We start from the raw sequence: 140,000 nt of genomic DNA, 5'->3' as shown, positions 1-140,000 counted from the left end.
GTTTTTGACTTTGGTTTTCAACCTTTTTCATGCTAAGGACACCTAAATTGATATATATTTGACCACGGACCCTCATCTCAAAATGTTTTGTGCCAGCTGGACCCCCAGAAAAGAAGATTTATGTTAAAAAAGTGCAAAATTCTGCAAAATTCCTTCAAACACTTTCAAGATTTTTTGAAAAACGGCACAAAGTGACGCACTGTGAGCTTCTATATCTGCTATTTTTGAATAGCCAACGTATACTATATGGATAAAAGGGTGAAAATGTATAACCACCTTTTGCTGGGGACCCCCTGGAACCCCCTCAAGGATCACTGGTGGTCCCCGGACCACTGGTTGAGAACCACAGTGTTAGAACATACAGACATTGGTATGTCCGGGTAGTATAACATTCTGTTGAACAGTGGATAGAAATGCTGGTATGTTTATTGTTTACCTAGTGCATTTCATTCACAATGTATACTTGAATACTTGGCACCGAGTGCCGTGCTATGAGCTTGCAGATCTGCTATTTTTGAAAAATCTTGAAAATGTGTGAAAATCTGTGACTATAATATATCTTTTAAAGCACATGTTTAATTCAAATCTTTGCTTCTGGGGGTCCCTGGCACAAAACATTTTCAAATGGGAGTCCGCGGCCAAATGTATATCAATTTAGGGGTCCTTAGCATGAAAAAGGTTGAAAACCACTGCTTTAGTAGACACCTGCTTCTGCACGGTCGACCCTGCAGACATGGCAACTTATTATCTGCCTGATCTGATGCTCGTCTTAGTGTCCAAACGACAACGTCTTGCTGGCGTTGTTCATCTGATCAGCGCAGCCTATACCTCCATCACTCAGCCTATATACCTCCATCACTCAGCCTATATACCTCCATCACTCAGCCTATATACCTCCATCACTCAGCCTATATACCTCCATCACTCAGCCTATGCACCTCCATCACTCAGCCTATATACCTCCATCACTCAGCCTATATACCTCCATCACTCAGCCTATACCTCCATCACTCAGCCTATACCTCCATCACTCAGCCTGTAGCTCCATCACTCAGCCTGTAGCTCCATCACTCAGCCTATACCTCCATCACTCAGCCTATATACCTCCATCACTCAGCCTATGTACCTCCATCACTCAGCCTATATACCTCCATCACTCAGCCTATGTACCTCCATCACTCAGCCTATATACCTCCATCACTCAGCCTATATACCTCCATCACTCAGCCTATGTACCTCCATCACTCAGCCTATACCTCCATCACTCAGCCTATATACCTCCATCACTCAGCCTATATACCTCCATCACTCAGCCTGTAGCTCCATCACTCAGCCTATACCTCCATCACTCAGCCTATATACCTCCATCACTCAGCCTATGTACCTCCATCACTCAGCCTATACCTCCATCACTCAGCCTATATACCTCCATCACTCAGCCTATCAGTGGTGGAAAAAGTACTCAAATGTTTTACTTAAGTAAAAGTATCAATACTGCATTATAGAAATAGGGTCCAGAATTCAACATTTACTTGAATAAAAGTACAAAAGTATTGGCATCAAAATGTACTTAAAGTACCAAAAGTAAAAGTACTAAAATATTTGAAAATAGCAGATCTACAAGCTCACAGCGCGTCGCGATGTGACGCGTTGTGAGCTTGTAGATCGGCTATTTGAAAATAGCCTAGGTATAAAATAGGGCTAGAGTGGTTAATGTATGTTTCATAATATAATAATTTATATCTGCAAAGTAGCTGGTAACTAAATTTCTCAAATCATTGTAGTGGAGTAAAAGTACAATATTTGTCTCTGAGATGTAGTGGAGTAGGAGTAAAAGTATTGGAAATTGGAAATACTCAAGTCAAGTACAAATACCTCAAAATTGTACTTAAGTACAGTACTTAAGTAAATGTACTTTGTTACTTTCCACCACTGCAGCCTAATACCTCCATCACTCAAGGCTAATTGGCTGACTGTAAGCTCAGCCAGTCCTGTGCTGTGCTGATGTTTTTTTAATGATCGAGAAAAATGACCTATTTTTTGATGAATTATTTATTTCATCGTCGGGGAGAAGGACGTCAAGGGCATACGGTAACAGTGTCATCACTGTCATGTTCCCATGGGCTGGTCCCAACCAATAGCATTCATTTCCGAGTCCATAGGATATAGAAAGATGGCGGATTTGAAATTGCTGAAAAATAGGCTTCATTTACGGTCTATAGGGCATCGCAGTTGCGGCCACTTCCGGGTTCCACTGCAAAATACTCAATGCATTTTTCCCATTGACTTTTCCAAAAATATTTATATCAATTAATTTAAGCCTAGAATCAAGCTATCCAGGCTCCTGGTGAATCATGACCATAAAACATTATTTTCTGTGTTTTTTTAATGATATGATATACTATATTTAATAAATACCCTTTGTTTTGCCGTTTTCAAAAAAGTTTTTTCACAGAATCAAACGTTTTATGGTCATGATTCACCAGGATCCTGGATAGCTTGATTCTAGGCTTAAATTAATTGATATCAATATTTTTGGAAAAGTCAATGGGAAAAATGCATTGAGTATTTTGCAGTGGAACCAGGAAGTGGGCGGGAACTGCGATGCCCTATACGGGGGTGACACTGTCCATATTTTTTACGGTCTATGGTTGCCACATCTTGTCAGCTCGTAGATCAGTTATTTCCATTTGCACTCTCTCAGAGTTACGGACCCATTAAAGCATCCATTTGGACCCCTGGTGGTCCCCCGAACCAGACGTCGAGAACATTCAAAAGCGCCAAGTAAACAGCTTCTTTATTATTGTTCTTCTTCTTCCGTTCCATTTCCCCCTACTTCCTGTCTGGTAGAAAGGTGGACATGGATCACTGTCTGATTCGTCAGTCGAGGGAGAGTGGGCGGAGCATTCTGTGCATCGTCATGGAGAGCATCCGCACCACGCGCCAGTGCTCTCTCACCGTGCACGCTGGGATGAGAGGGACCACCATGAGGGTAACACACACACACACACACACACACACACACACACACACACACACACAGTGGTGGAAAAAGTACCCAAATTCTTTACTTAAGTAAAAGTACCAAAACTGCAACATCGAAATACTCTGTTAGGGCGCGCTCCCACCGCACTTTTATTTTACCTCTGGGGCAGAATCTGCCAATGCTTTGTCAATGCAAATGCGTGGATTCACGCAAGAGCAGATTTTTTCGCTTGTCGCGCAGACCGTGCGTTTATCCGCTCTACACGAAGAAGCATAAAACTGCTAGAGGCAGGAGCTGATTTTCTCCCTCTGTCCAATCGGGTGTGTCGAAGGCGGACCGTCCCAAGACTCAGGAAGCAACATGGTGCTCTCAGTGGCCATGGGGTAAGTGCTTACCCCATGGCCACGGATTTTACAATCATGTACGGGCCCTCAGAAGTACCCGTATCTTCCGTATTGTTCAATAAAAAAGCATTTTAATCCGATTGGTGGCCAATTTCCCATAGTTATAATGTACCAACAGTGCAATACACCTCTCAACCGCTAGGGTCGCGCAGTTGAAAGCATACGGAGAAAATGACCACTGATTGGATTTAAATGCTTTTTATTGAACAATACGGAAGATACGGATACTTATGAGGGCCCGTACATGATTGTAACATCCGTGGCCATGGGGTAAGTACTTTATATTTTAAATCTGAATGTGTATGTAGATGTACGAACCCCAAGTGTGAAAGTGCAAAGGCATTTTTTGTCTAGTGGCTAGTGTCTAGTGGCGGTGCGGGCTACGGGGACGGTCTTGAATGAGCCAGCGGATTCTAGAAAAACGCTGTGACGCACCTGTCACTCACATTCAAGACCGTCCCCGTAGCCCGCACCGCCACTAGACACTAGCCACTAGACAAAAAATGTCTTTGCACTTTCACACTTGGGGTTCGTACATCTACAGGTGTATTGCACTGTTGGTACATTATAACTATGGGAAAATGGCCACCAATCGGATTAAAATGCTTTTTATTGAACAATACGGAAGATACGGGTACTTCTGAGGGCCCGTACATGATTGTAAAATCCGTGGCCATGGGGTAAGCACTTTATATTTTAAATCTGAATGTGTATGTAGATGTACGAACCCCAAGTGCACAAATCATAAAGTACTGGGTGAGATGCAACAGCTACAACCAGTTGGTCCACTGAGAGCACCATGTTGCTTCCTGAGTCTTGGGACGGTCCGCCTTCGACTCACCCGATTGGACAGAGGGAGAAAATCAGCTCCTGCCTCCAGCAGTTTTATGCTTCTTCGTGTAGAGCGGATAAACGCAAGGTCTGCGCGATAAGCGGAAAAATCTGCTCTTGCATTTGCATTGACAAAGCATTGGCAGATTCTGCCCCAGAGGTAAAATGAAAGTGCTGTGGGAGCGCGCCCTTACAAGTAAAAGTGTAGAATTTAAAATTTACTTGAGTAAAAGTACAAAAGTATTGGCATCAAAATGTACTTAAAGTACCAAAAGTAAAAGTACTAAAATATCTGAAAATAGCAGATCTAAAGCTCACAACGTGTCGCGATGCGACACGTTGTGAGCTTGTCGATCGTCTATTTTCAAATAGCCTATGTATAAAATAGGGCTAAAGTAGTTAATGTATGTTCTATATATTATAATAATTTATATCTGAAAATTAACTAGTAACTAAAGTTTTCAAATAATAGTACTGGAGTAAAAGTACAATATTTGCCTATGTAGTGGAGTAGAAGTAAAAGTATTGGAAATTGGAAATACTCAAGTAAAGTACAAAGACCTCAAAATTGTACTTAAGTACAGAACTTACTTTCCACCACAGCACACGCACACGCACAGCACACGCACACGCACACACACACACACACACACACACACACACACACACACACACACACACACACACACACACACACACACACACACACACGAACACACTTTACCCCTTGACTCTTTCTCTTAATCTGCTCTTCATTCAACTTCCAACTCTTTCTCTACTTCTCTTGGCCTGATGCTGTATCTCTTTCGATGTTTCTATTTCTCACTACCGTCACTCTTCTCTAAATCTCTCACTCCTGATTCTCTGTTGCCCCAGCTGAATGGCATTTCTCTCTTTTTATCTTATTCTTATAAAAGCTTTTTTTTTCACTCTCTCTCTCTCTCTCTCTCTCTCTCTCTCTCTCTCTCTCTCTCAGTGGCGTGCACAGACATTTTGAGGGGCAGGTGCTCAAGTAAATTATACTTTTTTTTGTTTACTTGGTCTGCTCTTTTTTCCCTCTACACCTATACCTCTTTGCCAAAAATAGCAGATCTACAAGCCCACAACGCCTCGCGCTGAGAGGCGTTGTGGGCTTGTAGATCTGCTATTTTTGGCTAAAGTTCTCCTCAGAAAAGGGATGCTAGGTTTCGAGTGGTTATGGTAAAAAGAAAAATCATATCACATAAAGATTTGGCGGACCCCCTGTAGTAACTCTGAGGACCGCCTAGGGGTCCCGGACCCCCTGTTGAAGACCCCTGCTGTAAACTTTTTTTTTCTTTTTTTCAAAAGGGCACTTCTGGTCAAGAGGGCAAAGGGCAGGTGCTCTAGCACCACCTAGAGTCTATCTGTGCACGTCCCTGCGCTCTCTCTCTCTCTCTCTCTCTCTCTCTCTCTCTCTCTCTCTCTCTCTCTCTCTCCTCCCCTCACGTCATACATTCATTAACGAGGCATCTTTGACACCTGACTCTCCATTAGCCTCGTCGTAGACTAGGGGGTAACGGCTGAATGCTTGATGGCCTCGACTGCATGTGACATCAGTCGAAATGAACGGCCGCTCACTCGTTACTGTCGTCGACTAAAACTATGACGAAACATGTTCGTCGCCTACCTTTTTTCACTGACGAAAACTAAATACGAACTACGACAATGACGACAAAAACTAAGACTAAATACATTGACAATTTTGTCAACAAATAAAAACTAGACAAAAATGTTAGTGAGGGACGAGTCGAGTGGAGAAGAGATCCAGTAGAACTAAAAGACATTCTATGTCATTTTATGTTTGGTTGCGCTCGGGTGTTGAGCTGATAGATCGTCGCAGATCGGCTATTTTCAGCATACAACCAAGTGTAAAATCTGCCATTACGACATTTTTGTCGACAAAGGTAGTACAAAAATGGTTGGAAAATGGCAGATCTACAAGGTCACAACGCGCCGTGATGCGACGCGTTGTGAGCTCGTAGATCGGCTATTTTCAAATAGCCTAGGTATAAAATAGGGCAAAATGGTTAATGCAGGTTTTATAATGTAGTACGAGTAATTTATATCTGCAAAGTAACGAGTAACTAAAGTTTTCAAATAATTGTAGTGGAGTAAAAGTACAATATTTGCCTCTGAGATGTAGTGGAGTAGAAGTAAAAGTACTGAAAACTGGAAATACTCCAGTAGAGTAAAAAATACCTCAACATTTTACTTAAAGGAGGAGTTCACCCAAAAAATGACTTATTTTCTATCAATTACACACCCCATGAAGCCTTGAATTCATGGATTTATTTTTGTTTTTGTGGCATTCCTAAGCCAATAATTTGATGACCGGGTGTATTTCCAGTAGGAGACACAAATAATCTACGTTGTGTCTCCTACCGGATACATTAGCCGGTAGGAGACGGGAATCAAATTATTAGATTAGGAATGCGACAAAAACAAAAAAGAATCCATGGATTCAAGGCTTCATAGGGTGTGAAATTGATAGAAAATAAGTATTTTTTTGGGTGAACTCCTCCTTTAAGTACATTACTTGAGTAAATGTACATAGTTATTTTTCCACCACTGAATAGAATCTTATATTTAGTCGGCTAAAACGAGACAGACTGAATGACATTGTATGCAAAAGACAAAACACTCACCACTCACACTTCAGTTTCAGATCGACGACGGCCGCAACCCCCGGGGCCGAGACAAGGCCATCGTCATCCCCGCCCACACCACCATCGCCTTCAGCATCTGTGAGCTGTTCGTCCGCCTGGACGGGCGGCTTGGTACGCAGCAGTCTCTCTCTAAGTATTTTGTCACGGTGGCGCCTATACGTCAACCCATTAAGACCTGAGGCGATTCTTTAAAAAAAAAAAATCTAAATCCTAACAGTTTTTTGGAAAAAACTCTAAAAAAAAAGTTTTTCAAGATTTTTCAAAAATAGCAGATCTACAAGCTCATAGCGCGGCACTCGGTGCCGCGCTATGAGCTTGTAGATCTGCTATTTTTGAATAGCCAAAGTGTAAAATAATGCTTTTTTTTTAGCTCAAATCAAAAAATGACACAGATGCGTTCCAGGTCTTAATGGGTTAATGACGACAAAAGACAACACCTCCATCACTCACGGAAGCCATGGTTCATACTTCGCCATTTCATGGCGAGCAACGCGCAAGTATACGTCAGGCTTAAGAGAGAGATTTTTTTTTGTTTCTGTCGCATTCCTGAGCCAATAATTGGATGACCGGAGGAGTCACCACTAGTAGGAGCCTCTTTCCTACTGGGCAGCCACTCGGTCATCGAGTTATTGGCTTAGGAATGCGACAAAAACAAAAAAATCTCCATGAATTCTAGGCTTCGTGGGGTGATAGAATATAGTGATTCATAGAAAATGAGAACTACTCCTTCTAGGTTACTTAAGACAGTGGTTCTCAAACGTTTTGATGTCAAGGACCCCCAAATTGACACTTATTAGCCCACGGACCCCCATTTGAAAAGATATGCCACGGACCCCCACAGAAGAGATGATTTTTTACAGCTCTAGCAGTCAACTCTCAACCATTTTAATTGAAGGACCCCCAGTTTGGCATGCATAAGGCTACGGACCCCTATTTTATGGCATTTCTATCTCTGGGATGAACTCTGAGAGTGTACAAATGGAACCAAATGGACCCGGGTCCATTTGGTTCCATTTGTACACTCTCAGAGTTACAGACCCATAAGGGTCCATTTGGTTCCTAACTATCCATCATTTAGCTGGGGACCCCCTGGAACTCCCTCAAGGACCCCTGGGGGTCCCCGGACCCCACTTTGAGAACCAATGACTTAAGACATGGTACACACACACACACACACACACACACACACACACACACACACACACACACACACACACACACACACACACACACACACACACACACACACACATTACTGTGTGAGGGGGATGGTTATGGGCAGGTGGCAGGCGGCAGGTGACAGGTTAGTAACACTATAAGTGTGCAGCAGTGCGTTGCTAACGCCCGCAGTGTTCCCAGACGGCACCCTGGGTAATAAGAGAGGTGGCTCTTATCACTTCACCATTAACTAAAATCAATGATTAATTGGCCTGGTTGGTTGGATTGAGAATGATTGGTTGGTTGATTGATTGATTGATCGATCGATTGGTTAACCACATGCCCTATAGCTATACTGTGTAGCCTTAGTTGTACGTCGTAATAGCAACAATAGGCCATTTACAACTACAAGCTCACAATGGAGATGCAATGCGTCGCACAGTTTGTATTTGGCTATTTTCGTAGAACGTTCACCTACTGTATTAGGACATAATATGTCCTAATACAGTATATCCATATATTATATGGACGCTAGGGTTCATGTGGTTAATGTGTTCATGCACTGAGTGACTAACAGGCAGGTTAGACAGACAGACAGACAGACAGACAGACAGACAGACAGACAGACAGACAGACAGACAGACAGAATAATATATAGAATGCTTTGCTGATTTGTTTTTTCCCCCCTAATTGATCCATTAATCCATTGGTTCCAATTTTGAGGTAGTTGTACTTTACTTGAGTATTTCCAATTTCCAATACTTTTACTTCTACTCCACTACATCTCAGAGGCAAATTTTGTATTTTTACTCCACTACAATAATTAGTGTTACAAGTTACTAGTTACTTTGTAGATTTGGATTATTATTACAAAACATACATTACTCACTTCAGCCCTAGATACATTTCGGCCATTTGAAAATAGCAGAACTACAAGCTCATAATGCGTCACACATCGCAACGCATTGTGAGTTTGTAGATCTGCTATTTTCAAAAGCCTTTTATACATTTGAAAACTTGAAATGGGACATTCTGCATAATGAGTACTACTTTTGCTTTTGGTACTTTAAGTACATTTTGATACCCATACTTTTGTACTTTTACTCGAGTAAATTTAGAAATCCGGACTTTTACTTTATAACGGAGTATTTCTACATTGCAGTATTGATACTTTTACTTAAGAAAAACATTTGAGTACTTTTTCCACCACTGGTTCCTTGTCCAGACATCTGCGTGGCCCCAGAGTCGTGCGGAGGTTTCGAGAAGGAACAGATCAGGAAGCAGCTGGGAGGCTTCATCGGGCGTTTCTCCATGGGTCGCCTCCGTCGCTTCTTCTCCGGTATCGTCTACGGCAACCCCTTCAGGGCAGGTATGGTACTGCATCAGCTTATGACCCACACAGACTGCTCATTCTGACCTCCAGATCTTTACTTAGAAGCAGTGGTTCTCAACCAGTGATCCGGGGACCACCAGTGGTCCTCGAGGGGGTTCCAGGGGGTCCCCAGCAAAAGATGTTAATACATGTGTACGTTAATACTTGTGTACGTTGGCTATTCAAAAATAGCAGATCTACAAGCATGTAGATCTGCTTTTTGACATTTTGATCTAAAGGTGGCATTAGAGGAAAGGTCAGTGTAAAAGTAACTAAATACTTTTACGCAAGTCCTGTACTTAAAGGGGAAATCTGGACATTTTAAGTGTTATCTTTGATGTGTCGCTAATCACTCACCAACATTGAAAGGGACGTGAAGTTATTCCAGAGAGTCCGCTCTTGTTCATTCTGGCGACCCCCTCCTTTGGCATAATGGGCGCCTGTGTAAGTTTGAAAATCGTCTATTTTAACCAATACAAAGTTAGTTTTTTCTCTACTACTGCTCATCATGGAGTCTGATGATACTCAAACGCGCACGGATTGACGTGCATGCGTGGTCGTTCGTGCAGAACAAAGATAACACTTAAAATGACCGGATTTCTCCTTTAAGTACAATTTTCGAAAAATCGTACAAATCGAACAAAACATTTTGAGATGGGGGTCCGCGGCCAAATTCATATTGTTTTGGAGGTCCTTGACATGAAAACGTTGGAGCACCACTGACATAGAAACATAAGTTTTTTTTTTCTTTTCTTTTCATAACACTGGATTTAGAAGCCATTTGTAGAATCGGCTTCAGGTCTTAGTGGTTTAAGACCTTGTTTTGATTTTAATCTCACTGTATGTAAAGCACCTTGTGAGTTATCTCTGTGAGAAGTGCTGTATAAATAAAATGTACTTACTTACATACTCCCCCCCTCCCGCCCGGCCCCATGCAGACGACCAGACGTTCCAGGAGCTCACCCACTCCGACACCTACATGGACGACGTGGTCACCGACTACTACGAGAAGGCCGCCAGCATGACGGACCTCTCCTCCACCTACGGCAGGGACGGCAGCTCGCACGCGCGCGTCAACCTCCTCAACCACAACATCCCCAAGGGCGCCTGCGCGCTCTGCGGCATGGGCAACCAGAAGCGGGAGACGGTCTACGGGTGCCTGGAGTGCACCTCCGGCGGCCACAAGTACGTGCGCCTGCACGTGGTGCCCTGCTTCGACCTCTGGCATAAAACGCTTAGGTGAAAATGAAGTGGGGGGGGGGGGGGGGGGGGGGGGGCAACACTGGTGGGAGACAGTTCGACAGGACCTGGCGGTTAGAGACGTAGACATATAAAGGTAGACGCCTCCTCCGACTCTGGGGGCACGTCTGTATCGCGGGCCGCCATATTTGGGAAGGCACGCTTTTAAGGGAATTGGCAGAATCTAGTCGCATATTAAAACATGAAAGGATATTTTTTGATACGACTAGATTCTGACAAGTCCCGGAAAAGACGCGCCGTTATTGGCCAGTAGTCAGGAAGCGTGCCTTCCCAAATATGGTGGCCGCGATACAGGTCGCGCCAATGAACTGCAGCGGCCACTGAGGTCTCTAGGTTTCTATATCTATGGTTAGAGATTACAGTCTTGCTTAAATAAAAGGTTGCAGGTTCGAACCCCTGACTGCTGACGCGCGGAGTAGGGCGGAATCGTTTTCCGATGTCACTTTGTGTCCAGTTGTGAAGTGAAGAGCGATACTGAACACCGCTGACCTACCTGCTCACCGCCTCACTGTAAATCTACCGTGGGAAAACTACCATAAGGAAAAAGGGGAACAGGTGAAATCCTATAGAGCAGTGGTTTTCAACCTTTTTCATGCCAAGGACCCCTAAATTGATATACATTTTTCCGCGGACCCCCATCTCATCTTTTGCGCCAGGGACCCCCACAAGAGAAGATTCGTGTTAAAAAAAATAAAACTCTCCAAAATTCTTCAAACACTTTCAAGATTTTTCGAAAATGTTCAAAAATAGCAGATCTACAAGCTCACAGCGCGTCACTTTGTGCTGCGCTGTGAGCTTGTAGGCTACAGCTGCTATTTTTCAATAGCCAACGTATACAATATGGATAAAGGGGTGACAATGTATTAACACCTTTCGATGGGGACCCCCTGGAACCCCCTCAAGGACCAATGTTGGTCCCCAGACCACTGGTTGAGAACCACTGCTATAGAGGTCAACTGATGGATGCATAATGCAAGAGGAAACTCGGACTTAAGCCAATAGTTCCGTTGGTCATTTTACGACATTGGATATCGTGTGTATGCATTGTCTCTCAAAGGTCTGAACTAGCGTATTTCCTGTAGGTGATTATATAATACGTGATGTGATTATGTTAATTAACAGAAGCAAGAGGTGATCTATACTGGGCTCAAATTGTAACACTATGCAGCATTTTATATCTTTCAAAATATTCAGAAAATGTTACATTTTAGACAATCCTATTTGTGAGACAATATTTGAGTAGCCAAAATCTTAAATATATCCGTAAAAATGTATTTCCAGGGTGCAAAATATATTTCCCCATTACATTTTATTGCCGTTGTTTGTATATTTTAAAACAATATGTGAATCATATACAGTGCTTAGGACTTTTATTTCCTCCTCTTTGGGACGTTATTCAGCCAATAATAATAAGCAGTAAATACAAGGCATCATTTACATTAATCCTGTCAGTATGCATGCGCACCTAAAGCCAACACCTCAGCAACAGCCAACACTGTCAAAGACCTATCACTGGTTGCAGCTACCAGTGTTGATTTCGTCGACTAAAACTATGACGAAAAATATTCTTGACTACCTTTTTTCATTGACAAAAACTAAAGCTATGATGACTAAAAGTAACACTAAATATAATGTAAATTTCGTCAACAAATAAAGACAAGAGTACAATGTTAGGGATGGACTAGTGGAGACGAGATCCAGTAGAACTAAAAGACAAGTCATTTTATGTTTGGTTGCGCTCGGGTGTTGCGCTCGGAAAATAGCAGATCTACAAGCTCACAACGCGTCGCTCTGCGACGCGTTGTGAGCTTGTAGATCGCCTATTTTCAGCACACAACCATGTGTAAAATCAGCCATTACGACGACATCAAGGCACCGCAAAAATACATTTTAGTCGACTAAATCAACTGTAGATTTAGTCGACTATAATCTTATGCTATTTTAGTCGACTAAAACTAGACTAACAGTAAAACATTTCAGTCGACTAAAATATGACTAAAACTAAATGGAATTTGATTCAAAAGACTATGACTAAAACTAAATCAAAATTTGCTGACAAAATCAACACTAGCAGCTACCCCCTGTGCTGCACTGTACTGCACTGTGCTGGACAGTTCCACGCGTGAACTGGCTTGTGTCTCTGCCAGAGGCGCACAAACACAAATAATGTTCATGAATCATTCAGTGAGGGAATTAAAAATGGAGGAGAAGGATCGAGTAAAGGCCACCATGCAGGCCACTTGGCCAGAGGAAGGTGGCCCGGTTTAGCCAGGGCTCCAAGTATGTCACGTTCCTTTCAATCCTGTTTGTTTGGAGTCCTGTTTGCCGTGTCTGTTTAGCCCAGAGGCCAGTGGTGGAAAGTAACTAATTACATTTACTTAAGTAAAATGTAGAGGTATATGTACTTTACTTGAGTATTTCTAATTTCCAATACTTTTACAGTACTTCTACTCCACTACATCTCAGAGGCAAATATTTTACTTTTACTCCACTACAATTATTTGAAATTTTTAGTTACTAGTTACTTTGCAGATATAAATTATTACATTATAAAACATACATGAACCACTTTAGCCCTATTTTATACCTAGGCTATTTGAAAATAGCCGATTTATACAAGCTCACAACGCGTCGCATCGCAAAGCGTTGTGAGCTTGTAGATTGGCTATTTTCAAACATTTTAGTACTTTTACTTTTGTTACTTTAAGTACATTTTGATACCAATACTTTTGTACTTTTACTTAAGTACATTTTTTATTCCGTACTATTACTTGTAATGGAGTAATTCTATATTGCAGTATTGATACTTTTACTTAAGTAAAACATGTGAGTACCTTTTCCACCACTGCCCTGAGGCGATAGCGAATGAGGAATGATGAAAAATAAAGATTCAGCTATTTTCAAATACCACATGATCAGGAAAAAAAATCTTACAATCATGTCTGTCGTGATGTCGATAATGTATTTTTTTGGTAAGCATGTCTGTTTACAAAAGGAAGCAGTATTGTTTTTAGTTTGTTGTTTTGTGATCTTAACTGTATTCATGCATTCACTAAATACTTTTGCATCCATCGGTGAATAAATGTGTCAAAAACATCTCACTGTCTCGCTGTAAAACAAGTCATACATACAGGAACAGAGAGGTACTGTCCAGGGGCGTAGCCACGGGTGGGCATAGGTAGGCCTGGGCCCACCCACCTGGCTGTTGTGCCCACCCAAAAAAAAAAAGAAGAAAACATTTTTTCTGCTTGTGAACTGTGCCTGTGCTCTGTGAGTGGAGGCGGACTGCGGACGCGCGGAGGAGGCGGACAACGGGGCATTATTTGCGACCTGTCAATGTTTTCATGAAAATTAAGGCAAAAATAAGAATTAAATAACATAATAAACCCGCAAAAGACCCGCAAATTGCGCAAAAAAGTAAGATTTTAACCGATAATAACCGAAAAAAATCGCGTGCGCGCGCGCACATGGCACTCATGCACGCGCGCTGCGCGCGCGTGCATGAGTGCCCACCCACAAATCCCCATGCCCAGCTGCTGCCAGCTTTCTGGCTACGCCACTGGTACTGTCTACACCAGGGTTGCCAGGTCTGCTTATTATAATTTCCCCGCAAGATTATATTTGGAAAATAGCCGATCTACAAGCTCACAACGCGTCGCATCGCGACGCGTCGTGAGCTTGTAGATCTGGCTGCTTGCTTCTCTCACAGAATCTGGCAACACCGGTCTAGACAGGCTGTGCTGCAGTCAGTAGACCTAAAACATGGTGGCTGAGACTAAATGAGATTGCAATGGGAATTCCCTGACCTGGCGGCTCACCAAATTACCTTTCCCCACAGGGCTTGTGTGGAGTTATGCAGAAAATAAGGCCTGTGGTTAAACATAAACCTAAGAATTTCACATGCCAGTTCTATGACATAAATTACACCCGTGCTAATTATACTAGTCTAGGCCCCCTCCTTTTTTTGCTCCTCTCTAAACACAAAATATCTTCACTGAACATAGCCAGTCTACAAGCTCACACGACGCATCGTGTTGTGACGCGTTGTGAGTTTTGTGGATTGAGTTTCACCAAATCCTAGCCCCAGAATAGGGATGCTAGGGTTCAAGTGGTTAATATCTCCACTGTGAATTTTGAACTTTTAAATAATAGGCCTATGCCTGTGATTAGTATTAAAGGGACAGTTCACCCAAAATAAATCTTTTTTTCTATCGATTAGTCACCCCATGGACACTTGAATTCATGGATATTGTTTTTATTTTTGTCGCATTCCTAAGCCAATAAATTGATGACCAGCGGACTCGTAGGCAGCGGTTCCGGTAGGAGACACAAAGGAGAGTCTTTGTGTCTCCTACCGGAAACCGGTAATCAAATTATTGGCTTAGGAATGCGACAAAAACAATATCCATGAATTCGAGTCTCCATGGGGTGACTAATCGATAGAGTTCGGGGGTGAACTATCCCTTTAATGTATCACAAACCCAATGCAAAGACTCCATTGCGTGGGAACCAGTGGCGCCGGAGCCTGTTTAATTAAAGGACACTGTGTGTGTGTGTTTTTTTTTTTTTTTAATAAATAATAAAATCTGTGCAGTCCCCCGCACCTCTCGACCTCGCGAACCGAATTAACCGAAATAACCGCATTATCCCCCCCAAAAATCAACAAACCCACCCGAAATAACCGCAAAATTTCGGACGGGTCCCCCCACGTCATATTCCGTTCCGGCGCCCCTGGTGGGAACCCTCGCAATTACTCCAGTGTGTAAATTATGCATATGGCTACGCCCCCTGTTCTTACACTGTGTAGTGCAAGGACTAAAATATAATATTTAACCCTCATTTGGCCACATGATTAGAATGTGTGGAACAGCACACACACACACACACACACACACACACACACACACACACACACACACACACACACACACACACACACACACACACACACACACACACACACACACACACACACACACAGACAGCGTGCACACCACACAGAAACACACGTAAGCTCTGGATGATATAGGGGAGACCGGGGACAAAAGTAACAGGGGGCAAAAGTAACAGGGGGCAAAAGTAACACACTCAATAATTCTAATTAGGAACAAGCTAGAGGGGTGAGACTTATTGTGCACATGCTCAGTATGGTCCTCTCTCTGCCTACGGAAGGATAGAATGATAATTTCATCTCAGCAGAAGTTTTCAACAAAAAACTGATTTTGAGGTGCAAACGTAAATTTTTGAGTATTCCTTCTGCTGTCTAAAGATAAGATGTCAGCTGATTTAAACTTAGATTAATTGTATCTCTATGTTATTGGTCACAAATTAACATCAGCAGACTATGCTAGTATAGGTGTTTCTAGCTAGAATATGGGATTTTATCATGGTTGACCCATCGGGGGCAATTGTAACAAAGTGTTTTCAATGCAAGCAGATTTTGTGTCTGGGATTACATACTTTTATGTTAGTAAATTGACATATTTCACTAAATGTCACTACATTTCAAAGTAAAAATACATTCAAATAAAAAAAATGACATACATGTGAAAAAACAAAATTGAAAAATAAATCATTTGAATAAAAATACAAAATAATTGTAATTATGTATATAAAACATTTGTAAGTATACATGTTAAATTATAACAAATACGTTTTTCTTAGTGATGTGCTTTTATTTGAGATAAAGTGTGTTTATATGACTTATTTTTACAGTGTTACAATTGCCCCCAACCACTGTTACAACTGCCCCCGTCCCGGGGGAAATCGTAACACTGTGACTCATTGCATTCAAATTAATATTTTAGTCTTGTCCTTATTAGTGAAAGCTTAAAAATGGTATTATTAATTAGGGCACATATATATGTTTCTTATAGCAAAAGATGACTAGGATATTTCAAGTAGTCTGTGAATTATGAAGGCAAATACAAAAAGTGTTACTTTCGTCCCCGGTCTCCCCCTACTTTATAACTATTATCAAAATCCCCATTTGAAAATATATGCCAGGGCCCCCATAAGAGAAGATTTTTACAGTTCTAGCAGTGATTCTCAACCATTTAATTTCAAGGACCCCCAGTTTGACATGCATTAGCCTACAGACCCCCATTTAATTGCATTTCTTTCTCTGTTACCCTGATTTATATTGTAAAATCAATGTTAATTTAACTCTGAGAGTGTACAAATGGAACCAAATGGACCCGTTAGGGTCCATTTGGTTCCATTTGTACACTCTCAAGAGTTACAGACCAATAAAGGTCCACTTGGTCCCTAACTATCAATCATTTAGCTGAGGACCCCCTGGAACTCCCTCAAGGACCCCTGGGGGTCCCCGGACCCCACTTTGAGAACCAATGCTGTAAAGAGCCTTTATTCTGATAAACCTCCTTGTTAAAATGAAAGTTTTCTTATTTACTTGACCTGCGTTACAAGCTTGTTAGAAAAGCTTGTTGTGTTTTCTCCCCGCTGTGATACATTGAACATCTGCTCCGGTTGTGAACTATTCTCTCAGGGCACCATACTGGAAGCCTGCAGTGGTGGAAGAAGTACTCAAATTACATTACTTAAGTAAAAGTATAGCAACACCACAATGTAGAAATACTCCGTTACAAGTAAAAGGCCTGTGTTCAAAATGTTACTTGAGTAAAAGTACAAATGTATGTGGCATCAAAATTACCAAAATAATAACATAACAACAGTAAAGAAAATAGCCGATCTACAAGCTCACATATAAATAGGGCTAAAGTGGTTAATGTATGTTTCATGATATAATCATTTATATCTGCAAAGTAAAAGTACAATATTTGCCTCTGAGATGTAGTGGAGTAGAAGTGAAAGTATTGAAAATTGGAAATACTCCAGTAAAGTAAATGTACTTAGTTACTTTACACCATTGAAAGCCTGAATGTCTTTTTCTTTTCCTTTTTATCTCCGTGGTTAGAGTAGGAGGGTTGTGTTGTCTTTAAACAACCTTTATAGAGTTGGGTAATGTCCACCTTTTTTATTTCCTCAAAAAGGAAGCTAGGTAAAACGTCCCACATGGTGGTCCTATATGAGGGGGAGTCTTCTACAGGCGGTGGTGGAAAGTAACTAAATACATGTACTCAAGTACTGTACTTAAGTACCATTTTGAGGTACTTTTTTTTACTTTAGTGGAGTATCATTTCCAATACTTTTACTTCTACTCCACTACATCTCAGAGGCAAATATTGTACTTTTTTTTACTCCACTACAATCATTTGAAAACTTTAGTTACTAGTTACTTAGATTGTAATTATTATTACAAAACATTAACCATTAACCACTTCAGCCCCTTCATACATTTCGGCCGTTTGAAAATAGCAGATCTACAAGTTCACAACGCGTCGCGATGCGACGCGTTGTGAACTTAGATCTGCTATTTTCAAATAGCCGAAATGTATAAAATAGGGCTAAAGTGCTTAATGCATGTTTTATGATATAATAATGTATATCTGGAAAGTAACTAGTAACTCAAGTTTTCAAATAATAGTGGAGTAAAAAAAGTACAATATTTGCCTCTGAAATGTAGTGGAGTAGAAGTAAAAGCACTGAAAACTGGAAATACTAGTAAAGTAAAAAAATACACTCAAAATTGTACTTAAGTACAGTATACTTGAGTACATGTACTTAGTTACTTTTACAGCACTGCTTGCTGCGGTTCCTGTGGTGACCGTGTCTCGTCTGTAGGATTCTTCTCCAAAAATAGTCCCCGTTTTGAGGGTGTTTAGAAGAGAGAGCCACGAGTGGGAGGAGGCTTCCTCTCCTGAAAGGAACTACAGTAGAGTTTAGTGTTACCTTACTGTGCCCTTTTTCTCCTTGTAATTTTGCTTCTTTTTTTGCCCGAGAAGAAATGCCATGTAATCAGTTTGCAGTGCGGCGGCTGGAGGGCCTATACATAAGTTCACTTTGTTTGAGTTCTTATTCAGTCTTTCTTTTTTTTTTTTTTTTTTGAGCTTTCTTTCCCCCCTCCTGGCGCCATGATACTCTGCAGTGGTGGAAAGTAATATATAATACTTTTGTACGTTTACTTGTAACAGAGTACTTCTACATTGCAGTATTGATACTTTTACTTAAGTAAAACATTTGAGTACTTTTTCCACCACTGATACTCTGTCTCCATTCTCTGTTCTGGTTCTGGTTCTGTCCTGTCCTGTCCTGTCCTGTCCTGTCCTGTCCTAAGCTGTGCTGTCCTGTCCTGGGCAGTCAACTTTGCGACCCAAAAGCGTGCTAAAGATTTTTTACAGACATTAACTTAATATTCAGTTGATGAAATGTCTCACAGAGATGTCACAAAATCCCATGGCACAGCTGGACTTGTCTCATATAGAGCACGGAAGTCTGACATAATTTACACATCCTAGGTTTGTCTACCTGGTTTGCGGTTTTCCACCCCCATTCTGAATTCCCATAGACGTGTTTAATATCGTGTCAAATAAGAACTGTGTTCCATAAATAAACAAATGATCCCGGCAGTTTTACTCTTATGGATATGAAGCATCAACTGACGGTGAGAAAACGTTAATGTTACTTCCGCCGAATTAGTAACATTTTTGCCAGAAACAGACTGTATCAAATATAAGTGACTGACTATCATAAATGATACAGAACCTCCTCCCTGACAATATCGCCGAGACAGTTTGTTTATTCTTGGACCACAATTCTTATATGAGACTTATATGATTCTAAGATGACCCAATGTTATTCTCCATAGCGAAATTACTTTACGAACCTGGGGATGAACGAGTGACGTCAGGACTTCTGTACTCTATGGCTTGGCCTTGGTACAGTACACTCTTTCTTTGGTAACCACTAACCAGTGCTCTAAAGGGCAGTGGTTCTCAACCTTTTCAGGCCGTGACCCCCCAAAATAATCATATTTGAACTGGGACCCCCCAAAATAATCATATTTGAACTGGGACCCCCCAAAATAATCATATTTAAACTGGGATGGGGACCCCTCAAAATAGTCATATTTGAACTGGGGACCCCCCCCAAAACAGTCATATTTGAACTGGGGACCCCCCCCAAAACAGTCATATTTGAACTGGGGACCCCAACACCCTGACAAGCACTTGGAATGTATATAGGAGTTGAGGTGTTTACATATAGTTTGACTCGGTTCCACCGATAAATGTTGTGAAAATAGCCGATCTACAAGCTGTCACTTTAATGTCATCTGGGGGGGTCCCCACCCACAGGTTCTGCTCTAGTGGCGTGGCACAGGGTGAGAGCACATGACGTGAGCAGGTGGCTTCATTGGATGGGGGCAGTTGTTTCTCTCTCATGTGGCTGGAGTTTTTTTTTTCCCTTGTGGCTTTTCAAACTAATTAGTCCAACCACCAGAGGGCCCCTTATTAACCAAAGAAAATGAGTTGAGACGTTTACAGCCCGAAAATGGCAAAACTAGCTGTAGGGGGGAAAAGGAGAGGACCAATAGAGCCCTGGGATACCTCGGTCAACGAAGTAATAGGGTCGAATTGGTAAATGGAAACACATCCTCTCAAAAGCATTCATGAGAACATGATACATGTTTGGGATCAGACATGGTCTTATTAACAATTTGTCATACAGGATGCATTATCACTTTATTGAACAATAACTATGAAGAAATAACCCATTAAGTATTAATGCCCGCCCCAAAGTGCCACACATACCTGGATATAACCTTGCAGGTACTCAGATATTTTACCTGAGTAAAAGTAGTAGTAGGGTAGAAATACCCTGTTACAAGTAAAAGGCATGTGTTCAAAATGTTACTTGAGTAAAAGTACAAAAGTATTGGCATCAAAATATACTACTACCAAAAGTAAAGTAAAATAGCAGATCAACATGCTCACAACGCGTTGTGAGCTTGTAGATCACAATTGATTTTCAAATAGCCTATGTATAAAATAGGTGATTAATGAATGTTTTATAATATAATAATCTATATCTAAGGAACTAGTAACTAAAGTTTTCAAATAATTGTAGTGGAGTAAAAACTACAACATTTGCCTCGGAGATGTAGTGGAGTAGAAGTACACAAGTATTCAAAATAGGAAATACTAGTACAGTACTTGAGTAAATGTACTTAGTTATTTTCCACCACTGTTGGACGGCGTATGTTTGAACGCTGCAAGTCCGACAGTTACAAGAAGAAACCCGGGACAGACAGCATGAAGAATCACAAGACATGAAGCATGTGTTTTTGTTGCTTTTCCAGGAGCTTGTATTTTTGTTGTACCACACCGTGTTGCTCTGGAAGAACCATTTGGGCTGGACTGACTCTCTCTGGGATGTTTTGTGCATTAAGGACGAGAGGTCGGACAGAGGAAGTCACCGTTAGAGAAGAGTCAGGACTCTGCATGATGATTTGGAACTCCATTCATCCACCTTTTACATGTATTATTTTTTTTACTGCTGCTTGCTATAGCTCAGGGGTCTTCAACGTTTTCAGGCCAAGGACCCCCTAGCTGAGAGAGATGAAGCAGGACCCCCTATTCTATATTGTATAAAATTGTGTTTCAGATTAAAGTTTTTTTTTTACTTAAAGGCGTTGAGAGCTTGTAGATCGGCTATTTTCGGCTAATGTTCCCCTCAGAAAAGGAATTCTAGGGTTCAAGTGTTTAATGTAAAAAAAACAAAATCCTATCACAAAAAGATTTGGCGGACCCCCTATAGTAGCTCTGAGGACCCCCTAGGGGTCCCGGACCCCCTGTTGAAGACCCCTGCTACAGCTGCTATGAGTAAAATGCCTTTGTTCATGTCACTGTGTTAATTTTGACAGCAAGTCTTTATTTAGTTTTAGTCATAGTCTTTTGAATAAAATTCCATTTTGTTTTAGTCATATTTTAGTCATCTGAAATGTTTTAGATTTAGTCTAGATTTAGTTGACTGAGTATCATAACATTTTTGTCGACTATATATATATCATAAGAATTTAGTCGACTAAATCTACAGTTGATTTAGTCGTCTAAAATGTATTCCGGCGGTGCCTCGAGGATTTTACACTTGGTTGCATGCTGAAAATAGCCGATCTACAAGCTTGTGAGTTTAGATCTGCTATTTTCAGAGTGCAACACCCAAGTGCAACTAAACATAAAATGACTTGTCTTTTACTTCTACTGGATCTCGTCTCCTGTAGTCCCTCCCTAACATTTTACATTTTAGTCTAGTTTCTGTTTGTTGACGAAAATTGTCACTAAATTTAGTCTTAGTTTTAGTCATCGACTTAGTCAAACTAAGTCAGCTTAGTTTTTATTTAGTTTTCGTCAGTGACAAAAGGTAGTCGACGAACATTTTTCATCATAGTTTTAGTCGACGAAATCAACACTGATGTTCATGAGTGTACAAATGAAACCAAATGGACCCAGAAGGGTGCAGAGGCTGATTAAGTAGCCTACACTGCCTTGCAAAAGCATCCATTCCAGACCCATCAGATTATATGTATTTACTTCAGTTATTGACACTCACAATACATTGCATCCCCTTCAGGCCTGTCTGTCTGTCTGTGTGTGTCTGTATGTTTCTTGGTTTGTCCAGAGCATTGGTTCTCAAAGTGGGATCCGGGGACCCCCAGAGGTACTTGAGAGGGTTCCAGGGGGTCCCCAGCTAAATGATGGACAGGAACCAAATGCACCCTTATGGGTCTGTAACTCTGAGAGTGTACAAATGGAACCAAATGGACCCTAACGGGTCCATTTGGTTCCATTTGTACACTCTCAGAGTTAACGGCTAGAGACGTAAAAATCTTCTCTTATGGGGGTCCCTGGCTTATCTTTTCAAATGGGGGTCCGCGGGTCAATTTGGGGGTCCTTGACATGAAAAGGTTTGAGAACCACTGGTCCAGAGCTAATCTCGCAGACTGTTGGGCTGATCAGTGCCATATTCATGTGCACGCTGCTAGAAGACCAAAGTACCTCCATGCATTTCTATTTGAGTGGTTCCAACCACTCCTATATCTGACTTTGTCCGTGTGTCCGTATGTATGTATGTATGTCTGTCCAATAAACAAACATTGATGACAACACGGGTGATGACAATACGGGGCTCATCAAAGGCACCACTCTCTTCACACAGGGTGTGATTTTTTTGTTTCCCATATTATATATATATTATATATATTTTATATATAATTGAACTTCAATGGCGCTCAGATTGGGCTGAAACATCATAGATACAGCATGAATGACTGACGTCATAGACAGGACACCTGAAAGTCTGAGGTTCAGTTATCATTGTCACCATTTACTATTACTTTTTTCCCTCGAAAACTTTGGCATGCTCTAGTCTATAGCTTCGCCATCCAGTTCAGACTTCAAAATGTTCAGCTTTAGAAAATCTTTAAAATGTTTTAAACTTTTTACTGACTTCCAGGATCAATTTGATCTACAGAAGGCCAGACGTACGTACAGTAGATCAGGTACTCAAACTAAAAGATCAACTTTTAGATATAAGATACAACTGAGCGCAGAGTGCAGTCACAGCCAGGCATAAGTAGCCAGCCAGTAGGTGAATGTCTTTATATTACACATGAAACGCATGCAAACTAGATACAAAGTAAAATCTTTCAAAATTCCCAAACCATCAAAGCCACCAACAATGATCAGGAGCGACCCCAACGTCATCAGCAGGTACTTTGCGTCCAGGAGCCGCTTGAGCTCCGAGGAGGCGTCCTGGACCTGATGGAGGACGATGCCCACGACCAGGCAGTACGCACCTGCCATGAAGAGAACCAACCGAAAGGCAAACACCACGGGCGTGAGGAGGAGCACAAAGACGGAGATGACGCCTTGCAAGGGAAACGCCATGATGTTTTCGAGGAGGAGTGCAAAGAATCCCGTCCCGTTTTGGTGCCCGTAGATCTCCAGTTGATCGGCCGCACGTGTGAACTGGCCGCCGTCCATCACCTCCAGGAGTTGCTCCGCCGGAGTCGTTTCTTTCCCCGAGTGCATTCCGTAACGCTCCATGTATCCCGTATTAGCTCGATACGAGTGAACTGGCTTTCAACGACTTTTCTCAAAGATGACTGCTGACATCTTGGACCACTTTGAATGGATGATGGTCAACGAGCCTTATAAATGTAATTTGTGGCGTAGCGTGATGTCACCAGCATCGTCCAATATGGCACTGTTTCTCAGTGTTGGAAAAAGTACTCAAATGTTTTACCTAAGTATACTGTAGATACTTGACCCTTACGGGTCCATTTGGTTATGATTTGGTGACAGATAGTCAATCAGATATGTGACTAGGGGTGCAATAGTTAACCAAACTAATCGATTTAATCAACTATAAAAAGTGAAAAAAAACCCCACTAAAAGTTAGATAATGGAGATAAGAGGTTTCTATAAAATCTATACAAAAACAAAACAAGTTATCTACATATTTACACATGGTACCAGATATCTATCTGGTGCGGTAAGTACCCGAGTTAGACATAAGGTGTGGTGAGTACCCAAGTTAGACATAAGGTGTGGTGAGTACCCGAGTTAGACATAAGGTGTGGTGAGTACCCGAGGTAAGACATAAGGTGCGGTATAAGTACCCGAGGTAAGACATAAGGTGCGGTATAAGTACCCGAGGTAAGACATAAGGTGCGGTAAGTACCCGAGGTAAGACATAAAGGTGCGTGAGCATATTCAATGACATCAAGGATCTCCATATATGGGCATAAAAGGGACAAGGACTGACAGATATAGAGATACAGTATCCATATATGGCCACGAAAGGGACAAGGACTAACGGATACAGAGCTCTCCATATATGGGCATATCACCTTGCCCATATATGGGCATATACTGATGACATCAGGGATCTCCATATTTGGGCATAAAAGGGACAAGGGCCGACAGATGCAGAGGTCTCCATATATGGGCGTATCAGTCGGATCGGCAGTGCGACTTTGGTGTGAAGGTCGCGTAGCGGCCCAAACCTCTAGTACAGTGGTTCTGGGACCCCAGAGCCTATGTTAGTTTTACCAGAGCCCTGTTAGTCAGCATTACCTGCTTCCACCTCTCACGACAAGGACGTAGGGTTGGATTTCGAGGGTTGGATTTCGAGAGGCATATACCCTGCAAAAGTATTCAGACCAAGGGATACATGTTTTTTTTGTTGTCTTGCAGTATACTTTTGAAGGGTATATAGCAGACATACAAGCTCACAAACGTATCACCATCCGTATGTGACCCGTTGTGAATTTGTATATCGGCTGGCTATTTTATAAGGGAGCATAAATCAGGCTTAGTTCTCCAACAGTCCCCATGCTACTTCCCTTTTTGACTGCATGGTGTTATCAGCAGTCACCATGTACATTTAAAAAAAATTGCGTTTTGTTGGTTTGTATTTGTCTTCATTTCTGACCAAGGGGGAGAAAGAAAGACATAGCGTATCGACGTTCATCTCTTTATTTCTTTTTTTTTTAACACTCCAAGAAGTTCGCAGCCATGAGCAGGTCACGACAAATGTCCTTTGTAATTGTTTTGTAAAAGTCAGGAACGTTCTCTTCGCCGGGGTCGGAGTAGCGGTTCTTGTAGGACAACCACATGCAGACCATAGCCAGGACCGGAGAGGAGATGTTCTTCAGCCTCACATCCTGGGTTTCGTCCTCCACGGAATTGGGCCAACACAGCATGTTCTTGAGGGTCCCGGACATCAAGGCGAGTTCTCTCTTCACGATGAACTCATGGCTGTCCGAAGCGATAAGCCTCACATACGTGGAATCTGACCCTACACAGCCACCATAGCTTTTCCCTGATACACTGACCATTTTCGCGTTTGAGTATTCTGTTTGTTTATTCAACACTAAACTAGAAAGTCTTACTTTATTAGCTGTCGGTTTGTGGGTATGTACATTAAGCTGTGGCGTCTGGGGGCTGCTATATATACTACAGATAGTTTGTGATGTGGCGTGACATCACCTGCCGTGGAGCCAACGGTGTTATGACCGTATACAGAGATCTGATGTCAGTGCAAAACAATGTTGCTAGGCAACCGTTTCTGTTGTGAATGATGTCACATGCCCCTATATGGAGATTCCCTGACGACATTGTTAGGCAACGTTTTAATGCCCATATATGTCTGGAGTGCCTGGATTATGCCCAAATATGGACATGCCTGACGTTACAATTCTCAATACTGTTTGACCGATGAGGAGTGGATGTTTTAACTTTTTCGCTTGATTCCTGCCTTGATATCCAGCACCTGGCCTAAATATAGTTTTAGATGTGCGCACAGTCTACTCATTGAACAATAATGACATCATAATTGACTTGACATCATCCAATGCATTATGCTGGGGAACAAATCTGAAGGGGGTCAGCCTTCCCAAATATGGAGTTCCACTTGGGTCAGAGCCAAGCCCCCAGAACATGGTTGCCAGATCTGCTTATTATAATTTCCCCGCAAGATTTTATTTGAAAATAGCCGATCTACAAGGTCACAACGCGTCGCATCGCGTGAAGTACAATATGCCTCTGAGATGTAGTGGAGTAAAGTAAAAGTACTGAAAACTGGAAATACTCCAGAAAAGTCAAAACACCTCAACATTGTAGGCTACTAAGTACAATACTTGAGTACACTTAGTTACTTTTTACACCAATGATTATGTCCATACGCGTTCACGTATGTCTTCTACAGTTGACCACTGGGCAGCTCTGCTCTCCTGGAACAGGAGTTACTTCAGTGAATGAAATGTTATTTTAACCGCCATGCCAAAAGTCGAAGCGCTGCGAAAACAATTACAAGCAGCAGCAGCAGCAGCGGTATAGCCATGGATCACACAACGGTCGTCGGTCACGACCGTCATGGATGAACTTCAACTTGGTGTTTGCACTTTCTCTATTTATGGCCCTTACATCTACATAAACGTTCAAATTTCAAATATAAAGTGCTAACCCCATGGCAATGGATGTTACAATTATGTACGGGCCCTCAGAAGTGCCCGTATCTCCCGTATTATTCAATAAAAAGCATTTTAATCCGATCGGGGGCCGTTTTCCCATAGAGTTATTATGTATCAGAGTGCACTACACCTACCAACCGATAGGGTTACGTAGTTGAAAGCATATGGAGAAAATTTGGCAAAAATGGCCACCAATCGGATTAAAATACTTTTTATTGAACAATAAGTTAAATACGGGTACTTTTGAGAGGCCGCAAATGATTGAAACATCCATGGCCATGGGGTAAGCACTTTATATTTGAAATCTGAATGTTTATGTAGATGTACGGGCCGTAAATGGAAAAGATGCAAACGACAGGTTGAAGTTCATACATGACTGTCATGATACAGTCATGTTTTTCATACTTAGCCTACAGATGTAGGTCAAGTGTTATTGCAGCCAGGAACACAGGTAAAGAGGAAATAGTTAATGGACTCTAGTGACAAGTCAGCCCCTTAGTGCATGTTGTTGTTGTTGTGTATTGTTTCTGTTGTTGAATAATGATGAAGATGATGATGATGATGGTGTTTTAGTAAAACAGTCATTTAATGCTAACAGCAAGGTAAAACAAGCCGGAAAACAACTGTAATTGTAAATACTAGTAGCCTATAATAATGATACATCAATTATCTCACACACACACACACACACACACACACACACACACACACACACACACACACACACACACACACACACACACACACACACACACACACACACACACACACACACACACACACACACACACACACACACACACACACACACACGTTTGATGGATAGGTTAAGACTTTGACCGGGGTCATTTTCGAATTGCAGCCTCCTGAAGGTGTATCTTTAGGGCAGTTTTGAAAGTGAGTAGGGTTATACACTCCTTTAATTCTTTTGGTAAGGCATTCCACATTTTTGTTGCATAGCATGAGAACAAGTTCATTCCCTTTGTTGAGCCAAATCTGGGTTGAGCATGATTCGTGGAGCTGCCTCTGGTGTAATGATCGTGGACTTCATTTACGTTTTGGAAGTATTTTGACAAATACAGGGGGATCCCAATGTTGTGGCGTATCTTGTAGACCAGGCCCATTGTAAGTTGCTGTACTCTGTCCTCAACCCTAAGCCATCCAATCCTAGCAAAGTGAGCAGGGGTTAGATAGGTTCGGTGTTTGAGGCCAAGAAGTACAGTAGCCCTACTAGTTTGTTTTGGGATGTTTTAAGTCTTGTTTTTAAGGCCTTGGTGGTGTTGTGGTACCATGAGGAGCATGCATAATCGAAATGACCTTGTAGGCTAGAACAAAAATAGATAGAGTTAAACATTTTGCTCTGTCACTAAACGATATAATAGCTACTTTAACAGACTTGGTCCATTGCATTTTGGAGACGTCGGAAAACATTGGAAAAGTTGAAAGGTTTTCCCAAGATGGATGTATTTCACCGAGAAAAGGCTCTTCTGAGCAACAGAGCTGTTCGGCATCACTTCCTCTGATCCACCATCTTTCATCTAGTGGTGGAAAGTAACTAAGTACATGTTCTCAAGTACTGTACTTAAGTACAATTTTGAGGTATTTGTACTTTACTTGAGTATTTCCAATTTCCAATACTTTTACTTCTACTCCACTACATCTCAGAGGTAAATATTGTACTTTTACTCCACTACAATTATATGAAAACCTTAGTTACTAGTTACTTTGTAGATTTTTATATTACTACAAAACATACATTAAAGGTAAAGTGATATTTTTGGGTATTATATTTGGTTAAAAAGGTTAAAGTACTATATTCTGATAGTAATCATTGCTACAGAGCGTTTGTTGGGTCACAGGGGTCTCTCCAGCTCTTTAGTAAACACAATATAGTACATTTTCAGGTAGGTGACAATTTAAGCCAATCAGGAGAGTGGAGTTAGCACTGAAAATGCGTTTTCTGTTTAATAAAGAGCTGGAGAGACATGGGAGACTCCTTTTACTGAACAAACACTCTATAGCAATGATTACTATCACAATATAGAGCTATTTAACACGTATTCTAACCAAAGCAAATCACTTGCCCTACCTTTAACCACTTCAGCCCTATATATATTTTTGGCCATTTGAAAATAGCCGATCTACAAGCTCACAACGCGTCGCATCGCGACGCGTTGTGAGCTTGTAGATCTGCTACTTTAAAAAAATATTTTTATACATTTGAAAACTTGAAATGTACTTTTACTTTTGCTACTTTAAGTACATTTTGATGGCAATACTTTTGAACTTTTTCTCAAGTACATTTTAAATGCTGGACTTTTACTTGTAGAGTATTATTCTACATTGCAGTATTGGTACTTTTACTTAAGTAAAACATTTTAGTACTTTTCCCACCACTGCTTTCATCCCTCTGTACAGAAGTACTGCAGTCTGTAATCAGGGACATCAGCCTCTCCTCTGGGGAGGAGGAGGGAAGAGACAGAGAGACACACATGGATGGAGAGACAGAGAGAGAGAGAGATGGGGGGGAGGGGGGTGAGAGAGAGAATGAGAGGGAGGGAGGGAGGGAGCGAGAGAGACATAGACCTACACTTGGATAGAGAGAGAGAGAGAGAGAGAGAGAGAGAGAGAGAGAGAGAGAGAGAGAGAGAGAGAGAGAGGGGGGGGAAGAGGGAGGGAGAGAGAGAGAGAGAGAGAGAGAGAGAGAGAGAGAGAGAGAGAGAGAGAGAGAGAGAGAGAGAGAGAGAGAGGGAGATATAGATAGGGAGAGGGAGGGAGCGAGCGAGAGAGACATAGACCTACACTTGGAGTGAGAGAGAGAGAGAGAGAGAGGGGCAGACAGACAGGGGGTGGGAGAGAGCAAGGGAGGGAGCGTGTGAGGGAGAGAGGAGACAGGAGTTTGTAACTAGTGTGTAATCACTCATCCAGGAGGACCTACACTGTGTTCCTCCCAGCCAGGGTTTTCTTTTTTTCTCTTTCTCTCTTCCCCTTCTTCCTCAGGTCTGGATGTTTTAGTTTGGAGTCTGTGCTGCTGCCCGCTTGTCTCGTCCACCCCTCTCTCTCTCTCTGCCCCTCTGTGTGTGTGTGTGTGTGTGTGTGTGTGTGTGTGAAGTGTATATGAGGACCCCCCTGCCTGTCAGGGGCCCCTCCACCATGCGCTCTAGGATTATCATCTGTGTGGCCCTCATAGCTTTGTCTCAGGTGGTGGCCGTGACCTGCCAAGATGACACCAAGAAAGGTGAGTGAACTGTCTTCTACACCAAACCTCTTTGCCAAAAATAGCAGATCTACAAGCGCACAACGCCTCGCAGCGCGAGGCGTTGTGCGCTTGTAGATCTGCTATTTTTGGGCGATTTTTTGATCTGCTATTTTTCAGCCCAAGGACCCCTTAGGCTGTATTGTATAGAATTGTGTTGCAGATTAAATTAAATTAGATCTCTTTTTTTCCCCTCTACACCAAACCTCTTTGCCAAAAAATAGCAGATCTACAAGCTCACTGCGAGGCATTGTGAGCTTGTAGATCTGCTTTTTTTTGGGCTAATGTTCCCCTCACTCCCCTATCCTATCGCACAAAGATTTGGAAGACCCATGGTGTATATGATATGCCCACTTCTTCTCCCTGTGTATATACTGCAATTCTTGGTTTCCACAACATGGTTTTTGCAGGTTTCTTTCGTTGCACTTTACAGTATGTAATGTGATCACTGACTGTATGGATTAAATGTGGATGACGATGGCCTTTAACTATAGCCTACAGCAGGGGTCTTCAACAGGGGGTCAGGGACCCCTAGGGGGTCCTCAGAGCTACTATAGGGGGTCCACCAAATCTTTGTGTGATAGGATTTAGTTTTTTTACATTAACCACTTGAACCCTAGAATTCCTTTTCTGAGGGGAACATTAGCCAAAAATAGCAGATCTACAAGCTCACAACGCCTCGCGCAGCTTGTAGATCTGCTATTTTTGGCAAAGAGGCTATAGGTGTAGAGGGAAAAAATAGCAGACTAAGTAAAAAAAAAAACTTTAATCTGAAACACAATTTTATACAATATAGAGAAGGGGGTCCCTGCTTCATCTCTCTCTCAGCTAGGGGGTCCTTGGCCTGAAAACGTTGAAGACCCCTGGCCTACAGTATGTGCTATATACTGTAAATGAGAGGTCATCACTTAAGGCCAGTGATATTGAAACCTTTTCCCTTTTTATTACTGTCCCCCCACCAACTAATACAAGTGAATTACACATTTGTCCAGATCTTAAATAACTGTGCAACTTCACATAGGCTATTGCAAACTGTTTAAAACGAATGGAATACATTACCTTAAGAGAAGTAAGGTATTTCTATGTTTAAAGATGAACATTTTGGCGTTTTGTGTTGAAGATTAGTAATGTTCAGGCAATAAAGGGGGCCATGTCCCACAGTTTGAATTGCTACCACTGCTGCCAAGGGCCTTCAGTTCAAATCACATAACCAACTGTGTGACTTTGACATAAATATGTAATCACCTGAACAATTAGTTCACACTATTGTGAAGATTATAAAAGATATAGGATTCTTGAAAGAAAATCCACAAAGAAAATGATCTCTCTCTCAGCATAGACTGTGTGAGGGTGCCCTCTAGTGGCCTCTCAGCATTACTATTTGATTACTATTAGTGGTGTGATTCAGTAAAACGAGTGCATAGACATTGGGGGAGCTGACATGCATCACAGATGTGGAGACAGACAGATTCCAACCAAACCAGGTTCACGATCGTTTGACAACTGGGTTGAATCACACACGTTTTTGTTAAGCGTGACACAATGGCGCGACACAAACATTTAGGCAACAGCAACTCTCTCAACCTCTTGTCTGTACTGTGGTCATCTTGGGTAGCTTACCCCAAGATGACCAAGCCTTGGGTAGCCTACTACAATCTTATAACTTTGTTGTGACTTCACCCCCCAGAAACCATCTCGTGAAAAGTTGTTGTGAATGTTATTTCGGTTCGTTTTAGGGAGCAAACCTTCATTCAACACATACTCTTCCTCTTCCTGTTCCTCTTTCTTGTGTTGTTTTTACCTTTCTATTGTTAGACCGTTAGTTTATGACAGTTCCTTGTTTGTCAAAGGATGGATGTGGTGGAGAAGTCTCTCATCCTTAACATGCACCATGTTTCAGTTTATGCTTTATTCTTATACTGCCACCATCATCCACCATGCCACCCATGCCACCCAGCTGTTGGACCACGTTGGCCTTGTGGTTTGAGGGAGGGAGAGGTGTCAAATTTATCACACATTCAAGCTTGTTATTTATTCATGAACAATTGTGTATTGATTCTAGTGCATAAGAATATACAGTAGTACACAGTGGTGGACAGTAACTAAGTACATTTACTTAAGTACTGTACTTAAGTACAATTTTGAGGTATTTGTACTTTACTTGAGTATTTCCAATTTTCAGTACTTTTACTTCTACTCCACTACAGCTCAGAGGCAAATATTGTACTTTTACTCCACTACATGTATTTGAAAACTTTAGTTACTTGTTACTTTGCAGATATAAATGATTACATTTAAAAAACATACATTAACCACTTTAACCCTATTTTATACCTAGGCTATTTGAAAATAGCCGATCTACAAGCTCACAACGCGTCGCATCGCGACGCGTTGTGAGCTTGTAGATCTGCTATTTTCAAATATTTAGTACCTTTACTTTTGGTACTTTAAGTACATTTTGATGCCAATACTTTTGTACTTTTACTCAAGTACATTTTGAATTCTGGACTTTTACTTGTAACAGAGTATTTTTATATTGCAGTATTGGTACTTTTACTTAAGTAAAGAATTTGAGTACTTTTTCCACCACTGGTAGTACATAAAGGTTAAACAGCTAAACAACAAACTTAACAGACTTAACAAAACAGCAAAAAGGAAAAGAGAAGAATGGAAAAGGGGAAAGGAACAAAAAAAGACAGGAGGAACAGAAACAAAAGTTTCTCTGTATTTTTTCCGTCTAAATAAAGACAAGAAAAAAATGTCCCAGAGAAGATGAACCGACAAAAATAAATGATGGCCCAGAGAGAATATGGACCTTAAAAATACATTCCTCCCAGCACCAGACCGTGCTAAAGTGGCGATGTGTGCTGGGCTGGACCGGGCTATTTCAAGGCAGAATGAAGGGGTTCTGGAGGCCATGGCTATAATGATGTGGCCTGGTGGACGCGACGGCCAAAAAAAGGAACCACTCATTTTGGTCAGACCTCGGGGCCAAGAGCAGACGAGGCACGCCCCAGTGTGAGAGATAAAGCTTTATATAGGGAAATATGCATGCATTCGCTTTCATCCAGAGGCATTCTAGACGTTTACAGGATTTGCAGTTGGGCGTTGGGCATTGTGAGTGAGTGAGCAGGAGGGTTTCAGTGTACGCTTTGTAGTTCTCGACCCCCCAAAAGAATCATATTTGAACTGGGGACCCCCCAACCTGACAAGCACTTGTATTGGGAAATGTATTGCATTTTGCTTGACTCGGTTCCACAGATAAATATATAGTGAAAATAGCAGATCTACAAGCTCACAATGCCTCACAACGCTGCTATTTCCCCCATCTTTTCCCCTTTCTTATATTATTTGACAATTTGGCCAATGTCCGACCAGTTGTTATAGTATAGTTTGTTGATTACTTTTGATGCAGGTTGAGAACCACTGCACTATAATAAAGTTGTCCCCAGCGTACGTACAGTACCCAGTATCATGGTAGGCCAGTCTATGATGTCATCAGTACAATGATGTCATATTGATGACATCATGGGATCTCCATATATGGGGATTCGTGGATTTATAGGCATTAAAATATCTTTACGTTTTATTTTTGTCTCCGCCAGGCCGAAGGCATGGTGTAGAGTATGTTTTCACTTTGTCCGTCCGTCTGTGAACACCTAACATTGGTCAAGCTTCACGTGACATCACAATATGTAATATAAATAGGTGAGACGGAATTAATCAGGAACACTCTCTTCTACCACCTCGCCTTCTACCACCCCGCCTGGCGACCTGTGCTCCGAGGAGCACATTTTCTAGTTTTATTTCCATTTCTGCTTAGCGTCAAGCTATATATATGCTTAGATTATTTTTGATTTATATTAGGATACATTTGCGCGACTGTAAAGACGAAACGGAAGTGGGGAGGAGGCTTCACATCGGCTTTCTATTTTAATCATGATCAGAGCTTCCAAGTCATGACCTTTGACATTATAAACACAATAAAGGTACACAGTAACTGACTTGTAGTTATTCATATTGAAACAAAATGGCCCCTTCATGATTACTTTTAGGGCATGCATGTCTGTTTTATTAGATAGCTGAAATAAAAATGTGCGGAAAGATATAGCTGGGAGATTGTATGTAACCGCGGTGACAGGGGTCAGAGATCACGTTTGAACCCGTGGTGGGTGTGTGTGTGTGTGTGTGTGTGTGTGTGTGTGTGTGTGTGTGTGTGTGTGTGTGTGTGTGTGTGTGTGTGTGTGTGTGTGTGTGTGTGTGTGTGTGTGTGTGTGTGTGTCTGTGTCACGTAGGTCTGTGTCACGTAGGTCTGTGTCTACATGGTGTGTCACCAAATCGTTGGTTCTATAATCTGGGCTTCAATTATGGACTGGCATAAAGCACTAGGAATGAGCTCCACCCCCTGCTGTGGAGCCCACTTAACCCATTAAGAGCGGGTTACTTTAACCATTATCTTACTTTGGCTATTCAAAAAATAGCAGATCTACAAGCTCATAGCGTGGCACCGAGTGCCACGCTATGAGCTTGTAGACCTGCTATTTTTTTTTTATCGTGAAAACTTGTGCAAATCTTTGAATATATACTTTTTTTTAAAAAGCGAACATTTGTAACTCAAATCTTTGCTTCTGGGGGGTTCTACAAATGTCTTCTAAACCCTACAGTTTTTTTTTATTCATTTGTTTTACTTATGTTGCTATATCAGGTGGTTCTCAAACTTTTTCATGTCAAGGACCACACAAAATGATCTGTATTTGTACGCGGACCCCCATCTCAAAATATTTATTTCCAGGGACCCCCCAGAAGCAAAGATTTGAGTCAAAAATGTTCCTGTGCATGATTTGCACACATTTTCAATATTTAAACAAAAATAGCAGATCTACAAACTCGTGGCGCGGCACTCGGTGACGCGTTATGAGCTTGTATATCTGTTTTTAATGAATAGCCTGAGTATAAAATAATGGTTATAGCTAAAATCTAAAATGAATGGGTTATAGGTTACAGGGTAGAATATTCTGTATGACAAGTTGGACCGATATCACATTGAGAACATACTAACAGACAACTTATGATTTTGTGCTACTGTACCTCCAAAGAAACAGGCACGACCTCACAATGAGATCTGCTATTGTTGCAGAATTTCCACCTATTTTTGCCATTTTTTCCCCTATTATTATATTATATCATTATCCCATTGAGACCTGGATGTCTCCTAAATCTCAACAGTATTCTGAAAATACTATATCAGTGTTGCTCTATTTTTTTTCATGTCACGGACCCCCAAGATTATATGTATTTGGCCGCGGACCCCCATCAAAATGTTTTGTGTCAGGGACCCCCCAGAAGCAAAGATTTGAGTTAAAAATGTTCGCTTTAAAAATATATATATTTCAAAGATTTGCACACATTTTCACGATTTTTCAAAAATAGCAGATCTACAAGCTCGTAGCGCGGCACTCGGTGCCGCGCTATGAGCTTGTATATCTGCTATTTTTGAATAGCCAAAGTGTAAAATAATGCTTTTTAGCTCAAATCTAAAAATGACACAGTTCCAGGTCTTAATGGGTTAAGGTTGGGACTTGAATTGAAAAAACTTGGCTTGATTGTGAGAGAGGAAACACAAGGTTGCTATGTCTAAGTTGTAATGATATGAATACGGCTTCCTTCTACTGAGAAGCCAGAATAGTCACAAAAGACAGACAGGCAGACAGACAGACAGACAGACATGAAGACATGAACATCCAGAGTGTAAAGTAACTATATTTACTCAAGTACTGTACTTAAGTACAATTCTGAGGTATTTTTACTTTAGTTTCCAATTTTCGGTAGTTTTACTTCTACTCCACTACATCTCAGAGGCACATATTGTACAATACTTTTACTCCACTACAATTATTTTAAAACTTTAGTTACTTTGTAGATTTTTATTATTATTACAAAACATATACATTAACCACTTCAGCCCTACTGTATATACATTTCGGCAATTTGAAAATAGCCGATCTACAAGCTCACAATGCGCTTGTAGATCGGCTATATTCAAAAGATTTTTATACATTTGAAAACTTGTGAAATGGGACATTCTGCACAATGAGTACTTTCTACTTTTGGTACTTTAAGTACATTTTGATACCAACACTTTTGTACTTTTACTACAATTTTGAATTCCGGACTTTTACTTTTTTTTGTTGCAGAATTGATACTTTAATTTAAGTAAAACATGTGAGTATTTTTTATTTTTATGAGTACTTCCACCACCGCTTCAGACACCAGAAGGCTGTGGGTGAACTGTGACCTCTATACTGTTTTATTTTTGGACAGGGGAGTTTCTCCTCTTAAAAAAAGGAGGCTATAATAACGCTCGGACATACAGTATACTCTATATATATGAGTCATAACCACATCAGAAGGAACTAAGACGATGGTGGTCCAACCTTACCTGGATGAAACTATAACCCCACAGCGAATTCTGCTCCGAAATCTTATTCTTGCTCAAAAGTATATTCTTTAATTTTATCATTAGCACAAATTAACCACTTAAACCCTCTAGTCTTATAGTGAGACGGACCGGAGTTGCAACTGTACTTGGACCGATTTCTTCCGTCCATGCCAGTGGTTTTCAACCAGTGGTCCGGGGACCACCAGTGGTCCTTGAGGGGGTTCCAGGTGGTCCCCGGCTAAATGATGGAGAGTTAATGGAGAGTTGGTGACCAAATGGACCCTTATAGATCTTTAACTCTTGAGAGCGTAAGGGTCTGTTTGGTTTCATTTTACGCGCTCAGGAGTTACATTGTTGTTAAACATCTGCATGACTTAAAGGGCGAGACCACTTTGTTAGAGGTTTGGGTTGTGTAGTTACCTTGCCATTGTGTAACTCCAAAGGTGGACAAGAAATCGAAAATAATTGCTCCATTGATTAGAAATTGATAATTCAAAATATGCTCCTCATTGACTTACATTGTACGGTAAAACAGCTCTTCAAGCAAGTCACTCTTTTAGCACGTAAACAAACGCAAGTTGATTCAGACAATCGTCACCTTGCTAAACTAATGGCCTAAGTCATTTTTTTAAAGTTTTTCAGAACAAATAAAAAACTGATCCAAAACAAAACTATATGATATTTCTTAATAATTTCACCCAAAATGTTTATAACAAATTATGACTATTCAAATAAAAATAACACTGTCTGTCAGTTATGTAACATAAGAGATTTAAATAGGTTTAAATAGGATTAAATCTGACTTAGGCCAAATGATTTACAGATTTAGGCTTTTTTTTGGCAATTATTTTGGCCTAAGTCACAAAACCATGTGACTTAGGCCAAAACATTGCCTATTTTGGCCTAAGTCACACTAGGGAGATAGGCCATTATACTAAAAGGGGAGTGAACAGCATGATCCTTTTCAATTAGGAGATAGGCGATTTTACCAGAGGTGGCCAGTGTCATGAGGAGCTGACTTAGGCAAAAATATCATTTTCCTCAAAAAACGACTTAGGCCATTAGTTTAGCAAGGTGACGCAATATAGAACATCACCAAACCCAGTACTGTTTGTTTTTCTAATACAAATGTTAACTTCCTGTTGATTTTGCTATTTTTATTTAGAATTAAACCCGTACTAGATCCACGGATCCGGATCCGGATCTTCAAATAGTAAAATCAACAGGAAGTTGACATTTTCATTAAAAAAACAAACAGTACTGGGTTTGGTGATGTTCTATATTCTCTGAATCAGCTTTGTTTGTGTTAGTTTACGTGCTAAAAGAGTGACTTTGAGAGCTGTTTCACCGTACAATGTAAGTCAATGAGGAGCATATTTTGAATTATCAATTTCTAATCAATGGAGCAATTATTTTGGATTTCTTGTCCACCTTTGTTGTCCCTGGAACAAAATATTTCTAGATGTGGGTCTGCGGCCAAATACATATCATTTTGGGGGGGTCCTTGACGTGAAAACGTTTGAGAACCACTGCTGTACAATACCCCGAAAACAAGACGATATTTGATCATAAGCACATAATGTAATGTAATGTAATAAGCGCAGGCATTTGATGCATACAACAGTATCCTATACCAGCTGGAACACATGGGGAAGCATTTTTACAAATCCGTAGCAGGATGGTTGCTCTGGGTGTGGCACCCTCTGGCAACTCTCCCCCAAATGAAGGCAAACCCACGGGGCCTCGCTATGAAGCCTAACGTATAATAACCAGCTGCGGTTTTCTCCTGAAATAACTCTTGCTTTTGAAAGCGAGCCTTGCTCGCGGGGAGAGGCCCCGCCACATAATGAGTGCTTATAGAGACGTCACTAAAATTGCCTGGATTAAAATATGCTCATGAACCACAGCTAGCGCTGTGGCAGTGCGGCAACAGGTGGTTAGATTTTACTTTTTCTTTTTTTTTATCCTCTTAAGCCTGCGTCAGACTTTCACATATAACGGTGTTGCGGATGGCTGCTATAGACCAGTGGTGGAAGAAGTACTCAGATATTTTACTTAAGTAGAAGTAGCAATACCACAGTGTAGACATACTCTGTTTACAAGTAAAAGGCCTGTGTTCAGAATGTTACTTGAGTAAAAGTACAAAAGTATTGGCATCAAAATATACTACTAGCAAAAGTAAAAGTAAAGTGAAAATAGCCGATCTACAAGCTCACAACGCGTCGCAACGCGTTGTGAGCTTGTAGATCGCCTATATGTATAAAATAGGGCTAAAGTGGTTAATGTATGTTACGTACTTAGTTACTTTGCACCACTATTTTAGACTTTGACATTTGACAGTGTTGCGGAGCAAAAATCTACGGGCTGGATTTGACTTCTTTTATTTTTTAACTGCTTAAGTCTTTATTTGAATACCTTGTCGTACAGCGGTGTTGTTGCGGCACAGAAATAGCTGATCTACAAGCTCCCAACGCCCAACATTGTGTAAAAATGTCTGGCTATAATGACATGCCCAAAATAGGGACTCCTATAGTTTGTGTGATTACATTTCTGTGGCATGAACAACGTCTAATCTTGACAGCTCCTCAGCAACAAAATGGCCATGTCAACGTCTGTTGAGAATGGAGGGTTAGGGTTAAGTGTTTTAAGTGAGGCATGGAGCCTCAAAGTGGGGTCCGGGGACCCCCAGGGGTCCTTGAGGGGGTTCCAGGGGGTCCCCAGCAAAATTTGTTTAGAAAAAAATCTTTAATAATTAAAAAAAATGTGGAATATGTTTTATGTACAGTATTCCTTAACATAAAAAAGTTTGAGAACCACTACATCATTTAGCCTTTTATACAGCCTTTATACCCAGAATGTTGAACATTATGAGGCGGTAGTGACAGATAGAGATTACAGATTACATTTTTACTGTTATAGATGCTTTCATACATGGGAGCTGCTCGCATTGTGAGCTGTATATCTGCTATTAAGTGACTATGACATCAAAGTCATAGGGGGGCCAATCCCAGATTACTTTTCAGCCTAATTATTCAGAAAACCCCAGACCACAGAAAAAAAGCGTGTTACACACAGTGCTTTATGGGTACACAGTGTATTTTAAAGGCTTTCCTCATAATGTTAGAGGACCATTTCAGTTCCCAACTAGAAAAAGTGCTCCTCGGAGCACAGGTCTCCGCCAGGTTAAGTAGGTTATTGTGGCCTCCTCGTGGCGCTATAATAGGCCAATGTGAAAAGGGTGCCATTTCTTCTTGGGACTTTCATGGCAATCAGACATTTGCATTCATGATTTGAGGCATTTTGTTCCAAAAAATGTGTTTTGCTAAATTATACCTGCTGGTGGCGCTATAACAGGCCAATGTGAAAAGGGTGGCATTTCTTCCTCGGCCTAGTGGGAATGTGCGTGTGAAATTGTACGGAAAGCGCATGCTGCGTTCATGATTTGAGGCATTTTGTTCAAAACGGTGCAATCCTGCAAACTTTGGAAGCCAACCTTAGCCAATGAGGATGGAATATGGAAAATCAGACAGATCCGTGTTGATCACATGACTATAGAAATACTGTGTACAGATTTGCATGACGTTTGGATAACATCTGTTGGAGTAAATGGGTTTTGCACAAATCGGCCTCCTGGTGGCGCTATGACAGGCCCATGTGAAACATTTGGGGCAGAGGTTCTGGAGTGTGTGTGCACAGTTCCACAGCGACCGGGCCAACGGTGCCTGAGATCAGCTGCTCACAGACAGACGGACGGACAGGGGGTAAAACATACTCTCTCGTCATGCCTTTCGGCCTGGCGGAGACAACTACTGTATAAACCACAGAGCGCTGACTGACTGCATCATTAGTGACAGTGACAACAGTGGTGACAAAGTTGACTGTGTGTGCAGCACTGGTACGTCATCCACAGTGGTGGATTGTCCCGTGACAGGTTGCAGTTCAGTGGAAGGTTGATCAAGCCATTTGTATGGAGTTTGAGACGGTGATAAACCAGCATGCCTCCGAGAAATACTGTATGTTTTCACTGAAACATTATTGAGACTTTACTAGGCTATGCACCTACCTACCGCCTTTCCACCTCAAATATTAAATACGAAAACAAAATATGTATTTGCGTATTGAGCAGAGCACGCACGTACGCGCACACACAAACAAACAAACAAACAATTGTACCTTCTACACAGCCTCTTGGAAAGCACACTGACGAAAAGGCCAGTTGTTCCTGCGACCTGTGGTGTGACTGTGACAAGGTCATTATGAAATAGCACTGCAACTGTTATGGTTTTCGTTATTGCCAGTAAACACTTGGGAAAGAGTAACCTTGTTTTGAGTTTGAGTTTCTCACACAGACTGTGAAACCGCTCCTCTGCCACAAACCAAACACAAACACATACAGTTAGCCTGCTATAAAATGTGTTCAGTAGTTCCCAGACCTCCACCATGGTGGCAAAAAAATCAAATGCATTTTTTTATATTCAATTTAGTCGATTCGTCTGATTAACAGCATAACCTTGTACTATACGTTGTTCAGTGGTGTAAAGTAACTAAGCACATTTACTCAAGTGCTGTACTTAAGTACAATGTTGAGGTACTTTTACTTTATTGGAGTATTTCCAATTGTCTATACTTTCACTTCTACCCCACTACATCTCAGAGGCAAATATTGTACTTTTACTCCACTACAATTATTTGAAAACTTTAGTTACTAGTTACTTTGCAGATATAAATGATTACATTATAAAACATGCCTTAACCACTGTAGCCCTATTGTATACCTAGGCTATTTGAAAATAGCCGATCTACAAGCTCAGTTGTGATCTTGTAGATCTGCTATTTTACATTTGGTACTTTAAGGACATTTTGATACCAATACTTTTGTGCTTTTAGTCAAGTACATTTTGAATTCGGGACTTTTACTTGTAACAGAGTACTTCTACATTGCAGTATTGATACGTTTACTTAAGTAAAACACTTGAGTACTTTTTCCACCACTGACGTCGTTGTACAATGATGGCATACGAAAATAGCAAAAATGAACAATCTACAAGCACGCTTGTAGATCTGCTATCCTCCCTTTTTTTTCCTTTTTTCTCCCAAAGCTGTAACTAGCTGTCAGTCAGCTGATGTTGAACATCAGCTTTCTATTCCCCATTCACAACACTGCTGGTCATTACGTCACACACTCATACTCCAATCACAGCTCACGCATGAGCAAAGAGGTTCCTTTAAATACGGCTTCGTATTCACTAGGTCTTTCTTGGTTGCTGAACCAATGCATTCTGCTAGCTCCTCCCCCACCCCAGCCTCCACCTTTTGATTAGAGTCTGGCATAGGCTCAAATACTTGTGATTATCATGTATATCTGCTTTGTTTAGAGTCTGGCATAGGCTCACATACTTGTGATTATCATGTATATCTGTTTTGTTTAGAGTCTGGCATAGGCTCACATACTTGTGATTATCATGTATATCTGCTAATTCAAACTAATATGTCAATGCAATTAACAACGATTACAGGGTGGAGAGCCAAGAAAGGTAACAACAACTAGGGCAGACAGGAAACGCTAGTAGAAACTAACTACAAAATAAAGGAACATAGCAGTAAAGTGAAACCCAAGTACAACACAAAACAGGAAACTATAGAATGTCACTACTACAAATAAAAAAAGCCCTATTTTATACCAAAATATAATAAAACACAGGGAGCCGGGTCATAACACAGGGCCAACCTGGGCCAACCAGACAGACTGACAGACAGAATTGCATGAATTACAATTACTGTCTATACTGTAAATTGTGAGGGCTGTTTATTGCTGTACTATTTAAATTATTATCCTTCACTTATTCACTAATTGCTTTAGCTTATATATCATTTAGATAAGCTAAAGTAGCCTACTGTTTGTGTGTTTGAGCTATGATGATGTTCTGAGCTGTACTGTATTCTGGAGAGTCTTGATGAGTTCATTCAATGTTTCTATGTTTTCTGTATGTTCACGCATATTGTATAGACATCTAGGAGAACTTTTAACTTGCACACATTCCTGCCTTTTCATTTTAATGTCTTCTTTGCTTAGTTTTTAACCTTTTAACTAGTTATTCTCCTAGTGAAGTTGTTTCTTTGATGTGCTTTGGATCAAGGTTTCTGCAGGTTCTGTGGCCCAAAAAAACAACAACAAAAAACAGCTGCTGATTAACTTGCTGTGTGTGTTGTTGACCACACAGACTCCTGCACAGAAAACGGCCAGGTCTACCCCAACAACGACCTGTGGAGTCCCGAGCCGTGCAAAGTGTGTGTGTGTGACGCGGGCACGGTGTTGTGTGAGGCCGTGGTGTGTGAGGACATAGGGGACTGCCAGAGAACCGTGATCCCAGAGGGAGAGTGTTGTCCCGTGTGCGCTGCTTCTTCTGCCTATGAGCAGGTGCCACTCGCAGCAGGTAAATGGAAACTGCATAGGCTCTATGCACAACAGCCATATCGCCACCTTGCTAAACGAATGGCCTACGACATTTTTTGAGGAAAATTATATTTTTGCCTAAGTTAGCTCCTGATGACACACCTCTGGTAAAATCGCCTATCTCCTAATTGAAAAGGATCATGCTGTTCACTCCCCTTTTAGTATAATGGCCTAACTCCCTAGTGTGACTTAGGCCTAAGTCACTTGTTTCTGTGACTTAATGTAGGCCAAAAAATGGCCTAAATCAGTAAATCATTTGGCCTAAGTCAGATTTAATCCTATTTAAACCTATTTAAATCTCTTATGTTACATAACTGACAGACAGTGTTATTTTTATTTTAATAGTCATAATTTGTTATAAACGTTTTGGGTGAAATGATTAAGAAATATCGTATAGTTTTGTTTTGGATTACTTTTTATTTTTTCTGAAAAACTTTTCTGAAAAACTTTCTGAAAAAACGTAGGCCATTAATTTAGCAAGGTGACGATATTGGGAAAAAAATGGGCCTCTTCTTACTTCCTTCACAGGTGTTACCATAATGATACAAATGAAGGCTCTGTTCCATTCTGGTCAAAGAGAGTCAGGGTGCTGATGTATTGTGCGTGTTGGCTCACTGGAAACACTCTGCTACACCAGTGGTTCTCAAAATGGGGTCCAAGGACCATCATGGTTCCTTGACAGGGTTCCAAATGGCCCCCCTTACGGGTGTGTAACTCTGACAGTGTACAAATGGAACCAAATGGACCCGTACGGGTCCATTTGGTTCCATTAAATTTGTACGCTCTCAGAGTTCTGGGGGTCCTTGAGATTAAAAGGTTTTTGAGAACCACTGTGCTGCACGAAACGGAACAGAGCCTTCGTTAGTATCATTGGTAACACCTGTGAAGGAAGTAAGGAAGAGGCCCAATATGGCTGCTGTGCATGGAGCCTATTGAGGCATGCGACCACTCACTGAACTTCATCAGTGAACAGGGAGTATATCGTCGCTGTCGGACATCTCTTATCTCCATACTGCCCTTACTTCTCCGCATATGAACGCCCTACTTGATCATGCTACGATGTCACGCCAAAGCATCAAAAGTAGCAGATCTGCGAGCTCGAAAAGGCGGCGCGTTTCGAGCTTGCAGATTTGCTAGTTTTGAATTTAAAATCCTGAAAAGTAACAGTTTTGGACATATGAGGTTTCCACCCGACAGGAGACGACATATAGGCCTCTGTACTTGAGATATCGACAAAGAAGAAAAACAATCATAGCTTTTGTGCATCTTAATTCACAAGACTATTCTGCATAATATGGCACAATAGCCTAATTAACCATACATACGTGTCTCAGTCAGTGCATCACATGTCATTAGGGGTTTACAATCATGGACCGTCTATTTCTATGCTGCATTGTACGTATATGGCAGTATGAAAAACGCATGGATTTTCTGACATTTTGGTCATATTTTAGTAAATCACTATTGGCCCATAGTTTCTTTAAGAGATTTCTGTTTCATTGGTCCAGAGACACTCTTATGGGTGTACATTCTATGGGTGTACAATCTATAGCCGTACATTCTAGGGGTGTATATTCTATAGGCGTACATTCTATAGGTGTATATTCTATAGGCGTACATTCTATAGGTGTACATTCCTATGGGTGTATATTCTATAGGTGTACATTCTAGGGGTGTATATTCTATAGGCGTACATTCTATAGGTGTACATTCCTATGGGTGTATATTCTATAGGTGTACATTCTAGGGGTGTATATTCTATAGGCGTACATTCTATAGGTGTACATTCCTATGGGTGTATATTCTATAGGTGTACATTCTAGGGGTGTATATTCTATAGGCGTACATTCTATAGGTGTACATTCCTATGGGTGTATATTCTATAGGTGTACATTCTAGGGGTGTATATTCTATAGGCGTACATTCTATAGGTATACATTCCTATGGGTGAGCATTCTATTGTCTTGGCTGTGGCCTGTCTCTAGTTAAGAGATCATAAGCCTGTGAACATCTCTCATCCTGTGACAGAGATAGCGTGTGATATGGGCGTCGGCAGCATGCGTGCTTTAGAGAGCAGAGGGAGACAGCATGTCCCTCTGTGTGTGTGTGTGTGACGAAAACAACCTCGACCTTGAAGAAAAAATAACTGATTTTGAAAATCAGCAATTTTCGTGATTGAAATCAAGTGGTTGTTTTCACTTTCATGAACACCTCTCTAAGCAACACGTTTCAGTGCATTCGAGTAATCGTGCGTTTCTCTGGTGAGTTCATGAGGTGGGATGCTGAAACGTGTGAGACAAACAATCCCTTGTCATGATCCGATATTCTCTGAGGAATGTGTTCTGACTGTAGCATGCTAACTGTCACCGCCATGAGGCTATGAGGTGAAGGCGCTTGCTGTGTGCGGTGAAGTGGAATAGGTCTTACGTTTAAAGAGTGATTTATACTTAAGTCGCGCGCTGGGTTGCACCGAAAGAAAAGGCGATCTACAAGCTCACAACGTGTTGCACTGCGGCACGTTGTAAGCTTGTAAATCTGTTATTTTTGGTGTGCGACACCAGCACGCAACCAAGTATAATGGGCCTTTAAGCCTGCGTGCCAGGCTGGATAACTGACGAGGTCTCCTGTTGTATGTGTGTGTGTGTGGCATTTTTTAAAAGGGATAGTTCACCCAAACACCATAGTTTTTGTCGCATTCCTAAGCCAATAATTTGATGACCGGCAGCGGTTCCGGTAGGAGACACAAAGAGTCTCCTTTGTGTCTCCACCGGAACCGCTGCCTACCGGTCCGCTGGTCAAAAAACAAAAAACAAAAACATATCCAAAAATTCAAGTCTCCATGGGGTGACTAATCGATAGAGGGAAAAAAAAGTAATTTTGGGGGTGAACTATCCCTTTAAAGGCTGATAAGCAGATCTGGCAACCCTGCGCATGACCCTGACAGCTTAAAGTGTAAATGTGTGACTTTGCCGCTGGGTGTCAGAACAGAAGAATGGTAAATCCCCTTGATAATGATGCGTGGGTACACTTAATTGACAGTGAGAATGCAATCATAACGTTACCTTGCCAAAAGAAATAAGTGCACAATTACAGTGTGTTGGATTCCCTTTCTCACAGCAAGCCTTCAAGTCTCTGCAAGTTGGTTTTAATACCATAGTGAGAAGATTGGAATCCACTGATTTTTTTGTTGTTTTGCAGCTCAAACGAGCCACTGTATGCTTTGGAAAATGTCACATATCCTGTAAAGCCTTAGTTGTGCGGCAAATGATGTTGCACACCAGAAATAGCCTTTCTTTTTTTTAATGAACTTTTTGTATGAATTTATATTGAATGGAAACAAAAATAAATCACCCTTTTGATACTGCATAATATCTTGCTGGTTCTGTTTCACAAAAAAAAAAGATTCCTGCCGAGAGGGCGGTCGGGTCTACCCCAACAATGAGATGTGGAGCCCGGAGCCGTGTAAGGTGTGTGTGTGTGACATGGGGACGGTGGTCTGCGAGGACGTCATGTGCGAAGACACGCGTAACTGCCAGGCCACCGTGACCCCGGAGGGAGAGTGTTGTCCGGTGTGCTCGGCCGCAGCGCAGAGTCCACACATCGGTCCACATGGCGCTGAAACTGGTAAAAAAAAAAGGAAACAGCATGACCTCGAAACTGTGATGACAGTCTGAAACATGACTGACTGAGCGCTGTCGACTCCTAACGACCCATTCAATCCGCCAACGCATCGGTGTCATTTTTTTTAGATTTCTTTGGGCTATTCAAAAATAGTCAGATCTACAAGCTCATAGCCCGCGCTACGAGCTTGCAGATCTGCTATTTTTTTGAAAAATTGTGAAAATGTGTGCAAATCTTTGAATATGTATAATATGTAAAGCGAAAATGTTAAACTCCAATCTTTGCTTCTGGGGGGTCCCCCTGGAACTAAATATTTTGAGATGGCGGTCCGTGGCCAAATACATAGCCTATATAATTTTGGGGGTCCTTGACATGAAAAAGTTTGAGAACCACTGATATAGAAACATTTTTAAAAAACTGTAGGATTTAGAAGACATTTGTAAAATCCCCCAGAAGTAAAGATTTGAGGTACAAATGTTTGCTTTAAAAAAATTATATATATTCAAAGATTTGCACTAATTTTCACAATTTCTTTTTTCAAAAATAGCAGATCTACAAGTTCATAGCGCGGCACTCGGTGCCACGCTATGAGCTTGTATATCTGCTATTTTTGAATAGCCCAAAGAAATCTAAAAATGACATAGATGCGTTCCCGGTCTTGATGGAATGAGCAAAATGTGCTTTTGCGTTTCACATGGATGCCGTTTCAGTCTGGTTGTTCCCTCGCCCTCTGATCCTTCTTTTGTCAATTTATTGTGTGTTTTTTTCACCACTGCAATAGTGTTGATTTTGACAGCAAATGTTGATTCAGTTTTAGTCATAGTCCTTTGAATCAAATTCCATTTTTGTCATATTTTAGTCATCTGAAATGTTTTACTGTTAGTCTAGTTTTAGTCGACTAAATATCATAAAATCATAGTCGACTACATCTACAGTTTATTTAGTCGACTAAAATGTATTTTGGCGGTGCCTTGATGGCGTCGTAATGGCTGATTTTACACTTGGTTGCATGCTGAAAATAGCCGATCTACAAACTTGTAGATCGTTGTGAGCCTGTAGATCTGCTATTTTCAGAGCACAACACCTGAGCACAACCAAGCATAAAATGACTCGTCTTTTAGTTCTACTGAATCTCTTCTGCACTAGTCCCTCCCTTTTAGTCTAGTTTTTATTTGTTGACGAAATTGTCAATAAACAGTATTTAGTCTTAGTTTTAGTCATCATAGCTTAGTTTTTATTTAGTTTTCGTCAGTGAAAAAAAGGTAGTCGACGAACATTTTTCGTCATAGTTTCAGTCGACGAAATCAACGCTGTACTGCGACAATCTTTACTGTGATTTCAGGACTGTCTTTTTTTAGTTCAGGCCTCTTCAAGCTGTACACTTTGCCTGCGCTGATTCGAAGCCGTCATCCTTGCCGCTGTATCAATTGTGCTTTTCATTTTCAACTATGTCATTGTCTTAGAACGCACCAAATACAGTCACTGATCAATATTAGCTAAATATACATGCAATATACATGTAAAAAAAAACACTCCCGTTTCTGAGTATGAGCTGCTACTGTGTGTTTCATAAAGATTCCTGTACTGACGCTGGCCAGGTCTACCTGGACAACGAGATGTGGAGCCCAGAGCCGTGTAAAGTGTGTGTGTGTGACTTGGGGACAGTGGTTTGTGAGGACGTGAGGTGTGAAGACACACGGGACTGCGAGAGAACTGAGATCCCGCGCGGAGAGTGTTGTCCGGTGTGTGTGGAAGTGGAAGTGGAAGAAGCAACGTGGCCCATGGGTAAAGACTTGAAACCCAAACTGGTAAAACGGCATGGCCCGCCCCCCCGAGACCCCCCACTGTCGAACCTGAGACAGGAAGGGCATTGTCAAATGTCCTCTATGCATTTTCCATAGATGCTGTTGTTTGATGCCAGTCTTTCTTTTGTCTTTTGTTTACCCATTTGTTGACTGTGTTTTTCTTTCAACCACTTAGACCCTATTTTATAGGGAAAATAGCCGATCGACAAGCTCATGTTTCACGATGCAACGCATCGCGAGTTTGCAGATCAGCTGCTTTTCACTATGTTTTTAACGTTTGCCTATAATGGCATGCCCAAAATAGGGACGCCAGTTTGAAAGTGGTTTTTGAACACAGCTGGAGGCCTGGAGCGGTCCTCACTCAGGGCCGCAGATTTTGCACACCATGGCCTGTGTTCTTCATGTCTTTCATTGTGTTTCTTGGTTGTCGTTCTGTCAAAGAAATACGCCAGCCTTTTAGCAGATCAACTCTTTCACCAACTTGCCAATCTCTTGTCCCACGACACAGCGAGTTGACGGAAGAGCGTATTTGCCTAAAAGTCGGTGCATTACTATCAAACGTTTTTTTACCCTTGTCTTTGACTGATGAATGCAAGGCAGCGACAGCCTTCCTCTGAAGTTACACCCGCTCCTCTCTCTACGATGGTGTAACACGCCGAAAATAGCTGATCTGCAATCTCACACTGCGCCACGACACGTTGCGAGTTTGTAGTTCGGCTACTTTGTTCATTTCTTATTCTACATAATATGCTGATTATTACTTTCTGTTGGATGCAGACACCTGCACGGTAGATGGAAAGCTCTACGCCAACAACCAGCAGTGGAGCCCGGAGGCGTGCCGGATCTGCGTCTGTGACATGGGGACGGTGATATGCGACGACGTGGTGTGTGAAGACCTCACCGACTGCCAGACGCAAGTGACCCGGCAAGGAGAGTGCTGCCCGGTCTGTGTGGCCCCGGGGCCAGCTCCCAACACAGACTCAGGTACCAAAAAAATGGTTGTTTGACCGAAATACAAGAACGCTCGCCCCCCAGAACACGCTCACCCCGGGTCAAATCTGGTGACATCGGAACGGTTCGCCACACCAGGTATTTCCTAAACGTAACCTCAGTAAAACTATGCCTAAACCTAACCTTATTCCTAAACTTAACCTCAGTAAAACTATGCCTAAACCTAACCTTATTCCTAAACGTAACCTAAGTAAAACTATGCCTAAACCTAACCTTATTCCTAAACGTAACCTCAGTAAAACTATGTCTAAACCTAACCTTATTCCTAAACTTAACCTCAGTAAAACTATGCCTAAACCTAACCTTATTCCTAAACTTAACCTCAGTAAAACTATGCCTAAACCTAGCCTTATTCCTAAACTTAACCTCAGTAAAACTATGCCTAAACCTAGCCTTATTCCTACACTTAACCTCAGTAAAACTATGCCTAAACCTAACCTTAACCTCAGTAAAACAAATACAAGAATACAAGAACCGCTGGGGGCGAGCGGTCCGCAGAGAAAATGCGAGTGTGTTTTGTGGCGACTGTTCCAGTTACCGTTTGACCCAGATAGGCAACCTATGTGTGTGTGTTTAAATAATAAGCATTCTTAGAAAGTATATTAAACAATAGCAATTCATAGATTATACATTATGTCAGACCAATCAATCCAGTCATACTAAGTGGCAAGTGCAGATGGCTAGGTCATCTGTCCGTCTGTCTGTAGTATACTGACAATAATATGTTATATATATATTTAGTTTAACCTAACCTCTAAATATATTAGAGCACTAGGGTGGCCCAGGGGTCATTTGTATTTATCCTACTGTATGCCAACCTAGCACAGACACTAGGTACAGACTAGGCGATTTTTGCCTCTGCCAACAGGGGGGCAGAGGCAAAAATCATGACAAAGCATTTGTATTGGCGTTTCTGTCAGGGGGGTGGCTCTGCATCGTTTATGATATTCATTCATATTTGATACAGCCTGTTTCTGGCGAAAATTGAATTAATTCTGCCTTAAAAGTCTTAAGGACTACTACTTTCGGTTCTGAAATCACTGTCCCTACAGCAGCCGGCGTTCATGGGAAATATCTTTGGGTCGTTTGACTCGTTTTTAGTGTTTATATTGTGTCGCCTATTTTAGCAGCTCCAAAGTTCGTTTTTTTCACTAATCCTCATTATGCAGTGTCCTGACACTCAAACATCCCTTATGAGCTGTCGTTCATGCAGAACGACATGGAGCTGGTTGCATGTTTCTCTCACAGAACATGGCAACACCGAGGACTAGCTTCCACGTCGTTCTGCGTGAACGGCAGCTCATAAGGGACATTCAGTGCATGTTTAGTGGAAGAAAAAACAAAAAACTTTGGAGCTGCTAAAATAGGCGATTTTCCTTTATACACATTACTCCATTATAAGGATAATTCCTTTTAACAGGTCGTTCATGAAAGTCCTTGCGGTCTTGTTTCCAATGAGAACATGTGAGCAATTAGGGGTTAAGAGTCTTGCTCAGGGACAAATTTCATTTCATCGACACATATGCTGACCTGGCCTGGAATCGAACCTGGGGCAACCAGGGCCTCTGGCTCCCTAGGCGGGTTCACTAACCATTCAGCTATGGCCGCCCCCTTTAATGCCAGTGGAAGGGGTCTCCACAATGGACAACAGGGGCTTCTATGAAAAAAAGTAAATTTGGGGGTCCTTGACATGAAAAGGTTTGAAAACCAACTTGTTGTTTGCGTTGCAGAGGTGGAGGCGAGACCGGCGGCGGGCTCCTGCTCGTACGACGGAAAGGACTACGTCAACCAGGACATCTGGAAGCCGGAGGCGTGCCTCCTGTGCGTCTGCGACGGCGGCGTCACCATCTGCGACGAGGTGCGCTGCGAGGCCATCGGAAACTGCGAGAAGGTGTTCATCCCCGACGGAGAGTGCTGTCCCGTGTGCGACACCTTCGCCAGCGCCGCCCGCAGGATAGGTGAGGGAACAGCAGGGGGAAGGGGCGGAGCTCCTCGCTGTGTGACACACACAACCATTTTTTTCACTCCGGTGCTGTAAAAGTAACTATACGTACACTTACGTAAGTAATGTACTTAAGTACATTTCTTTGGTATTTGTACTTTACTTGAGTATTTCCTAATTTCCAATACTTTTACTTCTACTCCACTACGTCTCAGAGGCAAATATTGTACTTTTACTCCGCTAGAATTATTTGAAAACTTTAGTGACTAGTTACTTTGCAGATATAAATTATTACATTATAAAACATACATTAACCACTTCAGCCCTATCTCATACCTAGGCTATTTGAAAATAGCAGATCTACAAGCTCACAACGCGTCGCATCGCCATCAAACATTTTAGTACTTTTACTTTTGGTACTTTAAGTACATTTTCATACCAATACTTTTACTTCAGTAAGATATTTGTGTACTTTTTCCACCACTGGAGGAAACCATGCATAGGCACCAGCCTGTTCATCGGGAACAGTTCAGTGTCTTGCTCAAGGACACTTCGACACTATAGTTCCCAGAAGTTCTCGCATATACACTTCGACACTATAGTTCCCAGAAGTTCTCGCACATACACTTCGACACTAACTCAGGGGGAGCTGGGGATCAAACTTCCGTTTCTCAAGTGGCTGCTCTACCTACTGGCCCAGGGGTGATGCAACTTTGATGATGTAGGGCCACTATATTTCCACACTCACTCCAGAGGGCCACATTGCATACATACTGTTGGGCAGACACGGTATTTTACGTACATTTTTCGTAAATGAATGCCGTACTTCTATGTCACACAAAAGTAGCAAAAATAGCCGATCTACAAGCTCAAAACGTGTCGCGGAGCGACGCGTTTTGAGCTTGTAGATCTGCTATTTTTGCTACTTTTGAATTTGAATCCTGATTTTTTTTCGTTGCTATTTTTGAATTAGAATCCTGAAAAGTAACATTTTTATTTCATTTCAAATGCGTTTAGTTATACTTACTGTATGTTAACTTTATGAACTTAAATACAAATACATTGGCCATAAAAAAGACAATAGAATTTTAAATCTAGTCATTAAGCTATTAATATAGACTGAAGTAATTAAAGCGGGTCATGTTTGCATGTTTGGAATTGTAACAGCTGAAATCAATAATATATCAGTATTACGAAATTAACCTGCGGGCCGCATTAAGTGAAGGTGGGGGCCGCATGTGGCCCCCGGGCCGCTAGTTGCCCATGTATGTACTAGGCCACTGTTGCCGGTCTAATTATATATTCTATTATAGTCTCATTTATTTGCTTTTTTTTTGTCAGGGCTTTGATGCTCTGCAGTGTTCCTCAACATTTCCCCACAGAGGAAATGAGCCAAGTACCATGTTGCCAGTATACTGTAATTATTAATAATGAGGGGAGAAATGGTCAGATTGCCTTTCTTTGTTTAACCCATTAAGACCAGGAACGCATCCGTGTCATTTTAAGATTTATTTGCCTATTCAAAAATAGCAGATATACAAGCTCGCTACGGCTTGTAGATCTGCTATTTTTGAAAAAATCGTGAAAATTTGTGCAAATCTTTGAATATATATATTTTTTGAAGCGAACATTTTTAACTCAAATCTTTGCTTCTGGGGGTCCGTGGAACAACATATTTTGAGATAGGGGTCCGCGGCCAAGTACATATCATTTTGGGTGGTCCTTGACATGAAAAAGATTGGGAACCACTGATTATAGCAACATACGTAAAAAAAAAAAAAAAAACATTAGAAGAACCCTCAGAAGCAAAGATTTGAGTTACAAATGTTCGCTTCAAAAAATATATATATTCAAAGATTTGCACACATTTTCACGATTTAAAAAAAATAGCAGATCTACAAGCGAGTGCCGCGCTACGAGCTTGTAGATCTGCTATTTTTGAATAGCCAAAGAAATAGCCGGTCTTCATGGGTTAAATGTCTTTTTATGTCTTATTATGTGAAGCACTTTGCGCTGACGTTCTATATTTGTCCTGTATAAATAAACGTGGCTGACCTTGCATGTGAATAACACACATAATAATGATCTTCAAGCTTCAAACTTCCAGTTAAACTGTTTTTTTTTCTTCTCTCCCTTCTTTCTTTTCTTTTCTTTTTTTCCCCTTCTATTTCCTCCCCAGAAATCCTGGCCTTCAAGGTAAGCCGCCGTTAACCACATGAACCCCAAACGGTGTCATACAGAGTCATACGGAGTTCCCAGGGCTGTATACTAGTGTCTTTTCTGTTTTCGCTCTACATTAAATATCTTTGCTGAACAATAGCCGAGCGACAGGCTCACAACACGTTGTGACTTGTGAGCAGTGGTGTAGCCTAAAGTAACTAAGTACATTTACTCAAGCACTGTACTTAAGTACAATTTTGAGGTACTTTTACTTTACCGTGGTATTTCCAATTGTCTATTATTTAAAAACTTTAGTTACTAGTTACTTTGCAGATATAAATTATTACATTATAAAACATACATTAACCACTTTAGCCCTATTTTATACCTAGGCTTTGAAAATAGCAGATCTACAAGCTCACAACGCTTTTACTTTTGGTACTTTAAGTACAATTTGATAACAATAATTTTGTACTTTTACCCAAGTCAATTTTGAATTCCAGCCTTTTACTTGTAACACAGTACTTCTACATTGCAGTATTGATACTTTTACTTGAGTACTTTTTTCCACCACTGCTTGTGAGCTTGTCGATCTGCTATTTTCCTGCGAAAAGTTTTCCCAGAATACGAATGCTGGGGTTTGAGCCGTTGCTATCTAACGTGGACATTATACAGTAATTATTACAGTGGTTGTCTCTTTCCTGCTAAACATGTTGATCCATTTGATTTTCAGGGACACAAAGGAGAACCAGGTGACATCCCATACGTAAGTCAAACCCGTCCCTCATTGGCTGTGATCGCCAGTTAATCCATTAACCCTTTAAAGACCAGGAACGCATCTGTGTCTTTCTTTGGGCTATTCAAAAATAGCAGATCTACAAGCTCATAGCGCGGCACCGAGTGCCGCGCTATGAGCTTGTAGATCTGCTATTTTTGAAAAATCGTGAAAGGTTTTTGGCAAATCTTTGAATACAAAGCAAACATTTGTAATTCAAATCTTGGCTTCTGGGGGGGGGGGGGGGGGGGGGTCCCTGGAACAACATATTTTGAGATGGGGGTCCGTGGCCAAATACATATAATACAATACACAAAATACATATTTTTTTGACATGGAAAAGTTTGAGAAGCACTGATTATAGCAACATAAGTAAAAAATAAATAAAAAATAAAAATTAGGATTTAGAAGACATTAGAATCCCCCAGAAGCAAAGATTTGAGTTAAAAATGTTTGCTTTGAAAAATATATATATTCAATGATTTGCACGATTTTTCAAAAATAGCCAAAGAAATCTTAAAATGCCACAGATGCATTCCCGGTCTTAATGGGTCAAGACCTGAGGCCAAATTCTACGAACAAACAAAAAAAAAAACAGCTTTTCAATGCCACTTATATTCCTTCAATAGCATACTTTTGGAGTTCATTATTTTCCTGTTTTCCATTATGTTCATATATTTTTCAAATTATGCTATACTGTACATGTCCCTTATTCATATTTTTCTCCATGGTTTGATGGGTTGGTTTGTCGCATGAATGAATTGATAAAGTATGAATGTTGTTAATGCTGCATGTGTACGGTACCTTTAAATAAAGTGTTACCACATATTCTGAGTGTTGCAGATGCCAGCAGTTCTCAAAGTGGTCCAGGGACCCCCGAGCCCTGGTTAGTGAGTTCTCTCTAACACTCCAGGGCTAAGGGACCCCCATGGTTCCCAGGGGGGGGGGGGGGGCCCAGCTACATTATTGATACTCAGGAACCAAATGGACTCTTATGGGTCTGTAACTCTGAGAGTGTACAAATCTAATGCAGTGGTTCTCAACTTGTGGGTCAGTTTGAGAACCACTGGCTAATGCATACAAGCACCAGACCTTCTAAAGACAGCTGGGGAATGTTCTCACAGGTGTTTTGTCATTTAATTCACTGTCTAATGATGACCCTGTTGTTCTCTCAGGTTGTTGGAACCCCAGGCCGACCAGGACCCATGGTAGGTTGGAAATAATTATAGTGTCTTCCCTGTGTGACCACTAGATGGCGGAAAGAGTCCACAGCCATATTGATTCACGGTGCATTATTCAGAATAAACGTATTATGAACTGAGTGAGTGAGTGAGTGAGTGAGTGAGTGAGTGAGTGAGTGAGAGAGAGAGAAGCTTGACAGTATAACTCTAGATTTGAACTGTGTTGGTCAAACAACACGGAGGATATCTTATTGTCAAGACCACTTTCTTGGACGCAGATGATTTAGACAGTTTTGATTGATGTTGTTATTTAAAAATCCAAATTTATAGGAAAAATAGATAATTTGTGAAACTATGAGTGTCTGAAGGAGGGCATTGCTGTAATGCACAGCCACTGTCTACTGTATTTTGGAATCGTATTATACTATTAATTATTATTACTATTATACTACTATTACATACTTTTTTTTATCTTTTATCATCTTACAGTATATTTTATTTATATATATACATATATATATATGTATATATCATTATTACTATTATTATGAAAAAGACGGTCAGAGTCTGACTGTATAGCAGAATAGCAGAATAACAGATCTACAAGCTCACAACACGTTGTGAGCTTGTAGATCTGCTATTTTCCTGGCACAAAACCAACGTGCAAACTAAATGAAGCATTACTGCTCTGACAGATTGGCGGTAATACATTATACTGTAGTATGAATGGCAATGGACTCAACAGAGCTACTGAGAATAGAAAGAGTCTGACACTACAGGCAGAGGTGTAAAGTAACTAAAGTACATGTACAAGTACTGTACTTGAGTGCAATACTTTTACTTCTACTCCACTTCATCTCAGAGATAAATATTGTACTTTTACTCCATTACAATTTGTAAACTTCCTCCCATTCTGTATGGTGATAGGTTTTCGGGTTCTTTGCCTCGCACATTTCTATATAACTTTATAATACAACTGATGTTTGCGAGCAACACTATTGAAAACAAAGCATTGCATTGCCTGGACCTATAGAAGCCGTGAAGGGAGCTGACAGGCCCTGCTTGATGTCAATCTATCAAGTCACCTTAACCCATTAAGGCCTGAGTCCGATTCTTAAAATGTTTTCTAAATCCACACAACAGATTTTTGAAAAAAATACAAAAAATATTTTTTCACGATTTTTCAAAAATAGCAGATCTACAAGCTCGTAGCGCGGCACTCGGTGCCGCGCTACGAGCTTGTAGATCTGCTATTTTTGAATAGCCAAAGAAATCTAAGGTGACAGGTATTAATGGGTTTAATACAAGCGGCAGATGCCAAATAAAGGAGGAGTTTTGTGATTTGAAATTGTGAGATTTCATAAAAGCAAAAAGGTTAAAGCCTCAATCTGCGATTTCTTCAACTGGTTGGCTGAATGTAGAACAGCAAAAACATAGGTTTTTTAGAATGATACAACTTAAACATAATCCTATACATATTGTGTTGATAGTTTAGTGTGTAAACAGAGTGCAAATCACAGATTGGCACACTTGGTCTTACAAAACATTTCATTCATTTGTTTTTGCTTATATCCCTGAAATCAGGGTTAGTTTAGGCAATAAATGATTGAATAAATTGAGTATTATATGAATAATCTTCTTTTACATGGTCTGCCGCCATTACTGTATAATAATTTCCCCCGATGGAGTGAGCAAAGCTCTTTCTATCTCAGTGCCGCTGAACTTTAGCGTAAACTATCATTAATATCCCAACAGCAGCTCACATGGACTGATTGAATGTGTGTTTGCTACCCAGGGCCCTCCAGGAGCCCAGGGATCCAGGGGCCTCACAGGCTTCAGAGGGAGACGGGTATGAAAGACCACCACACACACACACGCACAAAGATGGCATGTAGCGATATATCATAACTCGGTTAAAATCGATTCAAAATCACACTTTGAATCGCGATGCAAACAGCAGAGGGCGCGTTAAAAAAGGAGAAGAAAATACAGGATCTTTGTGAAAGAGTTGATAAAAAATGTGTTTTCAGTCAGTTTTAATTCTCTTATCTTATCCTCTTTTCAATACAGTAGAAATACTGTATTAAAAAGAGGATAAGAGAAGAAAATGTATTATTTTTCACGATTTTTTTCAACTCAAAATTATTATAATTATTTCTACAGTATTTCTACAGTATTTAAAAGAGGATAAGAGAAGAAAATTAAAAGAGAAAGAAAATACTGGATTTGTGTAAGAGAAAAAATAATAATAATGATTTTAAGTTTAAAAAGATCGTGACAAATCGTATCGTGAACCTAGTAACGTGATTCGAATCGCAACATGAGTTGTGTGAATCGTTGCAGTGCATGCCTAGTATGCATTGAATGGGATAGTGTAATATAGATGTGTTTGTACACTGTCCTCTTCAATTAACACTCCGGATTTAGCTGTTTAAGACAAAATAATGAAGAATTACACCAACATGTTTCATTGTGAGCACGTCACCGAGTCAAACTGATGCACACGGGTAAACTAAAAACTGAAATCCGCTTCAAACTACAGGGGGCCGCGGGACCACCAGGCTTTGACGGAGAACCCGGAGTGCCAGGAAACCCCGGAGAGCCAGGACCCCCCGGTCAACCCATGCACCCTGGGGTGAGTCAATATGGCTCCATTTTTACACTTTCTCACAGTTAATCTGGGTAAGCCTATGTCATGCCTCTATATGTTATGATATCATATCATATCATATCATATCATAACAGTCACAATAATATCTGTAGGACATGACATGGTTTAAATGTTTATCATATCCACTTCAGTATCTTTTTGAGAAAAGAAATGATCAAAACTGCTGCAAACAGGCAACAGTGTAGCCTGTTACCAGCCTGAAGCTGCGCGTGGAGCTTCGGTCTGAAATTGGCTCCAGTGTCGGCGATTACAAGGGGGAGGGGACTCGAATTTCCCTAAACCAATCACAAGAGATCCACGGATCCGCCTACATCTGACGTCATCGCACAGCTTGCTTTTAGCAGATATTCGCTGATTGGCTTGTCGTTAGACCCACCCCCACCTCCGTCTCTCATTGGACGGTGTACTTTTTGTACCGCATAAATCCTAGGTTCACAGTGTGCATGTAATTATACCGTAGGTGATTTTTTAATAGCGAAAATAGCCGATCTACAAGCTCACGGTTGCTCAGAAATGCGACGCGACGTGAGCTTGTAGGTCTGCTATTTTCCATACAATGAGGTATAGGCCATGTCAGTCGTTAACCACTGTTTTTAGCCATTGATTTTGAACCCGTTTGGTCCAAAAGGGCCAGCTGGTGTCCCAGATGGGCTCTGGGTTCGGTGAGAAGTCAGGCCATGCAGCGATGGTGCAAGGATCCAGGGTGAGTGTCTGTCATATCCATCCATCGCTGTTACTCAAAAAAAGTACTGTAAAGTACTGTGCTTAAGTACAATTTTGAGGTATTTTTTACTTTACTGGAGTATTTCCAATTTTCAGTACTTTATTACTCCACTACATCTCTGAGGAAAATATTGTACTTTTACCCCGCTACAATTATTTGAAAACTTTAGTTACTAGTTATTTTGCATATATCAATTACTATATTATAACATCATGGATGAACTTCAACCTGGTGTTTGCACTTTCTCCATTTACGGCCCGTACATCTACAGAAACATCTACGTTCATGTTTCAAATATAAAATGCTTATCCCATGGCCACGGATGTTATATTTATGTACGGGCTCTCAAAAGTACCCGTATCATCCGTATTGTTCAATAAAAAGCATTTTAATCTGATCGGTGGCCATGGTTTCTCTATATGCTTTCAACTATGCGACCCTATCGGTTGGTAGGTCTATTGCACTCGGATACATTATAACTCTGAGAAAATGGCCACCGATAGGATTAAAATGCTTTTTATTGAACAATACAGAATATACGGGTACTTTTGAGAGTCTTGTGCATAATTTTAACATCCGTAGCCATAGGGTAAACAATTTATATTTGAAATTTGAACGTTAATACAGTAGATGTACGGGCCCGTAAATGGAGAAAGTGCAAACACCAGGTTGAAGTTTTCATATACCGCAGGCCAGGGTAAGACTACAGTAGCAGTTAATAAATCGGAATCCGAAACAGGCAGCGCTGTGATTCTGAATTTTGTTACGATTACCGTGATTAGTATTATTGACACCATCTGGGCGAGTGAGTCGTGTAACTTTCCCGACGTTAAGCTGTGTATGTGTTCAACAACACAGCCATGCAGCCTTGCAGTTTAAGCGCAGATTTCAGCTTGGGAAAAGAACCCTCTAACGGCAACGGTTTTGGGTATGTGGAATCTGTTGCTGGTTCACAGTCACCATTGCGTTATCGTGGTATTCCTATTCTTGCTATTATGTTGCAAATGATTGTGTGTGTGCGGGCGAAATAACATTGACAGCCATGACAGGTGACGAAAGCTTGCCAGACCTATGCCAGGCTAACAACGTTTTTTTTTAATGAATGTCATGACATCTTTAAAACTGAAATGCAATGTGCAATGATGCAATGTAATGTAAAGTGCTGTACTGTACTGTACCGTACTGTACCGTACTGTACCGTATTGTACTGTACCGTACTGTACTGTACTCTACTGTACTGTACTGTACTGTACAATGATGTGATGTAATTTGATGTGATGTGTCTTATTTTATAGGGTGAAGCAGGACCTCGAGGCCCTCCCGGCCAGGCAGGATCACACGTACGTTTTATAGCCTCTATAATGGGACTCAAAAGATTTGACATTATATACTGACTGAACCTGCACTTAACCCATTAAGACCGAGAATCTGTGACATTTTAACATTTCTTTGGCTATTTCTTTGGCTATTAAAAAAACTAAATTGTGATTTTTTTTTTTGCTTGATTATATATGTTTTAAAGCAAATTTGTTTTACTCGGATCTGTGCTTCTGGGGGTCCCTGAAACAACATATTCTGAGATGGGGGTCCGCGGCCAAAATATATTTCCTTTTGGGTGGTCCTTGACATTTGTAGAATAACCCAGAAGCAAAGATTTGAATTACAAATTTGTTTTGCTTAAAAAAAATGTTTTATATATTCAAAGATTTGCTAAAATGTTCATGATTTTTCAAAAATAGCAGATTATTTTTTGAATATTTAGATTATTTAGATTATTTTTGAATAGCCAAAGAAATCTAAAAAATGACACATTCTTTCCCGGTCTAAATGGGTTAATGAATTTGCTGTAGTCCTCACGGTGTTACTGTACTTTACAGAACAACTGGTCTGACCTCTATGTTTAATTTCCCCCTGGGTGTGTTTAGGGGCCTTCCGGAGGACAAGGCATCCCAGGAGACGCAGGAGAGCCAGGACCTATGGTAGGAACATTTTAATACTGTCTGTATCCTTCACTTTTACTATGAGCATAAAGTGAGGACCAGTTATAATGAAGATTGGTTGAAAATTGGTGAAGTCGTCCTTTAACTGTACTAACTGTAGCCTACAGTAGTGGTGGAAAGTAACCAAGTAAATGTACTTGCTGTAAGTACTGTACTTAAGTACAATTTTGAGGTATTCTTTACTTTACTGGAGTATTTCCAATTTGAATACTTTTACTTCTACTCCACTACATCTCAGAGACAAATATTGTACTTTTACTCCACTACAATTATTTGAAAACCTTAGTGTTTGTGTGTGTGTGTGTGTGTGTGTGTGTGTGTGTGTGTGTGTGTGTGTGTGTGTGTGTGTGTGTGTGTGTGTGTGTGTGTGTGTGTGTGTGTGTGTGTGCGAGCGTGTCAGTGGTCTTTCATTCAGATATGTGTATCTAATAGATGATTGGTTGTGTGTGTCTACAGGGTGGTGGTGGTCACAGAGGACCCGAAGGACCCCCTGGAAAAGCCGGACCAGATGTGAGTTAAAAACGCACATACAGTACATGTCCACAGAGACACCACAACAGGGCTCCAAACTATAACCACTTGAGCCCTGTGTGCGTGTGTGTGCGTGCGCGCGTGTGCGTGTGCGTGTGTGTGTGTGTGTGTGTAGGCAGTGGCGTAAAATAACTAAGTACATTTACTCAAGTATTGTACTTAAGTACAATTTTGAGGTACTTTTAGATGAACTACTTTAGCCCTTTTTTATAGATAGGCTATTTGAAAATAGCAGATCTACAAGCCTACAACGCGTCGCGATGCGACGCGTTGTGAGCTTGTAGATCTGCTATTTTCAATAATTTTTGTACTTTAAGTATATTTTGATGCCAATACTTTTGTACTTTTACTCAAGTAACCTTTTGAACACAGGGCAGGCCTTTGACTTGTGTGTGTGTGTGTGCCTCACAGATACTGCCTCACAGATATTGAACGCTTCCAGTGTTGCCGGATGTACGATAATATCGTACTTGTACGATTATTTTACCTTCTGTACGATGTACGATCAATAATTCCAAAAATGCCCAAATGTACGATCATTTCACCATATCACAAAAAAAGTGTGTGATTTTTACAAAAAATCCCTGGCTGTTGATTCGCGATCCGATTTGGCTTTTCAAAATAAGTCAGGAAATCAGTCAGTCTGACCCTAGATCTGTACATGGAGGCATTAAAAACACCGGTCGCGTCTTTCCAGTCCAGTTTCAAGCTTTCATTTGTGGTCCAGGAAGATGCCTGCTTCCACGCATAGCATACAGTATGTGATGCGTTTTTGTCACGTAGGAGTCTCAAACAAGGTTGTTTCTTACACTAAATACGACTGTTTTTGTTGAAATTACATATTTACACGTGTGATTTCTCTTTTTTCGGCTGCCTACGATAGTTTTCTTTCAAATACGATAATTTTAAGCCTCCTGTACGATGATTCAATATTTCCCATCTGGCAAAACGCTGAACAGTTCTTTCTCGTCTCTTTTCTCGTTGCGGTTCAGGGAGAAGCAGGTCCCGCCGGATCAACAGGAGAGCCAGGAAACCCAGGCTCAGCGGTAAACCACCTTATTGTCACGTCTGTCAGTGTAAAAAATACAATATGACCACATTATGATCTGAATGACATCGCACGCTTAACCCATTAAGACCGGGAAATAGGCATCCGTGTCATTTTAAGATTTCTTTGGCTATTTATTTATTTTTTGCGTGAAAAATGTGTGCACATCTTTGAATATATATATATATTTTTTTAAAGCGAACATTTGTAACTCAAATCTTTGCTTCTGGGGGGTCCCTGGAACACAAATATTTTGAGATGGGGGTACTGTCTCAAAATATAAATAATATTTTTGGGGTCCTTGACATTAAAAAAAAACGTTTGAGAACCACTGATATTATGGCAACATAAGTTTTTTCAAAAAACTGTTAAGATTTAGAAGACATTTGTAGAATCCCCAGAAGCAAAGATTTGAGTAAAAAAATACTCGCTTAAAAAAAAATATATTCAAAAGGTTTGCATATACATTTTCATGATCTTTCTAAAATTAGCAGATCTACAAGCACGGCACACAGTGCCACACTATGAGCTTGTAGATCTGCATTTTTTTCCCCCCGGTCTTAATGGGTTAAATAAAAAGGTAGTGTAAGTGTGGGATCGAATCGTGATCGGATCGCAATGCAGAAACTGGAGATGCATGTTAAAAGGTAGGGTAAGTGATGTTTTTTGTTTAAAACAAAAAGTTATGTATTAAAAGGTTAAAGCACTATATTGTGATAGTAATCATCACTATAGAGTGTTTGTTCATTGACAGGGGTCTCCCTGTCTCTCCAGCTCTTTAATGAACAGAAAATACATTTTCAGGTAGGTGACAACATTTCAGCCAATCAGGAGAGAGTACCCATTTATCAGCTTCATTTGTATAGTGTTCTAGTTCCAATTTGTTCAGCTCATTTCTTTGTGCCACCACTTCCAATTTCACTTGTTTAGTCTGCATCCTGTCTGAGTTCTCTATCCTGATTGGATAACATTGGTATCCTGACCTGAAAATGCATTTTCTGTTTGATAAAGAGCTGGAGAGACATGGAGAGACTGTTACTGAACAAAAACTCTATAGCAATGATTACTATCACAATACTATGACTAAAACTAAATAAAAATGTGCTGTCAAAATCAACACTGGTAGCTCAAACGCGATGCAACGTGGCTTGAGCTTGAACTCACACTGTGGTGTGATGCTGTAGTATGACCAAGACGGGGAATTATACATTTATATATAAAATAAATAAGTTAAGACAGCAACGATTATGGTGAACTGAAGTTTGAACTCATTGTGAGATTCAGCTAAAAAGGTAAATGTCCCTTGAAGTAACCACAAGGTCACAAGATGAAAAAGTAAAAAATCATAGTCCCAGAAAAAATAAAATAAACAAAAATGATATGATATGACAGGCAACTATGCAACTAACTGGTTTACAATAAATACTACATGGACAAACATGCTGTCAGTAAAATGCACAGGAAAAAGAGAGTCTTGAAGTGGCTGTAGATTTCTCATTTCATCACATAGCCTACCCCATTGATTCTCAAAGTGGGATCCGGGGACCCCCAGGGGTCCTTGAGGGAGTTCCAGGGGTCCCCAGCTAAATGATGGATAGTTAAGAACCAGGGACCCTTATGGGTCTGTAACTCTGAGAGTGTACAAATGGAACCAAATGGATAATATAATACACATTAACATTGATTTTACAGTATAAATTGGGGTCCCAGAGATAGAAATGCCATTACATGGGGGTCCGTAGCCTAATGCATGTCAAACTGGGGGTCCTTCACTGCTAGAGCCGTAAAAATAATCTTCTCTCATGGGGGGTCCCTGGCATATCTTTTCAAATGGGGGTCCGCTGGCTAATAAGTGTCAAGTTGGGAGTCCTTGACATGAAAAAGTTTGAGAACCACTGGCCCACCCAACGTTTATTTGCCCTGGCTAAGGGGAGCAGTCTTAGCAGGCTTAGGGGTCGGACCTTTTTTGTAACTGTGTTGTTTTACATTCTTTTGCCTAATAAAAATTTCAATCAAGCAATCAATCACAGAGTGATAACTGTTATCAAACCTAGAGCTGATATGGCAGCAGCGGACCATTCTGCACAAGCTTAAAGGGATAGTTCACCCAAAAAGTATGACTTAAGTATAAAAAACATAAGTATAACTAGACGCGTCGCAATTCCGGGGAAATTGCAGAGTGTGGTTGCGCCGACGCCGGTCGCGGGTCGCGGCCGCCGGGACTCGAGGAATACGCTGGGAGGAATAACGTCGGAGGCTGCGCCAATTACATTGTGTCGTCACTCCTGAGATGGCTTGCGTTTCATTTTGAGAGGATCGATCCCCCCAAAATAAGGTTTTTGCATCAAACGGTTACATTTCGAGCATTCGTGGCGCCCCCCTATGGATCAAAGTAGAAATGCTTTTGGGGGTTGGTTTAGTATACCACCCTCGACATGTGATTCAAATTTGGGATTGACCGGACGTTTCGTTCGTGATTTATGGCATTTTTGGTCAAACGGGCCCCTCCCGCTAACTTTGGAAGCCATTTACGGACGGACGGTACGGACTATCAAAATTCCTCTTGGATAGGTTTATCGCATGGGTCCATAGATCACGTGTACCGATTTGTGTGAGATTTGGAAAAAAATTGAAGGAAAAGGAGCAAAAAGTGTGTTTTGAAGAAAATTCAAAATGGCGGAAAATCTATCCTGACGCAAATGGGCGTGGCCTATATGGGAAGATGCGTCGTGACCCAAGGAATCCAGGGAAAAAGAAATTTTGATTTTACGACCTACGGTTCAAGAGTTATAGGCCAAAAGGTAAAGGGGGCTGTTATAGCGCCACCATGTGGCCGACTGGTGTGATTATTTTCGTAATAATTTTTCAAAAAACTATTAACCTCCCCTCCAAGTTTTGTAACTGTAGCCTTTACGGTTTCCGAGAAAAAAATACTTGAATGGGAGTTTTTGCAATTCCCATTAAAGTGGATGGGGAAATTTAATGCACTAATAAATCAATATCAAAAAATCTATCCTGACGCAAATGGGCGTGGCCTATATGGGGAGATGCGTAGTGACCCAAGGAATCCAGGTGAAAAGAAATTTTGATTTTCGGACCTACGGTTCAAGAGTTACAGTCCAAAACGTAAAGGGGGCTGTTATAGCGCCACCATGAGGCCGAAAGGTGTGATATTTTTTTCAATAATTTCGGACAATATTATGAATTATCCCTCCAAATCTGATAACTGTAGCTCTTACGGTTTCTGAGAAAAAAATACTTGAATTTGAGTTTTTTCACTTTTCCATTAAAGTGGATGGGGACATTTAATGGCACTAATAAATTAATATCAATTAAACTATTCAACCAATCTCTTAGCCCTATACACGCGCACGATTCCCGATTTAGACGGTCATTTTGATATATGGCACAACATTAGGGGATAAAAACTGTGGGAGAAAGAGCGGTTTGAAATAAAGTTTATCTATAAAGATGGAAACAAATAAATAAAGAGTATAGAGTACTATAGTCTGGTTGCCCTGTTGGGCAACCACACTAACTAAATGCATTTGAATTTAAATAAAAATGTTACTGTTCAGGATTCCAATTAAAAAATAGCTAAACAAATTCAGGATTTCAATTCAAAAATAGCAGATCTTCAAGCTCAAAACGTGTCACACTGCGACACGTTTTGAGCTTGTAGATCGTCTATTTTTCCTATTTTTAAACGCATTCATTTACTAAAAAAGGAAAAAATACGGAGATAAGAGGTGTCTGCCCTTGGACAGTATACAGTATGCAATGTGGCCCTGTGTGGAAATATAGTGGCCCTCTCCATCATCAAAGTTGCATCACCCCTGATCTATATGTCTAATAACCTGGATTGTTTTCTTTGTCTTTCTCCTCAGGGTGGTAGAGGATTCCCTGGACTTCCTGGTAACCCAGGACTGAAAGGTCATAAGGTCGGTCTGCACAAGGAACCCTAAGGTTGCTGAGTATAGGCTACACTGTAAAATCCTAAGTGTTCATTTAACACAGCGTGTCTGTGCACAGATGGAACCGAATGGCCCGTTTCGGTTCCATTTGTACACGCTCAGTTAAATCAACACCTGGGGAATTTTACTGTGCATTCATGTGTGTGAATCAGAGTCCTGCAACGGGCCGGGTACCCGCGGATACCCGACGGGTATTCGCGTTTGACGGGTGAAAACGGGTGAACATTTTACTTTGATAAGATCACGGGTACGGGGACGGGCGGTACTGAACTAATCGCGGGCGGGTATCATTTTATTGTGAAAATCAGAGAGCACTGTTTCCGCCCAAACAACGTCACTTGTGTAACTTAACACAGCACAACTGCATGGAGCACGCTGGTCAGTTATCTTAACTCACAAAGACACATTGAACATCCTGATAAACCTTCAAATTAAAACCATCTGACGACGTAAACAACGACACACGTGTGCTGCGTAGATGCGCGTTTGTGCGCGTGGCTTAAGCTCGCCCCTCCGTCTTCACTTGATTTCTGTACGAACCTGACCACTGAATGTAGCGCTGTTGTTGAAGGCTGCTATCTTTTTCAACACACTTTTCAATAGGATTTACATTTTACTCTGCATGTAATCACGGGACGGGTAAACGGGCGGACAACGGGTCGTTTATTTGACGGGCGGGGCGGGTCTGGTTCGTATTTTGAAATAATCACGGGTGACGGGTCGGTCTACGGATCTGAGTATTGACGGGCGGGGCGGGCGCGGGTTCTCAAAAGTGGACCCGTGCAGGACTCTGGTGTGAATGTGCTTATCCTATATTACAATTGAGAAAGGTCCGCACGTCCTGTCCCCCACTGAAGCCACCCCCCTGAAGCCAGTATCAACACAATAACAACATATCACATGTCACTACAACACTAGCCACAACGTGCGCACTACATTTACGCATTGTTTCGTCCACTTTCCATTGCTCTCTATACTTTTGCCTCTTTGTAGCATAATTATTATCGTCCAACAATATTTTGCCACAGTAGCGACCACACGGGAAGGGGAAACCCTTTAGGACAGGTTAAGTTTCGGTTGCCACATAAATGAAAAACAAGCGGACCATCATGGGCTCTGGTGTTGCCAAATCATGTGCGAGGAACAAGCACCGGTGTTGCAATGAACGTCTACGCGCTCTACTGTCTCTGTCTCCGATGTGCGGACCAGGCTACTAGACTGTAGTGTAATTACAACCTACGTTATTGGTTCTGTTCAGTCTGTCTCATTTGAAACCTTCCATCTCAGGATCAGCTCAGACTGTTATACTGTATGTTTGCTCAAATTGTTGTGCGACTACTTACTTGCACTGAATAACTAACGTCAAATCTTTCTGTCTGGACTAACAGGGACCTGCTGGTCTTGCCGGCCAAAGAGGAGAGACAGGAGTGGCTGGATCAAAGGTATGTTTTCAACTGACCGCTTTGTTTGACCGCAACCGACCAGCCAAGCATTGACATACATGACATTAAAGGGATAGTTCACCCCCAAAAATGACGTATTTTCTATCGATTCCACACCCCATGGAGCCTTGAATTCAAGGAGATTTTTTTTGTTTTTGTCGCATTCCTGAGCCAATAATTTGATGACCGGCGACATTAGCATCTTTCCGTCGGTCATCAAATTATTGGCTTAGGAATGCAAACATTTTTTAAAAAAATCCATGAATTCAAGGCTTCATGGGGTGTGTCGTTGATAGAAAATAAGTAATTCTTTGGGTGAACTATCCCTTTAATCGGATCGAATACACAAACTGTCCAGCACTTTGAACTAACCTGTGTGTGTGTGTGTGTGTCTGTGTCTGTGTCTGTGTGTGTGTGTGTGTGTGTGTGTGTGTGTGTGTGTGTGTGTGTGTGTGTGTGTGTGGTAGTACGTCATCAATGTTTGATCTTTTTCCCTCTGTGTGTTAATAAGCATGTGCAGCAGTTGTATCTGGTTTGACCGTAATGTAACCTTCTTCTGATAATCAGTGTTAGAATCTATCAACTTATTGTGCCTTTTGTGCAGATCCAAATCAAATGATTCAAGTGTGTCTGTGTGTGCGCGCGTGAGTGTGCGTGTGCGCGTGCATGTGTGTGTGTGATCCATGATTTACGTCCACTGTGTCTGACGACTTGACGAGTATGTCAACTATACCGTATGTAACAATGTTCTGCCGTATATAGGCACTTTGTACAGTAACCGACTGTTTTCCTATTGTCTGACTGCATTGGCAGTGTTTATGTCCTTTGTACAAGGCCTTTCTTATACTTCTGTTTATGTGGACATAAATACATATTTCAAATGGTGTGTGTGTGTGTGTGTGTGTGTGTGTGTGTGTGTGTGTGTGTGTGTGTGTGTGTGTGTGTGTGTGTGTGTGTGTGTGTGTGTGTGTGTGTGTGTGTGTGTGTGTGTGTGTGTGTGTGTGTGTTACGCAGGGCATTTCGGGTACCCCAGGTGGAATGGGACCTCCAGGAACGGCGGTAGGCACGACTCATTCCATTTTATACCCAGTGAATAGACACCACATTGACACCACGGTGGTGATACTCAGTGGTGTAAAGTAACTAAGTACATGCAGTGTGCAGATCTACAAGCTAGTACAGATCTACAAATGCGTCGCATCGCGACGCATTGTGAGCTTGTAGATCGGCTATTTTCGAAATATTTTTATACATTTGAAAATTTGTGAAATGGAACATTCTGCATGAGTACTTTTTGTACTTTAAGTACATTTTGATGCCAATACTTTTGTACTTTTACTCAAGTGAATTGTGGACTTTTACTTACAGAGTAATTCTACATTGCAGTATTGATACTTTTACTTAGGTCAAAAAAACGTTAGTACTTTTTCCACCATGGTGGTGATACTCAGTCAGCCCCTTGTTCTCTGTTTCAGGGAGCGGTGGGAATGATTGGAGAGAGAGGGAGAGCTGGACCAAGTGGACCCATCGTAAGAAAACACCCTCAGCACCTCAACTATCTTACAACACCAAAAGAAATGTGCATTTTCTGTCAGAAATAGTGGTTTTTTTTTTTTTTACAGAATCAAATGTTTTAGGGTCATGATTCACCAGGAGCCTGGATGTCTTGACTTTAGGCTTAACATAATTGATATAAATATGGAATTCTCTGTGGGAAAAACAAATGGGATTTTTTTTTTGTCGAACTACAAAATGGCCGCAGATGAACGATTAAATCTCTCTCTCTGTCTGTCTGTCTGTCTCTCTCACTCTCCCTCCCCAGGGGAAACGGGGCCAGAACGGTCATGCTGGTAAAACAGGCCCAATAGTAAGTATAGTGAAATGCATTAAAAGTGGAATGATATTTTCTGGAACACATACAGTATATAGACTATAGTTGAGTATGTGACTGACAGCTCAAACAGGTCATTGACAGCGATGTCACGTTACAGGGTCCCATGGGAATCGCCGGTGTTACAGGTTACCCCGGCAACCCAGGAATGAAGGTGAGTTCAGTGACCATTGACCAACATAATCGCATTTGTGTTGTTGTTGTCCATATTTCAAATGTACTGTAGGTATCGTGCAGTGGTGTAAAGTAACTAAGTACATGTACTCAAGTACTGTGCCTAAGTTAATTTGTTGAGGTATTTCCAATAGTCCATATACTTTTACTTCTACTCCACTACATCTCGGAGGCAAATATAGTATTTTTGCTCCACTACAAGTATTTGAAAACTTTAGTGACTAGTTACTTTGCAGATATAAATTATTATATTATAAAACATACATTAACCACTTTAGCCTTATTTTATAACTAGGCTATTTGAAAATAGCAGATCTACAAGCTCACAACGCGTTGCGATGCGGCGCGTTGTGAGCTTGTGGATCGGCTATTTTTAAATATTGAATGGATACATTCAATAATAATAATAATAATAATAATAATAATTCATGTGAAAGGTAGTAAAGGGTAGACATGGCCCCAATGGCAAAGAAGAAACATAATCAGAACTATAATCCTCCATACCTTTCTCTTTGACAGGGAGAGGCCGGACCCACAGGGGCGAGAGGCGGCGAAGGTATCCAGGGAGCGAGAGGAGACTCTGGTCATCCGGGACATTCTGGAAATGTGGGGAAGCAGGTGAGTGTTGAGTCACGTGACACAGTCAGTGTGGTCTTTAAAATGTTTTTTAACCCATTTAGACCTGAGGCCGATTCCAAAAACGCCTTCTAAAGCCATACCTATAGGTTTTCTGGAAAAAAAAGTATGTTGCTATAATCATCCAAAACTGTTACTTTTCAGGATTCAGATCTACAAGCTCAAAACGCGTCGCTTCGCACCGCGTTTTTGAGCTTGCAGATCTGCTACTTTTCATGCTTTTGTGTGATGCTGTAGCAGTGTTGATTTCGTCGACTAAAACTATGGCGAAAAATGTTTGTCGACTACCTTTTTTCACTGACGAAAACTAAATAAAAAACAAATAAAACACTCTGCTATTTTGCGCTCTGAAAATAGGAGATCTACAAGCTCACAACGCTTCGCGCTGCGACGCGTTGTGAGCTTGTAGACCAGCTATTTTCAGCATGCAACCACGTGTAAAATCAGCCATTACGACGCCATCAAGGCACCGCCAAAATACATTTTAGTCGACTAAATCAACCGTAGATTTAGTCGACTATAATCTTATGATATTCAGTCGACTAAAACTAGACAAAAACTAAAACATTTCAGATGACTAAGGTTTGACTAAAACTAAATGGAATTTGATTCAAAATACTATGACTAAAACTGAATAAAAAATTGCTGTCAAAATCAACACAGTATGATCAAGTACTACTAATTTACGAAAAAAGAAACACAAAACGTTAGAGCATGGATATTAGAGTTTTCTGCCCGATAGCAACGATATACTTTATATATAGCAACAGCTACACACAGAGGTGTTCCCGGCTTGAAATGTATAACGGCGTATACTGTAGGCGCTCCAGGTCTAAATGGGTTGAATAAGCAATTGCGGTAGGATGGGGGTGTTTTATGGTGTTTTGTGGACGGTCTACACGCAGTGGTGTAAAGCAACTATGTACATTTACTCAGTACAATTTTGAGATATTTGTACTTTACTTGAGTATTTCCAATTGCCAATACTTTTACTTCTACTTCACTACATCTCAGAGGCAAATATTGTACTTTTACTCCACTACAATTATTTGAAAACTTTAGTTACTAGTTACTTTGCAGATATAAATTATTACGTTATGAAACATACATTAACCACTTTAGTTTGAAGCTATTTTAGCTATTTTATACCTAGGCTATTTGAAATTAGCCGATCTACAAGCTCACAGTGCGTCGCATCGCGACGCGCTGTGAGCTTGTAGATCAGCTATTTTCAAACATTAGTACTTTTACTTTTGGGACTTTAAGTATTTTTTGATGCCAATACTTTTGTACTTTTACTAAAGTAACTTTTTGTACACTGGCCTTTTACTTGTGACAGAGTATTTTTAAATTGTGGTACTGCTACTTTTACGTAAGTGAAATATCTGAGTACTTCTTGAGTGTGGGAGTGTTTAATGGTGTTTCTTGGACGGTCTACTACGCTGACGATAACGTTTTGTTCGTGTTTTTTAAATAGGGCCCCGCAGGACAAGATGGAGGAGCTGGTTCCAAGGGTCCAACAGTGAGTAGCTCTGCACAATTTATTACCATTAACCATGTTTGATGTCCCTCTAGACTTATAGCATCAATCACAGGATGGACAACGTTACGCCCATAGACTCTACCGACCATAAATGAAGCCTATTTTTCCGCAATTTCAAATCCGCCATCTTTCTATATCGCGTCATATCGCGTCATATCCTATGCACTCGGAAATTAATGCTATTGGTTGAGACCAGAGCGGGGGTGGGGAATGAATGCTATTGGTTGTATAGCTTGTCAATCAAATCATCACAAGGTAGCCACGCCCCAACTACAGCATACCCTACTTTATCATTCATTTAAAAATAAATGGGACCATAATTTACCAAAACGCATATCATGGTGATTGAAAGAAGACTTTAAACTAGCGACTGGAAGCATAAATATATATTTATGACAATGTTTATTAAGGTAATAAAATCAAGTCTAAAGTTTGGCAAAAACCCATCCACTTGAATGGAGAGTAATTATTTCTGACACCAGCAGGGGTAAAACAGCTAAACTACAGGCCATTCATATGAACTGTCACTTCCATATTAGTAGGGTCATTTTTGGCACTTCCGTGACCGCGGAGAGCAAAGGTCCGTTTCTCAATGGATTTGTCATCTAGGAGGGTTATTAAACAAATTTGGCCGGGGTGTGTTTTTAAAAGGGGCGGGGAAACTTTGTGAGAGACCAAAATCCAAAATGGCTGCCATGAAAATTAACTTTTTAATGGTTTGACCTACAATGATGCACAATACATGGTTCCAGACCTTATTTTGGTCAAGGAATACATATTTGGTGTTTACATAATGATTTGACCTATTGTTGACCTTCAAATACAAGATGGCTGCCAATTATGAGCTCCAAAAGGCTTTTTTTCAAAATCGTCACAGAGCCTTCTTATTAGGCTCTAATGAAAGTTCTGCTCATGATGAGTTGAATAATATACAGTATAAGTACACAGAAGTAATCTCTGAGGTCAATAGAGTCAATGTTTGTGTGTAAACAACAGTTACTGATTTGCGGTTTCCCATTAAATAGGGTCTCAGTAGCCTACTGAGAATATGTTCATCCCATCACATTTTCATGATGAACCAAAATTAGATTAGCACTATAGCCTAACATAACATAGTATTCTGTATGCAAAGCTATATATATATATATATATATATATATATATATATATATATATATATATATATATATATATATATATATATATATATATATATATATATATATATATATATATATACTTTTACCTGCCTTGTCTAACCAGTCTTGTGATTGTGTCAGTGTTTCCACCTGTGTCCTCTTAGCCCCCCAGCCTATCCCAGTGTTGATTGTCTGTTGAGTTCACCTGTGTCCTGTTACTGTCTATTTAAGCCCTGTGTTTGCACTGAGTTCTTGTTGGTCTGTAGACCTTTGTCATGTGAGGTAGTTAGTCTTGTTCTTTGTGCTCAAGAATCTTGTACAGTAGATTTTGGATAAGAATCTCTCTCCAGAGCAGGATGCACTGCCGCACGTCCCGTCTGTAATGCTTGGTCTACCAACCCCTCCACTACTACCCCTGCTGTAACCAGAGTGTCTGCCATTCCAGAGCCCTTGAATCGCTTGTAGATGGCATATATGTAGGACATCAGCTGGTGGAAATGTACGAGGATTGGGAGGATGTCCTTGAACATTTCTGGATTCTCCGCCTTCAGCTGAGTGAGCCAACAAGAAATGAGAATGGAATATTCTTCTGCCACATGGCCTCCACACCATGATGTCATTCACCACTGACTTGCTTGGAGGTTCATTGTATGTTGTGTGGTTGCGACCGTAGGTCGCATTTACTATAGAAACCTGCTCCAGGTGTCCGTGCGTCACCCCGTCCCTCCGTCACACACGTCCCGTCACACTTTTGCCCTGCTCATATCTCCGCACCCGTTGCCCCGATCCATGCCAGATTTTGCACACACACTCCTTACCTGCCAAACTACACCCTCCAAGGACCCCCGGAGCTCCAGGGACCCCCAGCTGCCTCGGGGACCCCCAAGTGTAAAAAATGAGCACATGTGGACAAATTACCAAATGACCACCCCAACGGGGCTGCTCACGGGGCATTCCCGGGGACCACCCACTCCTGGTGCTCCAGAACGGATGCAAAAGTGGTGGCGCCCCCAGTGGAGGACCCCCTGCCACTGCAGCTCACATAAAATGCCGTAACTCGGGCTAGGAGCGTCCGGGAGAGCCGCGGCCGGTACCTATTCGTCCGCCAAGGCAACGCGGACACCCCACCCCTAATTTCTCACATGGCCCTCTTCTAGCGCCACCTTCAGGCCGCTTTTCACAACACATTTTTGCCCACTACTCCTACAGTTTTGCCCCTAAAAACACGCAAATTGCTACACACTACACAGTATGTGTACACTCATGTCATCAACATGCCTGCCACCACATTTCTTAGACCACCAAACAAAACTATACATTGCCCACACAACTAGGAACCAATCGCCGTTACAGCCCTCTTCTGTATACATGTGACCTACGGTCGCTTATCTCCCGATTAGGGAGTCTTACTGGTCTATAACGATAGTCGTTTGCAATTCAGGGCAATTGCAAAGTGTGGTTGCGCCGACGCCGGTCGTGGGCTGCGGCCGCCGGGACTCGAGGGATACTCCGGGAGGAATACCGTCGGAGGCCGCGCGACGTGCCATTCGAATCGGGTGCCGATCGGATCCTGCCTTCGTGATACGTGCCAAAGTGGATACGCTGGCCTTGTGTATTTGTCTTGTAGATCTGCTATTTTAGGAACTTTGGGAGATTTTCGCCCAATAATGACATGCCCAAAATAGTGACGGCAGGTTTAAAGTGGTTAAGAATGTCCATACGGCATCTCACTACATGTCATTTGTCTATTCACAACTTCAGCCACATAAGTATAAAAGCGAGAACCATTTTTGTTCTACCTTTATACAATTTGATTGTGGAAAAGCAGAGCCAAAATTGTTGCTTACACTGCAAAGTCACATTTGATCTTGAAGGGGGAGCATTAAGGGTCCATTTGGTCCCATTTGTACGCTTTCAGAGTTACAGACCGTACAGGTCCAACTGGACCCCTGGTGGTCCCCGGACCTGATGTTGACCAGTGTACAGTATTTGGCCGAATAAAATGACGTGATTGACCACTGTCCAATTGGAGCGTGAGTTGGAGGGGTGACGTCATCGAACTTCAGTGACGCAGCTGTGACGTCAGTTAGCAACTGCTTATTAGACATTGAAGACAGACTATAGCGTCAGAGACTTGAGAGAAGGACAGAGATAGATATAGAGAAGAGATTTCACTGATGCAAGTACCAGGTGCAAGACACGCAAGTAACTTGCCCGTCGGGCAAGAGGAGACGGACAAGAGGAGACGGGCGTTCCCCATCGCGTGCGCGGCGCTCCTCATCGCGCTCCTCATCCTTGGTACCACTAAGTGCCGTAACTCTGCCGAGTTACCAGAAGGTGCCGAGCACCTGGTTTCTAATGAGACCATCACCCCGCTGACAGGCAACCCTCACCTTCTGGTTTCTGCCTTCGTGGACCGCAGGGTGAAAGGCTGGGACGTGCGCCTCATCGGCATATTCAGGGTGGACGCCATCGCTCCCCTTCACTGCGTCTTCAGTCGTGGCGACAACGTGTGCGTCCACGGCAGCACCCCGGCTTCCCTCGTACACCACACAGACACAGGTTTCCCCTTTGAGACCAGGTTTGCAATGTGTCAGATGAGCTCGGGGTGCGAGGACGCGACCCACGTCACCCTTTCGACCCATCCGGACGGCGTAGAAGCACACCAGCAGACCTTTCTGCCAATACGTAACCTGGAGAAAATGGCGACGATGACGAAGGAGTTTGACTTGACAGTCTGCATGCCCGCCGTGTACGGCGGCTACAACAACGTGCTTCAGTTTGCACAGGCGCTGGAAATGTACCGAATGCTTGGCGTGGGCAGGGTGGTGATCTACGATACGAGCCCTGGTCCGGATCTCGACCGCTTGCTGCGCAGCTACGTCCAGGAGGGTTTCGTGGAGTTCGTACCATGGCCTATCGACAAGCACGTCGTGCCGTCTCGGGGAAATACATACGGAGAGTTCGGAGTAGTAGGAGACTTGCACTACTATGGCCAGCTGGCCACGCTCAACGATTGCATGTACAGATACATGGAGCGCACTCACTACTTGGCTGTTCATGACATTGATGAGATCATCGTTCCGCGCCGTCACCACAACCTGCCGGCTCTCATGGAGCAGCTCCGACGGCAGAACCCAGAGGCTGCGGCCTTCCGTTTTCGGATGGAGCATTTTCCGACGCAACACGTGGATCCCAGCGCAACGTTCCGCCTTCCCCAGTGGGAAGAGGTGCCGGGGATAAATATCCTCGAGCACATCTATAGGAGGGATTGGCTCGATATGGCGCCGATCGCCAGGGGCTACAAGCAGATACTTCAGCCAATGATGGTGGAGCAGACGGGAGTGCACGACGTGCCGAAGGCCTTCGGGAGGACAGTGACGGTTCCCGAGGACACAGCTAGGATTGTTCACGTCCGGAGTTGCATATGGTCGCATAATCCCAGAAAGCCCACTTGGGACCCGAGTTGCGTGAACAAAGAGATGATGCACGTGGACAAGGAGCTGTGGCGTTTTCACGAGAAGCTCGTCCCCAATGTGGACAAGGCCCTGAGGAGGGCAGGAATGCTGAGAGAAACAAACTACAGTACAGCCGCGGTAAACTGACCACTTGTGCCCCAGAATCGCCAAAAGAATTGCAGATCTACAGGCTCACAACACGCCACGGTGCATCACATTGAGAGCTTTTAGATCTTCTATTTTTGCTATATGTATGATGGAGTATAGCTTAGAATAAGCATTAGGTTATGTCATCATTGCAGAGAGTCTGTGGGAGCATTCCCCTGTTCCAGGCAGGCTGTCCCACCAGAGTCAGACCCCCAAAGCCTCCTATTTATATCTGTATTTCCTTTCAATATTCAGAGATAGGTGCTCGATACAGAAACTATGGAGAGCTCATAAGCATCTCAGTCTTCTAATGGGCTTTCACCCAATTGTCATGTACTGTAAGTTGTGAGGAAGTTGAGGTGGGATGGACATTTGCAGTCATAGATGATCCGACATAACCTTTTTTTTTTTTCGTAAACTTTACAGGTTTACCCAACATTGACCCAGTAATTCCGGCAAGGTTCTATAACATTTTAATGACAGAAAGGCGAAAATGCAAACGTGCAAAATCTAAAAAAGAACACAATTTACAGGGAAATTGTTATCGTTCATATACGACATGTGGCTGAAGTCAGGAATAAACAATGACATGTACTGACATGTATGGTCCTTTATGCTTCAAACAGCACTGTCGTGCATTTTTGCTTCAAGAGCACAGAACACCAGTGTACCTGTGCTAGTCAGTGAGAGCATTTTTGCTTCAAGAGCACAGAACACCAGTGTACCTGTGCTAGTCAGTGAGAGCCCTAGAACTGACCCACTTACTCTGCTCTAAGTAGTGGACTGCAAAGCAAGGATTAAATCTGCAAATAAAAACATTTATCGTGTATCTCAGGGACCACATGGGAACGGTGTGGCTCCAATGTGGATCAAGGACTGCATGTGGCCAGCCTGTGACGTCAGTCATCTATGATATATGACTATAAAATCGAAAAAAAAAAGAAAAAGCTGTCTGGAAAACTGAATACGTATCTAAATTGATTACTGAACGATAAAGCCACCGAGTCGGCATAGGTGGGGGACCCCGCCGCCGCGAACGCCATTGCGGGGTAGCCCGCGGAGGTGAACGCCGAGACGGGGGAGCCCCGCCAACGCCGACAAACAAGCCAGACCATTGGGAAGAACAACAACAACTTTCTTCACAACAACAACGCGCTGCCCAGCGTAGAGGTCATTGATTACCTGCCGAGGAGGGCTTCGGTGCTGAGAACAGACGGAGAACGGGTTGCCGAGCCGTAGCCTTTACGGAGCGACAGCCGGAGCGGAGAGAGGTTTACACCGGAGAGGGGGTGACTTGAGTGCCGCCGGCAACTGACCACCGGGAGCAGGGGACGCCGAGATCGCCGCGGGAGTAGGACATTCAACAGCACCGAAGCAGGGGGCGCTTTGAGACGCTTCGGACTCGGAGGATACAAGTGAAGCAGGGGACGCTTTGAGACGCTTCGGAGGACACGGCGGACAACGGGAGGGACTTTGTTTGGAGTGTGTGTGTGTGTGTGTGTGTGTGTGTGTGTGTGTGTGTGTGTGTGTGTGTGTGTGTGTGTGTGTGTGTGTGTGTGTGTGTGTGACAGAGAACCACCGTACATCACCATGGCACCACCTACAAGGCAGAACGAAATTGATGAACTTAAGAAAGCTCTTGACTTTCAGTCAGGGGAACTCTCAAACATCACCAAACAGCTAAAAGTCATCACATAAATGATGGCGGAGATTAAAGAGCTGAGACTACAGAACAATGAGAAGGACAAGAAGATTGCAGCCCTGGAAAGGAGGCTAGATGACTGCGAACAATATTCAAGAATAAATGACTTAATAGTAAGTGGCTTAAAAACCAGGCCACCGACCTATGCCAGGGCTGCAGCAACCTCACTAATGGAGCCCACAGAGAGTGACATTGCCTCCATTGAGGACCAGGTTATTTCCTTCCTGGCCAAAAAAGGCATAAATGTTGACAAATATGAAATCGAGGCATGCCATCCTCTAGCGAGGAGAGATAACAAAGATAGTCCGCCCATAATTATCCGGTTCATCAGCAGGAAAAGAAAGATCGAGACCCTCAAGCAGGGGAAAAAGCTGAAGGGCTCCAACGTTTACCTGAATGAACACCTGACAAAACGAAATGGAGACATAGCAAAAAAAGCCAGATTTCTAAGGAAACAGGAGAAGATTCAGGGAACGTGGACCAACAACTGCAGGATCTACATCAAACTGAATGGAGAAACCCCAGAAGAGGCCAAGACGCTGCTCATCAAAGATCTCTCTGAGCTGGTAAAGTTTGAATGAGGACTTCTTAAGGTATGAGGCAACACAAATTGATGCGCAAGGAACTCTATCCATATGGTGCTATATCCCTCAGGAACTAACATTACTACATACATGTATATACATAGACACTGCGTGATATTGGCATTATTTTTCTATATATTTCATAATATCACTGATCATTATAGCATTGAATTATCAAAACTATATATTTCCATTATATCTAACATCATTCCTAAGCATCTCATACTTTACAACCAAACACAATATTATACCTCTTTATACTATCAATGTATTGTTATCATAGTATCACATATGTTTTACTATATTCCCATACATATTATTACCATATATACTATATTACTCGATGATCAATCAAATACTTATTACATAGTATGCATTATCATAACCATACCTTACCATTACTATCAAATTGCATGTCCATCTCTTGTAACCTTTAATTTATATATATGCATTATTATTATTATTACCATACCTAATTATAGCCACAAATATCACTACCATGATCTATTTGAATATTATAACATATGCATATGCAGTTTCATAATGTACAGTACCACAGTACGAAATGATGGTTGGATCTGAGGAGCCATTTGTAGGAAGGGACGAAAGTCTCCACATTAATGACAATGTGAGTTTTGAAACATTCCAATTCACAGAGTACAATCCCTTTGATTACGAACAGCATATTGATCCAGATAACAACATATATAACAATGTGAGTAATAAATGTCAGTATTACAATGATACACAACTTAGCTTAAATATGGGGGCCAAACAATGTTTGTCACTCATTCATTTCAATAGTAGAAGTTTGCATGCAAACTTTGGCAGTATAAAGGAATACCTCAGTCATTTCTCAAAACCTTTCAGTATAATAGCAGTCTCAGAGACATGGTTAAACCCTGACAAAGGACTCAACTATAATTTGAAAGGCTACGAATTTAATTATATAAATAGAAAAAAAAACAGTCTGCGGGTGGTGTAGCTTTGTACATTGAGGAATCTCTGACTTACAGGGTAGTTGAACACATGTCATTTGCTCTCGACGAAGTAATTGAATGCATAACCATTGAGGTCATCATGGAGAAAGAGAAAAATATAATAGTAAGCTGTATCTACAGATCCCCGGGAACTAACGTGGAATCCTTTATTAACTGCATGGAAAGCCTATTCAGTAATATCCACCAGAAAAATATTTTTATTTGTGGAGATTATAACTTGGACCTTTTGAATCCTCACAAACTTAAAACCACAGATGATTTTGTGAACAGTATGTATAGTATGAATATTTTCCCATTAATATCTAAACCCAGCAGAATAACAAGAACTACAGCTACCTTAATCGACAACATTTTTACAAATAATATTGAAGGCAACATTGAGAGAGGCTTACTATTGAATGATATTTCAGATCACCTGCCTGTGTTTGCACTGTATGAATGGAAACATGTGGCGAAAGAGACTAAAACCACATTCAAATACAAACGCCAAACTACGGAATACTCTATTGAAGCCCTTAATAGGGATCTTGCTATGCAAAATTGGAGTAGTGTACTAAAAGATACAAATGTGAATAATGCATACAATATATTCCTGGACATACTTACTCGTCTATATAATAAAAATTGCCCTATCAAAAAATATAAAGACAAAAGCTCTGAATCAACAAAACCCTGGTTGACACAGGGACTAAAAAACGCTTGTAAAAAAAAGAATAATTTATATAAACAATTCATAAAAAACAGGACCACAGATACCGAAAATAGATACAAATGATATAAAAACAAGTTAATTAATATTATGAGAGCAAGTAAGAACATTTATTATAATAACATCCTAGAAAATAATAAAAATAATACAAAAGGATTATGGAATATATTAAATGGAATCATAAGGAAAGGCACAGCTCACACATGCTTACCAAAGCACTTTATCGACCAGGGACAAAAAATAGATAATATGCCAGATATCGTAAACGGCTTCAATGACTTCTTCACAAACATTGGACCAACTCTTGCAAATGAAATACAACCTGTTAACACTGGACACCATCAAGACCCAGGCTTTAGCAACCCATCTTCAATGTACCTGAGAGAAGTGGAAGAGCAGGAAGTAATTGAAATTGTGGCCAAATTAAAAAATAAGCAATCAACCGACTGTAATGACATTAGCATGTCACTGATTAAAAGAATTATTCATAGCATTATTAAACCATTCACGTACATATGTAATCTTTCTTTAAATACTGGCACCTTTCCGAGTTCAATGAAAGTCGCAAAAGTCATTCCAATATTCAAATCCGGCAATAAACAGCAATTTACAAACTACAGACCAATCTCCCTGCTTCCACAACTCTCAAAAATATTAGAAAAGATATTTCTGGTCAGATTGGATGATTATATTGCTAAACACAAACTGTTGTCCGAAAATCAGTATGGCTTCCGAGCAAACCGATCACCTTCTTTGGCCCTAATTGATCTAATGGAAGATATAACAGACTATATACATAACAAACAGTTCACAATTGGAGTATTTATTGACCTAAAAAAAGCCTTTGATACTTTAAATCACAACATCTTAATCTCTAAGTTAGAGAGGTATGGCATTAGAGGAGTTGCATCTAAATGGCTGCAGAGCTATATTGATGGTCGACAACAGTACGTTCAGTTAGGAGAGTTCAAATCAAATAATCTCAACATCACTTGTGGGGTACCTCAGGGTTCAATTTTGGGCCCCAAATTATTTATTTTGTACATTAATGACCTGTGTACAGTATCGAATGTTACCAAATGTGTACTTTTTGCCGATGACACGAACATTTTTTGTAGTGGGGAAAACATCCAACGGCTTGTGCAATCCATGTCAACTGAACTAAGCAAATATAAACAGTGGTTTGACAATAACAAACTTTCTCTAAATTTAACAAAAACAAAGTTCATGGTCTTTGGCAACCGCGCCATTACAACAGAACTAAATCTTAGGATAAATGACATTGAAATTGAGCGTGTATACGAAAATAAATTCCTAGGTGTTGTCCTGGATGACAAAATCTGTTGGAGACCCCACATAAGGCATGTGGGAGTCAAGATTGCAAAGAGCATAGCTGTTATTAATAAGGCAAAACACATCCTCAATACCAAATCACTTCATATCTTGTACTGCACTATGATACTACCATACTTATCCTACTGTGTAGAAGTATGGGGAAATACCTACAAAACAGCAATTCACTCACTTTCCATACTACAAAAAAGAGCCATAAGAGTCATAAATAACACTGGGTACCGTGACCATACAAACATTCTTTTCCACAATTCACATATTCTAAAGTTTCCCGATCTAGTCAAATTTAAAACAGCACAAGTCATGTACAGAGCAAAAAATAAATCACTTCCAATCAACATACAAAACAGATTTCCAGAGAAAGATAGTAGTCACCATGACCTTAGAAACCCATCAGACTTTCAACAACCACTTGCACGCACTACCCTCAAGTCCATGTCTGTTTCATCCTGTGGAATGTCACTGTGGAGTGGGCTAGCTGATGACACTAAAAAAAGCCTAAACATCATTCAATTCAAAAGGAAACTGAAAAATAGCTACTTTGACAGATACTTACAGGAAGAAACTCAATCTACTGATAATAACTAGACTATATTTCATTTAACATACTCTGTACTATCATATCATAACTTACCTTTGTCACCCGCTCCACAGTGACGCAGAGCTCTCTGCCGTCCTGACTCCCACATGAGAGAAAGGTCATGTGTGGGAGAAACCATGTATCTCGTGTCAAAACATATATTATTATTATTATTTATTTATTATTTATTTATTTTCTTTACTATTTACCGTAACCGATGTTAAAAAACAAAACAAAAAAACAGACCTTTCTACTTGATCTATTCTATTTTCAATTGATGATGGTTTTGATGAGTGTTAAACACTGAAATGTTTACATTTCCTATCTAGGAGTGTCAAAACATTGACTCTTTTTTTCTATTATGTTATCTATTATAGTATCTACTTCTATCATCATAATGATTGTCTATTTTCTTTTCTATATGTAAACTGAGCCAGGGTTAGGGCTCGATAAGCACTATGCTTCTCCCTTCCCCTTTTCCAGCATCAAGGACATTTGTAGACTGCCTGTACTGTGTCTTACTGCACTAAAGCATTTGTATTGTCCAAAAGCTGGAAATAAACTGAAACTGAACTGAACTGAAATATTTGAAAAAGAATGTGAAAAAATAAAGTAACAAAAACGTTAGCCTGCTAGCAGCGTTAGACATTTGGTACCGAGTGGTCCAGCAGTTTGCAAGATTAGCTCCGGAAACACATACACACAGACAGACCGGCCCTCTTATAGACGGCTAGACTCCTGCAGAGCTATGCTGTAAAACCCTTCAAACTACCAACAATCACTAAAAGTCTTGAGTTTCAACACCAGCAAGTTCAACACCAGCAAGTGATGTAGCTTTCACCAGCCCCTCTTCATATAATATCACACAACATGAACCTCCAAGCAAGTCAGTGGTGAATGACATCATGGTGTGGAGGCCATGTGGCAGAAGAATATTCCATTCTCCTTACTTGTTGGCTCGCTCAGCTCAAGGCGGAGAATCCAGAAATGTTCAAGGACATCCTCCCAATCCTCGTACATTTCCACCAGCTGATGTCCTACATATATGCCATCTACAAGTGATTCAAGGGCTCTGGAATGGCAGACACGCTGGTTACAGCAGGGGTAGTAGTGGAGGGGTTGGTAGACCAAGCATTACAGACGGGACGTGCGGCAGTGCATCCTGCTCTGGAGAGAGATTCTTATCCAAAATCTACTGTACAAGATTCTTGAGCACAAAGAACAAGGACTAACTACCTCACATGACAAAGGTCTACAGACCAACAAGAACTCAGTGCAAACACAGGGCTTAACTAGACAGCGATTAACAGGACACAGGTGAACTCAACAGACAATCAACACTGGGATAGGCTGGGGGGCTAAGAGGACACAGGTGGAAACACTGACACAATCACAAGACTGGTTAGACAAGGCAGGTAAAAGTATATATATATATATATATATATATATATATATATATATATATATATATATATATATATATATATATATATATATATATATAGCTTTGCATACAGAATACTATGTTATGTTAGGCTATAGTGCTAATCTAATTTTGGTTCATCATGAAAATGTGATGGGATGAACATATTCTCAGTAGGCTACTGAGACCCTATTTAATGGGAAACCGCAAATCAGTAACTGTTGTTTACACACAAACATTGACTCTATTGACCTCAGAGATTACTTCTGTGTACTTATACTGTATATTATTCAACTCATCATGAGCAGAACTTTCATTAGAGCCTAATAAGAAGGCTCTGTGACGATTTTGAAAAAAAGCCTTTTGGAGCTCATAATTGGCAGCCATCTTGTATTTGAAGGTCAACAATAGGTCAAATCATTATGTAAACACCAAATATGTATTCCTTGACCAAAACAAGGTCTGGAACCATGTATTGTGCATCATTGTAGGTCAAACCATTAAAAAGTTCATTTTCATGGCAGCCATTTTGGATTTTGGTCTCTCACAAAGTTTCCCCGCCCCTTTTAAAAACACACCCCGGCCAAATTTGTTTAATAACCCTCCTAGATGACAAATCCATTGAGAAACGGACCTTTGCTCTCCGCGGTCACGGAAGTGCCAAAAATGACCCTACTATATAGACTCAATTTACAACTCTGAACTCAGAAGCTGGCCCCTTGGCATCAATCAACCGACTGCCAATCGATTCAGTTCACATTTTGCATATTTGTTGACTTTACAGGTTTGGATATTATTAAGCCTCAATGCTATGGTTGAACTGCTATGTTTTTGTAGGCCATAATTTTTTTTAATGAGAAAATAACCAAAATGTTTCTACTGTAGCATAAACTCTTTTTTTTTCAATAGTATTTTTATTGATTTTTCTTTTTTTTACACAGAGACAAAACAAGACAAGACAAGACAAACAGCTCAGCTCAGACACGTTATAAAAGGACAAGGACACTGATACAAATATAGATTACACATACTTACATTGGACCAAAAGATAACACAATATATATATACATGATTGGTGCTTGACATTACACAGATGGGTGAGTAACTACCCCAAGAACAACAAAAAATTAAATAAAAATCAGTACAAGAAATATAGATCACAGCACAAACATCCACAGCAGAAAAAATGAAAATAAGACAAAAATAAAAAAAATAAACAAGCAAGGATTTAGACATTATACATCAAGGTCAGCGGAATCACTCCTGTTAAGGAACCCTATTGTTAAAGTGTCAGACAATTGAGGACCAATAAAATGTAGATATGGGTCCCATATCTTATAAAAAGCATCTGTTGTGGAACGTAGGAGGCAGGTTAAAAATTCCAATGGCATGCACTGCATGATTATTTTGTGCCAATCTTTCTTTGTTGGTGGTTTCTCATTAATCCAAGACAACAGGATATTTTTCCTCGCAGCATAGGTTAATAGATTAAACAGGCGTCTATGAAATTTGTCAATAATATTTTTATCAGGAAGTCCCAGAATCAAACACATAGGGTCAGGTTCAAACTCCATATCGAAAATCACATTCAACTGTTGCACAACACCCAGCCAATAACGTTTGATCTTATGACATGACCATATACAGTGAATATAGTCTCCCTCTTCAATCTTACATTTAAGACAGAGATGTGATAGATTAGGGTTCATTTTATGGCGAAGGCTAGGAGTGATCTGTAATCGGTGTATAGTTCTTAACTGAACCGACCAGGCTCTATTGCATATAGAGAGTTTCTTTGCATTTTCAAATATTTCCTCCCAAACTTCGTCTGCAATTTCAACCCCGAGATCTCTCTCCCATTTCCTTTTAGTATCCAGGGTGTTAACAGTCGCATTGGATCTTAACATGCCATAGAGAATGCTAATAAAACCCTTTGTAAAATCCATTGTCAATGCCCTTTCAATTGGAGAGGTGCCTATGTTAGTTGATAGTGTTGTGCGCCTGAGAATGAAATCCCTCACCTGTAAAAATCTAAAAAAATTGTTGCGAGATAGACCATATTTCTGTTGTATCTGATCAAATGACATGAGCAAAGAACCCTCAAACAAATGCCCTAGTGTTGTTATACCACCATCTTTCCATGCATTAAACCCAAGGTCATTAAGGCCCGGAGGGAAGTCTGGGTTCCCCTGAATTGAGGTGAGAGGTGATGATATTTTGGCTCGGCCCTCCAGGAGCCTCGCCACCCTCCAAGCCCTAAGCGTGTTGGAGACAATAGGGTTTTTACAACATTTCTTCACTGTTTTAGGGTCTGTAAGGAACAAGAGATTCCGGAGAGGACAATCACACTGTGCAGCTTCAATATCTAGCCAAATTGAAGGTTGGTCATCCTTTAACCAGGCCGCTACAAATCGCAACTGTGCAGCTGCCTGATACCATTTTATATTGGGAAGGTCTAGACCACCCTCAGGGCCAGATAATTGTAATTTTGATAATTTTAACCTAGGCCGTCGCTTGCTCCAAATAAACGAGCTTAGCCAGCCTTCAATGATCTTAACCACCTTGCTTGAGAGAAAAATAGGAACCATTTGGAGTGGATATAATAACCTTGGAAGTATGTTCATTTTAATAAGCGCCACTCTACCTAACCAAGACAGTGGTAATGATGTCCACCGGTCAAGGTCAGACTTTACAATTTCCAGAAGAGGAGTAAAGTTGGCACTGTACATTTGTTCAAATAGGGGAGTTATATGGACACCCAAATAGACAAAGCCAGCAGGGGACCATCGAAATGGAAACGGGTCAGGGGCCCGCGGAACAGTCTGGAGGGAGCCCAGTGGCATGGCCTCTGATTTGGAGAAGTTAATCTTAAAACCCGAGAAGGATCCGAACTTGTCAATGATTTCCATAACACCGGGGACAGAGAGATCTGGTCTGGTTAAAAATAAAAGGACATCATCAGCATATAAAGTGACCCTATGCTCCCTTTCTCCGACCAGAACCCCAGAGACCACAGGAGATTGGCGTATGGCCTGGGCAAACGGTTCTATGGCGATGGCGAACAGCAAAGGACTCAAAGGGCAACCCTGTCTGTTCGAGCGTTGTAAAGTGAAGTTTTTAGACCTAAGGCCGTTTGTAAGAACCGCTGCCTGAGGGTCATTGTACAGAATCTTAACCCACTTAATAAATGTATCACCCAGACCGAAGACACCCATAGTATGAAAGAGGTAAGGCCAGCCTACACGGTCAAAGGCCTTGTGACTGTCCAGGGAGAGCACCAGCCCGACCTCTTTACGGCTATGCATGTATTGGATAACATTAAGAAGCCTCCGTACATTATCAGAGGAGTTCCGGCCCTTGATAAATCCTGTTTGATCCATATTAATAATAAGAGGGAGAAACTGCTCAAGACGTAGAGCCAATACTTTTGAAAGTAGCTTTAAATCAGAATTTAATAGTGCAATAGGCCTATACGAGCCGCAGTCATCAGAGCATTTCCCCTTTTTAAGGATTAATGTGATATTGGCCTCCCTCAAAGACTGGGGAAGGATCCCTGTTTCAAATGAGTGATTTAACATGGCCAAATAGGGATCGATCAATAAATCTTGAAATTTCTTAAAAAATTCACATCCAAAGCCATCAGGGCCAGGGCATTTACCAGATTGAAGTTTTGTAAGGGCTGTAAGGATCTCTTCCTTTGTGATAGGGGCATTTAGAAAAGTCCTCTGCTCATCTGAAATCACAGGGAGGTTAATACTGGAGAAAAAATCATCCATTAGTTCAGGGGCATCATTACTCTGTTCTGCGGTGTATAGTTTTTTATAAAAATCAGCAAACACAGTGTTAATGATTTTGTTCTCAAAAGTAATATTGCCCTCAGAATCCTTAATTGAAACAATTGTCTGTGAGTTTTCCCTTTTTTTAGCCAGGTAAGCTAAATATTTACCAGGCTTGTCCCCCGATTCATATAAACGTTGTTTGGCAAATTTAAGACTCTTATCTGATTGCAAGGACAGCGTGGACTCAACGGCAATCCGAGCAGCATTCACCTCCCTCAGCTTGTCATCTGTGGGGTCAGTCAAATAGCATCTTTCTGCCTCAGAGAGTTTGTCCTCAAGTTGTGTTTGTTGTGCCATCCTCTGCCGCCGCCTGCTGGCTGTATAGGATATAATAATACCACGAGAAAAGCACTTCCCACTTTCATATAAAATGGTTGGGTTAGGTGCAGAGCCAGCATTTACCTCATAAAAAGTCCTAAACTGAGAAATAAAATAATCAGTGAAAACATCATCATTCAAGAGGGTGGAATTGAGTCTCCAGTGTCTGGAAGATCTATGTATCTCACGGAAGGAGAATTCTAAATAAATTGGCGCATGATCACTCACAATTATGCTGCCAATTTTGCATGATGTTATGGAGTTAAGTAGGCGTTTGGGTATAAAGAAATAATCTAATCTTGTATGACACTTATGTTGGTTACTGAAGAACGTATACTCTTTAGAAGAGGGGTTAAATGTCCTCCAGACATCAGCAAAGTCAATATCATCACATATTGAGGCAAGCGTTTTCGCTCGTTTACTGGGTGGACCAACAGAAGGGGGACATCTGTCCAAAAGAGGACTTATATGGACATTAAAGTCCCCAGCCACATATTGGAAGTCCGCACTTAATTCCACAAACTCTGAAAATGCCTTGGTTAGAAAATCTGCAGAGTAACCTGGAGGGCAGTAAATATTCATAAAAGTCACAGATTTTCCAAACAAAATACCCCTTAAAATCACATATCTACCCTCTTTATCTTTTATAACATGTGTGGATCTGAAGGCAACATTCTTATTTACTAAGATAGCAACCCCTCTGGTGTTAGATGCATAGGATGTCATAAAGACGTCTCCAATCCAGGTGTGTTTAAGTTTAAGCAAATCTTTACTCTCCTCCAAATAGGTCTCTTGTAAAAAAGCAAAATTAACATTTTCTTTTTTCAAATAGGCCAGCACTGTTCTCCTCTTAATCGGTTTATGCAAGCCCCTGACGTTCCAAGAACATATTTTAAGACTATTCAATGACATCTGTCATAGCGAAATAGGTAATGACAATAAAACGTAAAGGAAAGATGTCCCCTTGGCAATGAAATAAAGATATGAACAGTAATATGGCACCATAGTCTTTGTGTAGTGTCCAAGTAGTAAGCATTATGATCAAATAACCGCGCATCAAAAAGGTGTCCAATCCACATGTCGAGCGAGCAACACACACACAAAAACACACAAAGCCATAATCTAAAGTAGTTGAAAACAAAGAAAAAGGGCTCTCAACGTTAGCCACTACCCATATGAAAACGGGTCTACAAAAGCTATCTATCCAGCAAAAAAAAAAAAAAAAACTCTCGATACAGGACTCCCACAGCGAGAGGCAGAGGAAAAACGCCCCACAGGGCAAACAAAAAGAGACACAGGAAAAAAGCTAGCATTAGCTTAGCCAAAAGCACGCTTGTTGTGCTATCTAACCCCGAGCTGTGGCTCGCCTTATTACACGTTGACTTAGAAAAAACATATGTCCCATTTATCCTAACAAAAGATAAATAAAAATAAAACAAAAATAGAAAGAAAACAATAAAGGAAAAAAAAAAAAGAGAATGTATCACTTATCTTGTTTAGTTTGAAGGCAAGTTACATTGTCCCAGTCCCAAATCACAACACAAATAATGTCCCCAGAGCTGTGCTCAAGAGCTCAGCCCAGGGAGCTGAGAAAATCAGTCGCCGTCTCTGGGGTGGGACACAGCGTTACCTTGCCGTTATGTTTTATGCGAAGCACCCCATTGTGTTGCGTAGAGTATTCCACCTTCTTCGCTTTCAGCTGCCTTCTGATGTCGTCAAAAGACTTGCGCTTCTGGAGGGTACCCTTACAGTAGTCAGAGTAGAAAGAGATGATCGAGTCCTGGAACCGCGGCTGCTCTCCCCTCTCCGCGGCCAGCCTGGCTGCGTCCATCACCGTCTTCTTGTCCCTGGAGTTGTGCAGTTTGAGAATCACGCAACGCGGGGCAGGTCGATCTTGTTGTTTGGACCCCTGGTCGTTTTTAGCACCCAAGCGATGACATCGGTCCAATTTAATCGAACCCGTCTTGGTCTGTATATTGAGCAGCGTAGGTATCCAGGTCTCGAAGTATTTCAGGGGGTCCCCACTTTCTATACCTTCTACAGCTCCGTAGATTCTCAAATTATCGCGACGGTTCCTGTCCTCCATTGAGTCCAGTCTTTCCATTGCATCTTGTAGTTGTTTCTCGAGCAGAAGTACACGGCTGTCGTTATCGGTGACGTCTTTTTCGACCATTTCCACGCGTTCCTCTATTTCGCCAATCCGTTTTTCAGCCACTTGTAGCTCAGACACAACATTCTGGATGGATAGCAAAAGCGGGGTCAATTTGTCATCAATTGCTTTTGTGATATGATCAGTCATAGCCTGGAAAGCCCTGGCCGTAGCCGGGTCGAGGCCATCCAGCTCCGCGCTAGCATTAGCATTAGCATCGGAGGTAGGCCCCTCCTGTCCGCCATTGCTAGCAGCCATGCGTTCTGATCTCGTCTTATCTTGCAGTCTTGTTGTTACTTTTTTACTCATCTTTTTGAATGAGGCCGGCCAGAACTGTTCCAAGGACATAACACGCCCGATTCACATTTAGAAAGAATAGTTTTAAACAAGATAAGGAGGATAAATGGGAAATAATAGTGGAGCGAGCCACGAAGCACGTCCTTCCCCTTACGTCTGCATACCGGAAGTTCGTAGCATAAACTCTTAAAAAGATCTGTGTGCGATGTGGCGAACCAAAAATAGCAGATCTACAAGCTTACAACGGGATGCAGGACAGAGTCAGAGGATGAGGCAGAGGCAGGGCAGATAAAAAACAAAGGGCTTATTTACTAAAGGAACCAGGAACAAACAAAGGAGCACGAGAAGAGTAGGCCGTTGGGTGACCATATTCTGAATTCCCAAAAAGAGGACACTTCAAGCACATGCACACACGCGCAGCGCGCACGAAAATCTTCTTTTTTTCGGGTTTGATCCTTGTTTTTGGAGGGTTTGGTTTCCTTAATTCGGCTCTGCCTCTGTGCATCTTTTACTTTCAAATCAGGGAATCAATGAATGACTGGCAGCGCGATGTATGTGCTGTCGTGTCTGTGTGTGTGTGTGTGTGTGTGTGTGTGTGTGTGTGTGTCTCGTTGCTGTGACTGTGTGCATGCAGCTGACAGGCAGTGTTGCCCAGTCTCGTGAGAGAAATATGGAAACATACCTCCAAATACAAGCCAAATCTTGTCCAGCAGTTGCGGTAAATAAGCGGACATGGCAACACTTGAGATTCTGGGCGTCTGGGAGTTTGCTCAGCAGCTCATTGGCTTAAATGCTCATGTTCATTGTTGCTACGATACGTCCCCCCCTACTATGATACACAGATGCAGTACACGCTACCTAAACTCTCAAAACCCCGGACGTTTGAAGGATTTTATTTAAAAAAAAAACCCGGACAGGCCGGACAGCCCCCCAAAAGAGGACATGTCCCGGGTAAAAGAGGACGTATGTTCACCCTAAGCACTAGGGGCAAAGGTCCGACACTAGGACAAACTAAGGAGCTAGGAACTAACACTGTGACATACCTTTACAAACAAGCAAGCACTTGAAAACTCAAGGCTATAAATAGACCAGGACTAACTAGACACAGGTGAACACAACTGACAATCAACACTGTGATAGGCTGGGAGACTAAGAGGACACAGGTGGATACACTGGCAAATCACAGGACTGGTCAGACCAGTGGTTCTCAAAGTGGGGTCCGGGGACCCCCAGGGTTACGTGAGGGGGTTCCAGGGGGTCCCCAGCTAAATGATGGATAGCTAGTAGGAACCAAATGGACGCTTATGGGTATGTAACTCTGAGAGTGTACGGGTCCATTTGGTTCCATTTGCACTCTCTCAGAGTTAAATTAACATTGATTTTACAATAAGAATTGGGGACCCAGAGATACAAATGACATTAAATGGGGGTCCGTAGCCTCAATGCATGTCAAAGGGGGGACCTTGAAATTAAAATGGTTGAAAATCCCTGCTAGAGCCGTAAAATATAATCTTCTCTTATGGGGGTCCCTGGCAAATATTTTCAAATGGGGGTCCGCGGTTTAGTAAGTGTCAATTTGGGGGTCCTTGACATGAAAAAGTTTGAGAACCACTGGGTTTAGACAAGACACGGGTACAGATAACCAGAGCCATACAAAGGAGAGTTGCGTCACCTCCGTTCACTTCATTAGGCCAGGTCTTCTACATTGGCGAATAGTGACAACAAAGCCCTGAACCGGAAGTTTACGGAATGCACTGGAGTCTAACAGGTACAAGCGTTTGTCACTATTTCGAGTTTACATGAACCGCGCGACCAGCGCTGTTTCTGAGCCCCTCATTGACGCAACTCTCCAATAGACCATATTCACAAGGCGGCCATATTGCCATTAAGTCAATGAAAAGCCTTTTTCCACCACCGCTATAGAGCACTGAAGTCTGACGTAATTTACACATCCTACTTGGTTCGCGGTTTTCCACCCCCGTTCTGAATCCCCATAGACGTCTTTAATATCGCGTCAAATAAGAACTGTGTTCCAAAAATAAACAAATGATCCCAGCGGTTTGACCCTCGAAGCATCAACCGACGGTGAGAAAACGATAATGTTACTTCCGCCGAATTAGTTAAAAGTTTCGCCAGAAACAGACTGTATCAAATAGTGACTGACTATCATAAACGATACAGAACCTCCTCCCTGACAATATCGCAGAGACAGTTTGTTTATTTTTGGACCATAATTCTTATATGAGACGATTTCTAAGATGACCCAATGTTATTCTCCATAGAGAAATGACTTTACGAACCAGGGGATGAACGAGTGACGTCAGGACTTCTGTACTCAGCTTTAGGCCCACGTACAGCATCTCCTGAAGGCTCAGCAGTGGATTCTAAGTTTGTGTTTTCTTTTGCTCCCCTCACCTGCAGGGTATTGCAGGAATCCAGGGTCCAGCGGGTCTACTGGGCCCTCCCGGACCCCCTGGCCCTCAGGGGTCCACAGGAACGACAGGGCCCAAGGGAATACTGGTACACACACACACACACACACACACACACACACACACACACACACACACACACACACACACACACACACACACACACACACACACACACACACACACACACCATCCCATCTGGCCTGACACATTCTATTCTATGTACTGTAACTAAGTACATTTACTCAAGTACTGTTCTTGAAGTACTTTTACTTTACTGGAGTACTTCCAATTGTCTATACTTGTACTTCTACTACTACATCTAAAAAAATATTGTACTTTTACTCCCCCACAATAATTTGAAAACTTTAGTTACTAGTTACTTTTTATTTATAGATTATTCCGTTATAAATTATACATTAAACGGTAAAGCCCTATTTTATACCTGGGCTATTTGAAAATAGCAGATCTACAAGCTCACAATGCGACGCGTTGTGAGCTTGTAGATCGGCTATTTTCAAACATTTTAGTACTTTAACTTTTGGTACTTTAAGTACATTTTGATACCAATACTTTTGTACTTTTACTCAAGTCAATTTTGTATTCCGGACTTTTACTTGTAACGGAGTACTCCTCCAACCGCCACTTCAATATTTGAGTTTTGAGATCATTTGTTTTTTCCATAGTGTACATTATTCAATACGTTGTGAGTGCAGTGTTTAGCCCCAGGTCATGTGATCTTTTCTCACAGGGAGACGGAGGTGTGGCTGGATTCAAAGGAGAACCGGGAACTAAAGGAGAATCGGTGAGATTGAAATAAAATTCATTCAGCATGCCCGTGCATTCTTATCATTGGACAAAGTAGTGTTTCATCTTTAATGCAGGGGTGATGCAACTTTGATGATGGAGAGGGCCACTATATTTCCACACTCGCTCCAGAGGGCCACATTGCATGTATACTGTTGGGCAGACACCGTATTTTACGTACATTTTTCGTAAATGAATGCCGTACTTCTATGTCACACAAACATAGCAAAAATAGCCGATCTACAAGCTCCGCGACGCGTTTTGAGCTTGAAGACAATAGAATTTGAATACTAGTCATTAAGCTACTAATATAGACTGAAGTAATTAAAGTGAGTCATGTTTGCATGTTTGGAATTGTAACAGCTGAAATCAATAATTTAATCAGTATTACGAAATTAATCTGCGGGCCGCATTAAGTGAAGGTGGGGGCCGCTAGTTGCCCATGTATGCTTTAATGGGTTAAGAGGCGATCACTCATACGTTGAACACTTTAATTTTGCGATAAAACGGTGTGATAGAAATCACTGCTGCCGCCGGTGTGACTTTAGCGTTAGACTGACTGACCTACGTATCTTTTCCTTGATTTGTCGACTGATTAATAAATTGATGATTTGATTGTACTTAAATACAATTTTGAGGTATTTTTTTACTTTACTGGAGTATTTACAATTATCAGTACTTGTACTTCTACTCCACTACATCTCAGAGGCAAATATTGTACTTTTACTTTGCAGATATAAATAATTATATTACAGTATAGAACATAAATTAACCACTTCAGCCCTATTTTATACCTATGCTATTTGAAAATAGCCGATCTACAAGCTCACAACGCGTCGCATCGCGGCGTTGTGTTTGCTATTTTCAAACATTTTAGCACTTTTACTTTTCGTACTTTAAGTATATTTTGATGCCAATACTTTTGTACTTTTACTCAAATAACATTTTGAACACAGGCCTTTTTCTTGTAACGCAGTATTTTTTATTTGGTGGTATTGCTAAGTAAAACATTTGAGTACTTTTTCCACCACTGCATAGACACAACAATGTTATTTGATTGATTGATTGATTGATTGATTGATTGATTGATTTTGATGTCATTCTAGGGGGTCCCAGGTCTCCAGGGGCCCTTGGGCCCCATGGGAGAGGAGGGAAAGAGGGGTCTGCGTGGTGACCCTGGTTCCATCGGTAACCCAGGACCTGCTGGAGAGAGTGTGAGTACAACACCTCCTTTTTGCACTGTAGATCAGAGATAAGCATTTCATCAAATGGGGGCCTAATGCAGTGGCCACCACTGGCCTAATGTACTCTATATCAAACTGGGGGTCACTGTATTAACGTTAGTTCACCCCCAAAAATACTCATTTTCTATCAATCACACACCCCATGAAGCCTTGAATTCAAGGAGACGTTTTTGATGCATTCCTAAGCCAATAATTTGACGGTAGTGAACGTTGATCAATGGAACATGGTCACATGCACATATATTTTTTGTTGCCAGGTATGTTCGCACATACAAGCAGCAACTGGACAAGAATGGTCGTAGTAACTATATCGTTGTCTGTGACTTTGCAGGGAGCTGCAGGAAACAGGGGTTTCCCGGGTGGAGATGGTTTGCCTGGACAAAAGGTACGTCGACTTAACTTGATTGTGTCGAAGACGGGAATTAAATAATTAATAACAATGAAAAATGATTGTCATAGTAATCCTCATGGTTGTCATAGTAATCCTCAAGGTTGTCATTGCCATCATACTGAATGTTAGACGTGTCTCTGCCCAGGGTTCCCAAGGTGAGAGAGGTGTGCCAGGCTCTCTCGGCGCCAAAGGCACAAACGGAGATCCAGGACGCAATGGAGAGGCGGGGCTTACAGGCGCACGGGTACGGTGGACACGATCATTACGTTCTGTCTCTTTGCCAAGTGCAGAGGTTCTCAAAGAGGGGTCCGGTGACCTCCAGGGGTCCTTCAATATATGTCTTGTATTCGTAAATCAATAGACTTTTCAATAGAATTAATCCTCACTTTAAATGTTAAATGGTTAAATGTAGTAAATAACAATTATAATGAACTTTTGACAAAGCATAAAGGCACCATGAAGGGCATTTTGCTGGATTATGTTATCTCAACTTGACTCTCTGCAAGTTGATTTTCAAAAATGTTGAAAATGACTGATCTACAAGCTCACAACGCCTCGCGTTGGGAGCTTGTAGATCGGCTATTTTCACAACATTCATCTGTGGAACAGAGTCAAACTAAATGTAATGCCTCAACTCCTACAATTCCAAGTGCTTGTCAGGGTGGGGGGTCCCCAGTTCAAATATGATTTTTTTGTTGGGGTGGTCGTGGCTTGGTGTGATGTCATAAGGTTGTTTTCTAAACTTGACCTTTGATCTTTTCCAGGGTCTGACAGGCCTTCAGGGCTCTGGAGGAGAGGAGGGGAAGCAAGGACCAATGGTATAGTGGTGACTCCTTCACAACAACGTATTGATTGTCTAGTTCAGGGGTGATGCAACTTTGATGATGGAGAGGGCCACTATATTTCCACACTGAGTCCAGAGGGCCACATTGGAGATCTCTGCTGTCCAGCAGAAACCAGCTAACTCCAAAATGTTAATTTTTCAGGAAATTAACCCATTAAGACCTGGAACTGTGTCATTTTTAGATTTGAGCTAAAAAGCATTATTTTACACTTTGGGCTATTCAAAAATAGCAGATATACAAGCTCATAGCGCGGCACCGAGTGCCGCGCTATGAGCTTGTAGATCTACTATTTTTGAATAATCGTGAAAATGTGTGCAAATCGTTGAATATATATATTTTTAAAGCGAACATTTTTAACTCAAATCTTTGCTTCTGGGAGGTCCCTGGAACAACATATTTGGATGGGGGTCCGCGGCCAAATACATATCATTTTGGTGGTCCTTGACATGAAAAAGATTGAGCACCACTGATATAGAAACATACGTTTTTCAGAAAACTGTTGAGATTTAGGAGACATGTAGAATCGGCTTCAGGTCTCAATGGGTTAAAAAAAAAAGTGGAGTTAGGAGGTTTTGTTCATCATTGATAAGAACAGCTAAATGGACCTCCAAGCTCACAATGAGGTGGGAGGTCAAAAGGGGGTGGAGCCTGGAGTCAGCTAAACGAGCTAACTCCACCCCCCTTTGGTAGAGTTAGCTGGTTTAGCAGAAAGTTTGAGGAGCCAATGGAGTTAGCTGGTTTTGTCAGAAGCACTTTCTAATACTTTTCATTGGTTCAATATTTGTTTGACCAACACACAGACGTAAAGGGTGTTCAATAGCACTGATTTATGACAAAAAATGCATAAGAGTCAAAAGAGTTGGTTTCTGGTTGCTGGTTTCTGCCGGACAGCAACGATATACTGTCGGGCAGACACGTCTTATCTCCGTATTTTAACTTTTTTCGTAAATGAATGCCGTACTTCGCCATTCTGTCACACAAAAGTAGCAAAAATAGCTGAGCTAAAAGCTCAAAGCGTGTCGCAGGGCGATGTGTTTTGAGCTTGTAGATCTGCTATTTTTGCAATTTTTAATTTTACAATCCTGATTTTTTTTTGTTGCTATTTTTGAATTGGAATCCTGAAAAGTAACATTTTATTTCAAATGCATTTACTTATGTTAATTTTACGAACTTAAATACAATTATATTGGACGTAATAAAGTCATTAAGCTACTAATATAGACTGAAGTAATTAAAGTGGGTCATGTTTGCATATTTGGAATTGTAACAGCTGAAATCAATAATATATCAGTATTCTGATATTAACCTGCGGGGAGCCGCCAGTAGCCCATGTATGGTCTAGTTCAAGGGTTCCCAAAAGTGGGGGTTATTTTGGGGCGGTCCCCAGATGATTATAGCTTTAATGTGAAACATTGTTTTTTCAGTAAACAAACCGACATACGGTGTAAGTGTATACAGGGTATCTGCATTCTGCACATTTCCAAAGTGACAATTTAAGGACCTTTCTTAACCAAATTGACCAAATTGTCAAATATTACACAAGAAAGAGGCGAACATTGTGAAAATAGCCGATCTACCAGCTTGCAACGCCTCGTAAGTGCTTGTATACAGTTTGGCTATTTTCACAATCAGAGCCGGTCCACCCTATACGCACACTACGCAGATTGCGTAGGGCCCCGGCTACCCGCGTCTTTCTTTTTTTTTTCTTTCGTCTTTTTTTACCCGCGTCTTTTTTCGCCCCTTTCCTGTATCCTGCTTAGGGCCCCTGTGGAGTCTAAACCGGCACTGTTCACAATGTTTATCTGTGGAACCGAGTCAAACTAAATGCAATCTGGGATCCCATCGTCAGGAAAAAACAGCGCCCTCTGCTGTTTTTTTTTTACCTTTGCAGCTCTGAATCTGTTCTTGAGAGATTAAACTAAATGTAATGTCTGAACTCCTACGATTCCAAGTGCTTGTCAGGTTGGGGGGGTCCCCAGTTCAAATAATAATTATGACTTTTTTTTGGGGATGTCACAGCCTGAAAAGTTTGGGAACCCTTGGTCCAGTTTATAATTCAACCACTGGATATGAGGGTAACGTATTTGTTTTGTCTACTCTCTCTCTCCCCCCCCCCCCTCTCTCTCTCTCCCCAGGGAGCAGCAGGAGACGATGGTAAAGCCGGCCCAGGTGGTCCAGCTGGTACCCGGGGTGCCTCTGGTACGATGGGCGCTCCGGGACCGAAAGGCTTTGCTGTCAGTAACCTTTTTTTTTTGCATTGGCTTGTAAATGTGTGTGTGGTTTTGAATGGTCATATAAAACAATGACTGTATAGCCCATGCATTGCTACTAAACGTCCCTGTATCAGCCGTTATCTTACGTCACATGTCGATCTACAGGGCGATCCTGGGAAGGCTGGAGAGGCTGGAAGCGCGGGCTCTAACGGTCCACGGGTGGGTTTGCACCTTTTACATTGATTCACCCAGACGTTAAGAAGTACAACGCTCTGAATGTTCACGTAGCCAGTGGTGGAAAGTAACTAAGAACATTTACTGAAGTACTGTACTTATAAGTACAATTGTGAGGTATTTGTACTTCACTTGAGTGTTTCCAATTTCCAGTACTTTTACTTCTACTCCACTACATCTCAGAGGCAAATATTATACTTTTACTCCACTACAATTATTAAAAAATGTTTGTTACTAGTTACTTTTTGACTTTTTTGATTATTATCACAAAACATACATTAACCACTTCAGCCCTATATACATGTTGACCTTTTGAAAATAGCCGATCTACAAGCACACAATGTGTCGCGATGCAACGCATTGTGAGCTTGTAGATCTGCTATTTTCAAAAGATTTGTATACATTTGAAAACTTGAAATGGGACATTCTGCCTATTGAGTACTTTTACTTTTGGTACTTTAAGTACATTTTGAATTCCGGACTTTTACTTGTTTCTATATTGCAGTATTGATACTTTTACTTAAGCAACAGGAGCTAGGATTTGACTGTGTATAACCTTATTCTTTCAGGGACTTAATGGAAAAGATGGAGAAACTGGTGCAGCGGGTCCAGCTGGTCCGGCCGTAAGTATCCTCTCGTCACAACACGCCTCACTGATGTCGCGTGATTTAAAAGCAAAATGGCCACCGCGCGAACACGGTCAACGTCCTCACCGATCTGAGACACGTGTGGAGACGCAGAGAATGGCATAACGCTGCATCGTTTGGCCTTTTCATGATGCTCTACACTGTTTTTTTATCCAACAGAATGGATGAAATACAATCTAAAAATGATTACAAATAGTACATTTTACAATTTTAATACATTACAAATGCGCACCCAACGTGCAAGTTTACGTGCATTAATTACCTCAGGGTTAGGTGGGGTCGCGAGTCAATGGCCGCATTATTTTGGAGTCGCGGGCTGAAAAGTTTGGGAAACCCATGCTCTACACCAGTGGTTCTCAAAGTGGGGGTCCAGGGACCCTCAGGGTTCCTTGAGGGGGTTTCCAAATGGACCCTTACCAGACTATAACTCTGAGAGTGTAGAAATGGAATTAGGTTCCATGTGTAGGTCCTTAGAAAGGTTTGAGAACGACTCGTTCTCAAGCCCATCACCCACGGCACGTTCTCAAACGTGCCCACGTGCCCATCACCCAGCACTTGGGGCCAGTGGTGTAAAGTAACCAAGTAAATGTACTCAAGTACAGTACTGTTCAAAATAATTAAAGTACAAATACCTCAACATTGTGTTGAGGTATTTGTACTTTAATTATTTTGAAAACTTTAGTTACTACTAGTTACTTTGTAGATTTGGATTATTATCGCAAAACATACATTAACCAATTCAGCCCTATTTACAGCCCGATCTACAAGCTCACAATGCGTCGCGTCGCGACGCATTGTGAGCTTGTAGATCGGGCTGAGCTTGAAGATCGTACTTTTACTTTTGGTCCTTTAAGTTCATTTTGATGCCAATACTTTTGAACTTTTACTCAAGTACATTTTGAATTCCGGACTTTTACTTTTAACGGGGCATTTCTATATTGCATTAGATACTTTTAACCCACTGATACCTGGAACGCATCTGTGTCACTTTAGATGTCTTTGGCTATTCAAAAATGGCAGATATACAAGCTGATAGCGCGGCACCGAGTGCCGCGCTATGCTATTTTTGAAAAATCTTGAAAACATTTTTTTTTTTTTTTTTCACAAAAACTGTTATGATTTAGATTTTTTTTTAAAGAATCGCCTCAGGTCTTAATGGGTTAAAACAAGTAAAACAATGTGAGTACTTTTTCCACCACTACTTGGGGCCAGACCTGTCTGCATGGATGGTGGAGGATGGTTCGCTGGAACACGGCAACGTTTTTTCCTTCAAAGTGAATCATGTTTGTGTTTTTCCCCAGGGACCCGCGGGGAAGAGAGGAGAGCAGGGATCCCATGGAATTAGCGGTTTCCAGGTGTGTGGCCGCGCTCTCATGGGAGTCACGTTGTTAAATCACCGCCCTGCTTTGATCATATACCACAGCAGCGTCACACAAAAGCATCAAAAATAGCAGATCTACAAGCTCGAAACAGTGACTTCATATTTAAAATGTGCGAATTTTGTATACAACAAAGCTTCAGAGTTTAAAAAACAAAACTGTGGTCTTTTCACCTCAGGGATTACCCGGATTACCAGGCGCTCCCGGAGAGTCAGGAAAGCCAGGCATTGAGGTACCTGTCTGTCTGTCTGTCTGTCTGTCTGTCTGTCTGTCTGTCTGTCTGTCTGTCTGTTTCTATGTTTTTCCCTTCTTTTTTTTGTGTTCTTTTTACTGTTTGTAAGAAGTTTGTGTTTGTTAGCAGTGGTGGAAAGTAACTAAATACATTTACTTGAGTACATTTTTAGATATTTGTACTTTACTTGAATATTTCCAATTTCCAATACTTTTATTTCTACTCCACTACATCTCAGAGGCAATTATTGAACTTTTACTCCACTACAATAATTTGAAAACTTTAGTTACTAGTTATTTTTCAGAGATAAATGATGATATTATGAAACATACATTAACCACTTAAGCCCTATTTTATACATAGGCTACTTGAAAATAGCCGATCTACAAGCTTGTAGATCTACTATTTTCAAACATTTAGTACTTTTACTTTTGGTACTTTAAGTATATTTTGATGCCAATACTTTTGTACTTTCACTAACGTTTTGAACACAGGCCTTTGATTTGTAACAGGGTGATTCTACATTGCAGTATTGATACTTTTACTCAAGTAAAACAATGCTGTACTTTTTCCACCACTGCTGTTTGTAAAAAGTACTGTTTGTGTTTGTTACTTTCCTCATGTTTGTGCAAAGAAAAGACCCCAAGTATCTGATTAAATATACAGATAACGTACAAGTCAATGTAGACAAGAGGTCATAGACCATATTCACACGGCGGCCATTTTGGAATTTAATATTGAAAGTGCCATCCCGTTGCCGTGGCAACCGGGGTGGCAACATGGTTGCTATGGCAATATAGCAACATGGCCGTCATGTGAATATGGTCTATTGCATGCAATTAGGCTATGCTGTCAACCATTCTAGGAGGAGGGCAGATTCATGGTGGTAAATGGGAGGGATAGGTGTACGTTTTGCTGGAAAAACGTCTTATTCTTTATTCTTTCTTGCCATTTGCAGGGTATCGCAGGAGAAGGTGGAGCCGCCGGAACTAACGGTCCACGGGTAAGGATCAGTGGTGTAAAGTAACTAAGTACATTTACTCAAGTACTGTACTTAGGTACAATTTTTAGGTCTTTTTTTTTACTTTACTTGAGTATTTCCAGTTTTCAGTACTTTCACTTCTACTCCACTACATCTCAGAGGCAAATATTGTACTTTTACTCCACTGCAATTATTTGAAAACTTTAGTTACTAGTTACTTTGCAGAAATTATTACATTATAAAACATACATTAACCACTTCAGCCCTATATCATACCTAGGCTATTTGAAAATAGCAGATCTACAAGCTCACAACACGTCGCGATGTGACGCGTTGTGAGCTTGTAGATCATCTATTTTCAAACATTTTAGTACTTTTACTTTTGGTACTTTAAGTACATTTTGATGCCAATACTTTCGTACTTTTACTCATGTAAATTTAGAATTCTGGACTTTTACTTATAACAGAGCACTTCTACATTGCAGTATTGATACTTTCCCTTAAGTAAAACATTTGAGTACTTTTTCCACCACTGGAGGAATGGTTAAATACATGTAATCAACACACTGTAACATCATGGGAATATGACGGTTAGTTTCACAATTTATCTGAAGTGATTGATTGATTTATTGATCTACTCTGTCACTGGCTGTCCCTCCAGGGAGAACGAGGCCACCCGGGAGAGAGAGGAGGGGTGGGGACAAATGGACTTGGGGGTCCCAAAGGTAGTCCAGGAACCGCAGGACCCGAGGGCACAAAGGTATACGACAACAATGTTCCTTCTACTGACTACTTTGTGGAGAATGTACTGTACTGTACCTTTAAGGGTTGCAGTTATGTACTGTATACGGCAGTGGTTCTCAACCAGTGGTCCATTGGGGGGGGACCAGGACCACTGCGAAATTATTAAATTAGAAAAAAACAGGAACCAAATGGACCCCTGTGGGTCTGTAACTCTGAGAGTGTACAAATGGAACCAATGGTTCCATTTGTACACTCTCAGAGTTAAATGAACATTGATTTTACAATATGAATTGAGGTCCCAGAGATACAAATGCCATTAAATGGGGGGTCCGTAGCCTTAATGCATGTCAAACTGGGGGGTCCTTGAAATTAAAATGGTTGAAAATCACTGCTAGAGCCGTAAAAAAAATAATCTTCTCTTATGGGGGTCCCTGGTAAATATTTTCAAATGGGGGTCCGTGGGATAATAAGTGTACATTTGGGGGTCCTTGACATGAAAAGGTTTGAGAACCACTGGCGTAGGCTAGAAGGCTCTTTTCTCTGACGTTGTGTGTCCATCAGGGTAACGTTGTGTGTCCATCAGGGTAACGCTGTGTGTCCATCAGGGTAACGCTGGATCAGCCGGTGGCGTCGGAGAGGCGGGTCCTCCGGGTCTTCAGGGAATGCCAGGAGAAAGAGGAATCTCTGGCACCGCTGGGCCCAAGGGAGACTCGGTAAGTTTAACAAGAGCAGTACTACAGTATCATGCCCGGCTTAAAGAGGTAGTTCACCCAAAATATTCTCTTTTTTTCTCCTGCCCCATGGATGGATACTTGAATTCATGGATATTTAGTTTTTAGTTTTTGTCGCATTCCTAAACCAATAATTTGATGACCAGCGGACCGGTATAGGCAGCGGTTCCGGTAGGAGACACAGAGGAGACTCTTTGTGCCTCCTACCGGAACCGCTGCCGGCTATCCCTTTAACCCATTAAGACCGGGAACGAATCTGTGTCATTTTAAGATTTCTTTGGCTATTCAAAAATAGCAGATCTACAAGCTCTTAGCGCGGCACCGAGTGCCGCGCTATGAGCTTGTAGATCTGCTATTTTTAAATAATTGTGATTTTTTTTTCCCAAATCTTTGAATATTGTATATTCTAAAGCGTTTGGATTTAGATTTTTTTTTTTTAAATCGGCCTCAGGTCTTAATGGGTTAATGCGCAGGCTTTAGTGACTGCAGCCCTGGGCAGTGGGCACCAAGCTCTGGGGGGGGGCACCAAACGCCTGGCAAAAAAATAAAGAAAAAAAGATAAAGTAACAGTGCTGAAATATTGTCCCGGGCGCTGCTGATAAGCACCAGAATTTCGCAAACTATATACGCGGGTGCCGGACACCCACTGAAGCTCATCACGGTGCAGGGCCACGCTGAAACAAACAGCTGTTTCTTAATACAATAGTATGTCTGTGTCTATGGAGAGAATACATGTTTCTTCTCCCTGTTTGACAAACGCTCTCTCCTGTGAAGTGCTTACGCCAGCGATGAACAAGAATTCTCCATGGATGCATCTGGTCGAAAACCTTTTACAAACTGTACATCAGTGTTAATTTTGTCAGCAAATTTTGATTTAGTTTTAGTCATAGACTTTTGAATAAAATTCCATTTAGTTTTTAGTCGTATTTTAGTCATCTGAAATGTTTTTGTTTTTGTCCAGTTTTAGTCGACTAAATATCATAAGATTATAGTCGACTAAATCTACAGTTGATTTAGACGACTAAAATGTATTTTGGCGGTGCCTTGATGCCGTCGTAATGGATGATTTTACACTTGGTTGCATGCTGAAAATAGCAGATTTACAAGCTGCGACGTGTTCTGAGCTTATAAATCGGCTATTTACGAGCTTGTAGATCGGCTATTTTCAGAGCGCAACCAAACATAAAATGACTTGTCTTTTAGTTCTACTTGATCTCTTCTCCACTCGTCCCTCACTAACATTTTTAGTTTTTATTTGTTGACGAAATTGTCAATATATTTAGTCTTAGTTTTAGTCATCGTAGCTCAGTTTTCATTTAGTTTTCGTCAGTGAAAAAAGGTGGTCGACGAACATTTTTCATCATAGTTTTAGTTCGACAAACTCAACACTGCTGTTCATCGTCTTCACCGTCTCCTTGCTCTTCTCGTCATAGGGCTCCATCGGTGGCAAAGGACCAGAAGGAAAGGCCGGAACCGACGGCGCCAGAGTGAGTCTTCATCTACTGGGGGATGCCGGGGGGGGTCCTCGGAGGGCCACACACATTACCTTATTACTTTTACAGTATAGCTGATGTCCTGACCACCAAGCTACCTGTACTGTAGCTAGGCCTGTCACAATTATTAAATAATCGCCTAATTGCAATTATTTGAGACAATCGTTTCCAGATCTACAAGCTCACAACGCGACACGTTGTGATCTTGCGGATCGGTTATTAAGCATGTCAGTCATCTGCCCTGTGCAATTTATGTTCCAAAGTTCACTGCCAAAAAACCCCAGAATGAAATCAATTATTTGTACTATAGTCCATACCCGGTGAAGTGCGCAGGCGAAAGTAGTTGCAAACGTGGGGTTATTGCGCGTCCCGTCGCGCCGCCGTACGATTAGGTACACAATTTACAATTTAGGCATTTAGCAGATGCTCTTATCCAGAGAGACGTACAATAAGCAACTATAAACCAAGCTTACGCCCCTAATAACAGTAATGATACATTTATTTTACTTTTTTATGCCACCCCTGGCTCTGTACTGTATGTGTATGTGTGTTTGTTTTTCCATCAAAAATGATGGTTTGATTTGTAAACATGGCTCTTCATTCATTCATGGTCCTGTTCTTGGTTTTTGTCCCTTTGTTAACAGGGTCTCGCTGGTGCGGTTGGACCTACGGGCTCCAGTGGACCCAACGGAGAGAAGGTCAAACTTGAACCCAACACACACACACGCACGCACATGCACACGCACACACACACACACACACATTATTACATGACTAAAATCATTGTCATTGATTAGACACCGTTACTTTGCAGATATAAATTATTATTATAAAACATACATTAACCACTTTAGCCCTATTTTATGTCTCGGCTATTTGAAAATAGCAGATCTACAAGCTCACAACGCGTCGCATTGCGACGCGTTGTGAGCTTGTAGATCTGCTATTTTCAAACATTTTAGTACTTTTACTTTTGGTACTTTAAGTGCATTTTGATACCAATACTTTTGTGCTTTTACTCAAGTACATTTTGAATTCCAGACATTTACTTGTAACAGAGTACTTCTACATTGCAGTATTGATTCCACCACTGCTAATGTGATTGAAATGTGTTTTTTTTTTTTTTCCAGGGTGAACATGGACCCTCCGGCCCCCCAGGACGCAGAGGTTCCAGAGCCCAGCCTGTCAGTATAGTACCCCATTCATTCTATTTCTTTGGTTTTTCAAAAATAGCAGATATGCAAGCTCGTAGCGCGGCACCGAGCGCTATATCAGTCAACTCATATTTGACACAGTCTGTTTCTGGCAAATATTTCATTCATTCGGCAGCGGTAACATTAGCAGTTGATGCTTCATATCCATAAGAGTCAAACCGCCGGGCTCATTACGTTTATTTTTGGGACACAGTTCTTATATGCCACGATATTAAACACGTCTATGGGAATTCAGAATGGGGGGGAAAGAAACGTGACCCAGGTAGGATGTCGTCACCTTGCTAAACTAATGGCCCAAGTCATTTTTTGAGGAAAATTATATTTTTGCCTAAGTCAGCTCCTCATGACACTGGCCACCTCTGGTAAAATAGCCTATCTCCTAATTGAAAAGGATCACACTGTTCCCTCCCCTTTTAGTATAATGGCCTAACTCCCCAGTGTGACTTAGGCCAAAATGGGCAATTATGTTTTACCTAAGTCACATGTTTTTGTGACTTGGGCCAAAAGAATTGCCTAAGTCTGGAGAAAATCATCAAATCGTTTGGCCTAAGTCAGGTTTAATCCTATCTAAACCTATTTAAATCTCTTATGTTACATAACTGACAGACAGTGTTATTGTTATGTTAATAGTCATAATTTGTTATAAACAATGTGAAATGATTAAGAAATATCATATAGTTTTGTTTTGGATCTTTTACTCAGGCCATTAGTTTAGCAAGGTGACGATTACGTCAGCCTTAGGTGCTCTGTGTCTCGTTGTTGGTTTGCTGTTGTCTGGCTGTTTCTGTGGTTGTAAAGGTGTGTGTGCTGTTGTGTTGTGTTGACAGGGCTCCAGAGGAGAGGCCGGTCCCATAGGTGCTGTCGGCTTCCCTGGAACTCCCGTAAGTTGGTAACGAAGGTGGCGAGGGCAGCTCACGAACTGATGATACCCGAAAAAATTATCCATACATCGATAATGTATACTTTATAATGTGTGTCTCCTTGCACCGTACTCATCCAGCAATCTGAGGCCCACACATTTTACATGTATAAAATGATTAAATATCAATCATTTCTTTGTTTATTTAAGTTATTTGTCATATCTGCCCTGTCCAATTTTTGATTTCAAAGCCTAACAGGCAAACAGAAATATTTTTTTTATTCATAAATAATGTTCAATGCCAAACACACAATTAAATCGCAATTATTTTAGTGACAATTAATCGTCGACTTAAATGTGTAATCTTGACAGCCCTACCCACGGTAGAATGAGGCTTTTTAGTACCGACCACAACTGTTGTACTTGACTGTTGTTCTTTTTTTCCTTATGGCTGTATTTTATCATACTATAGTAGAGCATTTTGTAATAAAGTACCGGTATTCTTTATTATTATTAGTAGTAATATTATTATGTGCTAGTATTGCCCTACCTGTCCCATTTTTGACATACAATGTGTTTTTACATAATTTAATTAAATCTCTCAGAATGACCTATCTGGGGTAAAAGGGTCTAAAAGTTGTTAGATGAAATCTTGACGTTGCAACTTCCTGGTTCCAGGGTGTTGACGGTCAGCCCGGGGTCAAAGGTGAAGTAGGAGAGCTGGGTCAGAAGGGAGAGGGAGGAGCCCCGGGACCTCAGGGCATGAATGGAAAGCTGGGTGCACAGGTACAGTACCGCTGTTATACCACTTCACAGCTCCTCTCCATGGTCTTATTGATCGATTGAATACTTTATTAACAGTTGGCAAAAAAGTACAGAGGGTACAGTTATACAACAATAATAAAGGATAACACAAAAAGCCCTGCAGGGCTTGTTTCCATTGTGGTCCTCTGTATTCAATTCATCAAGACATATACAGTAAAGACGTACAATGTAGTTACTAGTTACTTTGTAGATTTAGAATATTATTACAAAGCATACATTAACCACTTCAGCCCTATATACATTTCGGTCATTTTGAAAATAGCAGATCTACAAGCTCACAATGCGTCGCGATGTACATTTTGATACCAATACTTTTGTAAGTAATTTTGAATTCCGGACTAAAGCCCCTTACACACCGGGGGCGAATTTTTCATGCAAATAATATGTTTTTTTTTAAAACCTTATAAAGTCAATGCAAGCTTACATGGAGCGAAAAAGCGTCTTTTAATTATTCGGAACGAGTCCGAATTTTGCGTATATTCGCATATTCGCCGGTGTGTAATGACCTTTAGACTTGTAACAGAGTATTTATTTCTACAGTGCAGTACTGATACTTTTACCACCACTGGTTATAGTAGCATCATGAAACTACTATAATCTTTATACGCTGTGTGTGTGCGTGTGTGTGCATGTGCGTGCGTGTGTGTGTGTGTGTGTGTGTGTGTGTGTGTTTCCAGGGGCCTGTTGGTGTGACAGGGTTGAAGGGAGGCAGAGGAACCCAGGGAGCCACGGTACGTTTGTTATGTTACCACACTGAATGTGTGTGGTGTCCTCACCTGAGAGGGTCAGTCCGATATGCTTTCTTCTAAATCAGCCAAATGAATGAAGGCACCTCTGTAGGCAGTATTCTGATGTTGACATCTTGACATCAGATAGCCTGGTTCCAGACGAATCTGCCATTGCAAAAAAAAAATTGCCCTCGGCAGATTAGGTCTGGCCCCTCTCAGTGGAGATTGGATTTCTCTCCCTCCTAAGTTGTGAGGGACCAATCAGGGCCCGGTTTGCAAATATGGGGCGGGTTTATCACCAGAAGCATTTTTTTTTTGCCCCTCGGAAATGCAGGTTCCACACAGATTCCAGACTAATATCTATACGCAGTGATATTAGTCTGGCCATGCCAGGCTAGACATCAGACCTTGTTGTGGTCTATACCAGTGGTTCTCAACCAGTGGTCTGTGGACCACCAGTGGTCCTTGAGGGGGTTCCAGGTGGTCTCCAGTCCAGCTAAATGATGGAGAGTTGGTAACCAAATGGACCCTTATAGACCTTATAGACTTCTTGTAACTTAATTTACAAGAAGTCTACACAATTAGAATGTAGAATAATTGTTATTTTGATCAAGGTTTGCCTGTTATCTCTCCTAATGGTACCAACATCAACACAGCATGGGTGGAATTGTGGACAAAATCGTATCCAACCATAACAAGATATTCTAAGTTTTGGGTCTGAGAGGCTAAATCTCATCAAACGGCGGCTCCGTGGCTCAAATGCCGAATAAGGTTGAAAACCACTGGTCTATACCAGTGGTCCTTTTGTTTCAGTTTGAGACACGACACATGAGCGTTTTAATGTAACATTATATTCTATATTTCTCAATGACTACAGCATATGGCATGCAAGATGCCTGGCCCACGATGACCCTATGTTTTCACTCAGATAACTATAATGCATGTCATATAATAGTCTTGTTTCTACATTAAAGTGCTCCGTGTGAGTGACTGGCTGTAATTATGCGTGTTCACAGGGTTCATCTGGTTTTCCTGGACTTCCAGGAGGAGTTGGGGGACCTGGTTCTGTTGTGAGTATATCATCTACTGTAAAAAAAAAAAAAACATACATAGATCTAGAATCTTTAAGACCATTAGACTCTGCAATAATTACTCACAAATCTTTCTCATCGAGACGTACAGCAGGTCAGTTCATAAGTCATGTCATGAGTCGTGGCAATTACAAATGACTACAGTACATAGATGCCGTACAGAGGGAATTGCGTATTCATTTATTGCAATACTTTTTTTTTTCTTCACGAAATGGCACCGAAGGGGCCTGCTTTTCTAGTACAGGCTTGGTCTGTGTGTCCCCTCAAAAGTAGGCCATTTGAAAATAGCAGATCTACAAGCTCACAATGCGTCGCGATGCGACGCATTGTGAGCTAGTAGATCTGCTATTTTCAGAAGATTGTATTTTTGAAGTTGTGAAATGGGGACATTTTGCACAATGAGTACTTTTACTTTTTCATAACTTAAGTATGTTTTGATGCCAATACTTGTGTACTTTTACTCATGTACATTTTGAACACAGGACTTTTGCAGTATTGATACTTTTACTTAAAGGTAGGGTAAGTGATTGTCTTTAATTAAAATAAGTGTTAAATAGCTCTATATTCTGATAGTACTCATTGCTATAGAGTGTTTGTTCAGTAACAGGAGTCTCCATGTCTCTCCACCTCTTTAGTAAACAGAACATTTTCAGGTCGGGATACCAATTTTATCCAATCAGGATAGAGAACTCAGTCAGGATATAGATTAAACAAGTGAAATCGGAATTGATGACACAAAGAAATGAGCAGACATAATTGGACCTGGAACACTGCTGATAAGCTGATAAATGGGTACTCTCTCCTGATTGGCTGAGATTGTGTCACCTACTGTACCTGAAAATGTTTTGTTTTAACCAAAAAAATATCACTTACCCTACCTTTGACTTAAGTTTTTTTTTCACCTTTGACTTAAGTAAAACATTTGAGTACTTCTTCCATCGCTGATTGTTTTGTGTTTTCCCATCCAGGGTAATACTGGGGCAGCCGGGCCCATCGGCGGCCCGGGAAAACAGGGCCCCACTGGGGTGGTCGGAGAGAACGGAGCCCATGGGCTCCAGGGAGAGCATGGCCCCACGGGGACCCCAGGCAGCGCGGGAGACAAGGGAGACTCTGGAGAAGACGGCCCTGGAGTAAGACAGAAAGCTATGCCGTAGCGTAGATAATATCTATCTATCCATTCGTTGTCATTCGTTTCCTTGTTGTTTGGCTCTAAAGTTGCTAGTAAACGTTTTTTTTCTTAACCCATTGATACCTGGAAGGCATCAGTGTCACTTTAGATTTCATTGGCTATTCAAAAATAGCAGATATACAAGCTCATAGCGCGGCACCGAGTGCCGCGCTACGAGCTTGTAGATCTGCTATTTTTGAAAAATATTGAAAAAAATATTTTAGATTTTTTTCAAAAAACTGTTAGGATTTAGATTCGCCTCAGGTCTTAATGGGTTAAATAGTATCAATTTCAAAATATTAAAGACGTTGAAAATGTTTCTTATGTACAGTATCTGCTTGTTTATAAGTATCATTTTAGTAGAGGTGATTTCCCATGTCATACATACATGTTTGAATTGACAGGGACCTGACGGGCCCCCAGGACCTGCTGGGACCACGGGACAGAGAGGTGTGGTTGGTATACCTGGACTCAGAGGAGAGAGGGGCTTGATGGGACTGCCAGGCGCTGCCGTGAGTGTTCCCTTCGACAATGTTGGGCTATTTCAGTGGTTCTCAACCTGTGGTCCCCACATAATCTTTTTTTTGGGGGGGGGGGGTCGGGGTCCCCAGATGACAGTAAAGTGACAATTCAAGGACTTTTAATACATAATACCTAAAAGTAGAAAAGAGAAGTAATGAAATGAAAAAATACCATTACTGCATCAACAGTAATCAACAAACTATACAATAATAATATAAAAAAGAGGCAAAAAAAATGGAAATAGCTGATCTACAAGCTCACAACGCCTCGCAACGAGAGACCTTGTGAGTTTGTAGATCAGCTATTTTCTGTGTAACCGAGTCAAACTAAATGTAATGCCTGTAACTCCTACAATTCCAAGTGCTTGTCAGGGTTGGGGGTCCCCAGTTCAAATATGATTATTTTGGGAGGGTCGCGGCCTGAAAAGGTTGAGAATCCCTGGGCTATTTGACATTACATTACATTACATTACAGTCATTTAGCAGACGCTTTTATCCAAAGCGACATTCAACATAGGTAGGGAACGAAACTACTAATCACCACAAGTCTTAAGTGCATTTCCTGCAAAAACAAGCAACCAAGAGTATACCTAGCGCTAAGGTAAAAGTGCTATATATCAGCTACCTACTTTCTTAAACAGATGAGACAAAATAGCAAAATCAAATGAGCACGAGCTAATACAAAAAGTGTATCGACTAAACAAGATCCAATAAAACAGTACAACAATAAAACAAGAGTTCGTACAACTAGTTAACAACAAGTAAGCCAGACAAAGAGGAAGGGTAGTGTTTCCTGAAGAGGTGGGTTGACCTATTAAAATGCTTTTAAAATGAGAGTCAAAAGGCTTGGCAATATTGCATTGTCTTTTGTTCATGTATTCTGGTTAGTGATAAACTGTGATAAAGATAAACAACTGATTCCACTTTGCAAGCTTTGTTTGTATGGCGTTATCTTCAGTGGTTAAAAAGTATCTACGTACATGTACTCAAGTAGCTTACTGTACTGTACAAGTAAATTATGTAATTCTTACTTTACTGGAATATAATATTTTCTATACTTTTACTTCTACTCCACTACATCTCAGAGGCAAATATTGTACTTTTTACTACACTTATTTGAAAACTTGTGTTACTTAAGTAACTTTAGTTACAATATGTTTATTATTATTACAAAACATGCACTAACCACTTCATCCCTACTCACAATGCGTCGCTTTTCAAAAGATGTTTATACATTTTGAACACTGTGAAATGAGACATTCTGCATAATGAGTACTTGTCACGTTTTGATTTGAGCTAAAAAAGCATTATTTTACACTTTGGCTATTTTTGAAAAATCGAGAAAATGTGTGCAAATCTTTGAATATATATATTTTTAAAAGCAAACATTAGCAACTCAAATCTTTGCTTCTGGGGGTCCCTGGAACAAAATATTTTGAGATGGGGTCCACTCCGCGGCCAAATACCTATACATTTTGGAGTCCTTGACATTGAAAAGTTTAAAAACCACTGACATAGCGACATAAGTTTTTTCAAAGAAGGGTTTTAGAAGACAGGATTTAGAAGACATTTTGTAGAATCGGAACCTCAGGCCTTAATGGGTTAACAACCACTAGCCAATAAAAAGTTGCCATTGGCTTGGAAACGAAAATGCGCCAACATTTTTTTTTTTTAATCAAATAAGCATCAAGCTTTTCCATTTATTTCCCAGGGTGCACCGGGAAAAGCCGGCGGCCATGGGGTTGCAGGTTCCAAAGGACCATCTGGTGGAGTCGGTTTGCCTGGAGCCAGAGGCCCCAACGGAGACCGCGGACCTGAGGTTTCTTGTCCCTTTGGCTTTTACTTATCTTTATCGGTGCTGGACAACGCATGCAGGTTTAATAGTATTAACCCTTTAAATGCTATATGTACCGTATGTCTAAACCACTTAAACCCTCTGTACTCGAACGCAGTGGTTCCCAAACTGGGGCTCGGGACCCCCAGGGGGTTCCCTCGATGATTAGCTTAATGTGCATCGTATAAGTGTATACAGGACATCTGCACATTTCACAATTTAAGGACTTTTAGGACCTTTTTAAGACCTAATAAACTAATAATTATAAACAAACTATAGGCCGTCTAAAAGAAAATTGTCAATCATTGGCCAAATTGTCGAATATTACTAAGGAAGAGGCAAAAGTTTTGAAAATAGCTGATCTACAAGCTCACAACGCGCGTCGTGAGCTTGTAGATCAGCTATTTTCACAATATTTACCTGTGGAACCGAGTCAAACTAAATGTAATGCCTCAACTCCTACAAGTCCAAGTGTTTGTCAGTGTGGGGCCGTGGGGGGTCCCCAGGTTCAAATAGGATTATTTGGGGGGGGGTCACAGGCTGAAATGTTTGGGAACCCTCGCTCTAACAGACCCGAGTTGCACTGTTGCACTCTTTCCCCCCCTCTACATGGAAATCTCTTTGCCGAAAATAGCTGATCTACAAGCATACTGTACAGCTGTAGATGGGCTATTTTTTTGGCAAATGTTCCCCCCAGAATATGGATGCTGAGGTTCAAGTGCAAACTAGATTAGACGATATTGAGGGAGAATCAATAACTTTTCTTTTCTCATTGTGTCGTATTACATAGACTAGTATCTTATCTCAGTCATTGTAGCGTATACTAGTATCTTATATGTTATCTAACACATTGTGTTTGGATGTGAAGGTCAAGGATATAACTGTGTCTCTGTATTCAGGGTATTTCTGGAGCAGATGGTTCACCTGGCAAGGATGGCATCTTTGGGGCTCGGGTAAGATGAAACACACAGCAGTCAACCGATGTTTGCAAACCTGATGTCCAAAACCCTTACCGTTATTTTTTAAAATGTAATATTCAAATATTAATTTTCAAATTAGAATATACATATTTTCCCCATATTCGATATTCGAATATTAATTCACCAGCCCTAGTGTGAGTGCAGTACATATGCACCTGTGTGTTATCATGCAAAAGGCCTGTGTTCCCCCTGACAGCAGATATGTGTGTGTGTGTGTGTTGTGTTTGTAGGGGGACAGAGGTAGCGACGGTGCCGAGGGTCTCGCCGGAGCTGCTGGCTCAACAGGACCCGAGGGTCCGGTGGGCATGCCGGGCGGTCCAGGGCAGAGAGGCGCCAACGTGAGTCACTTTTTCTAAGTCCTTTTTTTTTTTTAAACACTGATGTGTTGTAATCGGACCTGTGTGTGTGTGTGTGTGTGTGTGTGTGTGTGTGTGTGTGTGTGTGTGTGTGTGTGTGTGTGTGTGTGTGTGTGTGTGTGTGTGTGTGTGTGTGTGTGTATCAGCCATTCTCACCACCTTAATAACACCACTTTGTTCCTTTCTTATTGTCCTATATTAATTGCCGTCTATTTCAACAAGCTTTCAAAAAATGAGTTTTTTTCCCCCAGAATAAGTCCACTGCAGTGTATGGTCACAATGAGGACAACGTATCAGGATTAATCATGTTATGGAAATAATTGACATAATTTCAACGTATTTCTGTTGTGTTCTCCATGTCTGTGTGTTTGCCGAGTTTAGGGTGCCAAAGGTCCAGCTGGAGCACAGGGCTCAGACGGTTTACGAGGCAAATTGGTAAGGACAAAACGGCATGATGTATTACCTTTTTCATTTATTATGTTCAGATATTTTTCGGATATATCACTGGTATTACCGGTTTCACATCCAAACTTTAGATTGACTACAAATTGGTCAGGAGTCAGGACCCAATGAAATATACTATATTTGTATATTCTCCCCATGTAAATGATTATCTATTTTTGGGGTTTGGGAGATGTACTTCTGTAGATGTACAAGCTCATAGCGCGTCACTTGGTGCCGTGCTATGAACTGTAGATCTGCTATTTTAGAAAAATCGTGAACGTTTGTGCAAATCGTTGAATATATCTATATTTTTAAAGCCAACATTTTAACTCAAATCTTTTCTTCTGGGGGTCCCTGGAACAAAATATTTTGAGATGGGGGTCTGTGTCCAAATACATATCATTTTGGGGGTCCTTGACATGAAAAAGTTTGAGAACTACTACTGTAAACCACTAATGTACTGTATGTACTCAACTGTACCTCTAAAGCACTCTTTCTCAAAGTGGGGTCCGGGGACCCCCAGGGGTCCTTGAAGGAGACACACCATGAATTTAAAAAAAATATTTGATATTTAATATCATATGGTGTATGTCCCTCAAACCATTTTCAAAAGGTTTGAGCCTAAATCAACACTCAGATATACTCATCCCAAGTCAATTCTCTCAGGCTTATAATTTAAGCACTTTCAGCTGCAATACCAAAACGTCCTGTTGGGCAGGGGGGTGCTGTACTGCGGTACTGAGCAATTCTGTCTGGCAAAATACATGGGCAGAAAGTTTGGTGAGGTAAGCAAACTTGCCATTCTGAGATGGCCTGTTCAGACACGCCCATTCTGAAAATCTCTGAAATGAGAATGAATGACTGAATGTGGGGTACAAGAGACACTGGGGAGCCAAAAAAAATAAAAAAAAAGTGAAATTCATGGTGTGTCTCCTTTGAGGGGGTTCCAGGTGGTCCCCAGCAAAATGTGGAATAGATTTAGACCTGCTGCCACCTATACGTTGTTATACCTTTGAATCTGGGAGCCACCTCTGTGTCTCATTAGTTGTTGCTATACATATAGCAACATCATATTGTATACTTTTTTTTTGTAAGAATTTGAACGTTTTCAGAAAACTTAGGTTAGGTTTTAGAAGGCGTTTTGAGTATCGGCCTCAGGTCTAAATGGGTTAACCACTTTAATCCTGTTACTATTCTGCTATTTTCAAATAAATCTATCCCTGGCACAAGGATGGGGGTCCACGGTCAAATATATATAAATTTGGGGGGTCCTTGATATGAAAAGCACCAAACCACTACCGCAAGTATAGGCTACTGTAGCACTAAACCTCTTGTTGTGAACTTGTGTGTCACTTTCCCAGGGGCCCCAAGGACCTCTCGGAGAGAAAGGTGCAGCCGGAGAGCAAGGAGAGAGGGGTCAGAAAGGTCACAGAGGGTTCACAGGACTCCACGGTTTGCCAGGAATAACGGTAAACGCCAAACGTCTACTCCTCCCCAGCACCACAACCCTACCTATAAAACCCTCCCTTATATGTCCAATGGAAACATCTCAGAATTATCTATTATAAAAATGTTGTGGAATAAAAAAATGCTTCTTTTTTTGTTTACCCTTTTAGATCCCATGTCATATTGCGCACCTACTGTGTTTAACATAGGTATTATAATATTATGCACAATTAAAGGCATAGTTCACCCCAAAATGACTTTTTTTCTATCTACGTATTAGTCACCCCATGGAGACTTGAATTCATGGATATTTTTTTGTCGCATTCCTAAGCCAATAATTTGATGACCGGCAGCGGTTCCGAGACACAAAGAGTCTCCTTTCTGTCTCCTACCGAAACCAATGCCTACCTGACCTGCTGGTCATCAAATTATTGGCTTAGGAATGCGACAAAAAAAATGAAAAATTGAGTGATCGATAGAAAAAAAAAAACATTTTTTGGGTGAACTATCACTTTAAAATACAAAAAAAACAGTTTGTTTCTTAATATCCAAATCCAATCATGTTTTCTTCCTGTAAAACAAAATGCGACGTGTGTCTATGTACTGTAGGGCTTGAACCACTCGATTTCAACCAATATCATGACGACATGCACCCAAATCAATCAATATTTTGTTAACAGTAATTCATCCATGTTTGTTATGACTGACAAAAATGACGCTCATCTGTTTCAGGGACAACCAGGGGATTATGGAGCGAAGGGTATTCAGGGACCATCCGGCCCCAGAGTAAGTTGACAAGACATCACTTTTTGAGAAAAGCCTCATCTAACCCATTACATCCGGGAAACGCGTCTCTGTCATTTTAAATGTCTTTGGGCTATTCAAAAATAGCAGATCTACAAGCTCATAGCGCGGCACAGAGTGCCGCGCTATGAGCTTGTAGATCTGCTATTTTTGAGGGGGAAAAAAGAGCGTGTAGATCTGCTATTTTTGAAAAAATCATGACAAATTTGTGTGCAAATCTTTGAATATATTTTTTATAGCGAACATTTGTAAAAACATATTCCGTTCCAGTGACCTCCAGAAGCAAAGATTTCAGTTACAGATATGCATATTCAAAGATTTGCACAAATGTTCAAGATTTTTCAAAAATAGCAGATCTACAAAGCTTGTGCCGCGCTTGTAGATCTGCTATTTTTCAATAGCCAGAGTATAAAGTAATGGTTGTACAGTAGCTCAAATCTACAAATGACACAGATGCGTTGTCCCTGGTCTGTATATTTATGATATGATTTCAACAACCAGCGCTTTATCACAAATTGCTTTGCAGAGAGAACAAACTGATTTTTTTTCTCTGATGACTAATGTAGGGACCCCCAGGGGTGGTGGGACCAGGTGGAAAGGAGGGCGGCAGCGGACAACCTGGACCCATGGGACCCCCGGGAAGCAGAGGATCCGGTGGTGACCTGGGAGAAGCGGTGAGATTATTGTCCACCTTACATTGTGCTGTCTATACCAGGGGTGATGCAACTTTGATGATGTAGAGGGCCACTATATTTCCACACTCACTCCAGAGGGCCACATTGCATATATACTGTTGGGCGGACACCGTATTTTTTACGTACATTTTTCATAAATGACTGCCGTACTTCTATGTCACAACACATACACAAAAGTAGCAAAAATAGCCGATCTACAAGTTCAAAACAGCTACAGTTTTTAGATCTGCTATTTTTGCTACTTTTTGAATTGGAATCCTGATTGTCTTTTTGCTATTTTTGAATTGGAATCCTGAAAAGTAACATTTTTATTTAATTTCAAATGCATTTAGTTATACTTATGTTAACTTTATGAACTTAAATACAAATACATTGGTCATAAAAAAGACAATAGAATTTTAAAACTAGTCATTAAGCTACTAATATAGACTGAAGTAATTAAAGCGGGTCATGTTTGCATATTTGGAATTGTAACAGCTGAAATCAATAATATATCAGTATTACGAAATTAACCCCATGCCGCATTAAGTGAAGGTGGGGGCCGCATGTGGCCCCCTGTATGGTCTATACTGTACCGGTATATGTCTTACCAGGATAATGTCCGGGATCGAACTGGTTCCTAAGCGGGGCGTTTTTTGGTGCTGAGCCAAACCGATAAAACAGTACAACAATAAAATAAAAAAAAGGAAGGCTCACATAACTCTGCTTTTTTGCTTTGCATGGACAAAAAAACTAGCCTTCATTTTACTAACATATATCACACGTCAATCCACACAATCCACTGTCGGTCCAAAACTGTTACTTTTCAGGATTCACATTCAAAAGTAGCAAAAGTAGCAGATCTACAAGCTCAAAAACGCGTCGCTTCGAGCTTGTGGATCTGCTACTTCTGATGCTTTTGTGTGACTCTGTAGTATGACCAAGTAGGGCGTTCATTTATGGGGAAAAAACACAAAAACCGACCTGGACCGCATCGGTGTCATTTTAGGTTTCTTTGGCTATTCAAAAATAGCAGATATACAAGCTCATAGCGCGGCACCGAGTGCCGCGCTATGAGCTTGTAGATCTGCTATTTTTGAAAAATCGTGAAAATTATTTTTTATATTTTTTTCCGAAAAACTGTAGGTCTTAATGGGTTAAAATACGGAGATAAGAGGTTTCTGCCCGACAACAGCGATACGTTTCCTCAGTCTTATTTTTTCCTTTCTGTTTTTTTTGGGCATCAGGGTCCACAAGGCGATCCCGGTCCCCCCGGACTTCCCGGCCCTCCGGGACCTCCCACCGCCGCCGCCATCCTCGACCTCTTCGGGGGGAGCCCGTTCGACTACGACTTCAACGGGCCGGACGCGGCCGACTACGACCAGCCTCCTCCTCCGCCTCCCCCGGAGTTCAACGAGGACGAGGCCCTCCCCAACAACGCGTCGGAGGTGGCGCGCGCCGACCGCGGCGTCCAGGCCGCGCTGAAGAGCCTCAGCGGCCGCCTGCAGGGCCTCCGCAGCCCCGACGGCAGCCGGGCCAACCCGGCCAAGAGCTGCCAGGACGTCCTGGAATGCTATCCGTTCAAAAAGAGCGGTGCGTTGTTTGTTTGTGGAGCTTTTTAGTTTTTTTTTTTTTTTTTTAATCAGAATCAGTCACAGTGGTGGAAGAAAGTACTTACAATTTTTTACTTAAGTAAGAGTATCAATACTGCAATGTAGAAATACTGCTGTTACAAGTAAAAGTCCGGAATTTAAAATTTACTTGAGTAAAAGTACAAAAGTATTGGCATCAAAATGTACTTAAGGTACCAAAAGTAAAAGTACTCGTTATGCAGAATGTCCCAAGTTTTCCCAAGTTTTCAAAAAAGTATTTTGAAAATAGCAGATCTACAAGCTCACAATGCGTCACATCGCGACGCATTGTGAGCTTGTAGATCTGCTATTTTCAAACGGCCGAAATGTATATAGGGCTGAAGTGGTTAATGTATGTTTTGTAATAATAATCAAAATCTACAAATTAACTAGTAACTAACATTTTCAAATAATTGTAGTGGAGTAAAAATGTTAATATTTGCCTCTGAGATGTAAAAGAGTTGAAGTAAAAGTATAGAAAACTGTACTTAATTAAGTACAGTACTTGAGTAAAAGTGCTTAGTTACTTTACACCACTGGAATCAGAATTGTTTTACATTTCCTCCAAAGTCATTGAAACATGACCAAACCTTTAGCAGAATACCGCTAGATGATGACTAAACATCATTGTGTTTCTTCTTTTCAAATAAAGCCATGCTTTAAAAGGAGTAGTTCACCCAAAAAATGACTATTTCTCAACAATGACCGGCGTCAATTATCCCGCTTATTACACGGCTACTTGATAAAGAAATGAATGACTTGACCCAAAGGTAACAACAAAACTAAGGATTTCATTGCTTACGGTAATGAAAGAAGTCCATTAATTTAGGCCAGGTGTAATCTCTCAAGAACAGATTCTGCCCTGCGGTGGAATCTGTCGGAGGGGTTCGTCATAACGTGTGCGCATTGGCTACAAGTGGGCGTGCCTTCAGATCAGGAAGCGGGCCGCGCTTTACCCAATCAAATGTAGTGGGCGGGATTCACGTGTCCATCCACCCTTCCCCCCTCGAAACTAGCCGAAACTAATTTAACAATAGCGTCCTCGGAGCGGACAAAACCACGGAAAGATATTCACATTTTAACTTACTCTTTCATCATAGAAACAAGTGGGCTTATAACCAAAACCATCCATGTTCTCTGGGAGAAGTGGTGTTAGTGTTCCGTGTAGAAATATTGTTAGTGGGAATGAAAACGTAGTCGCACCAACCGGAAGTGATGCGCTGAAGGCAGACATGAAACCGGAGTTTCCCTGCGCACTGGTCTTCCATTTTCCTCCCGCCAGACCCCACAGACAATATCAGAAAACAGAGGTCGCTGTTTTTCATTTTCTGTGGGGTCTGGCTACGCGAGACTAGGCCAGGTGTGCCCAGTGCAACGCGGTCGCCTCGGGAAATGAGAAGTGAAGTTTTCGGTTATTGCATTGTCTATTTCTCGCTTCAAATGTTTTAAAAAAAAATCTTGAGAGCAATGTTTAGCTATAACTTGTGTTAATAAGTCTGTATCTTCACTCAATACCAGGTGAGTACTGGATCGATCCTAACCAGGGCAGCACCAAGGACGCCATCAGGGTCTACTGCAACATGGACACTGGAGAAACCTGCATCTCTGCCAACCCAGCGACCATTCCACGCAAAGCATGGTGGACAAAATCCACTCCCACTCCCAACAAACCTGTCTGGTTTGAAGCCGACATTAACGGAGGAACTAGAGTAAGTGTATCCATCAGTTTTATGTACGCATAAATCAAATGTGAAACATAGACTGGCTTAATGTTAATGACTTAATGACTGGTTAATATCCCTTTTTCGTTTCCAACATATATATTTTTTAGTATAATAGGCTATATATATTTAAAAAGATTTTTAAAAGTTTTAACAACAAAAAAAAGTCTCAACTTTTCATCAATTAAAAACAATTCCAACATTTGTCAAAAGTATTTCATAAATGAAATATATATATATATATATATATATATATATATATATATATATATATATATATATATATATATATATATATATATATATATATATATATTTTAAATAAATACCATAAATACAAAAAATAAATTTAAAAAAACGTTAGTCAAAATAGTAGATCCACAAGCTTGTAGATCTGCTATTTTCACTAGTTTGGGTCCCGGGCAAACGTCTAGTTTCTCTTTTGGCTATGGAGCTAAAACCTTTGGCACTTGCCAGCTTGACTGTGATAGTGTATTCAATTGACTAAAATGAACACGTTGAAGCCAACGGTAACGGAGGAAATAGAGTAAGTATGCATCAGTTTTATGTACGCATACATCAATGTGAAACGAAAGACTGGCCCGCGACGCTAATAAGTGTGTGAACCTGTTCCCTTTATGATAATGGGATAGGTTATACAAAAACAAGTTATTTCCCTTGGAAGCTAATAACTCCAGCCAACATCCACCAGCTATGAGCCAAATGCTGTGCACAGTACATGCTGGCTGGGGGAGGAAATGGGTTTCTTCTACCACCCAGCAGCCACTTTTGGCAGATCACCCACCGATCAGCATTGAGGTGTTATTGTCCATGATAAAACAATACTTTGGCTGATGAAGAAGGGAAAGTGTGTAATGATAAGCTTGTAGGAGCCTGAAGCACTTGGTAAACTTTTGCTGAACCCCCAATACTCTAATATAAATCTTAAAGGGATATTTCACTTTAAAATAAAATAAATAAAATAAAATATATATAATATGTTGGGTCATTTTATCGTCTACTCAGGCCTTTGTGAGCCCCCCCAGACAGTTTTTAAGTTGCTTGATTCAGTATTTAGATGTTTGATATTCATATTATCAGACACGCCCCCTTCCTATGCAAACCCATTATAACTACAAACTCCATTTTTAGCATGTTAGATTCATCAAAAACACCCGTCCTTGGTTCTGGTGACTCATCCTGCCCTCCTAATAAGTGAGGGGTCTATGTTTTTTTTTATTACTTTTTTCATTTATTAAGAAAAAAAACAATGTATTTATTTATTTTCATTTTCCTTTTTTTTTTTTATAAAATAAATAATAAATTAAAAAAGTTATTGAAAAAACATGGTCTCCTCACGTAGTTAAAAGTTAAAAGTACAATATTTGCCTCTGAGATGGAGTGGAAGTAAAAGTACTGAAAATTAGAAATACTCCAGTGAAGTAAAAGTACCTCAAAATTGTACTTAAATAAGTACAGTACTTGAGTACATGTACATAGTTATTTTCCACCACTGATCTGTTGTTGAATCTGAACCGGTTTCCGTTACGTTGTTGTTTCTCCAGTTCAACTACGGGAACAAGGACGAGCTGCCCAACGTGGTGGCGGTGCAGATGAAGCTGCTGAGGCTGCTCTCCAAGGAGGCCCACCAGAGGGTCACGTTCCACTGCAGGAACAGCGTGGCCTACAAGGACGAGCGGAGCGGCAGCCTGAAGAAGGCCCTGGTCCTCAGGGGCTCCAACGGCCAGGACATCAGGGCGCAGGGCAACAACCGCCTCCGCTACACCGTCCTGGAGGACAGCTGCTCGGTAAGCCTGCTGCTATGAGGGGGGGAGGGGGGGGGGGGGGGGGACCAGCTAGTTTTAATCATAGTCTTTTGAATAAAATTCCATTTAGTTTTAGTCATATTTTAGTCACCTGAAATGTTTTAGTTTTTGTCTAGTTTTAGTCGACTTAAATATCATCAGATTTTAGTCGACTAAATCTACAGTTTATTTAGTCGACTAAAATGTGTTTTGGCGGTTTCTTGATGGCGTCGTAATGGCAGATTTTACACTTGGCTACATGCTGAAAATAGCCGATCTACACGCTCACAACAGCTTGTATATCTGCTATTTTCAGAGCGCAACACCCGAGCGCAACCAAACATAAAATGACTTGTCTGTTAGTTCTACTGGATCTCTTCTCCACTTGTCCCTCACTAACATTTTAGTCTAGTTTTTATTTGTTGACAAAATTGTCAATATATTTATTTGTTGACAAAATTGTCAATATATTTAGTCTTAGTTTTAGTCATCATAGCTTAGTTTTAATTTAGTTTTCGTCAGTGAATAAAGGTAGTCGACGAACATTTTTCGTCATAGTTTTAGTCGACAAAATCAACACTGGGGGGGGGAACATCCGGTCGTACAACAAAGTGGTTATGGCTATTAACACATGTAGACCGGGAAAGAATCTGTGTTTTCTTTGGCTATTCAAAAATAGTGAAAATAATGTGCAAATCTTTGAATGTATATATTTTTTTAAAGCGGCGGCTGAAGCGGACTTGAGAAACGAGAGGCACGGCCGAGCGAGTTGCCGTGCCGAGCGCTGCGAAGTCCACTTCAGCCACTCGAGTCGTTACTCATATCTCCCATAGTCAACATGTGCCGTTACAGTCACTCCTTCCAGTCAAAACGTTAGACTTGTTGGGACGGACGTTCCAACAAGTCACCCACTTCCTGTCTTGGGAGTGACAATGCCAGCAGCAGCGGTAGAGCTAGAGGCTAAAGATGAAGAAAGATGTAACGACTTGGAAAAACTAAAAGACAGACCACACTCTCATAGACTGAATGCATTGTGTCTCTAGAACAGTGGTTCTCAAACGTTTTTGACTCAGGGCACCCCCTGTAAATAACGTTTTCATTCACGGCACCCCTGAAATTACACTGTTAATTTTTTTTAAACTTATGGTCTAATGGATATTACGCTTCGTAAATATGCAAATCTTTCCCCCTACGTTTCCATTAGAACAGACTGAAAAAAACTTTATACTTGACGTTTAACCACTTAAACCCCAGGATCCCTAGTCTGGGGGATTGCAACGTTCACCAAAAATAGACGATCTACAAGCTCACAACGTGTCACACAACACGTCACACAGCGTGACGCGTTGTGAGCTTGTAGATCTGCTATTTTTGGTGGCGAGAGTTGGGGTAGATGGAAAAATAACTCATCAAGTACAGTGTAACTCAGGTCTGTTTTACTAAGCATATAGAGGGTCTAAGTGGTTAAACTGAAGTGATGAATTCCAAATATTATCAAAGTATTCTGCGGCACCCCTGAACTGGCATCACGGCACCCACTTTGAGAAACCCTGCTCTAGAAGGCTGTCTCAAGTGCTGAGTGCAACTTGAATAAAATCTCAAATAATCACACGGTTCTCAAACCAAAAAAATGAATGACGCCGTCTGCATTTACATTTAACAACGACCACCGCCAGTGTGTCTGACGTCTTTCCCGTTTTCATTTTCTCTCGACTCCCCAACAGAAGTCCAACGGCGAGTGGGGCCGGGCGGTGCTGGAGTACAGGACTCAGACCACGGCCAGGCTGCCCGTGGCGGACGTGGCGCCCTTGGACATCGGCAACGCCGACCAGGAGTTCGGTCTGGACATTGGACCTGTGTGCTTCTCATAGAACACACCCCATACCCCCCCCCCCCCCCCCCCAACACCCCCTACCCCCCTCCAGCACAGAATGGATAGGAGCTCCCCCCCCCCCCCCCCGCACCTCTTATGGAGTGACACCGCCATCGTCAGAATTTTGTATACATAATGGATGGACTGTAGACTTGACTCCTCGCGTTTTATTGATAAAGAAATGCACAGTTTGATGTTGGTGAGAGGGGTCGCTGTCTGTGTGACGTCTCTTCGAAGGCTTGCCGTGTTGATAAGTGTCGTCACGCGGAACGTGCTCAAGAAATGAGGACCGTGCCAACGTTGTAAGTGTTTTCCTCCAGTGTCACCCTAGCCCAGGAGTGATTTACCAGTCAAATGAGTCAGCAGCCAGTGGTAGAAAAAGTACTCAAATGTTTTACTTAAGTAAAAGTATCAATACTGCGATATAGAAATACTCTGTTACAAGTAAAAGTCCGGTGATCAAAATTTACTTGAGTAAAAGTACAAAAGGTATTAGCATAAAAATATACTTAAAGTACCAAAAGTAAAAGTACTCATTATGCAGAATGTCCCATTTCAAGTTTTCAAATGTATGAGAGATCTTTTGAAAATAGCAGATCTACAAGCTCACAATGCGTCGCATCGCGACGCATTGTGAGCTCGTAGATCGGCTATCTTCAAATGGCCGAAGTGTATATAGGGCTGAAGTGGTTAATGTATGTTTTGTAATAATAATCAAAATCTACAAAGCAACTAGTAACTAAAGTTTTCGAATAAAAGTAGCGGAGTCAAAGTACAATATTTGGATCCGAGATGTAGTGGAGTAGAAGTATTGGAAATTGGGTACACTCAAGTAAAGTAAAGATACCTCAAAATTGTACTTAAGTACAGTACTTGAGTAAATGTACTTAGTTACAGTACTTTCCACCACTGAAAATGAGTCAGCAGCCATGGTGGTCTAATGGTGCAGGTGATTGTAAATTATGATGTTTGCCACTCTCCTCAAACGTTTCCATTTCCCCCTCGACTGTTGAATTACCTGCTGTAGCCTGTAGAGGTCAGCGTATTAAGTGAAAGCAAGTATGGCTGGCACAATGCTGGCGTAATTTATTCATCCAGTTAAGTCATCTTAAAGAAGTGATTGAGAGACACGCTGCGCCGGGGAAAACGCCGGCGAGCGGTGATACGGCTATAGAGGCTGGAGATGCTCGACTTCAAAGGAAGACTGAGTTGAGGCGCAAAAGATGAGAAAACTTGCAAAAACTGGAAAAAGAAAACGTGTCTAGAAAGCTGTACTGTATAGTAGATGCTGAGTGAAGCTGCAACTATCACATGGTTATCAATGAATGAGCTGTTTGTATTCAACTTTGAAAATAACCAGTGCGTATGAACCAGTGCGATACAGCGAGCTTCTCTTCCAGTTTTTGCACGTGTTCATCATACAGTAGACGGGGAGAAGTTTATTGGCAAAGGCCGCGGTTATTCTGTAAAGTATTGCTGCATTGCGTGCTTGAATCTAAATTATTACAGCAAAATGCGTGCTGTGCAAGAACTCATTTACTCTTCCCACATTTTTTTTAAAAGTATTTTCTTTTTTTTTAAAACAAGCTCAGACTGTAAATGCAACATATGTCTGTAAATTGCCAAATATTTGTCTATTGTTGTTTATTGATGTGACAATAATAAATGTATGTCTTTCTTTGGACCGACTGTGCTCTTCTCAGACGAACGGACGGATGCTGAGAGAGAACTCAAACAGCTGTCTCAAACATCTGTGTGTCTAGATGAATAAATGTTCCATTTATCCAGCACAGAGAAAGCATTTTTTAGCTTTGAATTCTTCCGCTTCTCTAATGGCAGGTTTCCAGTAATGGGAGAATTACTCAATTGTTTTTTACTATGCACTAGCACACTTTTTAACAAATATATAGCATATTATGTGCCACAAAACTATAAAGTCACATGTTTAAGTAATAACAATCATCCTTCCATAAATGTATAGACTCAGGGGCCCCTGCTAGGGGCTTATGTATAGGGAAGACAATGAGTTTCATCCTGGCATTTGCCAATTAAGGCACCGAGGCAGAACTGCCAGTCAAAGCGAAGACTGGCCAATCACAGCGCGTCCTCGCTGGACATGCTTGCAGAGACTCTTGGGTAATGAAGTCAAAGACGTTGGCTGCCATGTTATTTGTGTCCAAAGTGGCCACTGATACCCCAAACTACATATAGTGCTGCTTCAAGTATAATTTCCAATACCACAACGTACAAATACTCTGTGAAAGTAAAAAGTCCAGTATTCAAAATTTACTTGAGTAAAAAGTATTTGGCCTCGACATACACCCAAAGTACCCAAAAAGTACTCATTACGCAGAAAATCCCATTTCACAAGTTTTCGAAATGTATAGAAATCTTTTGAAAATAGCAGATCTACAAGCTCATAATGCGTTGCGTTGAGACGCATTGTGAGCTTGTAGATTGGCTATTTTCAAATAGCCAAAGTATATTGGGCTGAAGACCTGAAGCGATTAATGTACGCTTTGTTGTAATATTCAAAATCTACAAAGTAGTAACTAAAGTTTTCAAATTGTAAAATATAATTGTAGTGGAGTAAAAACTAGGCCTTCAAGATTTGCCTCTGAGATGTAGTGGAGCAGAAGTAAAAGTACTGGAAATGGAAAATACTCCAGTAAATAAAATAAATTAAGTGCAATACTTGAGTACATTATATGGAGATCTCTGTACCTGTCAGTCCTTGTCTCTTTAATGCCCATATATGGAGATCTCTGTATCTGTCATCCCTTGTCCCTTTTATGCCCATATATGGAGAGCTCTGTATTTGTCAGTCTTTTGCCCAGGTATTAAAAACCACTGGGTCCATGGGGTGACGTCATCGATAGGACAAACTCACTGACACCGAAACTAAACCGCTTGAGAGTAGATTGCATCTGCGTGGTTAAGCCAGCAGGGGGTGGTGTGTGTGTGTGTGTGTGTGTGTGTGTGTGTGTGTGTGTGTGTGTGTGTGTGTGTGTGTGTGTGTGTGTGTGTGTGTGTGTGTGTGTGTGTGTGTGTGTGTGTGTGTGTGGCGTGTAAAATGAAACCTAATGAACCTGTAATGTTTGGTTTCCTTTTACACTCTCAAGTCTCAAGAGTTAAAGATCTATAAGGGTCCATTTGGAATACCAACTCTCCATCATTTAGCTGGGGACCACCTGGAACCCCCTCAAGGACCACTGGTGGTCCCCTAACCACTGCTTTTAAACAAGGAGCTTGTACTCTCCTTTATCAGCAGGAGGAGTTGTAGACCACAGAGAGAAAGGGAGAAGAAAGATGAAAAAAAGTTAAAACGACAGTGGTGTAAAGTAACTACCGTAAGTACATTTACTCAAGTACTGTACTTAAGTACAATTTTGAGGTACTTTTACTGGAGTATTTCCAATTGTCTATACTTTTACTTCTACTCCACTACATCTCAGAGGCAAATATTCTACTTTTACTCCACTACAATTATTTGAAAACATACATAACGTCTTTAGCTCTATGTTATACCTAGGCTATTTGAAAATATCCGATCTACAAGCTCAGTATCGTGTCAGTGTCTACATTTCCTTGTAATAAACATTTATTTGTCTGATGTCCTGACAAGCACAACTACTAATATGTCATTAGAGTTGCACTACTGTTACCTAAATTGGTGCATTTAGAAAGCAGGGAAGACATCAGAATGCAAGTAATGAGTGGTCAGATGAGTCCACTCATACCAGCTTTAATATACCCTCAAATATTTAGAAGTATGATATGCTCTAATCCTAAGGACTGACCCCAGGAGGGAAGCTATAGCACAGTCCACACATACAGGTAGCATGCTCTTGTTATTGTAAATATATTGTGTGTCTACCAATAGTTAGATTAACTAGTAAACAGTGTGCAGTAAATGCATTGTATACTTAAACTAGTGTCAGTAAACAGTTTATATGGACAAATGCAGTGTACTGTATACTGTCAGTATACTGTCCTGCAAAAGCGGTTCCGCTGTCCTGCAAATGAACTGTTTTGACCTGGTCACCCTATGTGTAACACTGATACTAGATATCACAGGAATAAAATAAAAAAAGATGTTATGCAAGTCTAATTTAGTGTTTGTTCTCACATGAGACATGTCACTCCTGTTGTGAGTTCTCTATTTCCCCAAATATTGCTAAATAAATTAAAAGTATGTAAAATATTAAAAAAAAAATCTTATTCAACACAAAGTATGTAACACTGCATATTAGCAATGCACAGCAGCAGATTCTGCAGAGGTTTTTGAGACATACACATGGCGGTGTGAAGTGTTTTTTTTTTTTTTACGTGCCGAGAGGAAACATCACATTAGTGGTTTTAACCTTATTCCTTTTGACCTTTTGAACCATGAAAAGTTTACTTTCCGTTCCCACGTCTGAGCACAACTTTTTCAATGCATTTTTGCAAAGATGACACCGTATAGGTGTAACACTGATAGGCCGACTAGATATATACACAGGAATAAAATGAAATAAAAAGCACTATGAGAGTCCAATTTAGTGATTTTCTTTACATGAGACGTGTCGCTTGTGTTGTGGGCTTGTACATCTGCTATTTTCTCTACTTCCAAAAATGTGTGAAAAAGAAATTCAATTAAAAACAGGAAAAATTCCCTCTGTATTGGGAAATGCATTATGTTATGTTGTTTTTCATATGTTGTAACTTTTGTTACAACATATAAAAGTTACAAAATGTTATTTTGAAAGTCCATTTTTATTTTTTCGCCTGTGTTGTGAGTTCTCTATTTTCAATTTTGTTTTTATTCAAGACAAAGTACGTAACACTATTAACAATGCACCACAGCAGAGGTTTTTGAGACACACTGTACATATGAGGGTGGATGTGAGCGGTGTGAAGTGTTTTTTTTATTTTTTTTAACATGACGAGAGGAAACACATTAGTGGTTTTAACCTCATTCCTTTTTAGTTTTAGGTGTGTGTTGTTGATCTGGTTATCAGTATTTCTAGATGACTGTTCATGTAGACGTACTGGACAGACTAGCTCTTGAGATAGGTGAGTATGTGTGAATGACTTCACTGTAACTTAGTAACAATGACACTATATTCATTGACAGGATTGTATCTTATACTGATACATGTTTGACAAGGTAGCATGAGCTCACTTTCACTTCAAACCATTCAGAATCACTACAGAAAAAGTAGTGATTCAAATGTAAAACTTACAAACTTTCAATGAAACATTAACATTGGTGAGACTCAGTATAGCCATAGATTAATTGACAGCGTATTACAGAACAGAGAGTACAGTACATGTGTTAGTTGTGAAGTGTGTCTTTTCATTGCAGTTACTTGATGCTGGGGTCAGTTTTCAGCTCAAGATACCATGAGGTTTCTAAAGACAATCAGCGTGATCCTGGACATTATGATCTTGCTACCTGGTAAGGAGAGTTTGCATCTACCTGGCCTAAAGCGAATCAATGCCTTATTAGGTTAATACACATTTTAGTGAAAGGGATATTTCACTTTCAAATAAAATAAACATTAAAAAAAAAAGTAATAGAAAAATCACGGCCCCTCGCGCATTACAATGTTCTACTAATGCGTGAGGGGGCATACATATATATACAGTATATATATATATTTTTTTTTAATGGTTATTTTATTTTAAAGTGAAATACCCCTTTAACAGTTTAATTACGATTTTTTTTATCTATCTGGTCTAAAGTGGGAACAACGTCCTCATTAAGGTTAATACATCCTTAATAGGCTCTGTGCATAACTGTAGTCCCGGCTTTCAGGAAGGCGGCATACCTATTTTTCCTTTCTCTGCATTCAAGAGACAGTAAAGTAACAGAGACACTGAGTCTTATGAGACGGTCACTTTGACATGATAGCATGGGCAACTGGGTAAAGAAAGAGGTTAATTCTGGAGGTACGGTAAGATTCTTACCTTCATGACAGGGGAAAAAACGCAAGAGGATGTAACACTGAGCCGGAAACCATGTGTTATGACACTTGAGCTAAATGTCAAGTGTCTTGTTAAAGTTTTGAAAATGGCAAGATAATTTTTGCAATATTTTGGAGGAATACAAATTATTTGTGTTGTATATGGTGTCTTGCAACTAATGTAATATTAAATACCACTATCAAGTGTTTTTATGCTGTCTGTCTGTTTGTTTGTCTGTCTGTCTTCTCTCCATCAGCCTTAGTGAATTCATATCCAAATATTCAGGTGGCTCATCAACTTATTCACGGTTCAACTCTCACTCTAAGCTGCAGTTTTGAGAATCCTGGTAGAGTTGTGGTGAATTGGTGTTTTACTAACTCTACTGCACCATCAAATATCTGCCCTGATTGCTCTCAGAAACTCTATACGAAAGTCTATACCAACTCTGGGAAAAAGGAAAAGATACAGTCTGTATTTAAACGTACAAATATTACACACAATGACAGTGGATGGTACTTTTGTGAAGTCACAGAAGTTGTACCTGGGTTTTCTCGTGGCTGCAGTTCCGTAGCACAATTAATTATTCTTGGTAAGTATTCATTGAATAAAAGTATGTATGTATAAATAAATATAAATATTTTTTAAAGCACCATTTATTTCTCATGACACCAGATAGCACAAGTAAGGACATGGACAAGACAAATTCCAATGTCATGATGTCTACACAAGGTGCGTGCATGTATTTGTGTGTATGTGTACATGGAAGGTACAGCTTTAATGATGACTAAACAAGGTGTGTGTGTGTGTGTGTGTGTGTGTGTGTGTGTGTGTGTATGTGTGTGTGTATGTGTGTGTGTGTGTGTGTGTGTGTGTGTGTGTGTGTGTGTGTGTGTGTGTGTGTGTGTGTGTGTGTGTGTGTGTGTGTGTGTGTGTGTGTGTGTGCGCGTGTGTGTGTGTGTGTGTCTTTTTTCGCTGTATCATTCTGTCTTTAATGCATTCAATTGATACAACACCACATTCAAAGACAAATCATTTTAAATTAAAGCTATGACCGGGCCTGCCCCTCGTACCTTTATGCACATCAGGATGCGTAGTATCCACCCTGCTGTTTCCACTGAGCAACGTGATTCAAACTTTGGAATCATGTTGCTCCATGGAAAACGATTAGTAAAAGTATATTGTAACTTCCAGGCAATTGTTGCTATGCCTATGATACATGTTGCCAGTAACGTTATGACTTTAACTAAATATTGACACCTAAATGTGGTCAGGAGTCAGGACACATATCAAACCTGGAATTTGGGGCTGATTTGACCTTACATTCTAGTTACAAGGTATTCCCTGTTTCATGGCGAAACGCTGCCTGGGGCGTGCGATTAACGTTTGATAACTTTTCATCAGTTCAGTATTTTATATACACTCACTGAGTGAGTTTTAAGTGAATCCAATTATCCTCTCAAGAGGAATTTGTTAAAGTACAGTTATTATATATTTTTACCCCCAACAGATGGTCCCAAGAATGTAATTTTGTCAGTAAGTCCACCAGGAGACGTTTTCAAAGGAAGCTCAGTCACTTTGAACTGCAGCAGCAGTGGTTCAAATCCACCAGAGAGCTACATTCTTCTCAAAGACAACACTGAAGTGACACAGGAGAAGATAATGACCATCTCTAACACCCAACCCAGTGACAGTGGAAGATACTCCTGTCAGGCAATGAACTACATTAACACAGTCACTTCAGCTGAAGTCACTCTTCGTGTTCAGTGTGAGTTTTTAGTTTAATTTAGATCAAATTAAATGGCATATTTGCTTAATTATTTTGACCAAGGCTGGTGTAATGTGTCACCACATTATTCAAAAGCATTTATTAATGTCATTGTTCATACCAAGAAAAAATAATATTGTAACCTATACTTTTTAAACACAACAAATAATGTTAATCATTTTATTGTGTCAATATCCATTACTTTTCCACAGACCCTCCAGAAATGACCTCAATATCAGTGAATCCAGCAGGAGAAATTGTTGACGGCACTAATGTGACTCTGACCTGCAGCAGTGATGCCAACCCACCAGTAGACAACTACACCTGGTACAGAGACACAGGAAGCAGCTTTATCTCCACTGGTCCTCAGCTGGTAAAGGACAATGTGTCTCCTGCAGACTCTGGACAGTACACCTGTCAGGTGTCAAACAAGCATGGATCCCAAATGTCACCACCTCATCCCATTAATGTTCTCTGTAAGTAAATAAGAAAATAAACATCATAGTCTAATGTAAATATGTATGTATACTGTATAACAATATCTAGTATATTTATCTGTTTGATGTTTATATCAAGATGCACCAGTGAATGTATCGGTGGAGGTCAGTCCACCAGACAGACCAGACAGTCTGGCAGAGGGCAGCAGTGTGAACTTGACCTGCAGCAGTGATGCTAACCCAGCAGTACACAACTACACCTGGTACAAGAGGACTGGGCCTCCTGGTTCCAGCTCCCTGGTCCAGGTAGGGTCAGGACAGCTGCTGGTTCTGGCTTATCTGCAGCCCTCCCACACTGGACAGTACTTCTGTCACACCAGGAACTCACTGGGAGAAAACAACTCTACTGAGGTGCTGCTGCACATAGTAGACAGTGAGTAGACAGAAGAAGTTGTTGGAAGGAATTATTTTAATAACATGTACTTTACAGTCTGTAACGTGACAACCAAATCTGTTTTTGGATGTTATCTAAAAAATATATAAAGCACCAGACAACCATACTGAATGGTCAGGGGATATTAAAAACATCTTGGAATAAATTCCTTACCAAAGAAAATCTTCACCAATGTGTTTGTAAAAGTGTCTAGTAACACATCTCACAAAGACTGAAATGCAGTATCCCTAGGAGAATTTTTGACAGCTCCTGAAAGTTGGGGTACCCACCATAACCTTGGTTTGAAAAAAATCCCAAAAGAAATCTAAATTTAATTCTGTTTTAAGTAGCATGTGAGGGGTCTAACTAGGGTGTTTTTATGATTCTGAATCCATTGCAAGCATTTGTTTTGCACCAAAACCACTCCTTGGGCTAAAAACGGCCATAGCCATCCTCATCCAGGTATACTTTTTGTGTAAAAAGCCCATTGAGATTGGGTCGTTTTTAGCCCAAGGAGTGGTTTTGGTGCAAAACAAATGCTTGCAATGGATTCAGAATCATAAAAACACCCTAGTTTAACACCTCACATGCTACTTAAAACAGAATTAAATTTTGATTTTTTTCCCCCCCACATAAAGGTTATGGTGGGTACCCCAACTTTCAGCAGCTGTCAAAAATTCCCCTAGGGAAACTGCATTTCAGTCTTTGTGAGATGTGTTACTAGACACTTTTACAAACACATTGGTGAAGATTTTTTTTGGTAAGGAATTTATTCCAAGATTGGAAATCTTTCTGCTAATATCCCCTGACTATGAAAACAATGATTGATTTCCTTCTCAGTTGATAATTAATGTTAAACATGGTGTCATGTCGCTGCAGTTCAACTTGTCATTCTTCGTGTTGGTATTGGGGCCAAGCTGTTGGTAGTGCTGCTGCTTCCTTTGGTTATGTGGTTGACCTGGTGGTGAGTTTCATGTCATCATAACTCATTACAATGACAGTCTAAGTTCCAATAGCCTACTCTATCGATCCTGTTCTTGTCAGTATTGCAACACATCTTCTCAAATAATTGGGTAACTATTTCTTGTTTTTAAAGCAAACAAGATTCTGGCGTGGACAAAGAAGTGAGGAGAGCTACATTATTTTTCATTGATTGCACATGATTATGATAATGAATGTTATACATTATGATGCATTCATGATTTTTCTTTGTTTCAGGAGGACGATCCGGTTTATGTAAACATCAGTGGACGCGTTGGTCGTAGACAAGGCTTTATCTCCTCTGCTGATCAGGACACCAGAGTTGTAGAAGAGGAAACCAACGTGTAAATAAAGATTCCTTTACATTTACAATAGACCAAGGGCCAGTTGCACCACCTCACACTAAGTTCAAACTTAGCCTAGTTATAGCTTAAACACATTCAATCTGGGAAAGTGTCTCTGTAATTTTAGATTTCTTTGGCTATTCAAAAATAGCAGATCTACAAGCTCATAGCGCGGCACCGAGTGCCGCGCTATGAGCTTGTAGATCTGCTATTTTTTGAAAAATCGTGAAAATGAGTGCAAATCTTTGAATATATATTTCTTAAAATATATATATTTAAAGATTTGCACAAAATAGCAGCTCTACAAGCTCATAGTGCGGCACTCGGTGCCGTGATATGAGGTTGTAGATCTGCTATTTTTGAACAGCCAAAGAAATTTAAAATGACACATACTTTCCCGGCTAAAAGCCATTTAAGCTGTAACTAGGCTAAGTTTGAACTTAGTGTGAGGTGGTGCAACTGGCCCCTGTTGCTTATCAGTGTCTGCTGCCTGGACACTGAAATACAGCTTGACCTGAGATCAGCTTGTTAGCTTGTTAGTAGAATAGCAGAAATACTAGAAAACTTACACTGTCATACTGTATGATAAAAATGTGTTGAAAGAGTGAGGCTCCCAGAGTCATCACATCCATAGTGGCCAGAGAGGAGAGATGAAGATGAACAGATTGACAGTCAGAGAGGAGAGATGGTAGTGTGAGAGAAAGAGGAAGTCTCTCTCTCTCTCTCTCTCTCTCTCTCTCTCTCTCTCTCTCTCTCTCTCTCTCTCTCTCTCTCTCTCTCTCTCTCTCTCTCTCTCTCTCTCTCTCTCTCTCTCTCTCTCTCTCTCTCTCTCTCTCTCTCTCTCTCTCTCTCTCTCTCTCTCTCTCTCTCTCTCTCTCTCTCTCTCTCTCTCTCTCTCTTTTTTTTCTTTAATAGTTCAGCTAATCTTGATTAACTTCTATGTATGTATTAAATGGATAATCACCTGCTAAGCTAAATTGCCTGCAATAAAATCATATGTAAAATTCCAATTCTGACTTTGTCACTATTTCTCCACATCATGGTGTTTCAGTTCTATGGTGAATGATAGTTACTCCTGGTGAACAGTAAAATATTAGGTTATACATGCTTGACCAGTCCACTCATAGTCCACTCATACTTTAATATACCCTAAAATATTTAGAAGTATGATATTCTCTACTCTTAAGGACTGACCCCAGGAGGGAAGCTATAGCACAGTCCACACATACAGGTAGCATGCTCTTGTTATTGTAAATATATTGTGTGTCAACCAATAGTTAGATTAACTAGTAAACAGTGTGCAGTAAATGCATTGTATACTAGTGTCAGTAAACAGTTTATATGGTGAAATACAGTGTACTGTATACTGTCAGTATACTGTCCTGCAAAAGCGGTTCTGCTGTCCTGCAAATTAACTGTTTTGACCTGGTCACCCTATGTGTAACACTGATACTAGATATCAGAGGAATAAAATAAAAAAAGATGTTATTATGCAAGTCTAATTTAGTGTTTGTTCTCACATGAGACATGTCACTCCTGTTGTGAGTTCTCTATTTTCCCAAATATTGCTAAATAAATTAAAAGTATGTAAAATATTAAAAACAAAAATCTTATTCAACACAAAGTATGTAACACTGTATATTAGCAATGCACAGCAGCAGATTCTGCAGAGGTTTTTGAGACATACACATGTGGGCGGTGTGAAGTGTTTCTTTTTTTTACGTGACGAAACATCACATTCGTGGTTTATAACCTTATTCCTTTTGAACCATGAAAAGTTTACTTTCCGTTCCCACGTCTGAGCACTTTTTCAATGCATTTTTGCATAGATTACACCGTATACAGTAGGTGTAACACTGATAGGCCTACTAGATATATACACAGGAATAAAATGAAATAAAAAGCTCACTATGAGAGTGCAATTTAGTGATTTTCTTTACATGAGACGTGTCGCTTGTGTTGTGGGCTTGTACATCTGCTATTTTCTCTACTTCCAAAAATGTGTGAAAAAGAAATTCAATTAAAAACAGGAAAAATGACCTCTGTATTGGGATATGAGCATGTGCATTATGTTATGTTGTTTTTTATGTTGTAACTTTTGTACTGCTGCTATTTTGAGCAGGGTTCCTTTGAAAAATAAATATTGTACATCAATAATAATAATGATAATAAAGTCTGGTTTTAGCAAGACACAAGTTAGCTGACATGATCCACTTAAAGGTATTGAGAGTAAGTGTGTAACACAATGCACAGCAACATTTTCTCAGGGTTTCTGAGACATATGTGGTTGGGTGTGAGAGGTGTGAAGTATTTTTAGGACATGGCTACCACACACACACACACACACACACACACACACACACACACACACACACACACACACACACACACACACACACACACACACACACACACACACACACACACACACACACACACACACACACACACACACACACACACACACACAGCCGTCTACTCTGATTCCCTCCAGAATGTGGTAATATATTTGTATACATTTCTTTTCTTTAATAGTTCAGCTAATCTTGATTAACTTTTATGTATGTATTCAATGGATAATCACCTGCTAAACTAAATTGCCTGCAATAAAATCATATGTAAAATTCCAATTCTGACTTTGTCACTATTTATCCACATCATGGTGTTTCAGTTCTATGGTGAATGATAGTTACTCCTGGTGAACAGTAAAATATTAGGTTATACATGCTTGACCAGTCCACTCATAGTCCACTCATACTTTAATATACCCTCAAATATTTAGAAGTATGATATGCTCTAATCCTAAGGACTGACCCCAGGAGGGAAGCTATAGCACAGTCCACACATACAGGTAGCATGCTCTTGTTATTGTAAATATATTGTGTCTACCAATAAACAGTGTGCAGTAAATGCATTGTATACTAGTGTCAGTAAACAGTTTATATGGACAAATGCAGTGTACTGTATACTGTCAGTATACTGTCCTGCAAAAGCGGTTCCGCTGTCCTGCAAATGAACTGTTTTGACCTGGTCACCCTATGTGTAACACTGATACTAGATATCACAGGAATAAAATTAAAAATATGTTATTATGCAAGTTTAATTTAGTGTTTGTTCTCACATGAGACATGTCACTCCTGTTGTGAGTTCTCTATTTCCCCAAATATTGCTAAATAAATTAAAAGTATGTAAAATATTTAAAAAAAAATCTTATTCAACACAAAGTATGTAACACTGTATATTAGCAATGCACAGCAGCAGATTCTGCAGAGGTTTTTGAGACATACACATGTGGGCGGTGTGAAGTGTTTCTTTTTTTTTACGTGACGAAACATCACATTCGTGGTTTATAACCTTATTCCTTTTGAACCATGAAAAGTTTACTTTCCGTTCCCACGTCTGAGCACTTTTTCAATGCATTTTTGCATAGATTACACCGTATAGGTGTAACACTGATAGGCCTACTAGATATATACACAGGAATAAAATGAAATAAAAAGCTCACTATGAGAGTACAATTTAGTGATTTTCTCACATGAGACGTGTCGCTTGTGTTGTGGGCTTGTACATCTGCTATTTTCTCTACTTCCAAAAATGTGTGAAAAAGAAATTCAATTAATAACAGGACAAATTTCCTCTGTATTGGGAAATGAGTGTGCATTATGTTAGGTTGTTTTTTATATTGTAACTTTTGTACTGCTGCTATCTTGAGCAGGGTTCCTTCGAAAAATAAATATTGCACCTCAATAATGATAATAAAGTCTGTTTTTTAGCAAGAAACAAGTTAGCTGACATGATCCACTTAAAGGTATTCAGAGTAAGTGTGTAACACAATGCACAGCAACATTTTCTCACGGTTTCTGAGACATATGTGGTTGGGTGTGAGAGGTGTGAAGTATTTTTAGGACATGGCTACCGCACGCGCACACACACACACACACACACACACACACACACACACACACACACACACACACACACACACACACACACACACACACACACACACACACACACACACACACACAGCCGTCTACTCCGATTCCCTCCAGAAGGTGGTAATATATTTGTATACATTTCTTTTCTTTAATAGTTCAGCTAATTTTGATTAACTTCTATGTATGTATTAAATGGATAATCACCTGCTAAGCTAAATTGCCTGCAATAAAATCACATGTAAAATTCCAATTCTGACTTTGTCACTATTTATCCACATCATGGTGTTTCAGTTCTATGGTGAATGATAGATACTCCTGGTGAACAGTAAAATATTAGGTTATACATGCTTGACCAGTCCACTCATAGTCCACTCATACTTTAATATACCCTAAAATATTTAGAAGTATGATATGCTCTAATCCTAAGGACTGACCCCAGGAGGGAAGCTATAGCACAGTCCACACATACAGGTAGCATGCTCTTGTTATTGTAAATATATTGTGTGTCTACCAATAGTTAGATTAACTAGTAAACAGTGTGCAGTAAATGCATTGTATACTAGTGTCAGTAAACAGTTTATATGGTGAAATACAGTGTACTGTATACTGTCAGTATACTGTCCTGCAAAAGTGGTTCTGCTGTCCTGCAAATGAACTGTTTTGACCTGGTCACCCTATGTGTAACACTGATACTAGATATCACAGGAATAAAATAAAAAAAAATGCTATTATGCAAGTCTAATTTAGTGTTTGTTCTCACATGAGACATGTCACTCGTGCGTCTCAAAAATTGCAAAATAAATGAAAATTGTATAACATAAAAAAAAGTTCTTATTCAACACAAAGTATGTAACACTATATATTAGCAATGCACAGCAGCAGATTCTACTGAGGTTTTTGAGACATACACATGTGGGCGGTGTGAAGTTTCTTTTTTTTTTTACGTGACGAAACATCACATTCGTGGTTTATAACCTTATTCCTTTTGAACCATGAAAAGTTTACTTTCCGTTCCCACGTCTGAGCACTTCTTCAATGCATTTTTGCATAGATTACACCGTATAGGTGTAACACTGATAGGGATAGGCCTACTAGATATATACACAGGAATAAAATGAAATAAAAAGCTCACTATGAGAGTACAATTTAGTGATTTTCTCACGTGTCGCTACTCGCTTGTGTTGTGGGCTTGTACATCTGCTATTTTCTCTACTTCCAAAAATGTGTGAAAAAGA

General features: G+C 40.9%; 4 protein-coding genes across 5 annotated transcripts in view; 3 read left to right on the top strand and 1 right to left on the bottom strand.

The window, feature by feature from the left end:
- Positions 1–10,681, top strand: part of pjvk (pejvakin) — a gene marked incomplete at both ends in the record, with an annotated part of 13,945 nt that extends 3,264 nt beyond the window's left edge. The window contains 4 exons of the mRNA XM_084050831.1: positions 2,851–2,992; positions 6,902–7,019; positions 9,292–9,435; positions 10,377–10,681. Coding sequence (XP_083906957.1) covers positions 2,851–2,992; positions 6,902–7,019; positions 9,292–9,435; positions 10,377–10,681 — 709 coding nt within the window. The remainder of the gene's footprint in view (positions 1–2,850; positions 2,993–6,901; positions 7,020–9,291; positions 9,436–10,376) is intronic.
- A 14,430-nt stretch (positions 10,682–25,111) lies between these two features.
- On the bottom strand, positions 25,112–25,459 carry LOC311040543 (elongin-C-like; the record flags this gene model as incomplete). Its single annotated transcript, XM_084050874.1, has 1 exon — positions 25,112–25,459. The coding sequence occupies one exon, from the start codon at positions 25,457–25,459 to the stop codon at positions 25,112–25,114; it is 348 nt and encodes a 115-aa protein (XP_083907000.1).
- A 4,099-nt stretch (positions 25,460–29,558) lies between these two features.
- On the top strand, positions 29,559–126,602 carry LOC311040494 (uncharacterized protein). Of its 2 annotated transcripts, XM_084050808.1 has the most exons (56): positions 29,559–29,831; positions 42,510–42,722; positions 48,946–49,152; positions 50,910–51,137; positions 53,301–53,317; positions 54,015–54,047; positions 55,232–55,264; positions 57,033–57,086; positions 57,780–57,872; positions 58,537–58,611; positions 59,928–59,972; positions 60,558–60,611; positions 61,089–61,142; positions 62,156–62,209; positions 66,099–66,152; positions 67,574–67,627; positions 68,642–68,686; positions 69,103–69,156; positions 69,450–69,494; positions 69,619–69,672; positions 70,212–70,310; positions 71,806–71,850; positions 92,992–93,090; positions 93,754–93,807; positions 94,916–95,023; positions 95,385–95,438; positions 95,590–95,688; positions 96,209–96,262; positions 98,425–98,523; positions 98,668–98,721; positions 99,306–99,359; positions 100,685–100,738; positions 100,941–100,994; positions 101,953–101,997; positions 102,638–102,736; positions 103,326–103,433; positions 104,885–104,938; positions 105,589–105,642; positions 106,075–106,128; positions 106,986–107,039; positions 107,696–107,803; positions 108,520–108,573; positions 109,587–109,640; positions 110,630–110,791; positions 111,234–111,341; positions 113,062–113,169; positions 114,084–114,137; positions 114,395–114,502; positions 114,902–114,955; positions 116,326–116,433; positions 117,143–117,196; positions 117,781–117,888; positions 119,136–119,481; positions 121,038–121,228; positions 122,806–123,048; positions 124,770–126,602. In XM_084050808.1, exons 1-56 carry the CDS (start codon positions 29,711–29,713, stop codon positions 124,914–124,916), a joined length of 4,989 nt encoding a protein of 1,662 aa, XP_083906934.1. In that variant the 5' UTR covers positions 29,559–29,710; the 3' UTR covers positions 124,917–126,602. The 2 variants fall into 2 exon arrangements, with proteins under 2 accessions (XP_083906934.1, XP_083906935.1); XM_084050809.1 differs by lacking the exon at positions 42,510–42,722 and having other exon boundaries at positions 29,561–29,831.
- Positions 126,603–130,303: 3,701 nt separating this feature from the next.
- On the top strand, positions 130,304–133,510 carry LOC311040988 (B-cell receptor CD22-like; the record flags this gene model as incomplete). The annotated part of the gene is made up of 4 exons (XM_084051426.1): positions 130,304–130,358; positions 132,402–132,632; positions 132,845–133,108; positions 133,209–133,510. The coding sequence occupies 4 exons, from the start codon at positions 130,304–130,306 to the stop codon at positions 133,508–133,510; spliced, it is 852 nt and encodes a 283-aa protein (XP_083907552.1).
- Between the last annotated feature and the right edge of the window lie 6,490 nt (positions 133,511–140,000).

The sequence above is a fragment of the Gymnoscopelus microlampas genome, assembly GCF_963454915.1.
Source record: "Gymnoscopelus microlampas genome assembly, chromosome: 24".
Taxonomy (NCBI): Eukaryota; Metazoa; Chordata; class Actinopteri; order Myctophiformes; family Myctophidae; genus Gymnoscopelus; species Gymnoscopelus microlampas.
This window is presented reverse-complemented; position numbering and strand designations above follow the sequence as displayed.

Coding starts and splice junctions, on each gene's coding strand:
- LOC311040494 (XM_084050808.1), top strand. CDS start 29,711: ATGAGGACCCCCCTGCCTGTCAGGGGCCCCTCCACCATGCGCTCTAGG. Junction 95,689..96,208: donor CGGGGCTTACAGGCGCACGG/GTACGGTGGACA, acceptor GATCTTTTCCAG/GGTCTGACAGGCCTTCAGGG. Junction 100,995..101,952: donor CAGGAAAGCCAGGCATTGAG/GTACCTGTCTGT, acceptor TGCCATTTGCAG/GGTATCGCAGGAGAAGGTGG.